Source organism: Pleurodeles waltl, chromosome 11 (genome assembly GCF_031143425.1).
Source record: "Pleurodeles waltl isolate 20211129_DDA chromosome 11, aPleWal1.hap1.20221129, whole genome shotgun sequence".
NCBI lineage: Eukaryota > Metazoa > Chordata > Amphibia > Caudata > Salamandridae > Pleurodeles > Pleurodeles waltl.
In genome coordinates this window covers 534,721,053-534,865,231 of record NC_090450.1, presented here as the reverse complement: position 1 = coordinate 534,865,231, position 144,179 = coordinate 534,721,053, and the positions used below count along the sequence as shown (strand labels likewise).

Here is a 144,179-nt window from a genome sequence, read left to right as displayed (position 1 = left end):
AGAGCTCAGATCAGTTCCATCTGATGCTTGAAGCAACAGGAGTATTTGTCAAGCAAGGACAGCTGGGCATTGTACCCTTTGGCCGCTCACCTGTGGGACAAACAGTTCTAGATCAAAATGTATATCCACATGCCTAGCCTGAAGGGTGCTATTAGGTGGAAATCCAAGATCTAGCTGCTAATGACCTGTCATGGTTCAATTCCTGGAGGGAAAGATTTATTTTGTCCAGTGGTGGATGTAGTCCAAGCAAGGGGTGACATTTTAAGTTCTAGTTGGTTTATTATCTAGACCTCAATGAATATGAGTATCATTTCCATACAAAGAAAGTTTACTTGATGCTGCTGGAGAAAATTTCCTAAGGGGCCCACATAAATGTTGAACAAAAGGCAGAAAATATATGAATGCCTGTGTCCGACACATGGCACTGGTCATGTGAATGATTCAGCTATTCACTTGCATTCAGTCATTTGGTCACACCAGATCTTATCTTGACCAGTAACAGAATTTTGTTAACTCAACTCCAGTGGTGAACAGCACTATTATACACCATAGTATAAAAAATTGATTTCAGAACGGTTATTTAAAAACGCAGTAGTCCTACTAAAAGTGCTTAAATATCTGAAATAATGTCAAACACACAAAAGGTGACAGGAGGAATACTAGGAATTTGTCTAACCACTGTCAATCACTCGGGGTAGCATTCCAACCCATCATTCATTTAGACCCAGCCATATGCAAATCAGTCTTGACCCTACTCCAATAGGAACAGTTCAGCCCAAACTGCCTCTCCAGGGCATCCCTAAACTGGAACATAAGTAACCCAAGGCCAGTTTTACCCTGATTGGGGCTCTACAGTCAGGTGCAGCTTGGTTCCAGTGAGCATTTAAATCTTGGTGGAGAGAGAACTCCATCCCCATTGCAATGGAGTTTCCTCCCTGCCAACATTATGATCTGCCTGTCCAATTTAAATTCCGGTAGACCTTAGTTTGATGACGGCAGAGACTACTTTGTCTCTGCAGTGCGCAAACATCTCTGACAGCCTGACGGAATAATGGCCATCGGAGGTATGACTATATGTCCTCCTGTCTAATTTAGATGGGCAGACAAACAGGATCTTTTCAATGCCCATCACCGTCACAAAAAAACCTGGCTCTATGGGGCATCATTTTTTATATTTTCGTAAAGAAAAACCTACCATAGTATTTTCTTTTTTGACAATAACAAAAAAGTTGTGAGATTGACATACAGTTCTGTCATATTGACGCAGTCATCCATCAAACTTACAATGTATTGGCAGGAACCACCATGTTGGCTGATCCTTTCAATGCTATAAATATCCGCTAGGCCACTGGACATTTTTGGGTCGAGCGCGCAAGTGCTCTGGCCTGTTGTAATCTATCGGTGGGTTTTTATCCACGCCCACTGCACGCCCATCACTATCAATCGTTCATGGGCTTTCCTTTCAAAAATCCTTTGTTATCATTGGCAAATGCATTACGTTTATCCCTCGTTGGGGCAGTTTCATTACCGCCTTGGCCATCGACCCTGTTACATGGATAATTGCATGTTTGCCGATACGTTTGAGTGCAAGTGAACTTTTTTCCTTTTGTGTCTCTTTGAAGTGACTTGCTTCTGTCAATTGTTTTACTTTTCATTTCCAATTTATATGGCAAGAAAAGTCCATTTAGGAATTTACAACACTAATAGCTCTAACTTGAGCAAACGCGAGACCCATTGCATTGCAAATGCTTATTAAAGCTTGTGGCCGGCACCTCCGTCAGAGTGACTGAGTAATTTACTCTGTTGGTTGGCGGAGGACCACCCGCCAAGATTTAAATGAGGCACTGAATTGCATATGGTTGGGTACAAACTGAGGTGCCATGATGGGCGAAAGGACTATCATTTGGAATGCTACTCCAAGTGATTGCCAGTGATTAGAGTTATAGCAGGCCTTCTTCCCTTCACCTTTTGAGTGTTAGATGTGCACCTAAGTGGCCAAGGGTATGCCCCGATGTGTTCCTGTGCTCACTGTCACAGGAACCAAGCTGTTCCAACAGAAAAGCTCTGTTCAGGGCAAAACCCTTGGGTTGCTAGTGTTCTGGTTAAGGAACGACCTGGCCTGGCAGTTTGGGCTGGACTCTTCCTATTCAAGCATTGTTGCGACTTATTTACATATGGCTAGGGCCAAACTGATGTAGCATGATGGGAAAAAGAACAATGGATTGGAATGCTACCCCGAGCGATTGCCAGTGGGTAAGACTTCTTGCAAGCATTCCTCCCATCATTTATGTGTTTGATAGTTTCCCTTTGTAGCATATTTCAAATGGTGTTTGTCTAGTAACTAAGTTTTGGATAGATGAAACAAGTTTAAATAGATGTTCACAACTCTGAAAACGTGTCTTTTTCATTGTCTCAAATTCTGGAGGTTTTCAAATCTGAGATGGAAATCTGACACAGGAATTGTGATGCATCATAATTCAGTCAAGATGTTTTACATTTTACAGAAGTTGTTCTCTCATTCTTAATAATAAAAAGAAATATTGTGCGCTATATTTTACTCAAATGAATTCACCTGTTTTGTTGTAAGATCATGGCTTTTGCTTAAACTGCTTCAAAGATATTTTTGGAAAGAGCCTCTTTTTTAGTGGTGCCTTGTAAGGGAATATTGTGACATAGGTAGCATCTCTCAAATATTCCTTCCTTCACCCTGCGGGCATGGGAATGTGCATCACATCCTGTCACACATATCTAATTAAATGTAGTCTCATCTCTCTTATGTTTGAATAAATGGTGTAACCATTTCTATGATCTTAAGTTGGGGAACAGTGGGACCAGTCGTGAAATGTTCCACCTTTCTACCATTCTGTGGTGATGTGTAAACAAGTCAATGAGCATGCCAGTAATTTGAGGAGACTATTTAACAGTGTATGACACAAAAAAGGGATGCTGATGATCGCCTCCTGATGCCTGCCTTTCTTGGAACTTCCAGAAAACTTCACTTCTGGGAAAAGAGTACTCCATGGGGTAAAGACTTACCCTATTCATTGGAGAAGCCCATTTTTCCTCGGGAATGATCACCACAACTGCAATCACCCTCGGGGTAAATGGGTATAAAGGTCTTTTGAGCCAGGGGCTATTTATCAGTTACTTTGCTTTTGGGAAGGAGAAGTTTGATTCAGAGCTATTTCCCTCTATGCCTGAAGACCTAACTGGTGCTGCACCTCAAGAAGCCTGAAGGGTACCTCGAAAGGAATAGGTGAATATGGCCCATATTTATACTTTGTTAGCGCCGCATTTGCAACACTTTTTGATGCAAAAACCGCGCAAACTTACAAAATACAATTGTATTTTGCAAGCTTGTGCCGTTTCTGCGTCAAGAAATGACGCAAATGTGGCGCTAAAAAAGTATAAATATGGGCTCATGTATTCTGGTAGGTTGCATTCCACAGCATCCCTTCAGCTGTGAAACCCAGGGTCCACCTTTTTGTCCCATCTAGTGTATGACATTAAGTATGCTGTCCTGCAAGGATTTCCTTCATCCAATGTAGATGAACACATATTATAACATCATTACTTTTCAAAACTTGAAAAGTCCTATAGCAGTACTGTTACCAATCATACACATGGGGGAAAGGTCACTTATCCTTAGAACAATCTTCAGCTACCACAGATTGCTCCCCACTCATGGGTAACTGTCAGCAACAGGATTCACTTTCATCCACCTCCATCTCTGGTTTGCCAGCCAGCCCTTTTATTCTTCTCTGGCACCAGCAGCACCTAAGGATGCCATTTGAGGGTCCAAGGGTACCTTATCACCACAAGTAACCAGAGTTAATCCTTCCTATGAAACCATTCTCACTATAGTGGCCTGAAGCCTTAGAAGGCTGCTCAGCTCATAGGACTATACATGTGCTCAGAGTGCAAATTGTGCATTATCAGGAGTAAGTATTGTTCCTTTATGAGAGTCAAAACGTTTGTCAACACTACTATTGCCAACATTTCTTCAGCCAACAAGATATACTTGCCTTGATTCTTCCTAGAATTCTGGTGACCTACTTTCTTAGCTAAAATTCCATTGGACCTGGTTCAGAAAGGTAAACTTAAGCTTTTGTGTAAGTTTACAATTGTTAGCTGTATGAGTTTCCTTTACAATATGAAAAAACATGGTTGTGGAGATTTGGAAATAACACTTTTCAATTATACAAAATGTATTATTTGCAAGAAAAATACCTTATAAGTAAATTAAGTGAAATAGGGTATGTTTCAATTGACCTGCCAAAGCAAATTTGCAGTTTATTTTAGAGTTATGCAATGACCTAAACGTTGCTGCAATGTTTCCATAAACAGCTCATCCTAACCAGAGGGCATCCTTGTCCAGGCTAAAGAAAAATGTGCAGATACCTCTGTTCAATCGAAAAGAGATGCAAAAGGTTGTTTTAAAACTTTCATTTTCAGAAAACACAAGTGTCAGCATACCATAGACCTTATTTCCTGATTTAGATTCTGGTGCGGTTACTCCGCCATAAACGTAGCGGACATATGGCCCAGCCCCATCCCTTTCCCTTTCGTTCTCAAAGTGCATGGCTCTGCCCCTTCCCTCTGTGCTCTGTTTTGCCACCATTGCAGATCCTGCCCTCCTCACCCTGCCCCCTGTTCTCCATTTGCAGGCCCCTGTCCATTCCCCCCCTGGTCTCTTTAAGCTGCCACTGCTCCTGCGCTGCCACTACTCTCCATTGCTGTGCCTACATCCCTGTCCCCCATTCATGTGTGTGTCCTGACCCAGCTGTCCTCTGTTGCTGGTCCTGCCCCGTCACTACCCCCCTTCCACATTTTCCATAAACATCACCCTACCTCCTTGGCCCATTGCACAGCCACTTCCCCTTTATTGCCACTGCCCTCCAATGCTGCACCCAAACCTACCACCTGCTCCCATTCTCTGGTGCTTGCTTCAGCCCCCTCCTTCACTGCCCTGTTGTGCTGCCACTGCTCTCTGCTGATCCACCTGCCCCTGTCTCCATACTTCCTGTGTGTGCCCCTGTCCCTTTCCTCTCAGGTCCATTTTCTGCCACTGCCCATATCCTGCCACTGCCCTCCGTCGCTTCCCTTGCGCCTGCCCTCTGCATGCGTGCCCCTGATCCCTACCTCCTTTGTCGATTGTGCTGCCATTACCCCGTGCTGCCACTGGCCTCTGTTGCTGCCCCTGGCGGTCTGCCTCATTCTCTGTCTGCGTGCCCCTTTCTCTCCAGTGCTGCCACTGCTTTCTGTTGTTGCCCCTGCCCCACCCTCTACCATATGCCCTTGGTTCTCCTTGTGTATGGTCCTGACTCCACGCTCGCTGGTGCGTTGTGCTGCCACTGCCCTCCACTAATGCATCTCTCATCATCCCCCTCAGAGTCCATGTGGGTGCCCTGGCCCTTCTCTCCGTAGTCCAGTGTTCTGCCATTTGCCCTTCGTTGCTGCCCCTTGCCCTATTACTTGTGCATGTACCTATCTTTCTGGTTCATTGTGCTGACATTTCCTTTTTGTTGCCTCAGCCCTCTACCCCCATGTTCTCTGTACATGTGCTCTTGCCCCTCCATCACTGGTCCGTTCTGCTGGCATTCCTTTGCGGCCCTGGCCCCTGTCCCCCACTCCCCTGCCCCCCACATTCTCCATGAGCGTGCACCTGCCTGCTCATCCACTGGTCTATTGTGCTGACACATACGGCTCCTGTGCTGCCGCTACTCTCCGTTGCTGTCCCTGGCCCCCTTGACCACCATTTTCCATATGTGTGCCCCTGCTCCTGTCCCCACCCTCCCTGCTCGGTTATATTGTGTCACTGCCCTTGTTCCCTGTATATTTGTCCAAGCCTCTTCCACCCTTGTTTTTGTGCTGCCACTGCCCCTGTGCTTTCATTGCCCTGGTTGGCTACGCCTGCTCCTCTAAGCTCCCCCTCTCCCCTCATACTTTGTGTGTGGGCTGCTGAGCCTTGGTTCGTTGTGCTGTCACTGCCACCGAGCTGCCCCGGCTCTCCAGTGCTACCTCTATTCCCCACCTTCATTCTCTGTGTGCGCGCCCCTGACACTCTCCCTCCCTGGCCTGTTGTGCTGTCACTGCCCTCCTTTGCTGCCCCTGCACCCTGCTCCCCTGATCTCCATGTGTATGCCCCTACCTCCTCCCTCCCTGGTCTGCTGTGCTGCCACTGCCCTCTATTGATGCCCTGCCCCCTCTATCCTCATTCCCCCGTGCGTGCCTCTGGCCTGTGACCCATGGTCCATTATGCTGCCACTGCCCTCTATTTCTGCCCCTGTCCACCTTACGCTCATTCCACATGTGCATGCCTCTGGTCCCTCCTACCCTGGTCCGTTGTGCTGCCACTGCCCCTGTGCTGCAACTAGCCTTCTCTGATGTCACTGCCCCATCTCTTTATCCCTTTTAACCCTTGTGTATGTCCCTGCTCCCTAATTCCCTTGTCTGTCGCAGTGCCACTGTTCACCTTTGCTGCCCCTGCACACTGCCCCCCCAATTTACATGCCACTGCCTCCTCCCTATATGTATACGTAACATGACATCTAATGTGTGTTCTAACATTATTAATGTAAAGCATTGCACTGAATTAAATACAGAAGTGAATTCAGTGTAGAACCAGGACATCATTTGCACTGTGTGCCTTAACGTTATTAAACAAAATGTTATCATGTGAAAGGAATTAGAAACCTTTCGCTGTTAATGAAATGCATTTACATTAAAAATGAGAACGATTTATGTAGACATGTGCACTAATGTTTTACAGTCCAATGCTAATGTGTAGTTTTCAGTTGCATTTACGTCCATGTATTCAAAAGTACATTTCATTTATTTTAACTATAACATGAAGCTTTATTCGAGATTGTGTAACTGACATTTACATTTACTTGAATTTAAAAGGTGTAAAAATAACAAATTAAATGTGCATTATACTCTAAGTTGACAAGACTAGCCTGAATTTCTTTCAGCATGAGAACTGTTTACCATTTCTGCTTGCATGTCTTTTCTTTACACGTGCGTTCACATAAATTGTTAGATTGGAAACAGATGTACTATTGTGTTAGGAATAAAGTGTGGGAAAGGACCTTTATAAAAGAACATAGAAAAATCGAGTGTGAGCTAACAATCCCTTATTCAAATTTGTTGCAAGCGATGTCCAGGTGACTAAGGACAGCGTCGTTCTCAGGACTGGCTTGAGAAAATTTGTGAATGTTGCAGTCTACAACGTGAGATTGGAGAGGACGAATGATCTTCTAAAGGCAGGATGAGGGGTGTTACCCAACTAACTTGTGTGCTATTAACCAGTGTTCTCAAGGAATGAATTCAGACACAATCCCTTTAGACTTGAGAGGTACAGACCTCTACTTTTTCCCTTGTCTCCACGCTTTGCTAAGTGTGGCTCAGGTGAACTCTGACTCTTGACTGAGATTACGAGATGCTGGCAGCTTCTCTATATATGCATATGCATAGATATATTTTTTTTCCTTTTTGCCATAGCTTCCTGACTTTTGGAGATTTTCCCCATTAGCTTTATAGACAGATTTAGGTAGATGATCATAAATTTTACTTGTTTGGGAGAGGAGGTCGAAGACTTTTCTCTGAACATCAGATTCTATTGCTAATATTCTTTATTGCTATGACTGAACTCTTGGTTTGCCTTATGCTGATTCTCCTTAACTTTTTCAGGAAGTTTGGCTATCCTTCTTTTATCCTGTGACTCTACAGCATGTTTTTTAGTTTTGTCTATATTAACCTGATTGTTAACTTGTAATAAAAACCTTAACTTTAGTTCTGATTTTTGGTCCTTATTGTGTGAGTAAACTGGTTACACTTTAAATTGAAATTGATGTGCAGAATGTCAACCCCCTACATCTTTCCTTATGACGAAAAAAGAGACGTCGCCTATTGATTTAGGGAAGACGGCCCAGCACTCCATCACTGCTGTGCCTTTGTTGCTGCACCTGTTCCCATCTTTCTCCGTGTGCATGTCTCTGCCCCTTTTCTCCCTGGTCCATTGTGCTGCTACTGCCCTTTGTTGCTGCCCAGACCCTCATCTCTGTCCCCATGTTCTATGTGGACACGCACCTTCCCTTTTCCTTGTCCACTGTACTGCCAATGCCCCAGTGCTGCCTCTGCCCTCCATTGCAACCCTTGTCCACCTCCCCCTACTCTGGTGTTCTCTATGTGCATGTCCCTGGCCCCTTCCTCTGTAGTCTGTTATGCTACTAATGCCCCTGTGCTGCCACAACCATCTGTGCTACTCCTGACCCCTGTTCTGTGTGTGTGGCCATGCACCCTCCATCCCTGATACGTTGTGCTGCCACTGCCCACACCCTACTCACCCCTCGTCCTCCTTCTGTGTGCACTGTCCTCTCTCTCCTTGGTCTGTTGTGCTGCCACAGCCCCTTGTTGCTGCCTCTTCCTTCTTTCTCCGTGTGCGTGGCTCTGCCCCCTCCTTTCCTTGCTCTGTTGGACTGCCACTACCCTCCACTGCTGGTCCTACCCATACCCCTTCTCGCCTGCCCTGGTTCTCCGCCTGCATGCTACTGACCCCTCCCTCTCTACTCAACTACCAAGTCAAGAATGCTTTTATTTGGGGGAGTGTCACACCCCAAGCATCCCTCCTCCGAGAATCTATGCTCCTGGATAGTAGATAGAGATTGTCAAAAAATATTTTCATGAATTTACAAACATTTGTTTCTCTATAATTTATTATGTTGTTTGGTGATCACATTGACAGTAATGTAGGCATGCACTCTAGGATATTTCATCTACAGAGTTTCAATAAGAGTGCCAACATGGCCTGCTTGGCGGTTAGGTGTGTTTTTGGTGCTGGAAGTTTCCTGCCAAAGCTAACAACACCTCCAGCTTGTATCTTTTGCCTCCCATTTGTTACTTGGAGATGTTCGCCTCTGACCAAATCACCTGCCCCCTAGGATTGCCACTACATGGAGACCTGGAGGACCCATACTGGTATTTGTTGATGTAACCCCTCTCTGCTACAAAGACACTGACATCTAAAAGTCTTTGAGGTGAAAACTGATGACCTAATTCACAAAGGTAAACTTACACTTTTCTGTAAGTTTACTCTTTTTTGGTATTCACAAATTAGAGTTAATTAGTAGTAAGTTTACGACTTCAGAAACTCTGCAGTTGGATGGAGAACTCTGCCCATAAAAAGAAAGGCATGAAGGCATGGCCTATCTGTTTTTGGGTGGAGTTCTCACCCCTCCCTCCCCCCCCCCCTCCCCCAGCAGTCTCTCCGAAGACGTCAATCTACTATAAACTGGTAGTTTGTGAATACCAAAAAATAGCAAACTTACACAAAAGTGTTAGTTTACCTTTGTGAATCAGGCCCTGTATCTGTGAAGAACTGTGGGCCAAATGTACGAACACATTTTCCCATTGACACAGAATGGGAAAAACCCTTTGGTACATCTGGCCCTGTATTCATTACTCAGCAAATAAAATATAAAGGCCAACGTGCAAGATATTTCCCTATACTAATCCACCACTAATTCCTTTTGGGTTCCGGAGTAGCGTGCTACTCGCCCAAAAGCGATTTGACGCCTCGTCAGGGGTAGTAAGCGCTATATAAATACTATTACAATACAATACAATACAAAATCTGCTCGCCACTCTGGGTTGTATATATGATAGGAGGGTGCATGGAGAGTGTCTCCCATAGAGCTATTAGAAAGGAGTTTTCCCCCCCAGCAATGGTTGCTTTATGCTTTTTCATTTTCAGGTCCATAACGCAGAACATTGCTATGTATTCCTGCATCAGTCCGGGAACTGCCACGGTTAACAATGGGGATATACAGCTGGAGGCAGGAATCGGATAATATCAGCAGCAGTCATCTAGCGGAGGATATCATCTGCCGGAAGCAAGCAGGTGATACCTACTTCTGCCGACACCTTCATATCTGAAGCAGGCAGCAAGCGGTAACAAAAACTGCAGGCACCAAGTGGAGGCATCCAGCAGGTACCATTTTTAGCAGGCAGCAAGTGGGTAACATCTGCTGCTGGGGGCAAGCAGGTAATATCAGCAAGCAGGTATCAAGCAGGTGATGTGCGCTGGAGGCCGTCACTTAGCATACGATCTGGCGGTAAAACTTACCAGCAGTGCACTGTCGAGAAATTCATTTTTCATGCTGTTTTAATCAGGCTGCTCTGAAAAGACTGCGGAAAAACACAGCAGGAATTCTGAAAATGAAGTGCTGCTATTAACTCGCTCTCTATGTGATTAACTCTCCCATGAATGACTCTATTAACCTGCTCATCGCTCCCACACACAACTGCGTCACAGCAGAACCTGTGCGTATTGCTTTGTATGAGCCTCCTACTCTAAACCTTCTTTGAACACAACCTTAAAAACACTTTTAAGGTGTGCCTTGACAGCACAGCTGTCTGAAAGACGAATTGTGACCAATTCTTTAAATTATACACAGATTGGGCTTCGGTTACCCCAAGAGAATTATTTCTACCTCAATTAAGCTAGTCGTTATTTGGTGTATCAATCCTTCTTCTATAGCGTGCCTGCATTGGAATACATGGGGGATCATTTTACATCTGAAAGTACACTGAATCATTGCAATTTAAATTCTTTATTTCATAGACGCATACTACAGAAAACATTTATATTTTTGTTATATTTCCCATTACAGCAGGCTTTTAAAATATTTGAATCAGGACCCAGTATACAAGCCAGACATTTTGGTTTTGCCAGTGCCTGTTACTTTCATTTATTCTAATTGGCAAAGGCGTGAACAACTGCAGAGAAGAGGCTCTTGCCCTGTCTTATGCCCCTGTTGCTCCCAAACAGCATCAGTTACAAAACAGTACGAAAGCACAACCACAGCCAGCAAAAAAACATTCCAGCAAACCTTAAAGCAAGCCAATATGGTTGACTCTAAGCTGCGGACATATAAGCTTTGCCAATGTTTTTTTGAAATTACGTATGTGTACTTGCATGATGATGCATGTGCACTCATGGATGCCAAATTAGAAATAAAGGAAACCCATTTCAAGATGGCTGCTGTGTGCAAAATACTTAAAAATACCAAAACAATTAAAAAGTCAAAACACAACCATACAAATCGCACAACCAATTTCTAAAAATCAAGAAATATTTATTAGGAAAATTACATAAAAATTATTCAAATGCAATTGGGAACTGGAGAAATTAATTCATAAAGTTTTGAGGCAAAAAGCACTGGCTTTTGGAGCATAAAGTAACAGTTCCTAAGAAGATTTGAAAGTTTCTATCTATGACACTGTTGTTAACTCTGAGGAGAGTGGCAACGTATTGGAACACTCCAGAGTCCACTACATACACAATATGGTTTAACAACTTAGGGCCGTATTTATGAGGGGGTTGCACCCTGCTTGCACCACACTACATGGCACACGCATGGTGCAAACTACTAAGTCATATTTTTGAAGCCAAACAATGCCACTTTGTGAGGCTTTGAATGACTTAAAAAATATGGAGTACGTCAATGCAGTGCAAATCGCGCCGTTGGCTTATTCTGCACTAGGGAGGTGCTCCATCGATATTGCATGGGTGTTCCCACGCAACTCCCACGGTTTTTTATGTATTCCCAGATTTACCAACCCTGGTAAACCTGGGAATGCGCAGAAATCCTTCGCCTCCCCAGGTGAGGCATAATGGGGAGAAATAACTTTATTTCTTCTAGTTTTTTTCTTCTATGTGTGCTACATTCTGCAGCACACAGAGAAAGAGGAAAAAGAATCTCAGGATTGTTTTTGTGCAGGAAGATGCCCCTTTCTGCACACAAACAAACCTGCATGCAACGCAGACACCCTTGCACCATGGTTGGCATTAGGCAGCCAAAAGGGCACCAGCACAGGGGGAAAGGACAGTAATGCGCCATAAATAAATAAATATGGAGCATTCTCACCCTTTCCCTGTGATGCAGCACAGCACAGCAAGGTGACTTGCTGCCCTGCTCCACAAAGCCCATAAATCTGGGCCCTAGGCTCAGATTTAGATAGAAGTCACACACCTAAGGGCTGTAAGTAAAGTTGTTGCGCTGCATTGCGTGAATGGGAGAGAGTGGAATAGTCTCATACTTACTAAGTTGTGGAGATGTACTCCTCTCTCCCTGCACTGGTGCACTTTCGGCTGCCATACAGCAACATAGCTACTTTTGTGTCACAGTGCAAGAGTGCTGGCATTGTAGGACGCATAGGTTTTGTGCTCTAATTACAGACACAATAAGGAGTTTCCCACCTAGTGTGTGTGCTGTACAATGCAGAACACATGCAAAGTGAGAAAATGCAAGGTGAAATTAAAACATTTCTCCTTGTTACGTCTGCCTTGAGGAGGTGCAGTAGTTTGGCACAAATCCCGATCTACAATTCTTTGTAAAGATTTGCATCAAGACCTGGGGGGTGGTTTTATGGGAATACCTATGCACCGCTCATGGAAAACCTCCCTTGACACAAAATAACTCAAGGCAGCACCCTGCACAGCTTTGCGTTACTTTGGGTTACAATCCAACCTAAATAGTGATTTGCTCTAGATTGTAAATAGCATCACAACATGTTGTGCAAGGTTTGCATAAAAAATGTAATGCAAACCAGACAGAGGCCCTCATTATGACTTTGGCAGTCTTTTCCTAAGACTGCCGAAGCCAAGGGCGCCAGAAAACCACCATATTGCGTCTACTGAAGGATTTTGGCCAAAATTTGGGTAGAAACCCTCCAGTAGTCGTGCTGGCGGTCGGAGGCTCAGAGGCAGTTTCACCATCAGCCCCGTCCCACCAAAAGGACTCCGCCAGCCATATTACGACCTGTAATTCGGCTCGGCTGTGTCCTGATGGCGGGGCGCTGCAGGTGGTGGGAGTGCCGGGTCCCGTCCCTCAGGGAGGAGCACCTCATTGGACGAGGTACGTGTCCTCTGCAAGGGGAGGGGTGTGGGGTGTGTGAACGGATGTGTGTGTGTGTATGCGTGTAATGAATGAGGGGGTGGGAGTGGGGAATGTTTGTGCGTGCTGTGTGTCTGTGTGTAAATGTGGTGATGGCAATGAGTGTGTGGGTGAATGTGAATGCTGGGTCGGGGTGCGTGTGTGCAAGTATGTAGACAGGGGTGGGGGTTGTGTGTGTATGTATATTGAGGGAAAGAGGGGGTAGGGGGATGGAGTGTGTCTGCGTGTCAATGGGGGTGAATGTAGTGTGTGCATGTGAGAGTGGGGGTGTTGTACATGTACGTGTGTATGGATCTGGGGGTGTTGCGTGTGTGTGAGTGCGCGTGAGTGTAAGGGTGTTGTGAGTATGAGTGAGTGTGTGTCAGGGTGTGCGTGTCTGTGGGTGCGTGTGGGTGCATGCGTGTATGGAGGGTGGGGGTAAGGACAGGGGTTGGGAGTAAGTACGTGTATGCGGGGGGTGGGGAGTTACTGGGGGTTCGGGGAGGTGGGGTGCGGGAATGTTGTAAGGGAAGGGGGGCTCATGGGTAGATGGGGCAGTGGGGGAGTCATCTATCAGCAACAAGAATGCAAAATCCTGTCGCCGGTAGCCTTTCCGCCAGAGATTTCATGGCGGTACTACCACCACAAAATCCCTGGCAGAAAGGGGACTCGTGGTACCGCCGGTTGTATTGGGTGGGCCGCTGAGTCAGAGATGTTTAACTCCAGCCTGCCGGTCCGACCGCCCTGGCGGTAAGCACAGGAAAGTGGCGGTTTGGCACAGGCCAAACCTCCACACTCGTAATTTGGCAGCCCACACTGATGACCCGTTGGCGGTGGGACCGCCATTGTGAGTCTGGCGGTCTGAAGACCGCCAGACTCATAATGAGGGTCAGAGTCTTTGTAAATCTTGGCCCTAGTGTATTGTGATGAATGGATGGACACATATGGTGTGACTGCTCATCCCACTACCCAGTTGAGAGACTTCTGGGAACTGCTGCACTTCTATTTACTGCACAAAGAGTCGGTCTCTGATATATACAGTTTTGCTCATGATTTGTATGTGACATGGATTTGTATAATATGTGCTTTGGAAACGGGCAAGCGAAACATACCATGGCTGCAAATTATTGGATGTTACTTTGTGGGTAATATTTTGATAAATAAGTATATGATATAGGGGGTCATTACAACATTGGCGGTATAAGGTGCTTACCGCCGTGCAGAAGACCGCCAATACACCGCCGCGTCCGCGGTAGACCGCCACAGCTATTATGACACACATCACGGAATCTGCCGAAATCCAGACACCCACACAATACCGCCACACCAAAGGTCAGCGATAAACATGCGGAAACAAATCCTCCACCTCCACGCCAACAGAAACACGCCCATGCTATTAGGACCCACGAATCCACGCGGCGGTCTTTCAACCACGGTATTCCATTGGCGGTACACACCACCGCGCTCAAAATACACACACATCTCCAAAACACCGCCACATTGGACAATTCAAAATACACACACCTGATACACATACAAACAACACTCCCACACACCCAACACAATATAAAACACACACCCACATCACCCACAAACCCCTATGACCAAAAAGAAGGCGACAGAGAGAGCACAGCAATAGACAACCCCACCACACAGAGGCACACAACACCATCACCCACACAACATCCACGCACAAAACACCACATACCACTACACTCACCACACTCATCAACACATACACCACCCCACACATCACACACACCACCCCATGTCACGCCAAAGACACCCCCGCTTCTCCGAGGAGGAGCTCAGGGTCATGGTGGAGGAAATCATCCGGGTAAAGCCACAGCTATTTGGAGCACAGGTACAGCACACATCAATAGCCAGGAAGATGGAGCTATGGCAAAGAATAGTCGACAGGGTCAACGCTGTGGGACAGCACCCAAGAAATAGGGAGGACATCAGGAAGAGGTGGAACGACCTACGGGGGAAGGTGCGTTCAACGGTATCCAGGCACCACATCGCGGTACAGTGGACTGGCGGCGGACCACCACCTCCTCTTCCTCAACTAACAACATGGGAGGAGCAAGTCTTGTCCATCTTGCATCCTGAGGGCCTCGGAGGAGTCATTGGAGGAACGGACACTGGTAAGTCAAATTTTAACTATCATAACCCCCACCCTACCTGCATGATATCACACACCCCCACCATCACACCCTCCCCTATCACCCCAAATCCTCACCTATCTACCCATTACACCAATCACCCATCCCAAACCCAAGCCCTGCATGACATAACTAAGCATCGACACCCATCACCAAAGCATGCCCACTGCACAGACCCAGAACACCCCCCAACCATCAGCACACAAGCCCCCCCACAGGAATGCCTGCACTGGGGTTTACGCACACCCAACCATTGCACACCATGAAACACACAGATGCAATAATCATGTACTTATACCCCCGCAGGAACCCGAAGGAACGTCACCACACCAGAGGGTCCAGACAACACCACTCCACCCCCAGAAGAGGCCCAAGGGGACGATAGCAGCTCTGCCCCACTGGATCTTGCTGACCAGCCCGGACCATCGTGGGCCTCGGGACAGTCGGTTCCCCTTGCCCAGCCACAGCCCAACACCGAGCTGCCACCCTCTGGTAACACCAGCACAGCACCCACCCAGCGGGCCCAAACCTCCCTACCCAGGACAGGTCAATCAGCTGTGTGTCCACCACTACAGGGCACCCAAGGTAACCCACCACCCCAACAACAACAGGGACCTGGGGGCAGTGGTAGTGGGCACACGGTCCAGGGGACGGAGGCACAGGAACATAGGGGAACTGGGAGGGCTGCTGTGCGACACAGGGAGGACAGGCCAAGGGAACCCACTCTCAACGAGGCCCTCTCCTCCATCATGGGAGCCTACCACCACTCCCAGGAGACGATGGCCACGGTCCTGGACAAGTTGCAGGAGACCCTGCGTCTGCAGCAGGAACAATATTTGGGGTTCAGGGAGGAGCTCAGGACCATCGGCCCCGCCCTGGGCACCATCGTAGGGGTGCTGAGGGACATTCAAAAGACCTTGAGGGACACCGTGGCACTCCAAGGGGCCCCTGACACTAGGCAGGACGACAAACTGCCCACCACCTACGCCGGCGCTAGTGGACAGGACGTCCCGCCACAGGACCACCACACCAGCACCCCACCCCCTGCAGGCGGACAACCACCACGCAAGCGGGCACTGAGATCCAGGAACAGGACAGAGCAAGATGGCAAGACCCCTGCCAGGAAATAAGACCACCCTGATAGTCCTCCCACTGTCCCACTTTGTTACCCTGCCCAAATCGGAACTGGGCCAGCTCCACTTCCAATGCCCAGATGTGCAATGTATCTGTGAGACTAATAGACTGTACTCTGCCATGGACATTCCTCCACCATCACCCATCACCATTTTACAACCCCCCTTCATTTTTGTACACTTAAATAAACACCCTTCAAACACCTAAAAAAAAGGAGTCAGTCAATGATTTGTAAATCTGTATAATCAATTACAGTTGCATAATGGGTTACCCATTGGAAGGCTAACATACCTATGTCACACATCACAAGCCCTTCAAGGATGCAAACAGTTGACACGTAGGTTACCACACTTGTGGAACTGAATTGGAAGGGGACAACTCAGTTAACAAATAGTGAGTGAAATTGAGGCACAGGATAGAGGTAGATGTGTGAAAGTGAATGTAAAGGTAAAATAGAAAATGTGCTCACCTGTGTGTCACTGGAAATATTGCTGTATGACTGACTCCCTGTTGTCGTTTTTGTCTTCCTCAGCTTCATCCTCATCACTGTCCACAGGCTCCACAGGCTCCACAGCTGCTACAACACCGTCATCTGGTTCATCCTCCTGCAGAAAAGGCACCTGGCGTCGCAAAGCCAAGTTATGGAGCATGGAGCAGGCGATGATGATGTCGCACACCTTCTTCGGTGAGTAGAATAGGGATCCACCTGTCATATGGAGGCACCTGAACCTGGCCTTAAGAAGGCCGAAGGTGCGCTCGATAACCCTCCTAGTCCGCCCATGGGCATCATTGTACCGTTCCTCTGCCCTGGTCCTGGGATTCCTCACTGGGGTCAATAGCCAGGAAAGGTTGGGGTATCCAGAGTCCCCCAATAGCCATACACGGTGCCTCTGGAGTCCACCCATCATATCAGGGATGCTGCTATTGCGCAGGATGTAAGCGTCATGCACAGAGCCAGGGAACATTGCATTTACCTGGGAGATGTACTGGTCTGCCAAACAGACCATCTGGACATTCATAGAATGATAACTCTTCCTGTTCCTGTACACCTGTTCACTCCTGCGGGGGGGACCAGAGCTACATGGGTCCCATCAATGGCACCTATGACGTTGGGGATATGTCCAAGGGCATAGAAGTCACCTTTCAATGTAGGCAAATCCTCCACCTCAGGGAAAATGATGTATCTCCTTACGTGTTTCAGCAGGGCAGACAAAACTCTGGACAAGACGTTGGAAAACATAGGCTGGGACATCCCTGATGCCATGGCCACTGTTGTCAGGAATGACCCACTTGCAAGGAAATGGAGCACTGACAGCACCTGCACGTCAGGGGGGATTCCAGTCGGATGGCGGATTGGTGAAATCAGCTCTGGCTCCAACTGGGTACACAGTTCCTGGATTGTGTCACGGTCAAACCTGTAGGTCACGATTAAATGTCGCTCCTCCATTGTCAACAGGTCCACCAGCGGTCGGTACACCGGCGGATTCCGCCATCTTCTCATATGTCCCAGCTGACAGTGCCTACGAAGGACAACAGCGAAGAAACAGTCACAATTCTTCCAGGTATGTACCCACAGTCACACACAAGACTACCCCAGACAATAAACCCATCCTGTATGTGTGTTGAGTGTAGGCTTCAGTATGTGTGACGCAGTTGAAAATGAATCCATGTGGGCCCCTGAAATGGCGGCTGCCTGACCTCTAAACTGGGACAATGGGATTGTGGGGTAACAGCGCTGGCGTTGCACACCGTCGCGGTAGGTGGTCGTAGAGCGCGGCGCAATGCTGCATTGGTTTACAATGGACCCTATGGGTCCCAGGAGCCAATGAACAGGTGCGCCGGCAGTGATGATGCGCCCCGCCGCGGACGTCACCGTCGTGGACGTCACCGCCATTTTCTATCTCTTCAATCACTAGATACCTGACCTTCGACAGGAGAGGACCTACACTGCTAGTGCTGCTGTGACCTCGGTCTGGAAGCGACGATGGCTACTGCGTCTGGGGAAAGGGCCCCTGCCTTCACATCGGAGGAGTTGGAGAAACTTGTGGATGGGGTCCTCCCCCAGTACACGCTACTCTACGGTCCTCCAGACCAACAGGTTAGTACACAGGGAGCACGTTGTAGGGGCTAGGCCTGGGTGGAGATGGCTGGGTGGAAGAGGGAAGGGGGCAGAAGTCATACTACAGTAAAGCATGGGAATAAATGGGCCACATGGTCAGAGTATGGAGGGGGCCACACACATTGATGGTGCAATTGGTAATGACTGTTCCTCTTCCCTTGTGCATGTCATGTAGGTCAGCGCCCACCAGAAGAGGGACATTTGCCATGCCATCGCCAAGGAGGTCCGGACCCTGGGGGCCCACCAGAGACGGGGCACCCACTGCCGGAAGAGATGGGAGGACATTCGCTGCTGCAGCAAGAAGACGGCGGAGGCTCAGCTGGGGATGGCCTCCCAACGTGTAAGGGGTGCCCGTCGTAACATGACCCCCCTGATGTTACGGATCCTGGCGGTGGCCTACCCGGAGTTGGATGGGCGCTTAAGGACATCACAGCAGACACAAGGGGGTGAGTACAAACTCATTCTGCGGACTTTGCGTGCAGTGGTGGTGTCTGGGTGGGGGAGGTGGGCTCTGGGTGTCCGTAGGCCAGGGCAAGTTAGTTAGGCAAGGCCCCTCTGTAATGTAGGCCATGTGGCACTCTACCCCACCTCAGAAAACTAGCAAGTTGAGGTATAGTTGCCCCTGTGGCATCCATGTGCGCAGATTTCCAGCATTGCCATGTAGCCCATATCCATGAAATTGCATGTTCAGAGGGCAGGAGCGCGGCGTTGTGCATGGGGCTGCTGCGTCTGTCTTGTCCGCCAACGGTAGCGGTATGCTATGTACTAAAACTCTCTTACTTCTGCCCCCCCCCCTTTTCCTGCTCTGCCTGTCCGTTTGTACATCAGCATCAACAGGCGGAGGTACAGTGGCACCGGAGCACGAGGGAGCTACATCCCACATGGCCATGGAGGGCCACACCACAGATTCTGAATACACCAGTGGGACGGAGGGCGAGGGGAGCTTCACGACGGCCACCGGATCACGAACCAGCGACACAGACTCGTCCGCTGATGTGAGGTCCCCTGTGGTGGCGGCACCATCTGTGCGCCCCACTTCTACAGGTACAGCCACCACCCGCCCTACCAGCACCGCCCTCCCAGCAGCCCCTCAGCGTTCGCCCCGTGCCCGCTCACCCAGGAGGGTGGGCATCACCTTCGCCTCTGGCACCTCAGGCCCTGCCCCAGTCACCCCTGCTGCCCTCAGTGAGGAGGCCATTTACCTCCTCAGGTCACTCACTGTTGGGCAGTCTACCATTGTGAATGCCATCCAGGGTGTAGAAAGGGAGTTGCAACACGGTAATGCATTCCTGGAGGGCATTCATTCTGGTCAGGCTGCCTTCAGCGAACCCTGCAATCTCTGGCCTCAGCACTGATGGCAGCAATTGTCCCTGTGTCCAGCCTCCCCCATCCAACTTCCTCCACCCAGACCCAATCCCCTGTATCCCAGCCCATCCCAAGCACACCTACAGACCAGCATGCAGACAAGTCAACACACCCAAGTAGCTCAAGCAAACATAGGCACCACACACACCACAAGCACTCACACAAGCATCACACCCATACAGACACAGCAACATCCACTGTCTCCACTGTGTCCCCCTCCTCCTCTTCTCCCTCCTCCCTCCCAGTCTCATCTACACACACACCTGCATGCACCACATCTACAGGCACTAGGATTCGCACCAGGACACCCAGCACCACACGCCGCTCACCTGCACTCACTACCTCCACTGCCATTTACACGTCCCCTGTGTCCTCTCCCAGTGTGTCTGTAACGCCCCCTCCCAAAGTACCCAAACGCAGGCAATCACTCACCCAACATCCATCCACTTCACGACAGCCTCCAGTACCTGCACCTGCACCCAAAACAGCTAAAGTGACACCTTCTACAACCACCTCCTCTTCCTCCACTCCCAGACCCCCTCCAGCTACCCATCCCAGTGTTCGTCAGAAACTGTCCCTCTGTCAAATTGACCTTTTTGCCCCCACCCCCCCCTCCAATTCATCAGTCCCGTCGTAGCGCCTCAGCCAAAAAGCCTCCAGGACCAGTGGTGCCTGTTCAAGGTTTTTGGAGTGCACCGTCCACCAGGGCAGGCAGTAGTACCCGGAGCCAAGGCACAGGCAGCCCACCCCCTGTAAAGGCTCCGAAATTGGAGAGTGGACGACGGGACCGTGGCAAGACTCCTGGTGGGACAACAAGTGAAATGGGATCGAAGGCGATTGGTGAGTCAGCTGTAACTCCAAAAAAGGTGGGGAAGGTCCAGAGGAAGTCTGCCCAGCCTGTTATGAGTGTCACGGCGGAGAAGTGCACCATCATTTCCGGCGATCCAGACACAACTGCCAGCACCGTCGTCACTGGTCCAGAGACCACCGCCAGAGTCACAGCCCAGGAGGGCTCAAGTATCGTCACTGGTCCAGAGACCACCACCAGAGTCACAGCCCAGGAAGGCTCAAGTATCGTCACTGGTCCAGAGACCACCGCCAGAGTCACAGCCTAGGAGGGCTCAAGTATCGTCACTGGTCCAGAGACCACCGCCGGAGTCACAGCCCAGGCAGGGCCAGGATGCCTCAGCTCCGCTGGGCAATGATGGAACGTCATGCCACACACCAATGTCCTGTGTGGAAATCGTCATGCCACACACCAATGTCCAGTGTGGAAATCGTCATGCCACACACCAATGTCCAGTGTGGAAATCGTCATGCCACACACCAATGTCCGTATCAGAACCGCCATGTCAAAGCACCGCTGAAGAGGGCAAAGACCGCCATGTCAAAGCACCGCTGAACAGTCCTGAAACGCCATGTCATAGCACCGCTGAAGAGGGCAAAGACCGCCAAGTCAAAGCACCGCTGAAGAGGGCAAAGACCGCCATGTCAAAGCACCGCTGAACAGTCCTGAAACGCCATGTCATAGCACCGCTGAAGAGGGCAAAGACCGCCATGTCAAAGCACCGCTGAAGAGGGCAAAGACCGCCATGTCATAGCACCGCTGAGCAGTCCTGAAACGCCATGTCATAGCACCGCTGAAGAGGGCAAAGACCGCCATGTCAAAGCACCGCTGAAGAGGGCAAAGACCGCCATGTCAAAGTACCGCTGAACAGTCCTGAAACGCCATGTCATAGCACCGCTGAAGAGGGCAAAGACCGCCATGTCAAAGCACCGCTGAAGAGAGCAAAGAGCGCCATGTCAAAGTACCGCTGAACAGTCCTGAAACGCCATGTCATAGCACCGCTGAAGAGGCCAAAGACTGCCATGTCAAAGCACCGCTGAAGAGGGCAATGCACCGGGTAGGAATGAATGGCCCGCCACATCAGGCATCCTTATCCCATGAGCAGCTGGGACAGTGACAGGACACTACCATTCACGGGGAGACTCATCCAGTCTGGGCACCAGTCACCCCCCAGTACCAGTATGGACCTGCATCAACTTGAGAGACTGTGGCTTTGCACTCCCCAGGATGTGACAGTGGGCAACCCACCCACTGTATAGACTTGAGAGACTGTGGCTTTGCACTCCCCAGGATGTAACAGTGGGCAACCCACCCACTGTATAGACTTGAGAGACTGTGGCTTTGCACTCCCCAGGATACATCAATGGGAATGGAGCCCCGTCGTGGATCTGGCTTTGCGTTTATGTGGCTGAGGTGCCCCCCCCTTCCCTTCCCCCTGAGGTGCCTGTAGTGTTTCTATCTGATGCCCCGGCAGTGTTCTCTCCAATTTTGGTCAGGTATCTATTGTGGGCCTCGCCCATGCATTTTTGGACTGTTTGTGCACGGACATTGTTGTGTACACATCTGCACTACTTCTCAGATTGTATATATGTAAATATGAGTGATTTTAGTATACATATATTTGTTTATTTTTGTATGACATGTATATTGCCACATTACAAAGTTTATCCGAAATTCGTATTGTCTTTGCATTCTTCCGGGGGAATTGTGGGTTGTTACTGTGATGTTTGTGACTGCATTGGTGTGTATGTTGTAATATGCGAGGGTGGGGGTGTTTGGTGGGTGTCCCCCTAACTTTTGCCTCCCCCCTCCCCCGTGTCGTATGTGCTGTACTCACCGGTATCTTCTGCGCCTACATCGCTGTTGGTCGTGAAGGAGCAGAAAGACAAGGGCAGGTAGTATATGGAGTTCCGGGTCCATGGAGTCGTCGTTCCTCGTGGGATATGTTAAGGTGAGCGTTTTCCCATAGCAAAAGCTGTTTCCGCCGTGTTTTTATCCACAGTGAATCCGCCACGGAAAAGGTGGGGGATTGGCCTGTTGTGATACTGTGGGCGGTACATTGTCTCCCGCCTGTCTGTTGGCGGTGACCATCGCGATGCTTGTCTGTACCGCCGTGGCGGGCGAAGTGTTAAAGTGGCTGTCTTTGTTGGCGGTTTCCGCCAGGGTCATAATTCCCTTTTTTTGTCCGTCTGACTGTTTGCGGTATTACCGCATCTTTAACACCGTCCGCCAGGGTTGTAATGACCCCCATAGTGTCAATAGTGTTTCCATGCAAGTGCCGTGATTGTAACTGGTTAGGTACTGAAAAATCAAAGTAAACCATTAATAAAAAAACAAAAATCACAGTTGATTGGGACCGAGGATTTCAGGCAGACTGCAATAGAGCAGAGTTCAGAAACACCAAGCAGATCGCTCCAGTCAAAGTTTTTGCCTTCTGCAGGAGGACCTCTTTTTAGATTTTGGCAGATGGGTTACTCTTTCACGAATGTAATGGATATCCTGTAAGCCTCATTACAATTGCCATAGGTTGTAATGCACTTGTAATAAGGCAGACTGTATATCTGTTGTGTTTGTGATGAAGTAACATGTCTGCCAAACTCTATATCAAACTCTTTTTTATGGAAGTTGAAATCGTCAAGGATAAAAGTTCCATCCAGAGAAGTCCTAGTGAGGTCAGCTAGATGTTGTACAAGGTCCTACTGAAGCTGTTGGTTTTGAAAGGTAAAGTACTGAGTGGGAAATTTCAAATTTCACACCTTCTTTAGTCCTGTTGTTGCACCTTTGACCAGTTCTATTTCTACCTGGGGACTTAGGAGCATATTTATTATGGTTTTGCATCACCCTGGTGGCACGCAAGAGGGTGCAAGGATGACACTAAACCTAAGTCAGAATTCTCAAGCCACGCAAGGCCAACTTGCATGGCCTTACGTGGCTTGATAAATCTAGATTAAAGTAAGGCTTGCATTACTCTGCTCCAAGGAGATGTTCCATGGGTGGAGCTTGGGTGTTCCCACACATCCACCCATTCAGTTTGGAGCAGTCCCAGATTTACCAACACTGGTAAACATGTAAATGTCTCAAAATTCCATGCCTTTTCAGGGAAGGCGCAACCAGGTGAAATCTTTATTTCTCCTCATTCTTTCCCCTTTCTGAGAGCAAAAAGCCTCTGAAGATGTCCCTTCCTGCACAAACACAATCCTGCCTGCAACGCAGTCACCCTTGCCCGATGGTGCTAGGGAGCCTGCATTAGTGCTAGGCTGCACTGAGTGCACCAGCACAAGGAGAGGACAGGAATGCACTGTATCACGTTAAAAGCAGCACATTCCTGCATTTTTCTTTTCATGCAGCACAGCAAGGTGGTTTTCTGCACTGCGTGAAATTTTGATAAATGTGACCCTTAGTCTCTGTTTTTTTGGAGCTCAAACACCCCCAGTGTGGCAAAAACAGGATGTTGTATACAACTAAGTCCTCCTGAAAACATATCTTTGCTACAAGGTGCTGCAAAGTCCTGCTTAAGCTCCGGAGTTTTGGAGATGTTTTTTCAACTTTCTGGAGCAGCTCCTCTTTTGCCTGCAAAGGCTCCCAGGACCCCAGGAACAACACTTACGGACCAGGACTCATTCCAGCAGAGGCCACCTGCAGGTCCTGTCCAGTTCCAATTGCAACTGGTCACTTCAGGAAAAAAGGTCTCATGCCGCTTTTGATGTCCTTGTAGCCACACAGGAGGTTAGCCAAATTATGCTGAATCCATTTGTAAGTCCTGGGTACAAATGGGAGCAGGTTCAGCTGTTGAGGTCTCCACTCTGGTCACAGACAGCAGGTCCAGTACTCTTCTGATCTTCCAGAGGTCCAGATATGCACAGAGGACCTGGGAGTGAGAAGCCACTTTTGTACAATTCTCTAGAAGTGACCCTGGATACTCTGTGACCAATGGGCAAATCATTGCCAAGGGCAATCCTTACCCTTTTTTGCAGCACACCCGTTTTGCTTTACTACAAACTACCCCACAATGCACCATTCTCAGGGAAAATCATGATGGCAGAACATTTCTGCCCCTAGACCTATGACCCACCTGGGTTTCTCCTCAACCACGCCAAATTGATTTTGGAACCAGCTCTCCTCACACTAGAATTTATCCAGGCTGGCTACAGCTGGCCACAGATCAAAAGATCACAAGTTTCCAGGTCTCACTTTACACTTTACAAAGATTGGGCAGACTCCCTCTACCCTTTCATGTTAATTAAGTTCCCAATCCCTTCCCAACTGCTTTTCATGAGAGAGGATGAGTCACTTACCTCATATCAAGGTATTTCTGGCAAAAGGCCACAACCACTGTTCCTAGTCATAGATCAGGTTTCATAACTCATCTAGAGAATAGCACTGATATGGAGGGAAGCAGCAGGCAGTCTAATGCTAATTAGCCAGTTGGAGCTTCAGGAAGTCAAAGTCTAACTTTCTACAATTTACATTTTCTTAAAAAATCCAACTTCATCATTAAATTGCATTTTAATAAATGTTGAAAACAGTGGTTGAATTGTCTCTGATGCTTATTCCAAATCAAACTTACAAAATGAGCACTTTAACTGTGCTTTAGCATTTTTGTTATTGAAGAACCACAACCCTTGACATTTGAAAATAGATATTGGGGGGATGGCTGTCACTGTAAGAACATGACAACTTTAATTTCCTACATGTTCCACTTTTAGACACTAGACACCCTCACTTTATGGTTACTAGACCTATTTAAGGATGACATACTTAACATTCAAAAGTGGGGTTCCTTCCAGAAAAATAGGCTCTTTCCACAGATTCCCCTGCAGGTTTAAAAGCCGTAACAGTCGGACTACACATATAGGCCTGAAGGAAATGTTTTCTTAGTCAATTTAGTGGGTGACACAATATGTACTTCAGCCCTCAGGTAATGTTTAACATCCACACCATTGGTATTTTTTCTGTACAATATTCTATGGCCTTTGTGGAAAGTTATATATGCCAACTGAGCATTAGCCAATTTTACCATGTTTTTGGGATCAGAATATGTACACTTGGGAATGGACAGCAGTACTCTAGTCAATAGAGGGGACGGGCCAGGTAGTTACCAGGTAGTATCTCCCAGACACTGTTAGTCTTTCCACTTATGTATATAATGAATAAATGGTGAGCGACTTACCACTGCAGTGGGAACATGGAACAGTAGCAGCAGTTAAAAAGAGTCAAGGGAGAGACATATAGAACCCTCTATCACCAGTGCAAACGCTGCTAACACTGTTGTCAAACCTCCTTTGGGGTGCCACATGGCAGACAGAACTGTAACTGTGGTGGTTGGGGTTGTCTGCTTTTGGTGTTCTAATTTTAGATAAGTCTGAAATCATGCTTTTTCGACTAGTTGAACCCCTCCCCCTTATCGCTGGCAGGGCCAAAGGATATCGGCCTTCCCCAACCCCAGCGTACCAAGCAGGAAACTTTAGTGTGATCTCAGACAGTGAACTCTCAATCGCCTCACAAATAAACATAGTTTGCAATCCAACTTTTTTCTATCTACGACAGCTGAAAGGGATTATGCCATTCCTTCTTTTCTCATAGAAAATCTCAATGGTACTGGCAGTTGTTCGGTCTCACTTGGATTATTTGTAATGGTGTTTATACATGTCTTCACAACACATTCTTTACTGCTCAACTGATTTTAACATTGAAGTGCTATGAATATATCGCCTTCCTCCTCAGATCAGCGTACTGGTTCTCAGTGAAAGAAAGGACCACCTTCAAAATCTTCTACACTGATCATAACGTTCCACGTGACCAATCTTCAAAACGCATTTCTCCGCTATGATATAGGCTTGTCTTATGGATTGCAGTCTTGTTGCACCAGAAGGTGCTCCCAAAAAGCTACCCTTATACTGGTGAATTGCACAGTACATGGAGGATGTAGTGCTGTGAATGTTAAAAGTACAACAGGGATCATGCGTGTGCACCATGACATAGGTCTGTTTCATGGATTGCAGTCTTGTTGGACCAGGAGGGACATCCAAAGCGCTACCGTCATAGTGGTGGAAAGATACTACCTTCACCAGGAGTTAAGCAGCACAAGCGTGGTGGTGGCAGCATACCGCATAGTGATTAGTAGTAGCAAACGTCCTTTTTCAGCTGTGCCATTGGAGTTCTGCTGCTGTGTGCTTAACAAACCTTTGACCTACATTGGTGTGTGGAGAAGTGTGCAGTGCAGGAGTGGTGTATCTGCCACTGGGTGAATGTGTGCCTGGGTAGTCTACAATACAGGGATAATGCAGTACTAAGCAGTGCATGTATGGAGAGTGCATGCACTGGGTGTATGTGTGGCAATAAGTGGCACAATGCATGGAGGATGTAGTGCTGTGCAGTGCAGTGCAGTGCAGTGCATGCTTGTTAAATGCATGTCCTGGGTGTATTTCTGCCTATGAGTGGGACAGTATATGAAGGTTACAGTGCTGTGCAGTGTGTGTAGGTTGTGTAATGCACTGGGTTTATGTGTGCTTCTGAATGACACAATACATGGAGGGCCTGGGACTCCATTTTGGGAGGCTCAGGCCTGCATGGTAAAACATGGAGAGGAGGTAAAGAGATCCCAATAGACAGGTTTGCATATTTCTGCATTCCTGTAAGCTGGGTCAGATAGAAACTGGAGAAAGGAGATCCAAGCTTCCCCTGTACACTTCAAAGGCTGCTCTTTGATACAGTACGAATTCACATTGAAGGGGCTGGGGCACATGTCAGGAAGGAGATGAGGCTGATAAGGCCATCATAAAAAGAAGCGTTGGGGGCCCTGGACTAATTTTTTGATGCACATATCAATGTGGCTGGCAATAGACCTGCAACAGGATCATCACAACCACCCCACGAGAGACGAGCTGGAGACTTACCCCGCAGGAGGAGCTGCAGAGAACCTACAATCGCTTTAGGTGTGTGACTGCGACCGAGGGACTCTGCACCCACTGAGTGGCAGACTCACCTGAACTCAGCTGCAGCTTTTTCGAGAGCCCACGACGGGCCACACTCAGGGATGCCAGACGTTCCACACCTGTCAGTGTGGGTAAGACTAATTTGAGCCCTGTTGGCCACGAGGGGAACTTCCTGCTAGTTAGCGCAGTAGCGCTGGGGCACTATTGACTTTAAAATAGAGTGAAAGTGGGCTCTTGAGGCTCATGTTGCTAGTGGGGCATACCCTAGATGTTACCTTAATTGAAAGGGGAATAACCACTTTCACTAACATGAAGAGCGAGTGGGGTAGGGAATCATTACAGAAACACCAGAGCCCTGACCTCAAGGGGGTCCGGGGCTGTGTAATTGTTTGTGAATGTTGGATTTTCCCTTTGTGTGGTATGCGGTAGAAATATATTCTTTTTTTTTCATAAAAGTGGGTATTTGGCTGTATAATGATTTATTGCTGCTGCTGTGCGTTTTTTTTATTTGTGAGCCTATGCGCACTATTCTGTATCCACCTCTTTCTTGAAGGAGCCTTGGACTAGTCAGACCACGCTATCCTGAGAGTGAAGTGAAGTGCAGAAGAGGTAATTTGCCCAGGTGATCAGAAACCATAGTAAGTCTGGCCCGAACATCAGGAGTAATAAGCCCAGTAAGCCGTGCTTTCCTCTGTAGCCCTCTGAAAACGGTTTTGACGACATCCTTGTGTGCCGTGGGGTCATTAGACATCGGCATTCATTGGTCTACTTAATCAAATACATCTTCTTCTCAGAGTCCGTCATCCTTCTGAGCTCGCTGAAGGTAGTAAATGGGGTAGTGAGTACAGTTTATGAAAAACTGCAAATAAAATAAAATCACATGCAGCAATGATGAGACTTTCATGCTATTCGTTGAGGACATGAATGATAATACACCACGGGAAACATCCTTTTTTACGACTTTTTTTCCCGAAAGTCGTGGTTAACGAAAGCGCAACAACGCTTTTTTTAACCACGACTCCGGTTTTTTGTGCCTTAACTACGTATGTTCTGAACAACGAACATGCGTGGTTAAGGTACAAAGAAGGGAGTTGGCGAAGGTAAGTGGTGGGTTTAGGTTTTGGGGAGGGGGTGGGGGGGTCAGGGGGTTTTAGATTTTGGGGTGGGGTTGGGGGGTGGGGCGTTTTTGGTTTTGGGGAGTGGGTGGGGGGTCAGGGGGTTTTAGGTTTTAGGGTGGGGTTGGGGCGTTTTTGGTTTTGGGGAGTGGGTGGGGGCTCAGGGGGTTTTAGGTTTTGGGGTGGGGTGGAGGGGTGGGGCGTTTTTGGTTTTGGGGAGTGGGTGGGGGGTTAGGGGGTTTTAGGTTTTGGGGTGGGGCGTTTTTGGTTTTGGGGAGTGGGTGGGGGGTCAGGGGGTTTTAGGTTTTGGGGTTGGGTTGGGGGGGTGGGGCGTTTTTGGTTTTGGGGAGTGGGTGGGGGGTCAGGGGGTTTTAGGTTTTGGGGTGGGGTTGGGTGGTGGGGCGTTATTGGTTTTGGGGAGGGGTGGGGAGTCAGGGGGTTTTAGGTTTTGGGGTGGGGTTGGGGGGTGGGGCGTTTTTGGTTTTGGGGAGTGGGTGGGGGGTCAGGGGGTTTTAGGTTTTGGGGTGGGGTTGGGGGGGTGGGGTGAGGGATGTAGGGTGAATGGTGCCTATTGCTAATGCTTTTATCAGGAATGCCTTTACAACGAAATTTCGTTGTTAAGGCATTTGTGGTAAAATCATTAGTAGTAGCAACGAGGTTGGTGTTCCGACCTCGTTGTTAAGGCACTAGTTGTTTTTGAAGTCGTTGTTTCGTCGTACAATCATACACCACAGCTAACAAATGCATGCATGGATGACAGGAATATCAGCCAAACAACATCAACAGCTCCAACAGCCAAAGGTGCAACACCAAAGTTGAGGATGTCATGATGCACCCTAGCACTGAACACCAATCAGATCCTTGAGTACAATACTCATACTGAAACAGTCATTGATGATGGGCGATCAGGCATTCATGGGGATCTCCAAGCAATGGATACAAACCTCAGCATTCAACTCCTATGAATGAGTTGTCAAAACAAATGAAGCTTTTTGACAGGAACTAATGACACCTTGTCGGGTGTAAAGAGGTCCCTTGTGGACAATTGACCTCTGAATGTGATTTAAAAGACCCTTGGTGATATCTCTCCAGGAAAAGACAGTTTATGAAGGATGCCGCAGTAGATTTATCCAGAGGGATAAAAATATCATTTGGGGTGCAGAGTTGGAAGATGTGCTGTCTGACAAGCCAAGGCAATGACAAAATGGCAGAATCTCAATAGAACATTGCCTCTGATTATGTACTTTCTTGGTGTGAGAAATCAGAAGATAGTAAAAATGAGTGGCAATTGGATGGATATTACCTTGCGCACTTCTTCAGGGCTGTTACTGTGATGTCTTATTCTATCAAAATGAGACACTCTACAAGTACATCAGGTTGGGAATCATCTTTATTGGACCTCATCCATCAATCACAGGTAACTGACACACTTAGAATTCTCCCACGTTCTTTTATGCATAGTGTAGAATGCTCACTATCCATGGTTCTACATGAGAACATATCTACATCATCCTACAGTTACTACCTGTTACATTCTAAAGTTTACATACAACCTCTTATGAGGGTCGTCTCAAGATCTGAGGTTTTACTTCACTGTTCTATTGACATCCAAATCTTGCATACAATTCAAAGGGAGCGAGACGATTCTTCGAAGCTTCTTGCCCGTTCTCAGGTTATGGAGTTGTTGATGTTGGAGAATAGGGTGAAATTGAACAGCTCTAAAACAGAAATAATAATTTTTCCATACTCTTGAAAAAGTGATCAATACCACCTTCTCATCCCAGTGTCTAAGGCCAAGGGTACTGGCATTTATCTTGATAATTACTTTGAAATAGAGTTGTGAGCCTCAACTGTAACTAAACCCATCACCTGCTTGCTTGTTTGAGACTTACATATCTTATTGAAATCAAATGGAGGCTTACACTTATTTTGTTTGTGTTATCTGCCATTTGGACTATTGCAATACACTATATGTAGACATTTTTAGAGGATTGAGTATAATCTTCTAACAAGCAATACATTCAGCAGTCTAACTGGACAAGGGTCTTAGGAACAAGATCACATTACCTTATCTAGAAGTAAACTCTATTGTTACCCGTGGAGTCCGGGGTTCAGTATAAGTGTTTTCACATTATATGTGTCCTCATGGGTCTATGCCAGATTACTACCAACATATATTTATTAGCTATACCCTCACCAATAGCCTAGATTCTTATTCAAAGCACTTGGCCACTCCCCTACCACACCAGCTGGTTACTAGGGAGGAATTCATCTGGGGACTTGCAAAGCTGGCCTGTGGAATGCTCTACTAAGTCTTCTTCACACCAAAGGAAATGTTCTAAAGTTCAAGAAAGACCTAAAACAATCCTGTTCTAGACCTCTCAGGTCTTCCATTCTCAGACCCAGGTCCTGAGACATCCATGGCTGCATAGTGTGCTGTATAAATATTTTACCTAAACCACATACTCTGCTTACCGACTGCAACTAGCATACTTATCAACCTGCTACTGCCATATGAAGCTAGATCCCTCTTCAAGTCTATCCTAAGACAAAAAACCTCTAGGCAGCCTAAGTCACTTCTCAATGCCGTAAAACTCTGAAATTTTGCTTCTCCTTACCAACACTATCCTGTAGAATTTGTTCCTTACTATTAGAGTCCAGCTTGAAATGTCCATTAGCCTGCTGAAAACTACTTAGCAGTGAGTTGCTATGATATATACCCGGCTAGCAGCATCTTGCTCCTTAAAACTAAGCAATAATTGCATGAGACATTGGTGGGTTTCTCTCCATACCCCTGTTTCACACTGTTCTGTCTTAGCTCCACTGCCATCCCAAACTGATCCCTTTCTTCCGGGAGCCATCCACGTCAATGCTGTAACAGTTAAGGACATTTATGTTGTTTACCAGAGGCATTTATTCTCTTGCATTGACTGGTTTTGTACAGCACAAGCATAACTATACATAGAGGAGTCTGTCACAGAACACACCATCCCTAAATTACCAAAATAGATATAAATATAATAACCTTATAAAACTACGCACAGAAACATATAAAATTCAATTTAAAACAGTACTTTTGCTGCTTTTATAGCGTGATCGAGGAGATCAGTGATTGTAAGGCAACAGAAATTCTGATACTCGCTGTGTCGTTCCCAAAAAAAGGTTGAGTATATGTCATTTCCAGATTAAAAATATATTCCTAGAAACCAAAGATCTTCTGGAGATTGTCGTTATGCAAGCTACACTATGCGGAAAGATAGGCTTAAAATGGGGCCTAATTTCCAAAGATTCCTCCCAGGGCCAGGGTAATGTGATCAATTGTCTTGGCTGTGGGAATTAAATTATTTAAAACCACATGACTGTGTACTTGAGACAGTCATGTATGGCATTCTATCTGCTTCCTGTAACCACTCCTTCTGCGGTACTTTATCGAGGATTGATACTCAGTGTGTACAGGTAGTCCTCAGAACACCCCAGGAATCTTTTGTGGCGTTGTTTCTTCCACTTTATTTGTGTTCATTTATTTCCTTGAAACATTCTAATGCACGAGTGAGAAAAGGTAATTAACAATCATTTGTAGGTCTGGCTTAAGAACACAGCTGTTGCCAGACCTTATTAGACCAACAGAAAAAGAAATGTCAGAAGTATTATTGAGAGAGGGGCGTAGACTCGGTCCACATGTTAGTTTATTTAAGCAGGGCATTTGTTTGGGCAGAAGTTCTGTGAAAGCTTATTCTCATATACAGTGGACACGATTGGTTATGATGGCAAGCCAATGATCATATCTATCTGACTTCTCTGCTTATTATGAAAATGTACGATAAAAGCAGTAAGCTTTAAGTATTTATTCTGAAAGAATATGTTAAAGTCTATTGGCATTTAAGGGAGGACTCATGTTACTCTGTCTTAAAACCTGCAGAGAGATATTTTTACATTTTACATAGTAGGTAAAGGTTTTGGTGTTGGTTACCTCCTGTGACAAACCACAGGGATAGATTTGTATTGTGATGATTCTTGTTGGGCCGCTTAGTAAAGATAGTATTTTGCTTTTCCAGCTATAAGTTTGTATACATTTGTAATTTTATTACAAGACCGGAGACTCCTATTATGCTTAATTTTCCTGCTTTAATTAAATAGCAGCTGCAGTCAAGAACAATAACCAATCCCATATGGCTAGCAAAACAAGCTACCAATGGGAAACAAAAAAAAAACAAATAACCAATTAGAACACAGTACACCTTAAAGATATACCAGGCTTGACAGTAAGCAGCCCTCTTTTCTTGCTGCTCGCAGTCAAGATAAGTATATCTTTTTGTGTTCAACTACATTTTATTGTGTTTATTATTACAGTGTCTATTTTGCTGGTTATATTTATGTCTTTCCGCGTTTATAATACACGCAACCCATTTCTTTGAAGTTTTCTCCCCTACCTGCGTCTGTTTTTCTCCTTGCGCACGCTGAGTTTTGGCTGTTCCGACCGTTTATCTCACGCCTATCGCGCTGTTGCCGCTCAAGCCGTCTACAGCTAAATCCCTTCATCAGCCTCGCGTTTACCACATGCAAGCGTCCTTTGACTTAGATGCGTTCATAAGGCTATTTTCAGCCTTTTTTCCTCAACCTGCCCTCTCGCTCGCTTACCTGCCTTTTATTGGCAGCTCTCCGTCTTCCTCTGGGAACTCCCAAGAGGCGCAGCCTTAAGTAGCAGCAAGTCCTGACTGACTCAAGTGTTTGTTTTGTGTCACGCCCCTCTTCCTGAGACCTCCCTCTCAAGAATTAACCCTTTTTTCCCCAGTGTGCTTGTATTGCACAGTTAAAATGGATTTTTCCTCCATTTTTGAGGAAAATAATGATTCTGAAGAGTTTTTTTCTGATAATTTAAATAGGTTTATACAATCTTCAGTGGCAAAGGCAGTAACTGCCTCAATGTCTAAATTGTCTAAACAAATTGAGGATACAGTATCATCCTGTCTTTCACAATCCCAGTCGGCCCTGTCTGCGGGGGAAAGCAGAAAGCGCAAAGCCACTGAGGCTTCTACTGTCAATCAGTCCAATGTCCCTTCTGCGCTGCTGAGAAGTGAGTCTAACTTACACAGGATGGAGGATGGCGCTCCCCACAGGCCTCCTTTGTTGGAGGGAAAAGCTCTATGGGTTCTAAGAGTAAGGCTAAGACCAAACATTTACTCACAACCCACAAGATTGTGATTGACAATATAAAGGACACTGATAATAAGATGGATTGTATAGAGTCTGATAAAGACTTGGATGATATCAGTAACTCTGATTTCTGGATTGGTCCACTTTGCAAAAAAGCTAAACCAGTGTCAAATGAACAACTTTCTACTCCCCTCCTAGACGCTGAAGGGAATCCTATGTTTGATCCCAAACTAATTCACCACCCTATTTCCGAGTGGCTGCCTTCGGATCAAGTCGCAGAATATATTACAGTCAAATTACGCCTCCCTCTTGACGAACAAGTGCGCACCAAACTTCGCTCCGAATGTCCTAGACCTTCTCTTCCTCTCCACATTACTTCCACTCCCTCTATTGATTCTTCTATGAAAACTTTTTTCTCCTAGTTTGGGAAGGACCTGCGTAAAGGAGTGGACAGAGCTTGGTCAGTCTGTCAAGACAAAGTCCTAGATATAGTAGGTCCCTTGGCCTGTATTTTTGAGATGGCGGAATCCTCCATACTGAATAATGATGCAATCGATCCGAAGGAACTCTCTCTATGGATTCAGCAAGCCTTCTGTCTTCTTGGAAATGCAAACTCTGCCATGACCCATGAACGACGAAAAGGTCTTCTCCTTAAATTGGACCCTAAACTGGCTAACCTCGCCGATATGGACCCAGGCCCCAAAGCGGATGGTTTGCTGTTTGGAGATTCCTTTATCAAGGAACTAAGAAGATATGTCACAACCTTCGCTTCTCTGGATAAATCGCAACAATCACTCAAAAAAGTTTTTAATGCGCAGGTTTTTGCCAGGGCCGGTAGAGGAAGGGGTCGCTCTTCCGTCCGTTATGCCAGATATCAAGGCTGCAGAAGCTCCTTCAATTCGCAACAACAAGACTTCCATCCTCAGTTTTATGCCCAATGATCCAGAGGCTTCAGAGGCAGGAACCAGCGTAACTCCAAATCCTATACTCCCTCAGGTAAGCCAACCTTCTGGCCATCTTTCCATAGGGGATCATCTAAAATTCTTTCTCCACAGTTGGAAAGAGATTACTTCAGATCCCTGGGTTCTCGATACAGTCATTGGTTATTCATTGGAATTCTACGACACCCCCTTCCAATCGTCTTGCCCTCCTCCTCTAAAATTCTCAACAGACATGGCAGCCCTGGTTTCTTCGGAAATCCAGGCACTCCTTTTCAAACGAGCCATCCAACCTGTTCAACCTCATCATTCAAGTTTCCTAAGTTCCATTTTTCTAGTGGTCAGGAAAAACAAGAAGATCAGACCAGTTATAAACCTCAAACAATTCAATCAATTTGTTGTCTATCGCCTTTTCGAAATAGAAACAATTTTGCATCTCAGAGATTCTCTTCTCTTGAACAACTGGTTGGTTCGTCTAGATCTTCAAGACGCCTATTTAACAGTACCCATTCATTATTCTCACAGACCACCCCTTCAGTCCCAATGGCTTCATCAAACCTATCAATTTACTTGTCTACCTTTCGGTCTTTCTTCAGACCCTTAGTGCTTCACCAAGCTATTGAAACCGGTAGTCGCTCATCTCAGAGCTCAAGGGTTCAGACTAATAAGTATCCTTCTTATGCATCAAAACATGTCCACTCTCCGCTCTCAACTGTCTAACACCATATCCCTCCTGTCGGAGTTAGGGTACATAATCAACAACGACAGATCTGTACTAAACCCATCCCAATCCACAGAATTCCTAGGATTTCTAGTGAATGCCGCTCAAGGCACTCTTCAACTCCCAGATACAAAAGAAAAATCCATCAAGTCAGAGATAATCCACTCTTTACAGCAGACTCCTCTCTCCCTAAGGTCTGTTGCAAAAATTGTAGGTCTTCTTTCCTCCTCGATTCAAGTGATTTTCCCGGGACCCCTTCATTATCGAGCGCTCCAAAGATTAAAGATTCAGCATTTGCACATTAGAATCCAATGCAAGCCTAACAGGTTGGGTAGCAAGGTGTGGTCAAATATCGACTGGAGGCACATGGTCACCTCAGGAGTCTTCATTGCACCCCAATTGTTTAGAGATGCTTGCAGGCTCCTTTTGCAATCAAAGGTGGACAAAGTACAATGTTCAGACCTTCTTCGTATGGACAACCTCTCGGCTGTCAAGTACATAAATCATCTCGGCTGTACCAGATCAAACCACTGGCCGAATTAGCCAAAAGCCTCTGGGAATTTTGCCTTCACAGAAAAATTTCAGTTCAGGCAGAATATATGCCAGGTTCTCTCAACTCAGTGGCAGATTGGTACTCACGTCATCTCTCTGATTTCAGCAATTGGAGGCTTAATTCTTCCATCTTCAATTTGATCCATCGCAAATGGGGTCACTTTCAGATAGATCTCTTTGCCTCTCGACTCAACACACAACTCCCTCAATTCTTCAATTGGAGGCCATATCCTCAAGCCCTAGCTACGGACGCCTTTCTTCAAGACTGGTCACATTCAACAAATTATGCATTTCCTCCTTTCATTATGATCAACAGGGCTCTTGCCCAAGTACGGCATCAGATGGCCACCGTAGTTCTTGTAGTCCCGTTTTGGCAGTCCCAAGTTTGGTTCCCCCCTCTTCTTGAATTATCCATTGACTTCCCTCTCCTTCTCCCCTCCTTCCCATCCCTTCTTCTTAACCCTCAGGGTCTTCCCCACGATCTGATCCTCAACAAATCCCTTCTTCTCTCAGCCTGGAAAGTGTCAGGTCTTCTTCCTCCTATCCAGAAATTTCACTTGAAGCTTCATCCTATATTAACAACTCCTGGGCCCCAGGTACATCCAAAGCCTACAAGTCTGCTTGGTCAATCTGATCTAGCTGGTGTCTGGGAAAATCTAGCAATCCCTTTTTAGCAGCTTTAAGCCTAATAGTTAATTTTCTTGCTTCCCAAGCTAGCTCTGGTAAATCCTATAGGACTATCAATCTGTATAGGTCAGCTATTTCCCTTCATCATCCCTTCATCAATGGTAAACCGGTGGGCGAACATCCTGTTATTTGCCGGCTTTTAAAGGGAGTAAAATTCTCCAATCCTCCTTTTCCTAAATATACAGTTTTGTGGGATGTTATCCTTGTTCTACAAATGTTTCTATATTGGCAAGATAACAACTTGTTGTCTCTAAAAATGCTTTCTGCTAAAATAACTATGTTGCTGTGCCTAGTCTCTATTAAACGTCTTTCAGATGTCAGGGCTCTTGATGTTTCCGCTCGTCATTTTACTCCTACAGGTGTTCTTTTCAATGCTTCTAGACGTACAAAAAACAATATTTCCTCTGTGTTTTACCCCTTTTTCCCCAAATATCCAAAGCTATGTGTGGGTAATTGTAAAAGTTTATGAAAAAAAGACAATTGATCTCAGAACGTCTTCAGCTACCCAACTTTTAATTTCCTTCAGGAAACTCTATAAACCAGTTTCTTCCCCCACCTTGGCTCGTTGGGTCAAATGGATTATGTCACTTGCAGATAATGACACCTCTAGATTTGGAGCCCATTCTGCTCGGGGTGCTATGGGGTCCAAAGCTTTCTGAGCTGGTTCCCGTTTGGAAGACATTTTGAGATCAGCAGATTGGTAAAATGATGTTACATGTTGTACTTTTTATTGATATGTTTTAGTTGATATGCTTTAAAAAAGCATACTAGGAGCCTCCGGTCTTGTAAAAAAATGTAGATTTTTCAAATAATTATGATGAAAAGTCTTAATTTTATTAAAGACACAGAGGCGAGTATTATCCCACCACATATATGCTAACTTTGTTTTTATATCCTTCCCTTCAGTCTCTACCAACGCTCAAGCGATTACCTCTGGATAAATCCCTGCGTTCTTCTAACCTCAAGATTCACACGTTCTCTCATCCTGTGTTTCCTTCGGATTGTCTCCAGTTGCATTCCAGCAAGACAGTGTCTGCTTTTTCTCTGGATTGGTTTCAAGACTTGTTTGCTCTAATTTTAGCTGCCTGTATAATTGCTTGCATAGTTCCAATGTTTAAATCCTTTTAATGACTTCTCGCACAAGAAAAGAGGGCTGCTTGCTGTCAAGCCTGGTATTTCTTTTAGGTGTATTGTGTTCTTATTGGTCATTTGTTTTTTTCTTTGTTTCCCAGCTTGTTTTGCTAGCCATATGGGATTGGTTATAGTTCTTGTCTGTAGCTGCTATTGTAATTAAAGCAGGAAAAGTAAGCATAATACTCGCCTCCATGTCTTTAATAAAATTAAGACTTTCCATCATGATTATTTGGAAAATCTACATTTTAAGACTATGGTGGTCATTCCAACCCTGGCGGTCAATGACCGCCGGGTTGGAGGACCGCGGGAGCACCGCCGACAGGCCGGCGGTGCTCCCAAGGGCATTCCGACCGCGGCAGTAAAGCCGCGGTCGGACCGGCAACACTGGCGGTCTCCCGCCAGTGTACCACCGCCCTTTTGAATCCTTCAAGGAGGCGCAGCTAGCTGCGCCGCCGAGGGGATTCCGACCCCCCCCTACCGCCATCCAGTTCCCGGCGGTCCACCCGCCGGGAACCGGATGGCGGTAGGGGGGGTCGCGGGGCCCCTGGGGGCCCCTGCAGTGCCCATGCCACTGGCATGGGCACTGCAAGGGCCCCCGTAAGAGGGCCCCTACAAGTATTTCACTGTCTGCTTGGCAGACAGTGAAATACGCGACGGGTGCAACAGCACCCGTCGCACCTTCCCACTCCGCCGGCTCGATTACGAGCCGGCATCCTCGTGGGAAGGGAGTTTTTCCCTGGGCTGGCGGGCGGTCTTTTGGCGACCGCCCGCCAGCCCAGGGGAAAAGTCAAAATACCCGCCGCGGTCTTGCGACCGCGGTACGGTATTTTGACGGCGGGACTTTGGCGGGCGGCCGCCGCCGCCCGCCAAGGTCCGAATGAAGGCCCATATCACTTGTGGTTACTTTGTAGGAAAACTTATGCTCAATTCAAAAGACCTGAGTTGGTTATGTTGACAAGCCAATGATAATGGCTAAAGCCTTGATTGGTTCACTGGGAAGAGTCCATTGCCATAGATGTGTTTATGTTTATTATAAATGTTATAAATGTCATGACAGAGACAGTAGGCTTGGCTTCTTTATTGTGAAGATCATCTGTTAAAGCCCAAAGGCCTTTACCAATGGACTAGTATCACACTGTGTTACAGGCTATAAACAGCTATTGTGTTACATGAAAATCTCACATATTAACATACTAGGCAAAGGTTTTCTGACAGAGCCCCGGGGTTAGAAGAATTTCGCTGTGATAATCCTTCTTAGGCCCTTTTGAGTGAAGTTGTATATTAAAATAACTCTAATTAAATGTATTACAAAGCCAATGAGTCTGACATGCTTGTTGTGAAAAACACACATGCTAAAGGCAAAAGGCTTTTAAAGATGCAATGTTATTATGCCGTGCTAAATAAATCCTGTAGGCAGGTATTTTCTTATATGGAACCTGTCAAATTCCAATAGTAAGCAATGATTTTATTGTTGGTGACCATTCAACATAACCATGGGGATAGAAGATTAGAACCATGATAATCCTTATCAGGACCTCTAAAGCAAGATATTATTCTTTTGACCATTGAAATTGTGAACTTTTGGTTGCCTGGTGGAAAACCTTATAGTTAACACAGTATGCAGTTGGTTTTGTGACAAGCGCATGATAAAGGCTACGGACCTGATTGGTTAATTTGGAAACACTATCTCAAATCTGTTTATTGTGAAATGTTATATTAAAAGCAGAGGCCTGGTTTAGTAATTATGAAAATACATAATCCCAACCCAGTAGGCCTTTAGGGGTGGCTTGTTACTCCATTGCATTAGAGCCTGCAACGTATCTTGTTAATAGAAATATCATAGGTTACCTTTGTAGGCATTTTGCTGCTGATTACCCCCTTTGATAAACCCTATGGGTGGAACATTTGCACTGTTACAATCATTTCTAGAATCTCATTATCACCTTTTAGAAACTGTAGGGGGTAGGATTGGCACTGTAATAACTCTTACTAGAATATATGTTCAGGAGTACTGACACACTTTTTGTCTGCCAGGGATTTGTAATTAAAACAAATCAGTAAAATACTTTCATGCATATACATACAGAAATACACAATTATTTATATACATAAATAAGCTTTGAGTCAGCCACCTTCTGCCATTGGTCTGTATGAGTTTCATTTAAACTCTGCTTCAATCCCTGACAGCATACAGCATGGGGTAATGGGTCAGCCCACTTCAGCCATTGGTTCTCTTACACTGTGAGTGATAGCATTTGTCTGACCACATGTGCACATCCACACGAAAAGAGCATGCTTCAGTGCCATAGCTAGTGGTTCAATCCTTTCATTTTCCATTTCTCCCTTTAATTCCTTTTATTGTCCTCTTTTAATTTTCATTTTTAGGTTATACTAATGTTCCACAGACAGTGCTAATGGGGAACTTGCTTGACATGCATTTTTGAGGCAGTGTACTGCATCCCACGTAGACATAGTGTCTAAATCAGGCAACCAACATGGAATGATATTGGCTGTAGTGTATCACTGTATCATTGTTTCACCATAACAGGATCACCAATATGTTTGATCTAAATATGGTGGATATGCTGAAAGTTTTAAACAACCATGCACTATGAAAAATATCATTGCAAGAAGACCACCAACTGCTATGTGTATTTTTATTTGCAAGCATCTGCATGCCATGTTTAGGAGGCAATATGTTCTCACTTTTCTATTTTTATTCTTTTAGTTTATCTTGCATATGAGTTTGTGTATGTGTGTTACTGTAGTTGTATAAGTAGGTGAATGTAAGACTGCATCAGTGGTGGATGAATGGATACACGAGTGCAAGGATGAGTGAGAGAGTGCATGTAGGAAACTTTATTGAGCACCTAATCTCATCAGTGACTGAGGAGACACTTTCATTTATAAGCCAGACCTATTGGCATTGCCAATTCTTCTTTTCATTTTTTGCTCCTTTCATTTACCAAATGTATCTTTGGCACATTTTCTAATACGGGTCGCCAGATGGCTATAGGGCAACGTTGTGAATGAATGGCCCTCCAAGAATGATAGTACAGACATGTATGCATGTGTTAACTATCAGTTTTAGGCCTGGCATTAGCCAAGACCCTTTTTTTACTAAACGTATATGTATACCATACCTCTTTGTAGGGGCTTTTAGCCACCCATTTTCATACATTGTTCTGCTTTTGTGTCCTGCACATTTTATTTCTGGCCACTGCAGGTTACAGCATGGGGCAATGGGCAAGCCCACTATCTTCATTGTGACTGATGAAATTCTGCCCTTTTCACCACGAGTACATCAACACTCAAAGTAGTTCCGTAAAGTGAAAGGGACTACTATGGCTATGTGCTCCTTCTAAGACAAAAAATATCTTTGCTTTAGTCAATGTTTTTTTTTTTAGCTGGACCAGGGCTACAGCTTCCCCAACAATAAAGTTTTGCAAAAACTATGACAAAATAAAACAATAATTGGCAAGGATAAAAGACTGTCAGCCAACGTCAGACCTAATGCTTGTTTACATTTGATAATGCAATCTTAACTGTCTGTTAATCTTCATATAAGGCACCACCATGCCATTATAAGGGAGGCCCATATGCCAATACAGGAGCATCACTTTAATGCCTGCCTTGGGCAGGTTTTAAAAATGATAGAAAAAGATGGCCAATGAAATCTTGTAAACTTCACTGCACCATTTTTTCAGGCCTCCCTGCGGGGGAATGCCCCCCGCTCACATTATACCTGGCGCAGGCATAATGTGTCACAAGGGGTTACAATGTGGTGCAATGCATGCATTGCACCACTTTGTAAATGTGGCGCGGGGAATCATCTCCTTAATGCTGCCTTAGCGTAAAAACAAAGGAGCATATTTATACTCCGTTTGCGCCGAATTTGCGTTGTTCTTTTCGACGCAAATTCGACGCAAAACTAACTCCATATTTATACTTTGGCGTTAGACGCGTCTAGCGCCAAAGTTCATGGAGTTAGCGTCATTTTTTTGCGTGAACACCTTCCTTGCGTTAATGATATGCAAGGTAGGCGTTCCCGTCTTAAAAAATGACTGCGATGCATATGTGTCGTATTTATACTCCCGGGCAAAAATGACGCCCAGGAGTGGGCGGGTCTAAAAAACCCGCATTTGCGCCGGATTTTAGCGCCTGGGTCAGGGCAGGCGTTAAGGGACCTGTGAGCTCAGAATGAGCCCAGAGGTGCCCTCCCCTGCCCCCAGGGACACCCCCTGCCACCCTTGCCCACCCCAGGAGGACACCCAAGGATGGAGGGACCCACCCCAGGGACATTAAGGTAAGTCCAGGTAAGTATTTTTTTTAATTTTTTTTTTGTGGCATAGGGGGGCCTAATTTGTGCCCCCCTACATGCCACTATGCCCAATGACCATGCCCAGGGGACAGAAGTCCCCTGGGCATGGCCATTGGGCAAGGGGGCATGACTCCTGTCTTTGCTAAGACAGGAGTCATTTCAATGGGGGATGGGCGTCGTAAACAAATGGCGCAAATCGGGTTGTGGCGATTTTTTTGCCTCAGCCTGACTTGCACCATTTCTGGACGCCCATACGCCATTTTCCCCCTACGCCGGCGCTGCCTGGTGTACGTCGTTTTTTTTAACGCACACCAGACAGCGCCGGCGGCTAACGCCGGCTAACGTCATTGAATGAATACGGCGCCCGCATGGTGCTTCAGAATGGCGTTAGCCGGCGCTAATTTTTTTGACGCAACACTGCGTTGGCGCAGTTTTGCGTCAAAAAGTATAAATATGGGCCAAAGTCACTAGGGTGATGCAAAGGGGCGGTAGGGGCTTGTAAATAAGCACCATAGTTTGTAAAAGCCAAGCTGTAAATCATAGAATATACTTAAGTGTTCATTGTAATATGTTGAGAAAACGATTACTGCAAATACAAAAAACAGTGCTCGCTAAAAAGATGTGCCTTCCAAAGGCAAGGACACTCAGAGCTGATTCTGAGTTCAGTTTGCCTGCTTGGGACATGGTGTCCTACATTCTCACTTGTGGGTCCTTCACGCCCGACGAATGAAGGTCCCCCAGAACATGGATTCCCGTTGGACCCCACACTCTTCCTTGTCGTCTGAAACATGCTGGGCCTCGCTGTCCTGATCAGTTATGGATGGGTAAAAGGTGGCAATCTCGTTTTCTTCATAGGCCACAGGGCGCGAATGCTGGGCACTAACCGGCCTGTAGTGCCCATGGTTTTGGAAACAAATTGCATAAAAGAAGGCTGCAAGGTGCAGCAGACAGACTAGGCCGAAGATCACCACCACCACAATGATATGGTACTCCCAGGGTGAGGGCTCTATTCCAGGCATCAGTGGGGTCCATGTTAAGTTTTCCTTGGTCAAATGCCCGCCAGCCATGGTTCCAGGTGTCAGATTCATAACAGTGTTGAAAGAATCAGGGCAATGTCTTCTTCACTCTCTCCTTAGGCAATCTTTCGTTCTCACCTTGAGAGTTGTAAAAGGAGGAAAAAGGGTACTTGGTGGGATGCTGCATCCTGCTCCTCTGAAAAAGAAGCCAGACAGGTGAATTGTGAGTTATACACAATCAATAACTGAATGGGCGTTTCACAAACCATTTGTGAGGGACGTAGTGCTAAAGGGGTATCCTTTTAAGTACTCTTACAGATCTTAATAGTCCTGAATCTTTCAATTCTATTTTAGTAAGAGTGAAATAGAAGACAGTCCATTCTGAATGTTGCTTGAACAATCACATTTCATTTCAATTACAGACGTTCTGAGCCCAACAGCATATTTGAGTACATAACAAAGTACTAGAAGAATACTACTTTCCATACTCCAAAATACCTTATTGAATAGGCCATCACACTTATATTTATACTGTTATTCCTTTATTTCCATAGCGAAAAGGTTCCATTGAAAATGGTGGATGTTGCATTATACCCAAACCCTGCAATGTAACATACAGATTACAGGTAACATCTGGTGAACATGGCCTGGCAATAGCTCTAGTGTTTCCCCAGGGTGTAGAACCCTACCACTTCACGCACATGCTATTTTACACAGGAACTAAAATATATTCAAGCGCCCAGACATACACAGGAGAGGGCCCCATAAGCCTCCATCTTTAACCACAGAAACAATGCCAACACATACAAACCATAAGGACACCACATAGCTGCCACTTTGCAGAGAACTGACACAGTACACAAGTATCAGGCTACTTGTGCCACACACATATCTTAATCTAAAAGCACCACAGAACGCTCTCTTACTTTGGAAACAAATGTAACACACATAACAACATTGAACACCACATGCCAGTCACCTAAGACTACCCGTCCCACACTAAAGAGGATGATTAGTCACACACTATGAGTAAACTAAGGCTCATATTTACAAGGGACTTGCACTGCCGTTGTGTCGCTTTTTGTGATGCAACGGTGGTGCAAACCACTAAATCATATTTATAAAGCCACACAAAGCCACTTTGCGTGGCTTTGAATGGCCTCATAAATATGGAGTAAAGCAAGGCAGTGCAAATCACTAAGTTGCTTTGCTCTGTGCTAGGGAGGTGTTCCATGAGTGTTGCAGTGGGTGTGCCCATGGATTTTCACGCTTCCCCAGATTGACAAGACCTTGTAAAACCTTGGTATGTGCCAAAAATCTTGCACATCTCCAGGGGAGGCGCAATAAGATGAAATATCTTTATTTCTCTGCGTTTTTTCCTCTTTCTATGCATGGACGTCAATTCACTGAAATGCCAGGGGTAACGGAAGTGACATCACACGCACTTTGACCTCCACTTTTACTGACACACACACATACTTACACATACACACACATTCACATTTACACACACTTTCTCACATAAGCACATTCTCTCCCACAAACATGCACACCACACACATTTAAATGCATTTTTTAATTACCCTAGCTGCTGTGGAAGGGCATATTCCAGCAAATTGTACTCCATTTGTATTACACTAATAGTGAAATAAATATTTATTATTATTATTTACTATTAGGTGGATAAAAAATTGATAGAAAACAAAGATTGGAACCCCAACTGAAGGACCAGATGCCACTGTGTTTCTGCCACTGAATTTGCCACCTTTGAGGCCAGGGGTCGTAAAAGCAGTGCCAGAGGTGGCAAAGAGCAAGCCAGGGGTCGCAGCTCCGATCTCTAAATGACGTCCATGTTTCTATGTGTGCTGCAGAATGCAATGGTGCCTGCATTGGCTCTAGGCTGCCATAACGGTGCCAGTGCAGGGGGAAAGGAGAGGAATGCGCTGTATTGCTTACATACAGTGAATTCTTGCCCTTTCCCTTTGACTTGCTGTGCTGCCCTGTGCCAAAATCTTGTAAATGTGGGCCTAAGTGTATGATACATTTTTTTTAAAAACTGTAGTCTTATGTAGTTACCGAATATTGGGCTATCAACAGTTAGCAGGTCTGGCCTTCCCACTGCCTAAACTCTTGTGTAGTTTTCTCTTGTGCCTATTAGTTATCAGTAGTAACTGGTGGGCATTTTGCACGTGAGTTCATACTTTGACTAGTATTTCTTCAAGCATGGAAACATATTGCACTCATGGATGAAATGCTTGCAAACGGCTGAAGTTGCTTGGAACATTACAACTTTTGGGTACTTTGGCCCTCAATATGAATAGACCGGTGTTTGGTGTGATATTTATTGTACTTAATACAATTCAAGGCAGAGGGAGTTGAAATCTAGTGGGTATGATAAACAGTACCTAATACAAGTTCTTAGGGAACAGAGTGGCTTTCAGGGCTTACCATGCCAAAATCCAAAAGTTCTGGTAATTACCAGGCATTTGTCCACTGGTCGATTCCACCAGGTATGACCAGCTGAAATTTGCCAGAATATCAGAAACAAAAATATTGTGTGGCTAGAATATCATTAAAAAAAAATTGAGGACCAAAATGGTAAGTGCAAATAGTAGGTAAGTATAGATTTACTATTCTTAACTTTGCATCTAGGTACCTTGAAGATATATATATATATATATATATATATATATATATATATATATATATATATGGAAAATATCACTTACCCAGTGTACATCTGTTTGTGGCATGTAGTACTGCAGACTCACATGCTATGCATTGCTTCCGCCATCTAGTGTTGGGCTCGGAGTGTTACAAGTTGTTTTTCTTCGAAGAAGTGTTTTCAAAGTCACAGGATCGAGTCACTCCTCCCCTCGGTCATACTGCGCATGAGCATCGACTTCATTGTTAGATTGTTTTCCCGCAAAAGGGTGTAGGAAGGAGTGATAGAGTGTAAGAATATAAATGTTCTATAAAAAATAGTAAGTAAAAATAGATGTACATGCAAATGTAAATGTATATACATATGTACAAATAAGAAAACTGCAACGACTACAGGCTTCTGGGGAGGAGGGAGGGTGCATGTGAATCTGCAGCACTACATACCATGAACATATGTACACTGGGTAGGTGACATTTTCCGTTCGATGGCATGTGAAGATACACATGCTATGCATAGACTACAAAGCAGTTGTTCTCCCCATAAATTGCGGTGGCTACCCTGAAGGAGTTGTTTGAAATAATGTTTTTAAGACAGCTTGACCAACATTGACCTGTTGCTTTGAAAATACATCTACACAGTAATGCGTAGTAAATGTATGTGGTGTAGATCATGTGGCAGCTTTGCATATATCTGCCATTGGTATGTCTCCTAAAAATGCCATAGAGGCACCTTTTTTCCTAGTGGAATGTGCTTTAGGTGTGACTAAAAGTTGTCTTTTTGCCTTAATGTAACATGTTTAAATACATTTAACAATCCATCTAGCTAACTCTTGTTTAGAGATAGGATTACCTTTATGTGGTTATTGAAAGGCAACGAAAAGTTGTTTAGTTGTCCTAAATTCTTTTGTTCTATCCACATAATACATTAGGGCTCTTTTAAGGTCAAGAGTGGAAGGGCTCTTTCTGCGGTTGAATCTGGCTGTGGGAAGAAGACTGGCAATTCCACGGTTTGGTTTATGTGAAAAGGGGAAACAACCTTTGGCAGAAATTTTGGATTAGTTCTAAGTGCGATTTTATGTTTGTGTACTTGAAAAAAAGGTTCCTCAAGAGTGAATGCTTGTATTTCACTAACTTTTTATTGAAGTAATCGCTAATAGCAAAGCAACTTTCCAGGTTAAAAATTGAATCTCACAGGAATGCATGGGTTCAAAAGGTGGGCTCATTAGCCTTTTGAGAACAATATTCAGATTCCAAGCAGGAACTGGTGGTGTTCTAGGTGGAATAATACGTTTTAGTCCTTCCATGAAGGCTTTTATAACTGGGACTCTAAAGAGTGAGGTATGTTGTGTAGTCTGCAAATATGCTGATATGGCAGTAAGAGGAATATTAATAGATGAGAAAGCTAAATTTGACTTCTCTAAATTAAGTAGGTAGCATACAATATAATGTATTGATGCTGTAAGCGGCCCAGTATTTTTAAATTGACAGTAATAAGCAATTTGTTTCCATTTGTTAGCATAGCATTGCCTAGTTGTAAGCTTGCGTGCTTGTTTGAGAACTTCCATGCATTCTAATGGAAGTTGTAAGTATCCAAATTCTATAACTTCAGGAGCCAAATCGCTAAATTGAGAGCACTGGGATTTGGATGTCTGATTTGTCCTTTGTTTTGAGTTAACAAATCCGGTCTGTTTGGAAGTTTGTAGTGAGGTACTACTGACAGGTCTAGGAGTGTTGCGTACCAAAGTTGTTGTGCTCATGTTGGGATTATGAGTATCATGGTGAGAGAGGTCTGACGCAGTTTGTTGACCAGAAATGGAAGTAGTGGAAAAGGGGGAAAAGCGTAAGCAAATATCCCTGACCAGTTGATCCATAGAGCATTGCCCTTGGACAGAGGGTGTGGGTGTCTGGATGCGAAGTTTTGGCATTTTGCGTTTTTCACTTGTTGCGAATAGGTCTATTTCTGGTGTCCCCCACTTTTGAAAGTGCAGATGAAGTACTTGAGATTTAATTTCCCATTCGTGTATCTGTTGGTGTGTTCTGCTTGGGATATCTGCTAGCTGATTGTGTATTCCTGGGATGTATTCCACTAGTAGATGAATGTGATTGTGAATTGCCAATTTCCATATTGTTTGGGCTAGAAGGGACAGTTGAGATGAATGTGTCCCGCCTTGTTTCTTTAGGTAATACATGGTCATCATATTGTCTATTTTTATCAAGACCGTCTTGTGTTTGAGAAGTAGTTGAAACGCTTTTAGGGCAAGGAACACAGCTAATAATTCTAAATGGTTTATGTGACAATTTAGCTGTTTTGAATCCCTTTCCCCTTGAATGGTAAGGTTGTTGAGATGAGCTCCCCAACCTATCATTGATGCATCTGTTGTTATTGTGGTCTGAGGCACAGGGTCTTGAAATGCCGTTCCTTCATTAAATTGCTGAGATTCTACCATTGAAGGAATCTGTGCGGTTGGTGGTCTAACAACACTAGATCTTGCAATTGACCCTCTGCTTGAGACCATTGATGTGAGAGGTACTCTTGTAGTGTTCTCATGTTTAGTCTTGCATGCAGTACTATTGCTATGAAGGATGCCATCATTCCCAATAGTTTCATGATAAATCTTACAGTGTATTGTGGATTTGGCTGCATTTGTGGTATGAGATTTTGGAAAGCTTGTATTCTTTGTGTATTTGGATAGGCTAAGGCTTTTTGCGTTTTGAGAATAGCACCTAGGTAAGGTTGCACCTGTGATGGCTGAAGATAGGATTTTTGATAGCTGAGAGTGAACCCTAGTGTATGTAGGGTCTCGATTGTGTATTGAGCGTGTTGTTGACATTGTATAAAATTGCTTGATTTTATTAGCCAATCGTCTAGATAAGGAAAGACATGTATGTGTTGTCTTCGTAGGTAAACTGCTACTACCGCTAGACATTTTGTGAATATTCTTGGAGCTGTTGTTATGCCGAATGGTAGAACTTTGAATTGGTAATGTTTTCCTGCTATCACAAACCTTAGGTATTTTCTGTGAGTTGGATGGATGCATATATGGAAATATGCATCTTTGAGGTCTAATGCAGTCATGTTATCTTGTTTTTGTAGTAGTGGAATGACGTCCTGCAGAGTTACCATGTGAAAGTGTTTGGACAGGATAAATAGATTTAGTGGTCTGAGATCTAGAAAGGTCTGAGAGTGCCATCCTTTTTGGGAATAAGGAAGTATAGTGAGTATACCCCTGTTCCTTGTTGAGATTTTGGGACCAATTCTATTGCCTCTTTTAGTAGTAGCAATTGTACTTCTTCTTGTAATAGAACATTGTGTTCTGGGGACAACCTGTGATAACATGGAGGAATGTTTGGAGGAGTAGAAATCAATTCTAGGCAATTTACCATTGCGGATAATTGAAAGTACACATTTGTCTGTGGTGATATTTTGCCTTTGGGAGTGGAATTGCTGCAGTCTGCCCCCCACAGGAGATGTGTGGGGTTGTGGCATGCTTAATATGTCACTGTTTTGATGGGGGTAGTGACTTGTTTTGAGGCCTGGAATTTGTCTCTAGCTCTAAAGCGTTGGCCTCTATAACAGCCTCTGAATCCCCCTCTCTGGTACTGCTGTTGTTGCCCTTGTTTAGACTGGGAGGTAGATACCTCTGTGGATTGTGGCTTGAATCTTCCTCTAAATTGCTGTCTATGAAAGAAGCCTCTGTAAGGTGTTGTATATAAGGCTCCCATTGCTTTAACAGTGTCTGAGTCCTTCCTGAGGTTTTCTATTGTGGTATCAACCTCAGGCCCAAACAGGTGTTTTTTTATCGAAAGGCATATTCAATACTGCCTGCTGTATTTTTGGCTTAAATCCAGAGGAACGTAGCCATGCTTATCTGCGTATGCTGACAGCAATATTCACGCTTCTAGCTGCTGTATCTGCAGCATCAAGGGCAGATGGTTTGGTGCTCTATTGGCAGGTGTTGTAACAGCTCCTGCATCTCATCCCAGTGGGCTCTATCATACCTTGCTAACAAGGCTTGTGAGTTCACAATTCGCCATTGGTTAGCTGCTTGTGTAGGTACCCTCTTTCCAGCAGCATTAAATTTCCTACTCTCTTTGTCAGGGGGAGGGGCCCTTTTTCTAGCGGCACAACCACTGAGTCTGGAGGTACTTGGTGGGTAACGTATGCAGGGTCTGTAGGTGCAGGCTTATATTTTTTATCAATGCGGGGTGTTAAAACCCTAGCTTTAACCGTCTCACTGAATATCTCATCCGCATGTTTTATCATGTCAGGTATCATTGGGAGGCACTGGTATTGTGAGTGCGTGGAGGATAAGGTATTAAAAAGGAAATCCTCTTCCAAAGGCTCACTGTGCATAAGTACCCCGTGGTACGCTGCTGCCCGAGAAATAACCTGCGTGTATGCAGTAGTGTCTTCTGGTGGGGAAGATTTGGAAGGATATGAGTCCGGGTCATTAGCAGGTATAGGATCTGGATCAGACAGATCCCATGGATCAACTGTATCACCATGAGAATATGTTTGTGAATGAGTTGGTGAAGGCAAAGGTGGTGGGCTAGTGGGTGGTGGAGAAAAAGAAGGTTGTGGTGAATGATGGGGAGAACTATGCATAGGTAATGGCTTCTCCTTCCTTTTGAAAATCTTCGCTGGTGGTGGAGCAGTTTCTAAATGTTCCTGAAATGCCAACTTTCTCTTAGTCTGTAGAGGAGGTGCAGTAATTATTCTGCCAGTCTCTTTATGGATATGGATCCTTGATTGTCTCTCATCCATGATTTCCATAACTGGTTCTCTCATAGATGGTTCCATATCTCTGTGTCCTCAGAAATATATTCAGATGGTTTCAATGATTTAGAGGACTGTTCTTCATATGATTTGGAGCTCTGCTTAAGATGGCTCAAAAGTCCTTGTTCTTCTGAATAAGAAGACATTTTCGGCTCTGAAGATGACAGTTTTTTGGGGCCTGAAAACGCAGCCGGTTGTTTCGGCTCCAACGCAGGACGTCGAGGCTTCGACTCCGAAGAGTGTAAACGTCGGCTCGGGTCGGAAGTTGAGCTTTTGGTCGACTCGCTCGACTCCAGTATCGAAGGAGGTGTGGCACCCAAGGCCTTTGAGGACTTTATAGGAGTGGGCGTAGGGGCAGTCATACTCACGTGCTGACTGGCAGTGATGAGTGTATTTTCCTCCTAGTCTTCTTCGGAGTCAGTGTCTCAGATGGAAACTGCCAACTGCACCTGTTCTTCCTCCATGGTGTCGATAAACTCGGTACTCTTCAACGGCATTTCCAGTCTCCTGGCTCTCCGGTCACGCAGGGTCTTCTTGGATCAAAATGATCGACAGGCCTCACAATCCTCTTCTCGGTGATCGGGAGAGAGACACAGATTACATACAAGGTGTTGGTCTGTGTATGGAAATTTTGCGTGGCATCGGGGAGAAAATCGAAATGGAGTCCGATCCATCAGGCTTCAACGTGGTAGGCTCGAACAGCTCCTAGTTGGGCGCTCACGCCCCGAAGTGCGAAATTTGGTTTTCAACTGTACTATTGGTTCGACTACGGGTGGAAACTTGATCTAAACAATACCGCCAGTTAAAGAAAGTTATCTGAATCGAAATCTCTGAGCGAGAAGAAACACGTCCGAACCCGACAGTGGAAAAAAAACAATCTAACAATGGAGTCGATGCCCATGCGCAGTATGACCGAGAGGAGGAGTCACTCGATCCCTTGACTCCGAAAACACTTCTTTGAATAAAAACAACTTGTAACACTCTGAGCCCAACAATACATGGCGGAAGCAATGCATAGCATGTGTATCTGCAGCTGCACATGCCATCGAATATATATATTGCAGGGTGCTCCTTACTAGAGCTGCTCTCCACCTAAACTTGGGAACTACCCAGAGTTCTCTATTCTTTTTTGCATAATTTATGCATCACTCTAACCCTGAAAGGGATTTGTTTTGACTTATACTGGGTGCTCCCTTGTGTCTGGACAAAGCTAAACCTCTCTGATGAGCTCTAATGAGAGTGAAACACATGTCAGGTGTTGCTTTTACTCATTCCAGGTTGGCTTGGACGGTATTTTACCAGTCCAAAGCTGTAATACTGTGCCTGGAGTGGTAAACGGCTTTTGTCATTTTACAGCTCGGCAAGGTTGACACTGTGTCAAACCTATGCTTAAAGACTTTGCTGTACAAATGGCAAAAGACTTTGTCACTATCTAGCTCGGCGTGGATAGCACTATCCTGATCCAATGTTTAAAAACTTTGCTAGATAAACCGGCATTTGAGGTGAGCAAATCTAGAGTGTCGATGGTGTTGCAGGGTGCTCCTTACTAGAGCTGCTCTCCACGTAAACTTGGGAACTACCCAGAGTTCTCTATTCTTTTTTGCATATATATGTATATATATATATATATATAGGCAAGGTACATATATGTGGAATTATATGTAGTAAAACTTTGCTTACCTGTAATAACTTACCTTACCTATATTTTTGTACTCGATATGTTTTTGCTGCATAGATCAGAAATTGATAGGCCAATCAAAATAGGGGCTTCTGTAGATTTTGCGAGAAACACCCGAGGTTTGTGAGAAAAAAGTTGCCACCTTATCACCACATATGCATCCCTTCCGTTCTTCTTCCTACAGCAACTAGTCACATGCTTTGCTCAATTTGCTCAATCCTCCCTCACTTCAGTATCTGTTAAACTCCTATGACAAGTGAACACCTTATGTGTCTCTATTTTTCTGATCCTTTCATTCTTCGAGTCTCCCAGAACCTCAGCACTGCAACAGCTCTCTTACCTGCCACTTAATCCTAAGCATGACATGGTACAGCCAGCGCACAGTCTACCCAGCCACCTGGAACTACACAAAGGAAAGGCTACAAAAGAATTGTAGACCTTCTCTAGAGCACGCTCAATGTACACTCAACTAGGAAACATTCATTAACCGGTTCTGTGCCGGGGACGTAACCCTTACATCCCGGCACCAGAGCTCGGAGGGAGCGTGGGCTTCCCCCCCCCTCCTGGCAGGGCTGGAAAGGGAATCGCTTCCCGTTCCACCCAGACCTCCCCTAGTGACGTCTGATGACGTCAGCGTGCGCTGACCTCAGCAGAGAACGCCTCCCATCGAGCTGGATCGGAAGAGAAATGGTTAGCATTTCTCTTCCAGTCATGTGATGGGGGCCTGAGAGGCTTCAAAGGGAAGGAAAGGAATTCCCTTCCCTTTGAAGTCTCTCAGAGCATTTCAGCAGCCGGATCGTGAAGCAATCTGGCTGCTGAAAAGCCCACTAGACACCAGGGATCATTTCCAAAAAGGAAATTGGCATAAGGGGAGCGATCCCTTGGGAAAGGGTTGCTCCCCAGGGGGGCAATTATTTTCAAGGCCTTTTCTGCCTCCCCTTGGGGGCAGATCGGCCTATTGTTCTTAGGTTGATCTGCCCCCAGGGATCATTTTTTGTTTTTGTTTTTTAGAGTTGGGGAGCGACCCCTTATGCAAGGGTCGCTCCCCTAGGGGGAAAATTATATTTAGGCCATTTCTGCCCCCCTTTTATTAGGCTAATCTGGCCCTAAGGTCAATTTCATGCAAGGGGAATGACCCCTTAGGCAAGGGTCGCTCCCCGGGGGGGGGGCACATTTATTTTAGGCCATTTCTGCCCCCCTTAGGGACAGATCAGCCTATTTTAATCAGGCCGATCTGCCCCCAAGGGGGGCAGAAACCCCTGGGCTCCTGGGATTTTTTTGTTTTTTTTTTTTACAGATGGGGAGCGACCCCTTAGGCAAGGGTCACTCCCCTGGGGGGGAAATTGTATTTAGGCCATTTCTGCCCCACTTGGGGGCAGATCTGCCTAATTTTATTAGTCCAATCTGCCCCTGGGCAGAAACCACTAGACACTAGGGAATTTTTTGTTTTTTATACTTGCGCATAAGGGGAGCGGCCCCTTGGGCAAGAGCCACTTCCCAAGTGGACAAAATATTTTTAGCCCTTTTTTGCCCCCCGGGGGCAGATCGCCCCATTATAATTAAGTTGATCTGTCCCGGGGGGGGGGGCAGATACCCCTAGACACCAGGAATATATTTTTGTTTCTGTTTTACTTTTCTTTATTATTTATGGGGAGTGACCCCTTAGGCAAGGGTCGCTCCCCTGGGGGGGGGGAGGGGAATTGTTTTTAGACCATGTCTGCCCCCCTTGGGGGAAAATCAGACTATTTTTGTTAGGCAAATCTGCCCCCAAGCGGGGCAGAAATCACTAGACACTGGTGATTTTTTTTTTTGCGCCAATTTCACGCAAGGGGAGCGACTCCTTAGGCAAGGGTCGCTCCCCTGGGGGGGGGCAAATTTATTTAAGGCCATTTCTGCTCCTGTTGGGTGCAGATCCGCTTATTTATATCAGGCCGATCTGCCCCCGGGGGGGGGCAGAAACCACTTAGGCACCAGGGATTGGTGTGTGTATTTTGTTTGGGGAGGCAGTCCCTTGGGGGCAGAAAGCTCACTAGAGACCAGGGAAGATTATTTTTCAAAATAAGAGGGTGCGGGTATGGCCATACCCCCACCCAAAATAAATTGGGCCAAAGTTGTTCTGCCCACCAGTGGGCAGATGGGGCAATTACCTCCGATCCACACCCCAGGCGGGCAGAAAGTCTACTAGATGCCAGGGAATTAAAAAAAAATTGTGGGGTGGTGGCTACCAACCAGTATGGGCCTGGTTATGACCCCACCCCAACTGAAGAGGGTAACAGTCTTTCAGCTCTGCCTCGCACACTAAACATCTTATCCCATGGCAAGCAAGAGGACATATGATTATTTTGGGTTTCGGTTTTACATTTGGGCCATGAGAGCTTGGCTGACTCTCAAAATCGTCCCACTTGGAATGGTGAGGGCTGCACTTTATGGACTTTGGGACGCTGCCATGTAGAAAAATCCACAAGACCTAGACACATCTGAAAACTAAACATCTGGGTGATTCCAGGGTGGTGTGCTTCACATGCACCCTGCACCATTGTGTTACCCACAATGCCTCCAACTTTGCAGGAAATCACCCATTTTCCCCACATTTTTGTGATGGAACTTTCCGGAATCTGCAGGAATCCACAAAATTCCTACCACCCAGCATAGTCTAATCCATACCGATAAACATTCTGCTGCACTTGTCAGCCTACATTTTTTTTTTTTCAAACTGCCCTTTTGGACCCGCTTTGGTTCCCCCTCAATTTCAACATGTTTTTAGCTCTTCCCTGTCACAGGCACTTGGCCCACCTCCCATTTTTACTGGGAGACTGAGGGGTATGTTGGGTGGTAGGAAATTTGTCCCGGTGCAGTGATCCCACACAGAAATATGGGAAAAATTAGATTTTTTTAGCTAAATTTGAGGTTTGCTGAGGATTCTGGGTAAGAAAACATTGGGGGATCCATGCAAGTCATACCTCCCGGGACTTCCTCGGGTGTCTAGTTTTCAGAAATGTCTGGGTTTGGTAGGTTTCTCTAGATGGCTGCTGAGCCTAGGACCAAAAACGCAGGTGCCACTGCAAAAACAGGTAGTTATGTATTTGATAATTTTGATGTGTCCAGATAGTGTTTTGGGGCATTTCGTTTCGCGGGCAGTAGGCATACCCACACAAGTGAGGTGCCATTTTTATCTGTAGACTTCCGGGAACGCTGGGTGGAAGGAAATTTGTGGCTCCTCTCAGATTCCAGAACTTTCCTGTCACCGAAATGTGAGTAAAAAGTGTTTTTTTAGGCCAAATTTTGAAGTTTGCAAAGGATTCTAGGTAATAGAACCTGGTGAGAGCCCCACAAGTCACCCCATCTTGGATTCCCATAGGTGTTTAGTTTTCAAAAATGCGCAGGTTTGGTAGGTTCCCCTAGGTGCCAGCCGAGCTAGTGGCCAAAATCCACAGCTAGGCACTTTGCAAAAAACAGGTTTGTTTTCTTTGGGAAAATGTGATGTGTCCACGTTGTGTTTTGGGGCATTTCCTGTCGCGGGTGCTACGCCTACCCACACAAGTGAGGTACCATTTTTATCGGGAGACTTGGGGGAACGCTAGGTGGAAGGAAATGTGTGGCTCCTCTCAGATTCCAGAACTTTCTGTCACTGAAATGTGAGGAAAAAGTGTTTTTTTGCCCAAATTGTGAGGTTTGCAAAGGATTCTGGGTAACAGAACCTAGTGAGAGACCCAAAAGTCACCCCATCTTGGATTCTCCTAGGTGTCTATTTTTAAAAAATGCGCAGATTTGGTAGGTTTCCCTAGATGCCGGATGAGCTAGAGGCCAAAATCTACTGCTAGGCACTTTGCAAAAAAACACGTCAGATTTCAATGTAAAAATGTGATGTGTCCATGTTGTGTTTCCTGTCGCGAGCATTAAGCCTACCCACGCAAGTGATGTACCATTTTTATCGGGAGACTTGGGGGGGACACAGAATAGCAAAACAAGCGTTATTGACCTTTGTTTTTCTCTACATTTTTTCCTTCCAAATGTAAGCCAGTGTGTAAAAAAGACGTCTATTTGAGAAATGCCCTGTAATTCACATGCTTGTATGGGCACCCCAGAATTCAGAGATGTGCAAATAACCACTGCTTCTCAATACCTTATCTTGTGCCCATTTTGGAAATACAAAGGTCTTCTTGATACCTATTTTTCTCATTGACCGAGCACCATAAATTTTGCTCCTTTTACAGTCTGGCTGTAAAACCATATTTTCTTTACTGTTTGTTTGCGAAGCCTCCACGTTGTCGTTCACAATAATAGCCTTGTGTCTCACTTTTTCGTTGATGACATGGCCGAAATATTATATGCATCCCTCCACAAATTCACACTTGCTTTTTCTTATGATGAGTAATGTAGAAAAACAGAGAAATTTAGGAAGAAGGGTTACGACTGGTGAAAAGGGCATGCCCAGAATACCAGGAGGCCGATCGTACCCTTTCTTCTTGTTGCCCTAACAATCAGAACGAGTATGATACATTTTTCTAAAAAACTGCAGTCTCATGTAGTTACCTATTATTGGCCAGATTTTAGAAACCGTGAATGTTAATTAAACCATCCTCCCAGAGCAGTTCTTTTTCAAACGTTCAAAGACCACTATCAACCATGTTGGTCAGTCTCGTTTTCCCTCGAGCTTCTACGCTATTGCATGCTCTTAGAGGTTTTATTTCAGTGAAAACAAAGATTAGGTAAGTCCCATCCTGCAACATGAGCAGCGAATGTTTAATTAAAAGTCCCGAGTAAGGCACCAGTCCGCTGAGAATGAGCTGTTCTAGTGGGAACAAACACATTGTATATGCAGGGTTACCTGGACAACAGTTGACTTTAGGAGGCCCAAAGTATGTTTCTAAGTATGATCTTGGTATGATTTCTTTGAACTACACAGCGCTCTGGAGTAGGAATGTGCGCGCACTCCATTATATGACAGTACTAAACTCAGGCAGATTACCTCTGGGGAGACAGGATGTGGCAGGGTAGGGAATCCAGGACTTCAGGAGAAAGAATTCTTTGTATTCTAATTAAAGCAGAGCCGGTTGTCCAGGATTCTGGAGAAAGAGAGAAAGAGAGACGTATTGCGGTTGTGCTACTTGTTACCGTAGGTGGATAATTACTAATGTTGCAGCTATCAAATCTTGTTTCCAAGAGCTGTGCTAATTCTCTGCAGTTCAACTTTGATAAACTAGTGAGTTGGTGCCACGATTAGAGATACTCTAATGAGATATAAACAAAATAAAAATCAAGATATTTCTAATATTAGAGACATTTGATTAGAAGAAACCACTTGCATAGCTTAAATATTAGAAATAATCTGTGGCTGTTCCATAGCAAGAAAAAAGCATGATATTTTGCATTATAACACACAGGTGGGACATTAGAATTAGTGGAGTGCCATCAGTGTGAGAAATTATTCCCTACCGTCCAAGTTGGATAATGATTTTGATACTTCCAATACTAGAGCTATTCCACTGTAGTTACAAACAGAGAAAAGATGTGGTTTACGTGTTATTGTGCACCACAATGATCATTAATGCAACCCGTAAAGGGAATTGACACCACAACATTGGACCATATATACTATTTACTACGTACTAATACGTTGGTTCTTTATATTTTTAATCTTTGTGGGTCAGAATCCAATCTACATCATGTATATTAATGAAGTAGGTTGCAAATTATGACTTTCTATGGTTGGAGGCCATCAGAGGGTTTGTGGCCTGCTGGTGCCAGAAGACCACCATGTTTGTGATTGCTTTTTAATAAAGCTAACATTGTTTTTAATAGCAGCCTGTTAAGGAAAGAGACTGTATTTAAAAAGAAAAGTTTCTTTTTCTAAACTTTGTTTATGAGGAGGCAGTGGTCTTTTGGACCACTGCCTACTCTTAAAAAACATTCTTTTTACATTCACAAAGGGTAGGGGTCCAGAGGGAACGCCTTCCCTTTTGCAAATAGGTTACCATCTCCTTTGAGGTGTGAGTAAAAAAAATATTTTTTGTTTGTGAGCAGATTCGAGTACCAAAACACTGATACATTAGTTACCAATTTGGGGCCAGATGTATCACACTTTCTCGCATTGCAGCAAGACAATTTGCTGCGCTGGGCTACGAGAAAGGGAGAAGACAGGAATGCACCATATATAACATTTTATGGAGAATTTTGCGCCAAGGCAATCACCCTTACGCCACGCTGCAAGGGTTGCTGAGTTGCAGGCAGGATAGATTTTATGCAGGAAGGGGCACCTTCCTGCACAAAAACAATCCTTAGAGGCATTTTCCTCTTTCTATGGAAAGAGAAAACAGCAAGGTGAAATAGAGATATTTTTTCTCAGTGCACCTCCCCTGGGAAAGTGTAACATTTTGATGCATTCCCAGGTTTACCTGTCTCGGTTAATCTGGGAATGCACCAAAATCCATGGATGGATGAGAGAAAACACCTGCTCCACCCATGAAACAACTTTACAGAGTAATGCGAGGCAGTGACTTGTGCTGCCTTGCATTACTCCAAATTTACCAAGTCACACAAGATAGCCTTGCATGGCTTAGTAAATCTCCTTCTCGGCTATGCGTCACCCTGTGTGGCCCTGAGTGGCACAGGGAGACACAAAACTGATAAGTTTGACACTTGGGCCCATATTTATACTTTTTGATGCAAATCAGCAGTAGCGCAGATTTGCGTCAAAAAGTTTATCGCCGGCTAACGCCATTCCATCGCACCAGCCGGATGCCTTATTTATGGAATGACGTTAGCCGGCGCTGCTGCCTGGTTAGCGTCAAAATAAATGACGGTAACCGGGCAGCGGAGGCGAAGGGAAGACTGGGGGTTGTGCGCCAAAGAATGGTGCAAGTCAGGTTAGAGTCAGAAATATTGGCTCTAACCTGACTAGCGTCATTTTTTGACTTTACAACCCCCATGGAAATGAAGACAGGAGTCATGCCCCCCTGCCCAATGGTCATGCCCAGGGGACTTATGTCCCTTGGGCATGGCCATTAGGAACAGTGGCATGTAGGGGGGGCCAAGTTAGGCCCCCCTATGCCACTTAATAAAAATGTTTAAATAATACTTACCTGCACTCACCATGGATGGGTCCATCCATGGGTGTCATCCATGGGTGGGCGAGGGTGGCAGGGGGTGTCCCTGGGTGCAGAGGAGGGCACCTGTGGACTGTTTCAATGGTCTCCCACCATGGAAATGAGCCCACATGTCCCTTAACGCCTGCCCTGACCCAGGTGTTAAAAAACGGTGCAAATCCGGCTGGGCACCATGTTTTAAGGCCCGCCTCCTCCTGTGCGTCATTTTGACACCGGAGGATAAATAAAGCACACATGCCTTAGAGTAATTTTTTGCACGGGAACACCTACCCTGCATGTCATTAGCGCAAGGTAGGTTTTCACGTACAAAAAATGACTCAAACTCCATAACTTTGGCGCTAGACGGATCTAGCGCCAAAGTATAAATATGGAGTTAAGTTTGCGCCGAATTTTGCACCAAAATAAATGACGCAAATCCAGCGCAAATAGAGTATAAATATGGGCCTTGGCATTTGGAACGGACACCTACAACTCGCCCCTTCCAGTTACAAAATCAATACATGTTCGGAATCCCGTCTGAGGAGTCGGGAAAACGTTTCTGACTGCTAAAATGGGATTAGAAATTAAGAAAAAGTATTTTAACTGTCTCAAACACTGGATCAGAGCATCTGATAAAGTTAAAATGCCTAGTACATTTTGCCCATAATGTGAAAACAGCAGTTCAGTATGACTTTAAAAGGTAATTAAAAAAAGTTTCCTTTACTGCTATGTTGCAACAAACGCTTTGGGATCAAAATATATGCCTGCGAGAAATTGGCTATTAATTATCTTGTATAGTGTGTTTCAAACAAGGTAGACTTTGATAATGAAAAATGGATCCTGACAACTGTGAGAACATCAGGTAGTACCAATTTGCTTGTTAATAATAGAAGAAAGTACAGAGTGTTCACAGCCACTCTGTGAAACAAATGTTATCTTATTTGAGTAACAAAGCATGTTCTTCCTGCTCCTAGCTTTGATCACTGTAGCCAGGATTTGTGCCTCTAGGAGAGATCACACACACACTGACTGTTACAGGGGAAGTATCCTTAGTGCTCACATCACAGGTTCAAGTGACTTTCAGCAGACCAGCCTGTGGCCAGCAAGGAAACTTCAACATGACAATGTCTATGGACAAGGCCGCGCCAATACTAACATATGAACAGAGAAGATGTGCTAAGCGACCATCACCACCCTGTGTGCTCAACGGAAGCAGACTGCAGCCCAGCCACAACCACCAGATCGGCTGAAGAACTACTCCCTGACTGAAACCAAAATCCCTGGTAACATTTTGGGAAGTCTACAATTAACAATGAAGCTGAGAGCTCCAAACATTAAGCAATGTATTTTTACAACGAGACAGATGAACTATGATAAATATGCATATGAACCTAATGGAGCCCCAAAAAGTAGGGCTATGCAGTTTTTAGTGAATGGTGCAGCTCTCTTAAGCTATACTATGTGAACATATAAACTGAACTTGCAAGGCAGGAAAATATTCACATTATATTTTGAGCAGACCTAGTTAGATGGAGCACTTTACCAGGAAAAGTAAGATTTTAAACACTGATGAAAAATTATAGGTTGCCGGCATTCAAAGGTGAGTGGGACACAGCCTGCTTTCAATACACAGAACCTGCTCTGTCAGCCCGAGAATCCAATGTCCTAGATGCGACGGTCTGTGTGTAAACTACTTTGTGGAGGTTGCTTAGGCAGAAGACTGGAGAACTCACCACTGCCCATTCACCTGCTCATGGACAGGGCTCTGACAGGTACCCAAGCCTCCACTGTTTCACCAAGAACAAAAAAGCAACCCTCCACAAAGACATTAGTGGGCAGATTTAGGAAAAGTGGCACTGAACTTTCCTTGTACCCCTTAGTGCCCCCCTACAGCCACCATGTGTGCGCCGTATTTAAAATGTGAGGCACCATGGCACAGGGTAGGGGCAGTAGCATAAAAAATGTTGACTCTCTTGATGTAGTGTTCAGGGTGAGTGCTAAAATTTTGGCGCTCACCTTGAAAAGTACATAGGGGCCCATTGTAACCAATGGTGTGCCCCCTTTTAACGTCCGCTCTAAGCAGGATTTAAAAATGCCACGAAGAAATCCTTTAGATTTCTTTGTGCCATTTATCAGCCCCCCTAGTGGGGGGAACACCTCCTTTGCATACATTATGCCTAGCGCAGGCATAATGTGGCTCAAGGGGTTACACAGTGGCGCAATGCATCCATTGCACCACTTTGTAAATCTGGCGCGGCGATTTTGGGATCGTTGGGTCACATTAGCATGAAAAAAAAATTATGCTGATGTGGCGCAAGGAGGCAACAGGCCCTCTTAAATCTGAGCCTAAGATTTTGCAAACTGTCCACACACAGCTTTCTATTTTTCCCTGCCCAATAGGAAGAACAACGTTGTCCACATTACTTGTGGTGACGGAACGTATGGTATTGCTAAATAAAGTCATCATTGTATTATATTTTTATTTCAAATTTTTATATTGCACAGCTCTACTTGACAGGAATAAGTGCATTTTAGCATGAAGTGCAACAGGTATGCATCTGTATCTCTATGATTGCTGTGGTCGGAATCTCTTTACAATAACAGGGGAGACACAGAACAGTATATTACAACTTACATTAAATTCAGCAACAGAGATAGAGCAGTAACATGTAGGTCAGGTGGGTGTTATACTGGGGAGAAGAGAGAGGAGAGAACACAGTTAGGGGGGAGCGAGGAAAGGAAGAAAGGAAAGAATCAATGTTGTAGGACAAGTTAAATAGAGGAGGAGAATAGTGGAGTTCTGGGAAAAAAATGAAAATAGGGTAAAGGGGATAAACGTTAAGGTAGTGATTAAACAGGCAGGTTTCTAATTTTTTGTTCAACTGAAGGAGGCCCTTCAAGACGTCAGAGTCTTTGGGTAGGGAGTTCAAGAAGGGGAGAGCTACACCAGAGAAGTGCTAGGTGGCAATTGAGTGGGATTTCAGTTTCTTAGTTCCAAGACTGAAGACCTCATTGCTAATGAGGCTTTTAGATCTCCCACGGTTTTTAGGGCAGCCGGCCAGTGTGCAGGTTTTTGTATGTGAAAGGATTCGAACAAGGTGCCGGCAAGTTTTAATGTTTGAATTTAATACTGGCTTTGACAGGAAACCTGTTTGAGTCATAATACACGGGTGTTATATGGTCAGATTTTTTGGCTTGGAAATTACTCTTGCAGTAAAGTTCATCAAAGCTTTCCGGGGAGCCAAGAGTGACTTGTGGATGCCTTTAGAAATTATTTGTCATAATCCAGGCACGCGTTTTTCAAGACTTTCGATGAATGTGCGAAAGTTTTTAGGCTGGAGCAGGGGTTTTAATTTTTTCAGGAATAGAAGAGTTGTTTTCACTGGTTTTATTCTGTGGTTCGTGTGTGATGACATGAAGAGGGCAAAAGCATGAGGAAAAATCAGCAAAATGCACATCAACAGCCAGTTGTGTTTAATATGGATTCTTAGTGGTGGAGAAACAGAATAACAGAATGTATCCCGTCTTGTCAGGGTTGTGTATTAGAAGACTGACAACCAGTTGTGAAGTTTGAAAAGTCATGTTTTGAGAATACAAATATCTAAAATGGAGGAGATTTTCAGATATATCTAAGTATCATTGCCATATTGATGGATTATAACACTTACATTTTCTACATAGTCTCTCAGAGGTTCCATATATGAAGTAAAGAAATTTGAAACCAGGTCTGAACCTCGGGTAACATCACAAGAGACAGATAGTGAGGGGCATATTTATGATCCCCTTGCACTGCCATTGAGTCACTTTTTGTGACACAAAGGCGGCGCATTCCTTGCAACCCTATCTATGAGGCTACGCAAGGCAAGGCAGCGCAAATTGCTACGTTACCTTACTCTGCGCAAGGGAGGTGCTCCATGGGCATTGTGATGGGTGTTCCTACGCAACACCCATGGATGTTGACTCATCCCCAGATTTACTAACGCTGGTAAACCTGAGGATGCGCCAAAACCTTACGCCTCTCCAGGGGAGGTGCAACATTTCTTTTCTCTTTCTATGTGTGCTGCATCTTTATTTCTCCTCATTATTTTCTCTTTCTATGTGTGCTGCATTCTGCATTCTGCAGCACACATAGAATGAGGAAAAAGCCTCCCCGGGTTGTTGTTGTGAGGAAGGTGCCCCTTCCTGCACAGAAACATTCCTGCATACAATGCAGATATCCTTGCACCATGGTGCAAGAGTGCCTGCATTGGCGCTAGGCAGGCCATTGTGCGCCACATTAGGGGAAAGGACAGGAATTTGTGATATTCTTTTAAATACTGTGCATTCCTCCCCTTTCCAAGTCACGCATGGCAGCACTGCAAGGTGACTAAGGCCTACCACATTATTGGGGAGAAATAGCTTGGACAGGGCCACTCTGGGTCTACTATTTCCCCAAGCAAGGTCTGCTAGTGACATATTAACATCGTGAAAGAAATGCTCCAACAGGGATAGCAGAAAAGTATTATAGCAGGTTGAAGGAAAATGGACCTTGTTGCAGTTACTCCCCCACCTTTTGCCTGATATTGATGCTGACTTGACTGAGAGTGTGCTGGGATCCTGCTAACCAGGCCCCAGCACCAGTGTTCTTTCCCTAAAAATGTACCATTGTTTTCACAATTGGCACACATCTTGGACACAGATAAGTCCCCTGTAAAAGGTACCAGTGGTACCAAGGGCCCTGTGACCAGGGAGGGTCCCGGAGGGCTGAAACTAGAGTTTGCCACCCTCAGGGACCACTCATCAAACACATGCACACTGCTATTGATGATTGTGTGTGTTGGTGGGGAGAAAAAGTCAAAGTCAACATGGCATCACTCTCAGGGTGCCATGCCCACAAAGCAGTGCCTGGGCATAGGTAAGTCACCCCTCTAGCAGGCCTTACTGCCCTAAGGCAGGGTGCAGGGTGCACTATACCACAAGTGAGGGCATACCTGCATGAGCAATATGCCCCTACAGTGTCTAAGTCCATTCTTAGACATTGTAAGTGTAGTGTGGCCAAATTAAGTATATGGTCTGGGAGTCTGTCATTATGAACTCCACAACTCCATAATGGCTTCACTGAATAATGGGAAGTTTGGAATCAAACTTCTCAGCACAATAAACCCACACTGTAGGAAAGTACCCTCTTTTTGGCATGTTACCCCCAATTTCTCCCTAATGTCAGTGCTAACCAGGACCCCAGTGATTATGCTCTCTCTCCTCTAAATGTTGTCACTGCATACTGGAAACCCAGTATTTCACCCAAAATTGGCATACTGGTCCCCTCTTATAAGTCCCTTGTATATGGTACCCAGGGCATTGGGGATCCAGGGGATCCCTATAGGCTGCAGCATTTCTTTTGCCACCCATAGGGAGCCCATGCAAAGGCTTCTACAGGACTGCCATTGCAGCCTGTGTGAAATGGTGCATGCACCCTTTCACTGCCATTTACACTACTTCAGGTCACTTATAAGTCACTCAAATTGCAGGCCTTCCAGCCCTGAAGGCTGGGTGCAGACTACCTGTGTGTGAGGGCACCCCTGCACAAGCAGAGGTGCCCCCACGACCTCCAAGACCAATTTCCCAGACGTCATGAGTGCTGGGGCACTATTTTATGCGTGCACTAGACACTACCTATGTCCAACTTCACAATGGTAACTCCGAATATGGCAATGTTGGGTATCAAACATATTGGAATCATACCCCAAGGCTTTTGCAAGCATTGGTTGTATGATTCCATGCACTCTGGGGGCTCCTTAAAGGACCCCTAGTCCTGCCATTACATCCTTATGAGGTTTTTCAGGCAGCTGCTGCCACCTTACAGACAGGTTTCTTCCCTCCTGTTGCTCAAGCAGCTCGAGCCCAGGAAAGCAGAACAAATAACTTCCTTTGGGAGAGGGGTATTACACCCTCTCCCGTTGGAAATAGGTGTTAGATCCATGTGAGGGGTAGCCTCCCAGAGCCTCTGGAAATGCTTTGAAGGGCACAGATGGTGCCCTCCTTGCATAATCCAGTCTACACCAGTTCAGGGACCCCCAGTCCCTGCTCTGGCATGGAACTGGACAAAGGAAAGGGGAGTAACCACTCCCCTGTCCATCACCACCTCAGGGGTGGTGATCAGAGCTCCTCCAGAGGGTCCCTGGTTTTGCCATCTTGGATTCCAAGTTTACAGGGCACTCTGGGAGCATCTGAGTGGCCAGTGCCAGCAAGTGATGTCAGAACCCTCCCCTGATAGGTGCTTACCTGTGTAGCTGACCAATCCCCTTTTCAGGGCTATTTAGGGTCTCTCTCTTGGGTGGTTCTTCAGATTCGGATTGCAAAACTCCAACAGGAATTGTATCTTCAGCTCCTCCCAGCAACTGCAGCTGTTTCACGGCAGTACATCCTTAGAGGACAGCCTGTCTTCAGCCTGCACCAGAAGAGTAACGGAATTTCCCTTGAAGTGAAGGAGTCACTTCCCTGCTTCAGCAGGCACCCTTCTGTAGTGATGACCGGTGGCTTGTGTCCCCTCTCCTGATGAAGTGTGTGGATCCAGCATCACGGGTGGTGGACTGAAGTGGTCCCGACGGTCCTGACATCCAACTGTCCAACTGGTGGAGGTAAGAACTTGCCTCCTCATGCAAGGCAGTAAGTACCCCGTGCACTGCGTATTTTGCAGCTGCCAAGGCTTGTTGGCATCCTTCCATAAGGTTCTTCATGCACTGTGCAGCTCCGGCCCCCAGCACTCCTTACTGCGACGCATAGCCTCCTGAGTCGTTCTCCGGCGGCGTGGGATCCCTTTGTGTAGTGCTGCATGGCCTCCTTTTGCACCTTCTTTGTCCCTTTGCTGTGGGACTCCTGTGTGCGCTGCCTGGTTTTCTGAGGGCTCTCTGAGTTGCTGAGACCCCACTCTGACTCCCCCTCATGGGTAGATTCCACCAGGTCCTTCCTGGTCCAAGGCAGCGACATTTTCTGCTAACCGCGAGCTTTGTGTGTGCCAATGCTTGTTTGCGGAATCCAGCGACGCAAACCAGACTGCAATCATCCATCCGTCGTGGGACATCTTTTGCACCAACCAGGATCCCGCATCTGTCTTCTTGAGTGCGGTACTGACTTCTGTTCTTCACCAGTGCGTCTTCTTTTGCACCGCCATCCGGGTTACCAGGGGCTCCTGGTCTCCCTGGACTTTCCAGTGCTTCTTCGACTTGGTCCCCTTCTTCCAAAGATCTTCAAGTCCAGGAATCCATCGTTGGTGTCTTGCAGTCTGTTCTGGTTCTTGCAATATCTTCTTTCTCGTGTTTGTGTGTGTTCTAAGAAAGTTACTGTGATTTACTCCTGCTTTCTTGGGCTCTGGGGTGGGTTCTATTACTTACCTTTGGTGTTTCCTAATACTCCCAGCACCCCTCTACACACTACAACTGCCTAGATGGGAAACCGACTTTCGCATTCCACTTTCTTAATATATGGTTTGAGTTCCCCCTAGGCCCATTTCTAGCTCTTGTGATTTTCACTATTTGCACTTTCTTCTAACTGTTTTTACAGCTATCTCTGCATACTAGTGTAAATAATTTGTGTATTAATTACCTCCTAAGGGAGTATAGTCTCTCTGGGATTTTTGGCATTTGTGTCACCAAAATTAAGTATCTTTATTTTTGTAACACTGAGTATTTTCTTTCATGTGTGTGAGTACTGTATGACTACAAGGGTATTGCATGAGCTTTGCATGTCTCCTAGTTAGGCCTTGGCTGCTCATTAACACTACTGCTACCCCCAGAGAGCCTGGCTTCTAGATACTGACTACATTTCACTAATAAGGGATAACTGGACCTGGCATAAGGTGTAAGTATCTTAGGTACCCACCAGGCCAGCCTCCTACACACATTGATGCCAGTGTTGGATTTATTCTAAAAAGCACACAGCGGCATCTTAGAGATACCCCCTGTATTTTACCCAATCCTCCAGTGTTGGGCTGACTAGTCTGTGCTAGCCCGCCAGTAGCAGCAGAGTTTCTGACCACATGGGGTGAGGGCCTTTGTGCTCTCTGAGGCCAGAAACAAAGCCTGCTCTGGGTGGAGGTGTTTCACACCTCCCCCCTGCAGGATCTGTAACACTTGGCGGTGAGCCTCAAAGGCTCAGGCCTCATGTTACAGTGCCCTAGGACACTCCAGCTAATAAAGATGCCCACCCCCCCAGACAAAGCCCCACTTTTGGTGGCAAGTTCGGGAGGAAACTTAGGAAAAACAAGGAGGAGTGACCACTTCAGGTGGGACGACCACTAAGGTGTCTAGAGCTCAAGTGACCCCCCTCTCTGCAGAATCCTCCATCTTAGTTTTGGGGACAGGGACCAATAGTGTTAGGTCTGTGTTCCCCTCCCCAAAGGGAGTGGACACAAGGAGGGTGTAGCCACCCTCATGGACAGTAGCCACTGGATGCTGCCCTCTGACCCCTATAACGACCCTAAATCCAGGATTTAAGGGCTCCCCTGAACCCAAATCTGCAGATTCCTAGTGACCTGACAAGAACAAGAAGGACTGCATAGCTGAAATCCCCAGCAGAGAAGAAGGAAGACGACAACTGATTTGGTCCCAGCCCTACCGGCCTGTCCTCTGCTTCAAAGAACCTGCAAAAGAACAGCAGCACGACCAGCAACCTCTGTCAAGCTCCAGAGGACTGCCCTGCACTTGAAAGGACCAAGAACTCCTGTGGACAGCGGCCCTGTCCAAGAAGAAACAACAACTAAGGACTCCAACCTCATTCCGAATGCATGAGTCATAACCACTCTGCACCTGACGCCCATGGCCAGTGTCCAGGTGGCCCAACAGCTAGAGAGGATCCCCAGGTGACTACGAGCAAGTGCTCACCCTGGGTTGACCTCTCCACCCCTCCACGATGATGCCTGCAGAGGGAATCCTGAGGACCCTCCTGATCGCAAAGCTCCGGATAAAGATTTCCGACTCCTAAAAACACACTGCACCCGCAGCCCCCCCGGCCTTGGAGAACCCGATCTCTGGTTCAGCAACGTTCAGCAGGCAGCCCTCATCCTTGTCCAACCTGTGGTTTGCCCTAGATGACCCCTTGGACCAGGCCTGCAGCCTCTGTGTGACCCCCAGGGTCCCCTCATGGAGAATCATTGGACATCCGACATCTTGTTTGCACCCTGCACCCGGCGGCCAACACCGCTGAGGCTGTATGTATTTGGTGCCTACTTGTGCCCTCCCCAGTGCTCCTCTAAACCCCCCAGGTCTGCTCTCTGAAGACGCGGGTATTTACCTGCCTGTAGATCTGAAACCGAGTACCCCCTGTCTCCTTAGGAGCCCATGTTAATTTTGCCAACACTTTGACCTCTGCACCCGGCTGACCCCGTGTTGCTGGTGGTGGGTGTTTGGGGTTAACTTGAACTCCCTCATAAGCAGAAGACTGGACTACGGCAATGCCCTCTATGCAGGGACCTCAGACAAGCTTCAAAGAAAACTCCAGCGAATCCAGAACGCAGCCACACGTCTCATCCTCAACCTCCCTCGCCACAAACACATATCCACCAACCTCAGATCCCTACACTGGCTGCCCATCAACAAAAGGATCATCTTCAAAATCCTTGTCCACGCTCACAAAGCCCTCCAAGACACTAGACCGGCCTACCTCAACGAACGAGTCAACTTCCACATACCAACAAGGCAGCTCCGCTCCGCCGCCCTCGTCCTCGCTACAGTCCCCCGCATCCAACGCACCACCTCCGGCAGCAGATCCTTCTCCCACCTCGCCGCCAAGACCTGGAACTCCCTCCCCACCAACCTACGTAAGACCCATGACCTCCTAACCTTCAGAAAGCATCTAAAAACATAGCTTTTCGAGCAGTAACCACCCCCTCCCCCTCCTAGCACCTTGAGACCCTACCGGGTGAGTAGTGCGCTTAAGAAATTATTTGATTGATTTAGCCCCAACCTGTGGACTTCCTAACTGCCAGAGACTGGAACTGTAAGTGTTGTAGTTATCTGTAAAACGATCTAAAAAATGTTCCCCCAGGAACTGTTTCTGAAAATTGCACTGTCAACTTTTAAAACAGATTATTGCCAATATTTCAAAATCTGTATAATTTATTGATTTTATTCAAAGTACTATTGATACATGTGTGAAATATGAATCCATTGAAGTACTTACCTGCAACTTGAGTCTTGTGGTTCTAAAAATAAATTAAGAAAATATATATTTTTGCTACATATAAACCATTGGTCTGGAGTTAAGTCATTGAATGTGTGCTTCTTCTATTGTCTGTGTGTGTACAACAACTGCTTCGCACTACCCTCTGATAAGCCTAACTGTTCGACCACACTACCACAAAAGAGAGTATTAGTATTGTCTACTTTAGCCTCTGTTAAGCCTCTGGGGAACCCCTGGACTCTGTGCACGCTATATCTCACTTTGATATAGTATATACAGAGCCAGCTTCCTGCACAGGTATAACCGGAAAAGTATTATAACACACAGGGTAAAAGGATCATTTTAGCAATGGCTATCATGAACAAGTGTGACGGAGGGATCCTTTTCAGGGGTGATCTTGCAGCTGTTATGGCTCTAAGTTATCCGAAATGGTGTTGGGTGCCGCCTATAAATTTGATCCCTAAATATTTTCCTGTGCGTACAGCAAGCTTAAGCCCACCTCTAACTGTTGCTGTGAGTTCTTGTGTCCCTAACGGGCATATTTATGCTCTGTTTGCGCCGGATTTGCATCATTTTTTTATGCAAATCCGACGCAAACTTAACTCCATATTTATATTTTGACGCTAGACCCGTCTAACCTCAAAATATTGGAATTAACGTCATTTTTGTATCGTAGAAATCTACCTTGCGCTAATGAGATGCAAGGTAGGCATTCCCAGGCAAAAAACGACTCTAAGGCCTTAGCGCCTAATTTATCCTCCTGTGCAAAAATCACACACGGGAGGAGGAGGGCCTTAAATAATGGCGCTAAGCTTGCTTAGCGCCATTATTTAACGCCTGGGTCAGGGCAGGTGTTAGGGGACCTTTGGGCTCATTTCCATGGTCTGAGACCATGGAAGCAGCCCACAGGTGCCATTTCCTGCCCCCAGGAACAGCCGCACCCACCCATGGAGGACACCTAGGAATGGGGGGGGGACCCATCACAGGTAAGGTTTTCTCTTTTTTTAAAGTGCCATAGGGGCCTCACTTGGCCCCCCTACATGGCACTGTGCCCAATGGCCATGCCCAGGGGACACAAGTCTCCTGGGCATGGCCATTGGGCAGGGGGGCATGACGACAGGAGTCATGTCCATGGGGGTGTGCGTCAGAAAAGACGCTAGTCAGGTTAGAGTCATTTTTCTGACTCTAACCTGACTCACCCCATTCTTCGACGCACAACCTCCTGTTTCCCCTACGCCTCCTCCACCCTATTAGTGTCATTTATTTTTACACTAATCGGGCCTTACCACCGGCTAGCATCATTTCTTAAATCAACACCAGGCTGGCATCCAGGTATGGTGCTAGCTGGCGGTAAACTTTTTGACGCTAACACAGGTTTGCATCAAAAGTATAAATCAGAGCCAAAGTCTCTTAAGAAAGATGTAGAATTTGTCACTAGTCACTCTTAATCCCAACACCCTGCCAAAATCCTCCAATGCATGCGTGGCCAATGGAAGGCAGGAGTGGACATCCTAAAGATACAACAATACATCATCGGCATATAATAAGATGATGTGAACATGATCCTGTATTGCCAAACCGATCTGGTCCCCCAGTTGTCGCATGTGATTTGCATAATGCTCCACTGCCAAGGAGAACAACTGTTGTGGGTTCTCCACAGTGCCTGGGATGGACACTATTATTTTAGCATGAGGCCCGTAACCTGTGCCTTTCACACATAGGCATGTTTTTATTAATTTCATATGTTTTTAGCACAGCCACCTTTTAGCTTGTTTTTTTATATTTTAGTCAGTGTCTTCTTTCTGAGAAGACTTAGGGCCAGATGTATCATTTATTTAAATAGCAATTATCTAATTGCGATTATCTGTCTGCTATTTGAATGTATGAAACTCCAGGAGTTTCATTTAGTGATTCCCAATGACTCGCAAATCAACTTACCTCTTTAATATTCATGAGGTAGGTCACAATTTGCGACCCATTGTGAATGGATATAATCACAGGGATTTTTTAAATAAAGCAATCTTTTTTTTAAATGCAGCCCGTTTTCCTTGAAGAAAAACGGGATGCGTTGGAAAAAAAAAAAAAAAGTTTTCTTTTCATTTTTTAAGAGTAGGCAGTGGCCCATGGGACTCTTATAAAATGTGTTCACATACATTCCATGGGGACCCCTTCCCGTTTGTGAATGGGTTACCAACTACTTGAAGTAGGTGGTAAAAAGCTAATGTTTTGCAACTGCATTTCGGTCTCAAAACATTCCTACATAGCTCTTTTCGGTATTGGGAAGGGACACCCTTGACACACCCCTTCCTAATACTGAATTAGTATGTAGTCGCAATTCCAATTTGCGAATCGGTAACAAGTTACCAAATTGTAAATTGGAATTCATACATACCAAAATGCATGATACATCTGTGCCATAGATGCCCGCGCTGCACATTTTATCATCCCTTTTCACGCATTTCACTTTGTGCCCTGATTAAGGCTATCATGTTCGGTACATGATATTCTAACTCATATTGCCGCTCCAGGAGCTCAACTCCTAAGACATATTAGCACGTCAGGCCTGTACTTAGAAAACTGCAGGATTTATTACATAACATCACATAGGCTCAGGTGGGGGGTGGTAGAGGTCATTCCATTCATGACTGTCTTGTGATGCACATTATTCTACTGACATCTTCGCTGATCCTGGTGCTGACTCTTCAGCCACCCGAGAGGATTGACATCCAGACAATAGCCAGACCCTTACCAACATTTCAGGTACGGGGCCGGTGTCTTTCCCTTAGACCGGGATAGACAGAAGGGTTATCACTGCTATGCTCTTAGACTTTAGACATAGGGTGAATCTCTAGACTGTTAGGATCATACAAAGATGGTGGGGTTGTTTATCTTCTTCACACTGATTCAAATAATGATCACTGTACTATGTTTCATTTGCCTAATTATCGCAGCCCATGTGTTTTATGATAGGATGCAATTGCTTCAATAAATGCATTGAAATCCATTTTGCATCTTTTATTCTGCTTTGGCATGTGTGAGTCTTTTGAGTAACTGAGTGAAAGCGGTATGATATGTTTACCATTACTTCCCTAAGGAGTCAAAGTGCCATGTTTACGTTTCCACAAATCACCTTTTTTTTCTAGGGGTAGGTCAGTCACTAGGGGTATACCAGGAATCAGGCCAACAGCTTCCAGATGGGGTAGGACCAACTCAGTCACCCACACACGGTGGTGCTGCCATCCTACAACATGCTTTATTATTAATAAAAATAGGAACTGCATGACACAACAGGTGCAGCTTTGCTTAGTCCCTTGTCCTATTTGTATCGTCGCAAAGACAATTCTCCTTGTATTAACTCATGCTGTAGGATTGGTGTAGAGGAGCTTGATCCAGGGTAGGATCCCTTCACCAAATCCTATTGTCTTCAAAGCTGCAAACAAATAGGTGCAGTTGAGGGTGTCAAATGCTTTTGTCAAATGCTTTCTCCATGTCTCTGGAGATAACCATTGTGAAGGCTTTAAGTTCAGGAGTCTGCTTTATGACATGAAAGAGTCTGTGAAAATTAGTTGCTGTATTTCTTTTTTGAACAAAACCATTTGATCCACATGGAAAGGTTGTGGGACAACCACATATAACCTATAAGTAAATTCCATACCTAAAATGTTCGTATCTAGATTTAATATGTATAGAAATCTATTCCATGTACGGTCCGGGTAATCCCTATTCTGTTTTATTAGCAATGTGATAATCACTTTATTAGTGGTGGGAGCACTTACATGGGCGAACAAGAACATCACTTGAAGCCGTTGCAACTACACTGTCTGAAAGCTTTTATAAAATTCTAATGGCAACCGATAGCTGCCAGAAGGTTTCTGAGAAGCCAGATGGCTTACTGCTGTGTTGATTTCTGTTCAAGAAAGTGTGCTATTCAGGTCAGTAACTTGGTCTGGTTCCAAGCTAGAGAGATTGGCAGTGTGAATGCAATGATCCTATAAGGCTCAAGGTAAATCCATGACAGAAGTGCATAAGGACACACATTCAAGGGGTACATTCTTTGTTAATTTTTAATTGTATTGTCATAAAGTGACATAGTGGGTGTCTGAGCGTGGTAATGGATGAGTGAGAATTCAGAATTTGAGTTAGCTTAGTGAGAAAAAGTGCTTCTTTTTGCAAGCCCTGCCCGTTTTTTATGGACTGACGCTGCTGTCATTTTGACTCTGTGCACTGGGACACAGTTTGCCAGACTCTTGGGCCTGTCCTCTGACCCGTAAAACAAGTCAAAATTGGCTAATACCCTATGTGGCATATTTAACCTTCCCATAAGGTCATAGTATATGATGGCTAAAGGACACACATGGCATGGAAAGTTAAATGTCACTTATGGACTACATCACTACTGTTCTATTAACTGGTGTGACAGGAAAAACAATAATCCAGGGCTACCACTTTAGCCTGGCTGCTGTAGTTTTAAAGCTGCAACCTGAGATGAAAAAAGAACCCCTTTTCAAAATAGAAAACCTCCCTCATCCCAATGTAGGCCTTATAGCCCACAAGGCAGGGTGCATGGTATTTAAAAGTAGGACATGTACAAATTTAAAGTTAACATCGCCTTACAGTGATTAGCCCCTTAAAGATATTTTCACTGTAGAAAGGCAGATAGGCTTATAAAGAAACACTGAGAAGCAACACTGGATATCATTCCTGCTAGCTCACGATAGGGAGCAGCCAGAAAAATATTTCAATGCTTCCCCTACTCAGTGGTGAAGCCAGATTTCTACTAAACATTAAAGAAATGGGAATTTTAGAATATTACCTTTTTCTGCCTGAAGCTCCTGTAGGTTAATTTGCATTATCCTCCAACTGTCAACCAGCTGGTGAATGGCCATGATAAGGTGTGAAAACTGCTGTCAGAGCAGAAACAATTGCTTAGTGTGGGGAGGTGTTTTGTTCCTCTGACATAAAGACCAATTGAGCTGTGCCCTGGAACTTAATTTACTTCAAAGGGACCTCTCCTGTCATAAGCAGATGCCATATTACACCTTTACAGGCCCTTTCTTTTGTCCTGTCACTCTTACCAGTTAGGCAGACAGGCACCAAAACCAGTGGTGGGAGAAGCAAAGCCGCCACAGAAATAGGATGGGAGCGACCAAAGAGGAGGGAACAGCTCATTACCATGACCACACCTGTGAGTAGACATACGGGCTCTACACAATGGAAGAAGAGTTTCTCCCATCTTGAATTTTGTGAATGAGGGGCACTGTGGCATTATTTGCAAAATGACACACAAGAACAGCTGCAAAGTGAGTAGCAAACACAACTACACCTGTGGAAAAACAGAAAAATGACTGCACATGCTGTTTCAGGTCTGTGGGTTAACCTGAAGTGCTTGACCTGCTCACGCTTGTACCCTAGACAAAGAAGTGGACCCAAGGAGTAGTTGGAAGACCTCTTGTATAGCTACAGGGACACAAAAAGTTGCAAGAGACCTTTTCCTGAGGTGCCCAGCTGACCAGTAACAAATTCACCTGACATGACCCTGCTGGAGTAAGCCTTGACCCTCAAGTGCTGTTTCTGGGGCTTGGTGACACTTGGCTGTGTCTAACTGGACTTCCTCTATCACCTCTGAAAACCTGGGACTTCACATTTTTTGGACTTTATGACCACCAGGACAAACCTGGAAAGACATTCTGCCCAAGGCATAACCTTGCTGGACTTAAGAAACAGGTTTTCACACTCAGAGCTTTTCAACAGCAGTAAATCCATTTCAGCAGGACCTCAGCGATAAGGTATCCAGCCTCATAGGGCCCTCATCAGACACAGCCCTCAGTCTTGCCCCACTGGAGACTTTTAAGCTCTGAGAAATGGACTAACTCCAAAGGTAAAAATCGTGACTGAGCAAAAGAGCCATAATTATCAGATCAGTGAAATATCCTGCTCTGAGTTTTCCTGCCAAAATCCAACTGTTTCCCCAGGACCTCTTTGAATGCCTATCCAACCTCATGAAGCCCACCTTGAATACAGCCGGGCTTACTTGCCCCTCTGCAGGATTTTGACTTCTATTTTTGAGACAAAGGGGAGCCCACCCTATTTAGAGTGGGCAAACAAATGGCAAGTATTTTCTTTCTCTTACTCCCATCCAAAATATGACAGTAAGTGATAGACAAACATTTCAATGACTCCTATGCCCTGGGAAAAAATCTCCCATAGCTAAGGGGTCATGGTTATTTTATTTTCAAAAAGAAAATCCCGCTTTGCTAATTTATTTTAGAAAATAAAAAAAGAAATTGAAAGTGTGCCATACAGCAGTGTCATGTTCCGGAGCCATATGCTTACTTTCAATGCACTGACAGGAACCGCCCTGACTGTGTTTCCTGCCAATGTAAAAGGTCCGCTGGGGCAGCAGACATCTCTAAATCTGGAGTGTGGGTATTCCATTAGGGCGTCGGAGTAAAATGCTTAATCATCCTAACAGAGTAACCACACTGTAAATCAAGCCCTATGTTCCATAATAGAACCCATAACTGGGTCGATGTTGGTTGGTGTATCTGGCCCACGCTCCATTGCATTTGGCCTGAGATTGCATCTACGTCCTGGTCTATCGTGACCTGTTGACCCCCATTGGTGCTTAGTGCTTTTTGGTGCTATTTTCACTTAAATCGCCTAAAATTCAAATCTCCAGTTCCCCTTTATCAGGTTTTGTAGTTTTGGTGTCATTTTGTTCATTACATTATTCTTTATTTTTAAAAACTCGAGGGGGAATTTTTATTATGTTGTGTTTTTGACTTTTTCACTATTTTGGTACTTCTAAAATGTTTACACATTTTCTCTACGTTTAGCTTGTCTGCTCTGTGCCATAGCAACAAGGGTGTACACATGACTGTAAAACGTAAATTTCTGAGACAGCAAGAATTTATCTGAACAGCTCCAAGCTTTACTATTTATGAGAGCAAAGTCATTTGGCAGGTGAGTAGGATGTTCAAACCAGACAAGTCGCTAAACATCTCCACTGGACCCATCAATTGCAAAAATAGTAATCATCTATACGAGGCCAATAAAAAAGGTGAAAAAGAGGGGGAATTGTGCTTGATCAAGTGAATCCTGGCAATGATGTGGGAGAGATAGCAGCCTGCAGATTTTGTTGTTGTGCCCCTTGAGGGCGACGGTGTACAGTATGAAGAGGTGAAGAAAGTGAAGGGGCAACCACTACTGTGTCACAGAGCAAGGGAGTAGTCTGGAGATAAGCACTGCAGTGTCGAGGCCCAGTATATTCTGGGTGCAGTGGCATATTTTAACGCCCCACTGGGGAAAGCACTGAGGAGAACTGCAACAGTGATCTCAATAACCTCTGAGGGGCAAGGGTTGTGGCAACGATGGGTGGATGCCCCACAAATAGAGCCCCACACAGGGCACCATGTTATGTGCAAGGCTAGGCTGCACGCCTTGCAGGCCACACCTGGAGTATGCTGCACAGCTCTGGGCGGTCAGGCAACACAGGATCTTTGCCAGCCATGGAAGTGTACACCCGAGAGGGTGAGCCCCAGACCAGTGGGCGAGAATCTACATTAAGGGGCCTGCCCCATTCCAGGAGGCACCAATGATGATCTCTGCTCCTCCCCCCCCCCCATGGGAAGACCAGTCCAGTGATACATGATGTGTGGGATGCCGCCTTGAGAGACAAGCCGCCCAATCTCCACGGTTCTGGGAGTATACTTAGGGCAAGAGAACATCCAGGTCCTCAACCTCAGGATCGTTGGGTGAGATGTTGTTAGTCTCCAATAGAGCAGGATGTGGGACTCAAACGGATGACTAAAGACCTCAGGGCCCTACTGCAGAGAGCACTGAAGCTGTATTTGCGATGGTAATGGCTTTGCCATGCCAAGCCAGATAGTCAGTAATTTTTGAAGAGATAAGGGGGCAACATCCTGAAGGTTCTTGGGCACTTACTGCAGATAGGAAGCAAATGATAATGTGTTAATTGTTAACAGCCTGTCTTTTTTAAAGTTTTATGGAGAGGGTAGTCTGCAGCAATAGCAAAGGAGTACCCTCCCCGACAAATTGAAGGTCCACCCGCCTCATATATAGTTGGATGGACCTTCTGTATGCCTGCGAGGTTTGGCAATTTGACCGCCTGCCCGATTTAAGCCCAGATTTAAGAGGGTCTAGCGCCTCCTTGCGCCACATTAGCATCATTGTTTCTGCTGCCTTTCTTACGCTTATGTGGCCCAACGAGGCCAAAATCACCCCACCAGATTTACAAAGTGGTGTAATGCATGCATTGCGCCACTTTGTAACCCCTTGCACCACAATATGCCTGCACCAGGCATAATGTATGCAAGAAGGGCATTCTTTCTTAGGGGCTGCAAAAATGACGCAAAGAAATCTAATAGATTTCTTTGCTCCATTTTTGTGACATTTTTAATGCCTGCACAGAGCAGGCTTTAAAAGGAGGCACACCATTATTTATGATGGGCCTCAATGTGCTTTGCAAGATTAGCGCCAACAATTTTGAAACTAGTCCTGCAAAGGGTCAAACTAGCATAAAAAATGTTGACGCTGTTTCCCTAACTACCGCCATTGTGTGCTGTATCTCAAATATGGCTGATACATGGTGGCGTTAGGGGGCGCTAAGGGGCGCAAGAAAAGTTTTAACTTTTCCTAACTCTGCCCCTTAGAGTGCGAGGGGTCGAATGACCAGTTTTAACTTTCTCTTCAATCATGCAAAAGTGAAGAGGAAGGGGCAGATATGGGGCAGTCACATCACCCCTTCTATATAAGCATAAAGACAACCCAATATGACTGCTCCGACAGAGAAACCTTAATTCTGGTTCTCTCAACATCAGATCCAACCTTTGCGGATGAGTTATACTCCTTTTAGCTAGCCACCTTGGGGCGGGGAGGAGGTGGTCATTCTTTTTTATGGGAGAGAAAGCCTCACACACTTAATAGTGTCATGCTTCATCCTTGGCTTCCTCTCCCCACCCTAGTAGGTCAATGCCACCAGGGAGAACTCAACCACCTGATAACTCAGTGCAGGAGGGAGTTTTTGATTATTAATAACTGGATAAAAACCGGGATCCAGACTACTAAGCTAAAAATACCTTGTTTTACCCTGGTGTTTCACCTTTATTAGTGGGAAACACAGGTATTGTTAAAAACAGAGGAGAAGATATCTCAACAATTATGTTTCGAGTCACCTATAAAACGGCCAACATGTTTCTGCCCATTTTTATAAGCCCAAATGGGTCTTGGGCGTTCACCAGGGCCATGGATCTCAACTTCACCTTGTTACTTAATTTACTGTTTCTTTAAACTAATAAGTAAGGAAAACCACATGCATGGTGAGGGTGTCATTTCTTTTTTTATTCTAAAAACAAAATCTTGCTTCGAGATTTTTTTTTTAATAAAAAAAACTATTGAAATTGTGCCCCACGGAACCATCATGTTGATGGAGCCACACAACACACTTTCAATACATTGACAGGACAGGACTCACCATGACAGCAGTTTCTGCCAATCATCAGAGATGTCCACTGAGCCAGCGGACATCTCTAAATTCAGAGTGCAGTTACTCTGACCTCTAAATGAGTCCCTAAATTGACCACACTGAAACAATCAGAGGGTCATAATTGATGGCTTTGCTTAATGCAATAAGGATCTATAAGTAGGAATACCAGTCCATCATCGTTATTGCATCAGTTTGTTAATCCATTCCTCTTTTACAGCAAGATGGTCTAGACACAATTTCTGCCCCACTGAAAAGGAACTTTTAAGCAACTCAGAAAATGTACAGCTCCCAGTCGTGACTTTACCACTATAATTTTTTATCATCCCTTTCTAAAACTACCTTTCCTTCAATTGGTAATTGGAACCAGATAAGAACACAGGCACATGTTTAAGGATTGTCCAATCACTGAATATTTGTAGAAAGAGTAATTAAATGACCAATCTGAGCGTTGCATCAAACCATTTTTCTTGGTGAGTTAATTCCACATGTCAATATTGGCCATGCAGAATAGAGACTGTTCAATACTGTTCTCTTCTGTGAGAAATACCATTGTGATATCTTGGAAATCAACTATCAAAAAAGGGAAGGCTCTTTGGGAAAAGATCCAGTCTCTGTTTCCTTTCCTACAATAGAAAGGAGTTAGATCTGATCTCTTTGCCAGCTTCAAAGAGCTGAGAAACTTTGGAAGTTACATGCCACTTTTATCAATTTGTCATAAGATGTTGATTTTTTATTTTTGAAATTGATAATGGTATTTGTGACTAATATCTCTCTTTTCCTCATGTTCTTATACCCCTGATGCACATTTTGAGTTGCTGTAATTAATAAACAATTAATTGCCTTTTGAAGGGCTCCACATAGCTGGACTAGACATTCGCTACTGCACTTCCTTGTGTCCTTACATGATAACATCAGGCTCCAAGTGAAAATAATTGACAGAACTTTCTCCCTAAAAATTAGAACTTTCAATGGCCTTAAACAGGTGTGCATCTTGGCTATCTTACTTTTTTCTCTTTATATTTCAAATTTGTCTCTTTCTCTGAACAATGCCAAGGGTTTGCCAGCAAAGTTGAGTTCTAAGCTAATCATGTATTTAGTATATGCAGACAATATTATCATCTTTTGTGAACACGTGCAGACCTGCAATCTAGCTATCAAAGCTACAGGATTACAACAGAAAAAAACAATTTCAAAATTAAATTGGAGGAAAGTAAAATTATGTCCTTTGGCAGGTCTGAAAAATAACTGAAATAGGAAATCGATGGGAATTCTATTGAATAAGTGACTGCATATGATTATTTAGATCATGGATAAAAAACTATTCTGCAAAAAAGTCAAACATCATTGTAAATCATTACAGCGGTTTTCCAAAACCTATAGTAGATGTGCCATCCAAAATTCATTAACAATCTTTAAATAAAGCTAATTCCCACCTGTTGGACCTTGCCCTCTCTGAGGGTGAATCCAAACTTTTTAATTGCACGCTCTTCCTTTGCCGAATCCATTTTTGTTGGCTTTTAGGACTCTTGTTCTTTGCCACTTCTAACCAGTACTTAAGTGCTAGTGCTCTCTCCTTCAAACATGGTAAAATTGTCCTGCACATAATTGGCACCTTTAATTTACTTTAAGTATCTAGGTAATGGTACTCTATGTACTCCGGGCCTGTGAATTAAATGCTGCTAATGGCCAGCACCACTCATTTCGCCACTGCTAAAGTAGCACTTTGAAACATGTCTCAGACATGCCATGCATCCTGAAGAGCAGTTTTAAAACTACCATTTTGACCTAGCAGAAAAACCCTTTCCAAGGCCTAAACCTTCCTTTGTAATACTCATAATTCATCCATAAGGTAGGCCATAGATGATCACAGCGTAGAGTGTATAGTATTTAAAATGTATGGCACATAAGTTTAAGTTTTACATGTCCTGGTATTGAAAAAGTCCTAAAGTCGTTTTTCACTACTGTAAGTCCTATCCCTCCCAATGGTTAACACTGGGTTACCTTATTACTTTTAATAAATGCTAACTTTAGATTGGGAATTGATAGAGATATGCTGTTTAGACTCAAATGAATTGTCATTTAAAATCCTCTTTAATGGTTAAGTCAGATTTTAAGTCACAATTTTGAAAATGCCACTTTTAGAAAGTTGGCATGTTCTTGTCTGAACATTTGTGCCTTCTGCCAGTGTCCTGGGTTATATGACTGTGCATGACTCTGGTGTTGGGGGATGTGTATTCCTCGCAGACACTGACACAAATTGGGAGCAGGCTGGACCATTCTGTCTGGGTGGCTGGGGTGCAACCTTTTGTCACTCTATACAGTTTGGAGCCTTGGCAGGAGAAGGGAAGAAATTTCCAGAACCGGATGTAGGGCTGAGACAGGGTGCTCCCCCACACACAAGGGTTAGCACCAGGTATAAATATCGGAGCTACACAGCCTCTCTTCATAGCACTCCTGGAACTGTGAACATTACAGAAGATGGACTGCCTTATTGTCTGAAAAAGAAGACTGTCCTTGCTTAGCTTCATCACAGGCTAACCTGAGTGATTTCAAGGGTCAGTTTGGGACACACCAAGCTCTAGAGGCCTCCCTGCAACTTCCCAGTTGTCCTGCTATAACTGGACCTGCAACTAGACCTGTCTGAGCCCTGCAGGCCTCTGCTGGAGTGATTCCCTAATCCCCAAAAGTTGCCACACCAGGGCCTTTAGCTGGCATCAGAGTGCACTCCTCATTAAAAAAACAGTGAAATCCTGAAGAAGGGTTCATTGCAATCGCGAACAGGCCTGTTTACAGTGAGATTCTGCCATCTGTGATGATCACTAATGCAAAGCTCCGGTGAGACCTGCTGAATGCTCTGCAGCAATCACCAGTGATGACCGGCAACGCAAGATTGCAGTTAGTGCTAAAGCAACGACAGCCCATGGTGGCCACCAACCTGAAGCTCAAACTACAAAAGTTCACGATGACCGACCAGTTCTTTCTGCTACAGAAATTACTGTTAGTGACACTAGACCTTCTCTTTGTGCTACTGTGACAACCCTCTGCAACATTTTTCCAGCTCCTCATAGTCTTTCCCACGTGAATGGAAGTGTTGGCGCCAAACTTTGAGAAGGTAACTTTTCAGTGAAAATAACATGGTTCCTTTATTCGATCCATGCTGCATCCCAGTTGGTCTGAACTTGTGCCTTTCCTCTGATCTAGCATGACAAGAAGAACGCAAGTGGAGTTTTGTGCTTCTAGGTGGTAGTTTGGCCCAATACTTTAAAACTGAATATCTGCAGTTCTACTGATAAGATTTGCTTTGTTTATTTACATTTTCTCAGTTTCTAAATTGGTTTTGGATTTTCCTTGTGTTGTGCTATCACTTTATTACTGTGTGGGTGCTGCATAAATATCTTACACATTGTCCCTAAATTAAGGAAGCACAAGAATGGAGGTTTGGGGGGCAGCCAACGAGGGGGGGGGGTGCCCCTTTGGATTATTGGGGTAGTTGAGCAGTCCAGGTGACTGCCAGCATTTTCTGGATCAATTGTGTATTGTTCACAGCCCAAGGACTATATAACCAGCCATTTCCTTAACCAGCCACCATTATGTCAGTAGGTGGCACAGTGGCTGGTCATTGTTGCAGGTGTTTTGTTTTGCAGGCAAACGTTGTGTCAGGAGTGATGGCAGATGAAAAGGTTGCCCATGCATTGCGGTTGCTGGAGGAGGCAGGGCGCTTGGACATGTTGGCGGAGGGCATGGCTACGAGAGAAGGCTGTCCGGTGTGTAGGGCATCTGAAATGGTTGTGGCCAAGGTGCTGGCGTGTTCGCCCCTGCGACAAAAGCATATAAGGTGAGGGAGCAAGGCCGCTCGAGAGTTAGGCGGGCAGCCCCAAGATCAGGCCCAGCGGGCTGTCAGGCAGAACAGAAGGTGGTGCAGCTCACTTACAAAGAGTGTGTGGCATGAGCAGCTCCTCCACAATGGCAGAGGAGCATCGCCCCCCTGGCTAGGAGCTAGTAGATGAAAAATAAAGAATAGCATACCATCATTTTATTTTTCATCTGCTGGCACAGCCAGCAGTGGAGGGAGGGGCAGGGCTGGGCCACAGGAGGGGGCAGAGGGGAGTGGGAGGAGATAAAGTAGAGAGTGCTACTAAGGGGGTGATTCTAACCCTGGCGGGCGGCGGAGGCCGCCCGCCAGAGTTCCCCCCTCCAGAATACTGCACCGCGGTCAGAAGACCGCTGCGGTTATTCTGGGTTTCCCACTGGGCTGGCGGGCGACCGCCAAAAGGCCGCCCGCCAGCCCAGTGGGAAACACCCTTCCCATGAGGAAGTCGGCTCCGAATGGAGCCGGCGGAGTGGGAAGGTGCGACGGGTGCAGTTGCACCCGTCGCGAATTTCAGTGTCTGCAAAGCAGACACTGAAATTCTTTGTGGGGCCCTCTTACAGGGGCCCCTGCAGTGCCCAGGGGCCCCACGACACCCCATACCGCCATCCTGTTCCTGGCGGGCGAACCGCCAGGAACAGGATGGCGGTATGGGGTGTCTGAATCCCCATGGCGGCGCAGCAAGCTGCGCCGCCATGGAGGATTAATCTGGGCAGCGGAAAACCGGCGGGAGACCGCCGGTTTTCCTCTTCTGACCGCGGCCAAACCGCCGCGGTCAGAATGCACTGCGGGGCACCGCCAGCCGGTCAGAATCACCCCCTAAATGTGCATATTTGTTTGGCTCACCGTCTCAGGCTGGCAAAAAACACATGCACACTTAGGTTTCTCCAACCCGGCTGTATTGAGCAGCCAGGATGAAGAAACTGCACAGACCCCAGGGCAGTGTCTGAGTGGCAGTCCAAGCTGCTCAGACCAATCGTGATGCTGCTTTCCTGCTAGGTCTAGCAGGAAAGCAGCGCCAGGATTGCTGGGGAGCCTTTGCAGGTGTCCCAGTGAATGCAGGGACATCAGAGGAAGAGTGGTGCGGCAGGAGGCACCAGCGGTGGGAACAGTAAGTGTGTTTTTTTTGTTGTTTTCACCATTCCCGCTGACGTCCCCTTGACATTTGCGGCTGCAGCTGGTGCATAGGGGCAATGAGGAAGCAGGGGGCCGCTTCAGAGAGGCCCCTACAGTAATTAGCGCACGTGCCGCCTTGGAGCGCAGGAGTGTGTGTGGGGGGCATGTCAAACGTGGTGTGTCAAAAAAGCTTGGCAAGTGAGGATGTGTGGGGGAGAGAAAGGCCGGGCAGCACATCAGGAGAGCACTGGGCTGTAAGCCAGAGAGAGGCCTTGGCATAGGAACAAGTGGAGGATGGCTGAGGTGTAATTGCACCCATAGAGTAGAGCAGGGAGGGGCAATTCACATGTGTACCACAGTCCAGGCAAGGACAGGGTAGGAAAGGGGCGGAGGGCCGCTGGTCACCACTTTCCCTGGAGCTAGAGGGGTGGTTACAGAGTGCCCCTCAAGGGGTGAAAGCACTGTGTTTGAAAGGGGGCACTTGGGATGGGTGGCCCTGGGGCAGTGTGGAGCAGGGGGAAGAGGGGACTGTGAGGCGGTAGTGGCCAAAGCCCCCAAGCAGGTAGCTCCCAAGGGCCCAGCATCAGCAGTGGTTGCAGCTGTTTTGGAGTGGAACGATGGTGAGGGAGAAGGGGTAGAAGAGGAGTCAGAGGAGGCACAGTAAGATGGGGGGGTGCAGCAAGGCATCAGGAGCAGAAGAAAGATGTCCTGCAAGGGTGTACTCCAGGACAGGGTGGGCAAAGGTGAGAAAGCAGCTAAGAGGGGTAGGCATATGAGTGTTGGGTTGGTTCGCACAGGCCCGCATGTGGTGAAGCCAGGTGGTGTAGTGGGGAAGCAGGGACATAAGTAGGGGTCATAGGTGGTGCAGGGAAAAGGGGTGCGGTAGATGGTAATGGTTGCACGAAATGGGGGGTTACACGTAATGGGGGCAACCCAGGCTACATAAACTTTAGGAACCAGTACTCCGAACCTATTTTCTTTTTTGCAGGGTGAACAGTACAACAGGAGAGGGGACTCGAGAGATCACAGTGCAGCTCCAGCATCCTAAGGAAAATGAAGGCAGGGCACAGCCAGATGGACGATATTGTTGGACATAATGAGCACTGACCAAGGAAGGTCCAGAGTGGCCTCCTCAGTGTTACCAGCAAGAGGGTTCGGTGCAACCCCTGGTGAAGCAAGGCGTGGGACACAACACGCATCGGCAGAGGAGCTGGGAGGGCATGTAATGACCCCTCAGCACACCATGGAACAACATGCAGTTGTAAGGTGCAATGTACAAACACAGTGGTGGTTGGCAAGGGATGCCAAAGAGGCATTGGGCGCAGAAGCAATAGATGAGACATTGCTAGACTATGATGAGGAGAGTTTAGAAGAGGGTAAGTTTGTAGATGCTGACTGGCTGCAGCAAGAAGAGAATAGGTAGTGGCAATGTTCTGGTCAGGCCGGAGGGGAAGAACCTAATCAGTCTGTGCCTAACGTCTTGCAGAGTTAAGACGCTCTTTGGAAGAGGCATGGAGAACACAGTGTGCCAGAGTGTTGGGGGCAAATGGCAAGGTGTCAGTCTGCGGAGCAGGCACCAACATTGTACCAGGTAAGGACATGAGAAATGAGTTAAAGGAAACCAAGATAGCTTCAATTGGTGTGGATGCATGGGGGATGCTGGAGTGTGGGGGTACTAGGCTGAGGAAGGGCCTGTATGTGAAAGATACTAGGGTAGGCACAATGGAGCATAGCGCTGGGGCTTAAGGAGAGCCCTCAGCCAGACACCAAACAGGGTAACAGCATGCCTGCTGAGGATGCAAAAGGCACTGATGGAGGGTGGCAGGGGTCATCAAGTGCTAGCATTGGGGTAGGTGTAGGAGGAGCAGGGATGGAGGGGAAGACTGATGGGCCTGAGGGTAAGGTATTGAAGATCAAAAAGCTGCCGTATATGAGGATGACCAAGCCTTTGGGCGCACACCTAATGCTTTCCACAAAAGAAAAGATCTGGAAGGGAGAATATGTGGAGATGTTCAAACTCTTGCACAGGGAGCTGAGGGCCAAAGAAGGGTCAAAGGAGGAAGAGTGCGAATTGTCTAAATGACCGAAAGTGCTGATGACCATAGAAAACTGGACGGCGTTTTTTTAATACACACCAGCATATATTGTGAAAAGTACCCAGAGAGGAACGTGGCCCTTTTTAAATACATGGATGTGATCCAGAAGCCACAGGTCATTTATGGGCAGAGGATGACAACAAGTTTTGCACTCACATGGCACTGGATTCTGAGGCAAAATGGGGGGAGCACGACTAGAATTTATGGCAACATACAATGGGGCCAACTAAGTTCAGGAATACAATCTTTGCTGCCAGTGGGCTACCAATGGTGCACTGGCCCTTTCAGGGGTGCTCCACTTGGGGAGGGGTAGGGGCGACAGACAAGGGACAAAATAGTCAGATGGGAGCCTGTTGGGACTTTAATTAAGGCTTGTGCACAAGAGAGTACTGCAAATTCCAGCACAAATGTTCTAAATGCTCAGGAAAACATGCCCTTATCCACTGTTACGGGGCGGGGTTACACAGTTGCATACTTAGGGGAGTGGCAACAGCAACAGGGCCCTGCAGGTGTGCAGCAGCACAGACACACAACAGGTTTTAGGGGAAAATGGTGGACACAGGAACCCGGGAGAATGACCTCACACACCAATTAAATTGGAGAGGCTAGAATTTTCACTGCAACAATATGATCTGAAAGTGGATGGCAATTTACTGAAGGAGGGGGTTTTGTTGGGGGTTCAGATTGTGGTGCGAAGGCCCGAGGATGCGCAAGTTGGCAAACAATTTTAAATTCGTGAGTGCACTTAAACAAGTGGTGTGATACAGGTTGCACAAAGAGATACAGGAGGGCAAGATGACTGGCCCATTTGGTGACTGACACATGATTGACTTCATTGTGTCCCCAATCGGGTTGTTCCCAAAAAAGAAAAGGGTCAGTTAAGGTTGATACAGCATTTATCATGGGCTGAAGAAACCTCCGTTTATGATTTTATTCCAGAGGAACAAGTCTTGGTGTCATACTCCTTAGTTGATGTGGCACTATCATTAGTGGAAAAGGTGGGAAAAAGGTCAGAGATGGCTAAGAGTGACTTCAAGTAGGGTTTCCCTTTGCTGCAAGTACACCCAGACAACTTTCTACTGTTGGGCATTCAGTTTCTTAGCAAATGGTATGTGGACAAGGGTCTGCCGATGGGGTATTCTATTTCTTGCGCCCTATTTGAGTGCTTCAGTACCTTCTTATAGTGGCTCTTCTAGTGGTGCACAGGACAGTAATACGTCACACACTATCTGTATGATTTCTTTTATGGGAGTCACCCCAGTTACACAGACTGTCACCAGATGTGGATACATTTTCAGGAGCTCAATGGGGATCTGGAGATGCTGTTGGCACCACAGAAGACAGTGGGACTCCGTATGGTACTGTCCTTCTTAGGAACTGACATCAATTCAAAGGCAATGAATGCCTGCTAACCAGCAGATAAGAACATCATGATGCACTTGTTGCTGGAATCCATGTTGGCTAAAGCCAAGGTGACAGTAAAAGAGGTTCAGGTATTGCTAGGGCATTTGCATGTAGAGTAGTGAGAGCAGGGAGGTCTTTTTGCAAGCATCTGGGGATGTCCCTATCTGGTTTGCCTTTGCCACAACATCATGTGCGATGGTCAGTAGGGGTGCAGGAGGACTTACGCATGTGGCCTTTTTTCCTGGAACCGTTCAATGGCGTTTCACTGCTGGCACCTAAAGAGGTCAAGTGGGATGTGCGGATACACTACGATGCCTCTGGAGGGGTTGGCTTCAGGTTGTATTGGTAAGGGCTGTGGTGCGCAGAGGACTGGCCACCGGCATGGAAACATGGGGGCTGGAGTATTGCCTTTTTGGATTTTTTTCAGTTGACTGTGGCGGTAACACTATGGGGTGGTGCTGGTCCACAAGAAGGTCATGTTTTGGATTGATAACATGGCGGTGGTGCAGGTGAAGAATTGGCAGTCGGCAAGAGATGTGCAAGTGTTGAAGTTGCTACAGATCTTTGTGTTGAGGTGCCTGAAGCATGAAATTGTGTTTAAGGTGAAACTTTCTCATGGGGAGGAAGGGTACAATGACATTAGGTGTGCCTTATCTCATTCACAGTGGGAGAGATTCCATGGGCTGGCAACGAAGGCAGACAGGGACAGGACTCGGAAGCCGAAGGACCTTTGGACAGTAGGAGACAGATAATGTTCCATATGGTGGTAGGGTTGTTGGCAGTATCCAACAAGAAAGCATATGCTCAGGCTTAATTTTTGGATGGTGGGGAATGAAAAAGGCCTGTGGGGTGGGCCAGGACAGAGGATGTAGTATAAACCATTTTAGTTATGATTGAGAAAAGGTCCGTCATGGGTCACGATCTCAGAGAAGCTTGCTGGCATTGCATTTATGGGGAAACTTTTTTGAGGTTACGCTTCATCAGCAGAAGAAGTGGGGAGAAGTATGCTAGAAGGTTGGGCCAGGGAAGCAGGCCACTAAGGTCCGAAGAGGAGGACACAGACATGGCACATGTTTTGTAACATAATTCTTAGTTTGCTTGCGATATGTCAGGGGGATGACCAAATGGTGCTGTTTACTACTTTAATGACATGGATGTTCTTTGGTGCATTTCGGGGTTCAGAACTGTTGGGCAAGGGGGAATCGAGGACTACTCAGGGAGGAAGTGAGTCGTGTGGGACAGGACTCAAGGTGTTTTTATATAGGCCAAAGACAGATCAGAAGGTGGAGGAGGAGTTTTCGAGCATTTGGATGCGACTCCGGTAACAACATTTCAGCTGTTAGCCGTATTGCGAAAGGCATTCTCCTATTCAGGGGCTGATGCAAGAGATTAAGGGACACATTCAGTCCGAATCAGAATGGCGACAGAGGTGGGTAGAAAGTGCTAGAGTAGGGAGAACATCATTGGGGCTGGGTAGGTGGTCTTCTGTCTCTTTCAAGGACTATGTGTGGGGAGGAGAAGAGGATTGTTGAGCCATTACAACATTCTCACTTGCTGTTACGGTGTTATAAGTTCAGTTCCAGGCCCTGAGGCTGCCGGATTATCCATACTGATTGTGGGTCATTCATTTGTGAAAAGGGAAGAAAGCCAAGCGGCTCAGAGAAGGTACAGTGCAAATTTGGGTTTTAATTCCAGCCTGTTTAACCTCTTGTGCACGTTGGACGGCTGGGTGCCATCTGACGCTAGGGTGTGTGTGTGTGGAGGACAGCTCCCAGCCGTCTTAGCACCCACCCATAGGGGAAGCGATGGGGCTTCCCGTGGGCTGCCCTTCTGCACCCCTCACCAGAGACAGCAGCGGATAGTGCTTCTGCTGCCACCCCTAACCCCCACACCATGCACTGATGTCATGAGAAGTTGCGGGGGATGTGCTGGAAGCAAATTGCTTCCAGCGCATCAGAGGGGAAACAGGCGACTTTCTCCTCTGGTGGGGGCCAGGAGGAAACATATAGGCACTGAGGGAAAGGAAAGGGTTTTCCTTTACTTCGCTGTCTCTTTGGAGCATTCCTGCTTTACGATCGCGCATGGGGCTGCAATCGTGCAGCAGGAATTCCCAATTAGACACCAGGGTTTTTTTTCTTTTAAATAATTCTCGCACATATTTACAATACCAAGGGGCCGCTCCCCTTTGGGGACCAAATATTTTGTCTGTATCAGCCTTTTATTCAGTCCCATCCACCCCCATGATAGGCATAAACCACTAGGCCAATAGGGATTATTTTTGGCGAAGTTGGGGAGCAGCCCCTGGCAAAGGTCGCTCTTGGGGAGCAAGTATTTTTGCCATTTCTGACCCCCTTTGGCAGATCAACTTTTTGTTTTTTAGGGCTATTGAGGAGCGGCGCCTTGGGTTTATGCCTGGCTTGCATGCTGAACACTCGCCGGTGAGTGTCAGGGGTGGGAGGGCAGAAAAAGTAAAGCAGGGCCTTTTTCTGGGGGACTGTTAGCCAAGAAGTTTGCATGGGTTTAGCTAAACGGAACAGGTGGACAAGCTTGCGTCTGGACAGGGCAGGAGGTGAAAGATTTCAGTAGAAATTTAACTTAGTTCGATATCTGGAGTAAAAGCTGTATGGGAAATTAAAGATCACAATTGCAGAAGACCAGCTCTGGAGTAGGTAAAGACTTGCAGGATTACATTTTGTGGGGGGCAAAACATTTAGGCACTATGTAGTTGACATAGGAGGCCATCTCTATATAGTCAGGTATTAGTTTTGTAAGACAGAATGCACAGGGTTTCTGTGTGATGCGCACCTGATTCAATAAATGCAACCTTTTCACACAAAGCTGTGTCAGTGCTGTACACCTCTTCTCCAGTTGGTGGTTTGGGATGAAATTGAACAGGGGAAGGAATGCCATCTGGGAATATTGGGAGAATGGAGCAGACCAGACGACTTCCAGGATCTTGGACTCTGTTGTGAATCGTTTATGGCTCAAGCGCTACATAGCTGACCAAATCCTTGACCAGCCACGATTTTGTCAACAGGTAACACAGTGGCTGGTCGTTGTTGTTGCAGGTTGTTGCCATCCGCCCTCACCTTTCCTTATGGGTTTGTTAGTTTCGAAGGTTGCGGTTTGCGCAAATTAGGGCAAGCTTTATGTTGAAATAGGTGTGCAAAGGGGAAAAGTATGCATTGGTTGTTGCTTTGAAGTAGTTGCAGAGGTGGTTGGCCGAGAAGTCTTCATGCGGTTAGCTAATGTTATTGTTGCTGATAGCGGCATTCCAGGTTGAAAGGGTATGTGTGGACAAGCTCACCCGTGGACGAGGCAGGAAGTTAAAGGTTTCATTAGGAAGTTGCTAGAGATTTCATTAAAAATAAACTCCAATTAATTAATAACCCGTATGAGTGAAATATCGGACTAACCAATTTCTGCATTTTAAAAATGCATTTTCCTTTTTAACCCTGCATGACCTGTATTTGCTTGATTTTTTTTATTTGCTACTGTTAACAAATCTTAAACAGCTTCAGCTCAGCAGAAATATTCTGTCATGACTTTTTCATGGCATTTATATGAAGCAAACTTCTTATACTAACAAAGAAAGCTATATTCTTCTGTTCTTTTTAACTGCTTGTCCTGCATTGGAATCTTGAAACTTGCTAAACTAATCTTAAAGCTGCTTCTTTAAGAATAGGCTTCCAGTGTGAAGATGCATGAGAAAGGAAGTAATATAATGCAAATACATTTAAAACTTACACAAGTGTTCTTCCTTTCAGAGACCAAGATAAATGAGAAAATTCTGTAGTGTTTGTACAAAACTTAGAACTCTCTTTGTTATAAATTACCATTGAGATGGAAAAATGTTCCTGTCTCACAGTGTACTCATCTGCTCATTGGGTGACTGAACGACGTATTTGAAACTTTTGTTTTTTTCATTGTATTCTGTTATAAGAAAGAACAGATAGCGCAAGACTGCAAGACTTTGAGACTGTGCAACACTATGATTCAGACTCAGAAACGTTCTCAACTTTCAGATAGACTTTGCTCTCTGCCTACACTATTTGCTAATAGAGTCTGATATTGTATTCTTTATGAGTACTGATAACTCTACAGGCAAGACTGATTCTCAGAAGCCTGTTCCTTTTTACTCTTTTCTGACTAAAATGATTTATTTCTACTGATTTAAAATAATAGAATAGACAGTAGATTATGGAGCATGCCTTATGCAATGTTTGGAAACTATACTGACTAATAAATAAAAGATTTAAAACTAATGATAAATAAAACCTTTAAAATTTTAACTACAACTCTCATTATTGACTCCTGAGAATACTAAGTTTATGAAAATCATGAATTTATATTAGAATTGTAACTTAATTTCTTCAGCTTATTTCAAAGGTTCCCTACTGGGTATTTAGGAGTTGTGGAGTGTTTTATAATTGAAGGATTTTCTGTTCTCCCAAAAAGTTGGTAGAAGAGGTAAGGTTAATTGACAAGGAAAAAGAAGCTGCAATAATTAAAAAGTTCCCAAATTTAGATAAAGCCAAATTGTTGATAACCTGATTCCAAAGACTGATGAGGTGCAGTTTCTGAAGCAGTTGGGAATTGCAGTTGAAAACTGGTGAAATCAATGAGTGTGAGTATAAATAGAGTGATGCGTCGAAATTGTGCAATTTGTGATATGTGTTGAAAATGTTCTAATGATATTTTGAAACCCAATTGCTATTTGTCTATATGTTTTATGTTATTTGCCAAAGAGAATAAGAGGTTATCACACTTAGAATTAGTTTAAGATCCCAGGCTATAGATAGAGATATATGGAGATATAAGAGGTTCCCTTGTCTGCTAAGAGAAGTGTAAGTCGTGAGACATCGTCGACCACACAGGGACATAATTGTTGTGATTGTACTAATTTTGATAAGTGTTGTAAAGCCTGATGCACAAAGGTGACAAAACACTAATTAGTTGATTTCCTGCAGATCGAGTACTCATCATTGTGAATGAAAAGTTATTTTTGATTGAAAATCAGAAGGTGTAAAACCTAGTTCCGATTGTTGATTGCACAATTGGTTTTCTTTAGAAGAAGCAGACAGCGATTGATATTGTTTAATGGTGTTTTGTTGTTAGTTTTGTCATTTTGCTACATACGGAGAAAAACTGTGAAGAAGGGTGAGCTGCTGCGAGGAGTGAGTTGTTGCATAATTCTGTGCTGCGCTAGCATTGGCCAGTTGGTGTAATGCCGCGCTGTGATTGTTTAAATTTCAGTAAAAGTTGCAAAGTCATTGGTTGGTTGAATTACTGAACTGCATTGTGATTTGATAGAAGAAGAAACTTTATTCCGTATGAAAAAAAAATCATCCATTACAACAAATAATCATCAATACATTATAAAAATACCAATAAAAACCATAAATGGTGAAAACACCCATCATAAAAACATATACATATATATAAAAATAAAAAAAGAAGAAGATAAAAACCTCATTCATAAAAACAGAAAAAGAATAAGAGAAATCACTCTAAAAATTCTACATTTTTGCGCCAAGTAGTAGCTCCCTTCAGGAATGATCCCAGGCCCTTCCATACCAATACATCTGAGGCCATTTGCAGCCACATAAAAGCAGGACGGTATTGCACGAAACCCTTGGGCCTTAGGAGCGGTAATAGAAATTGAGTTCTAAATGGTGCATAAAAGACACAAAACAGTGTAAAATGGATCAAGGTCTGATGGGACACCCCATCACAGGGGCAGGGTCTAATACATTTTTCCCCATACTGACCTAAGGGGAAGCACAAATTACTTCTAATGATCCCCAAGCGAAATCGAGTTATGAGAGACCTTTCCCTCACATCCTTAATTTCTAAGAGATATCGCTCAGGACCCACCCACATCTTTAGCATAATAAAATCCCTGATCGATTTTTTCCCTAGAACCTCCCCCTCCCTCTTGGTCTCCTGGATTCTCAGAAAGTTATCCTTAACCCATTTCTTATCGTAGCTAGTCAGGTCCTCGGGATAATCAAACAATTCAGGCCACCCCAGGTCATGTGCCATCTTCCTTATGTGCGACAGCCAGGGAATGTGCTTTACATTGTCGCAGGCCAGACAATCCCTTAGGATATCCCTATTAAGAGTGGCATGTTCGTTACTCCAAACTGAGATCCATAACAGAAGGGGAGCCAGCTGGGTAGTGTCCTGTACATACTCAAGCTCGAGTTCCAGGTGAAGGCAAAAACCAGGAATATTTTGTCCAACACCCAGAAGCCTTCTATAAAAACGATTTTCTTCCACCATAAGGGCTCGGGTATCCCTAAACCCCCAAAGTGCCGAACCATACAGGTGGACAGGTAGGCATTTCCGCCTATAGATTTCAAGCAGGGGGTTGATAGGTTTGCTACCTACCCTAGCCGCAAAGTCAAAGGTTGCACCAACTGTTGCATGAAAAAGCACAATCCTTCTAGCAATACAGGGTTTCCAAGATCCTTTCCCATCAAAAATGACCCCTAAGTATGGGAACTCATGGACTCTGCTAATAATTTGATCCTCCACCCTTAGCTCCCCCACCCTACTCATAGGTTTACCGCAAACCATAAAATGCGATTTCTTAAAATTCACCTCCAGTCCCAAAGCTGACATAAAGATAACATAAGCTCTAACTAATTCTCGAAGACCATTCATCGTGCGGGCCATGAGGACCGCGTCATCCGCATACGTCAGCACAGGGATATGAATACCCTTCACCTTCGGGACATCCCTACAGTGTTCCATCAGAAAATCGGACAGTCCATTTGTATATAGAAGGAACAAGGTAGGGGCCAAAACACAACCCTGGCGCACACCCCTTGAGAGCTTAAAAGCCTCCGAGCATTCCCCATTAGGGCCCACCCTCACATTTGCAACTGTCCCTGAATGGAGATATTGGAGAGGCTCTACAATATTAGGATCCAACCCTGACTGAATTAGCCTCTTCCATAATAAAGACCGGTTCACTTTATCAAAAGCACAGCTAAGGTCCATAAATGCAAGATAAAGGGTACCTTTCCTGGCCTGCGTGTATTTACCGATTATCATCAGTAAATTGAGACATTGTTCTTGCGTGCCAAGGCCTTCCCTGAAGCCATACTGTTCCCGACTTAAGATATCATTTCCTATCATCCAGGCCTCCAGACGGGCTAGGATAATCCGTCCCAGAATCTTCGCAGAGGAGTCCAGGAGTGATATAGGGCGATAAGACTTAGGATCATTACGATCACCCTTTTTAAACACTGGGACTATACATGCCAGTCTCCAAGAGGCAGGAATGCCCACAGTTACGGCTGCATTGAGGACATTTAGGAGAATGGGTGCCCATAACTGAGGGTTAGCTTTATACAGGTCCATAGGGATCGAGTCCGGGCCCGGAGCTTTATTACGCGCGCTACTCTGTATCGCATCAATAACCTCCTGTAGTGAAAACCTGATTGCTAGGTTAGGAGCCACATAATACACGCTCTCCCGAATATTTCCTAGGGGGGTACCCTCAAATATTCTACAGAAATGAGTTACCCAGGCCTCCGGGGCGATATTAAAGCCAAGGCCCTCAGAGGTTTCTGTTTCAAAGGAACCTCTATTTACCACCTTCCAAAACAGGCCAGGGTCCTTCAAAGCTGTAGCACGCTCTAATTCTTCCCAGGCTTTATCTTTATATTTTAGCTTACTATCCCTCAGGGCCCTTTTATACCTTATTCTAACTTCTTTTACGAGAACCCAATCTCTAGGGAGAATCTTTGTAGCCATCTTTAAATTTGCCCTTGCATCATAGCAGGCTTTGTCGTACCAGCCACATTTGCGTTTACTAGGGTGGCTGCCTACTTAAAAGAGGCAGTCTCTGACTGCTGCATTTACTACTGTTATCGCATCTATAACAGTCGTGGGATTTGGCGCTTCTGTCAGGAGTATTTCCATAAATAGATGTAAGTTATCCCCCACAACCCTTCCTACAAATTTTTGAGAGTCTACTTGCTTCCACCCAAGCCTCCTACCCTGGTCCTTTGTCACCACTGCTACAGGCCTACCTCGTCCTAGTAAACGTAAGGCCCCAGGGAGTTTAAAGGACAGTATAAGGGGATTAGGATCGCTAAAGCACTCGCCTAACACTTTGCCCCCAATCACCAAGTCTCTCATAGGAGGAGACACAAAAATGTAATCAATGGTGGATCCAGACCCTCTTCCCACATAGGTTGGAAGTTGGTGGGTGCCTACTGCTTCAATATCATAAAAATTTAAGAGGCCCATCTTCCTGAGTTCCTTTAATAGATCCCTGCCTCTAGAGTCCTGCAGACCATGCGCTGAGTAGTCCTCGCAGTCACGAATGAAGGGATTAACCACAGTGCTAAACCTGCCCAATTTGGCATTAAAGTCACCAGAGATTATGGCACGAAATTCCAATCCCACCTTCTCCATTCTATATTTCATAACCTGGAGAACGGAGAACAAGGCCCCAATTTGGCACCCCACATCCCACACAGCATTATAAAAGTTGACCAATAATATATTAAAATGATTAGAGAAGAGTACCCATACCAGCAATATACCTTGATGGTTACAGTTAATTTGAAAGGCACCCACTATCTTTGAGAGGCGAATTAGGGTAACCAGGCCACCTTTTGAGCGACCACCAAGAGACTGCACAGCTGGAATTGCATATCTGTCATACCCATCCCACACAGACAGCCCCTCCGACCAGGTTTCCTGAAGCATGATGACATCATAGTTAGCCACACACCCAACCCATGCTTGATCAGATAACTTAGCATCATAGCCCGCAATGTTCCATGAGATAAGATTACACTGTGTGGACACCTCTTCTTGTACAGCCAGCGCCTCGGCGCATTGTCAATCCACCCCTTCCAAGGATAGGTTGCTGTTGGTTCTTCTGCTATTTACCTGCAGGCTAATCTGACCCAGGGGGAGATTCCTCCCAGAACCAAGAGATACCCCAGTACTCAGACGCATGTGATCGTAGAAATAGCCCAAAGGAACCATACCCATTTTACCTGCTCTAAGGACAGGAGAGCGAAGGCTAGAGAGAAGCCTTTTAGTCAGGGCAGGATATCTGACATTTATAATAATACAGTCTTCATTTCCCACCTTATTTTTAGGACCGACCCAGCCAATTCTTCTGGCAAACAGAATATCCTTGAAGTCCTTACATGAAAAATCACAGTTAATGCTCAGCCAATGGCCAACCTTATTTATGAGTTGGTTTGTAGACTCAGTTGCCCCAGAAACAAGAGCAGGCACATTCGTCAGGACTACCACATAAGGGGCACACGCTGGGGGGAGATCCAAGCAAGCCGAGAAGGGACTGGATGTTGGCGGGTACAAAATATCGTTTCCAGACAGCAGTTGGCCACCCCCCTCGGCTGCCACAGAAACCGTATCAGGCTGCCTCCTGCAGCTAAACATATTGACAGTCCCCTCTGGCCTCAATGAAGACGTTGGTGCAGTCGGAGCAGTCTCAACACAGGCACCCTGACCCCCAGAGTTTACAGGATTCACCAATAGGTAAGATGATTTACCCATGGGCCCCAAGGGTCCTGCAACTACCTCTGGAAGGGACAACTCCTCACCGGCGCAGGGATGCTTAGTCGAAGCCATACCGTGCCCTCCTTGGCTACCTTGCGCACAAATCAGGGATACTGTTTTTTCTATGGCTGATAGTTTCGCCACCACGGGAGACAAAATCTCCTGGATAATTTCTCGAAATTTGGTCAGTATACTAGTTGCATCATACCCCAAATGCTGGCAAGGGGCAAGGTTACTGCTCGCATCCTTAGGGTGCTCCAGGAGAGGTGTTTTCGTCTTAGGTATCAATTTTTTTAGGGCTTTTATTTTTCTCGGAGGAGGACTGCATTTATCCATGGGACCGGCCAGGGGAGAAGACAATAAAAGTCTTTTACTTCTTCTAGAGGTACCAAGACCCCCAGAATCCACTATTGACTCTGTTGGCTCAGCCTGGGCAGGCTCAGCATCAGCCATACCAGCACCTTGCCCCCCCCCCCAGACAATCCACCTCCACAACCACGGCCTCACGAGGACCATTATCTATTGAGGCCTGGTGCCAATTCCATTGATAACCTCCTCTCTGCCAAATCAATTTCCTTTGTAACAACCCCGACAGCTCTTGCAAGAAAAGAGTCTAAAGTGGTGGTGCCACAACCCTGTCTGCTACTGCCTCCACCACCCCCCAGAGGACCAGATAAAAGTCCTTTTTTCCTGCCCATTTTTACAATAGTCAAAACAACACAGCAGTGTAGCAACGAGCAACAGGTAAGACAGACTAATTAAGACTGATTAAGCTTTTTAGAAGACCACTAAAAACAAAAAGAAAGACTCCAAGTTACACACCGGGAGTTAGATAGATTTAAGCAGTCATTCCTCACTGAGAACGAAAGAGGGGTGGCCCAGCCCAGCCTCTTACGGGCGATGACGGGCGCAGGAAGGGCCTGCCCTTGGCCCGGGCATCGCCCGGGCGCCGCCCGTAAGCCTCCCGCAACAGCGGGAGCGCGAAGTTCTTTAAAGGGCTCCTGCCCCCCTGGCAACCGGTGACGCCGTCAGTACAGCCAATGCGCTTCCCGCGACAGCGGGAGCGCGAAGTTCTTTAAAGGGCTCCTGCCCCCCTGGCAACCGGTGATGCCTTCAGTACAGCCAATGCGCTGTGATTTGATAAAAGGGGTCTGTGTTCTGATGCATATGGAACAATTGCAAAACAATAGAAATTCTGTAATTGTGATTAATAAATTTGTTAAAATAAAACTGAAATCATTATTTTTTTCAAAGCCTTAAGCAGTTTAATGATAGGTGATGTAATGGTTCCAGTTAGGGAGTGTGAGGAAGCACCCCTTAGGGTATGCCAGCATATCATATGATAGTTGAAGAAGGGTTAAATGCATGTGTTTAGCTTCATCAGTGGTGCAAGATAACTGAAAAAGAAAGGGTGCTGGGTTTTCCAAGATGAGGGACATTTAATTTAGAGATTTTAGGTAGATTACGAGAAACATTGCATGAAATAAAGCCACCTTCTAGACCTACACTATATGAATCACTTAGTACATGGGAGAAGACAGCTTGAATTAAAGTCAGAGAGAGATTTAAAAAACGAAGTAAGAGAGCAATGCGAAATTATGCAGATGCAGTTTGGGATAATCAAGCTCAGAGCTGGAGGAAGAGTATAGTGGAATGTGCTAGATTATATCCCACAGTTACAAGAGAGGACAGCACAAAGACTAGAGAATCTAAAAAACTTAAAAAGGAAACAATTAAAAGAGACAAAGAAGTGAAAGATTAGACAAAATCTGATACGAATACTGATTCGGTTGATGACACTTTACATTAACTTTATGTCAGATTTGCCTCAGCACTTAGACGTTATCAATGGCCACCCTCCTAAAATTGCTTATTGTCATTTGAAATATTTACAGTATGCTGATGACACATTATTACTTAGCCAAACATGTATAGGATTACAACGTCTAGTAACTGCATTTGATAAATATATCACAGCAAACTGTTTGGAACTGAACACCAATAAAACTAAAGTAATGACAATAGGTCCTTCCTTTACCTACCACCAAACTTTGATCATGGCAAGCAAGGGGACGGACATTTGAGATTGTAAAGTCTTCTAAATAGTTGGGTATTTGTTTTGATAACAAATTCTTATTTAAAAAACATATTAGTGTTTTAAGGGCAAAAACGGCATCTTTGATATTTGCTTTTAGACCATTACGTGATTCACTAAAATCCCAATCGTATGATCATCTTCTTAAAGTCATTAGAGCCAAGTCACTTCCGACTATTTCCTATGGCTCCCCTATCCTTAAGGGGAAAGATGCCAACCTATTGGATTTATGGTTGATAAAGGTTTGTAAGTCTGTTATTAAACTCCCAAAAGATATTGGTCTAGCTGAAAAATGTTTGGAATTTGGCCTTCAAAGTCAATTTTTAGTGAGGCAGGGATCTTTCTGAAAACTATGCATTCATTGTTGCTATCAGAAGCTGGCTCCTTAGCTAACAATTGCTGTCACAAAATAAACCATTCATAATGGAGATCCTACTTTTTAGAGTGCTTTCAAATTTTTGATTTTCAGTCTGGGTTTCCGGATATGAGTAAACTCTGTTTTAAACAGCTTTTAAACAGGAAAATAAAAGTTAGTTCGCTCATTGCTGATAATGAGGATTTAGCTGCAAAATAAGCATGCTTCGACTGTGATAAATTCCTACCAGCGCCTGGAAATTCAGTCTTATTTGACATCTTATTTTCCATTACGAATGAGAGATACATTTCTAAAATTGCAATTTGGTAGATATCCCTTTAAGGATGGTATCCCAAAATGGATCCAGCAATGGTCATCTAGTGCATGTAGACTATGTGGGTACCCGCAAGAAACCTTATTGCAAATCATATGCATGTGCCCAAATTTGCTTGCTGCCCGCCGCATATTCTTAAAAAGCCTTCATTTCTTGATGCTGGGGTGAGATCAGTCCATCTGACCCTTACTCTGTGTTTATCAGGTGCCTCAATACCACTGATTTGCCAGTTGATAAAGTTTCTGATCGTGATAGAAAGAACGCTTTATCCTTACCATTATAAAATGTAAATGTTTAAGAATGCTTCTCCAACCTGAATGATCTCATACAGCTAAAGTTTACATGCACATGGCACTTTGAAGTAAAAGATAAATGTAGTATGTACAGTACTTTGATGGCAATTTTAATTCTAAAGGTTTTTTATGTATACAGTGGTCAGAAGCACTTGGCACTTTTGTGGCAATTTGTGGGGATGCCTGAAGAATGTTTTTCAAATTCGGATGAATCTCATACAGCTAAAGTTTACACGCACGTGACTCTTTGAAGTATTTGGTATGGTACTGGGTGGGATAAGATAATTATAGTCCGTACTGTACTTTATAGAAATGTTAATTTTAAGGCTTTTTATGTATATAGTGGTTGGAAACCCTTAAAACGTTTTGGGCAACTCGTGGGGATGTCTGCGGATATGGTTAAATGCAGCATTGTGTTTGTTTTTAATTTAGTTTGCCTTAAGTCTCTAGCTGAACCAGATATTCGGATATAGTTTTTAACTTTGATTCATTTTATGAATATAACGTCTACATGCACTTGGCACTTTGAAGTAAACTGCATGGCTTGCATGGGATGAAATAAATACAGGCTTTATGGTATTCTGATGGACATTTTAAATCCTGAAGCCTTTATGTATACAATTTTCTTTAACATTTGGTACTTCCAAAACAACCTGTCTGGTTATCTGGGGGCCAGGAGAAATGTTGCTTTGTTATTAACCATGATGAGTTTTATATCTATGGTTTTATTCAAAATTATTAAAGATGCACAGGTTTTATAGAAAATGTAAAATTTTAAATGATTAAAAATGTATTGCAATGTATTTTTTGTGATAATTTTTATTAATCAGACAATTATGTTTCTTTTATTACTACATGAACTTTTGGCTTCATGTTCATCCGCCACCATATGTGGGTCCTATGTCAAACAATGGAGCTCAAATGATAAATAATTGACTATAGCTACAGCACCTTTAGATCCATGTGTTCCACAAGTTACTAGTCAGATTTAAGCAGTACAGCCTGCAAATACACAACCCGTACTGAAACAATCAATTGTTGCACAGCCTGTAACTCAGAAAGAAGTTGCAAGTGCTCCAGCACCAATGAGTACAGCTCAAACGGTGACACAAACAGATGGTCCAGTTTCTGTGGTTACGATTCCTGCATAGATTACTGAATTGATTACAACAAACACAGTGCCTGCACACGTTGTTAGGTTGTTCATATGACAGCTACAGTAGTTTAGGAAACGACTGGAGGAATACCAGCAAATGGTTTTAGTACAGCATTGCAAAATTCACAGAGTGTAGTGTGGACATCTCCACAGACCATTCAAGCATTAGGAGAAGGAACACAATTTGTCTTCACAACACAAAGTTTGCCAAGTGAATGTAATTTTGAAAGTGGTTTATTTCTTCCTTGGTTCGAAGAGGCTGCTAGAAATTCTGTAAAAGTTGAGGCTGCAAAAAGACCGAGTACTAGTTCAAGTTCAAATACCAGTCCAGCTCCTGAAAAGGAGAGACCATTAAATGTGCCAAAAATGAATATTGCATTTGAAGAAATTATTAGGAGATGTTTGAATCTTGATTGTATTAACCAATGTCAAAAAAATTAGTCTACTTGAGCAAAGAAATTACGAAGAAAGTTGCAGCTCTTCAGACAAATTAACTGAATTGGCAAGCAAATATGAGGGTGATATTTCTAAAAGCATACCAATAAAGAGAAGTTTCAGGGTGCAGTTAGATGATGAATCTAAGGAAAACATGCGTTCTTCAGGAATGCAAATTCGTCTCACTGACTTACTATAATGTGTATGCAAATGGAGTAAATTTGACAAATCTGAAAGTAAATGGTCACAAAAACACAAAAAGAAAGAAGCAGAAGAGGCTGAAGAGGAAAAAATACAAGCTGCACGTTCAGGAAAGTAAGAGGCAACTACTGCCTCTCATCTAAGGGAGATGCCAGGTGGAGGGTATGTACATGTCTTTTGGAGTCGGGTAGACCATGCACATTTATGAACAATTTTCCAAAGTTTACAGAAAGTCTAATGCAATGGTAAATTCAAGTCAACAGATTTCTTAAGATTTCAAAAGTGCTGTGGGTTGATGTAAATACATGTTTTGATATTGTGGTTCAGATTGATTTGTGAGCAGAATGTAGGATTTCTCTTCAATGGCCAGATGAGGTCCTGCCACAAAGGCGCCTTCACCTGTGGTAATGACTAGGTATAATGCAGCGATAACATTTTTGGAGGACAGAGTTCCACTTAAGGATTCGGATTATTTGACACTCAAGTGAATGCAGCAGGAAGTTAAGAAAACTATGCATTAATGATAAGAGAGGTTGATAAAAGCATTTCAACAGCATACAGAACAGAAGCATATTGACCCCGCAGATATTGGATATTTCATTACGCAGTTTATGCTTGGTTTGAGACCTGAGATTTGTCAGCTGTAGGAAGCTGACTCTCTATATAGTGCACTAAAATGAAGTACACTGTGCAGAGTCCAGTGGATCTCCAATTGAAACAGCAGAGGCAAAAGTAAATAGGACTAATGCTTAGTTTTGTGGTAGTGTGTGAGAGCAGTTAGGTTTATCAGAGGGTAGTGCTAAGCATTTGTTGTATTCACAGAGGCAATACATGAGACACACACTCAAAGAGTAAATCTGAGACAAATTTAGAAAAATAAAATGTCTGTTTATATATGTTTCAAACCCAAGAACTTCATAATCAGGTAAGTAGATTTCCAAGCATAAATACTTTGCAGTTTAAAAAATCAACACTATGGGAGGAAAACAAGTTCAGTCTTCAGGGTTTTAGGTCACCATCAGGCAAGGTTGAAATCAGTACTAAGAGTCCACTCGCATAACCATAGGGGCATCTGGGTGCAGAGGTCAAATTCGGAGTTGGATGCCCAATGGTAATCAATGGGACTGGGTTGAAAGAAGATAAGCTGCTCACAAGTGAGTAAAGTGGTGTCAGGGGTTGATCTCCCGGGGATGAGGTAAGTACAAGGGGGGCCACAAGGCAGCACCAAACCTACACCCTTAGAGGCACGGGGGTGCCAGGTGCAGAGTGCCAACACAGCGTCGGGCACCCATTCTTAACCAATGGGGGAGATCACTTGTGGAAAAAGGCTGCAGGCTCGAGCTGAATGAAGAAAACCCACAGCTGCCCAGGTAAGTTCTGTTGCTAGAAGAAGTAGGGATACTGCCAGTCCAGCTCCCCAAGCCCCAGGGGCTCTGGGTGCAAGGGTGTCTTCTGGTGTCAGGAACAGCTTACCATGCAGGTTGCGGTTAGGGGGAGTCTTTGGGTTGAGGGTGCAGGCTATGAGGCAGAGTCTAGCTGGAGTGAGCCCACGGTGGACTTGGACTCAGAATCGCTGGGGAACCTTCACAGGACTCGGGCTATGGGCATTGGGTGCAGAGGTGGGGCTAGAAGCAGTTTCACGGTTCCTCATTGGAAGAGTTATTTTCTTTTAAAGTTGATGTCTTCTTGAACAGGTCTGCTGTACTTGGGAGATTGTAATCCTTGTCAAAGGTAAGAAGTACTCCCAAAGCTTTGGAGGTTGCTGGGCTGCCGGACAGGTCATGTTTTGGTGCAGGATCATTAAGGGCTGCAGGCAGGCAAGTAGGGCTTGGGCCAAGTCAGTTGGTGTCTGTAGCCTTCTCTGCTGGTGTGACTCTGTAGTGTCTGGTTCTTCTTCGGTTGTCAGGAATCTGAGTTCTAGGGTTCAGGGGTGCACCTAAATACTGAATTGTGGGGCATTACAGGGAGTGCCAGGTGGTAGCCAATGGGCTACTCACTTTTAGGGTGGCTACACCCTTTTTATGACCACTTCCATTGGGAAGTGGGTCTGACCCTAACCCTAGTGGCCTAATTCCTTCCAAACAAGATGGAGGAATTTAAAAAGTAGTGTCCACTTCAGCTCGTCCACCTTAGAGATGGGACTGGCATGAAGTGGGCATTCCTCCTAATTTAACTAATTTTCCCGCCTGTGCTGCCACCAAAAGTGGGTAAGGAAAGGGGGCTGATCATCTCCACCATCTGGAGAGACCTGGGTCACATTATGAAGACGACAAAGCCTTTGAAGCTCACCACTCTGGAATGCCCATTGTGCCTGGGAGAGGAGGTCGCACCTCTGCCCAGAGCAGGCCTTTGTTCTGAGCCCTCTAGAGCATTGGTTCTCACCTTAGGGGAGCAGAATTCTGTCTAAGGTGGCTGCACTGGTTTTGACCAGTCAGTGTCCATGCTAAGAGTTGGTAGGTTTTCAGGGGCACCTCTAAGGTGACCTCTGAGTGCAAGAATTAATAAATTCATCACTGGATTCAGTGAGGGGTTTATTAATATGAGATGTTTGATACCAAACATCCCTATCTTCAGTGAAACCATCATGTAGCTGGTGAACTTTTAATGACCAGTGTCCAGCACATGTACTTAAAATGGCTTCCCTGTTCACTTACTATGTCCGAGAACCGACGAAGACATTGTAGTGGCATATCTTCTCAAGCAGGTATGCCCTCACATGTAATATAATGCACCCCGCCTTTAGGGCTGGAACGCCGGCTAGAGGGGTGACTTACATATATTGCATGCAGTGTAAAGGGGACAGGGCACACAGGCTGTGTACCATGTCGTAGTTTCATTTTAGTTCTGCACCAAGACACACAGCCTTGCGAAAGCAGCACTGTGTGCACTTATTGAAAGGGTCCCTGGGTCTGACAATTCATGCTGCAGCCCTCAGGGGCCTCCCTTTAGTACCCTATGCCCTAGGTACCAAGGGTACCATTTATTAGGGAATTAGGCCCAGATATAAGAGGGCCTAGAGCCTCCTTGCGCCACATTAGCGTCATTGTTTCTGCTGCCTGTCTGAGGTTAGCCCACGTTGCTTCTGTAACTCTGTTTTTCTTTCACTGATAGCTTTGTTATTCCAGGCCAAAGCGGCTTGGACTGCCTGAGAATCCCTGGGATGTTTACTTCTGGCCCCTTTCTTTCCCTATTGTGCCCTTTAAGCCTCGCAGTCAGGAGCTTGTTAGCTGAGCTACAAATATGAATATGAGCATCCCAAGACTGCACATGATTTACAGTGGGATAAGACTCTCATAAAATGGGTCAGGTTCCCTTCAACTAGTTCCTTTAAAAACGTGCAGGGCTTACCCTGGCCCATTATACTCTTCCCCAATTCATACCAGCAGGTGTAATGTTATTGATCCTATGTGGATCCTGACTGAGTAGCTGGTTGAGTTTTAATGTTAAGGACACACAGTTGTGATTGCTTGTAAAGACTGATCCTACATGGCAATCTGATACAATAATCCACCCTCTGTCTGTAGTAAGGATATGATCAATATTGGTATTACTACCTCTTCCAGTGTAGTTGAAGGATTTGGGCCAGAGCTACGATACGCTGCAATATTGAAATTATATTTCATTATTAGATCTTTAAGGGCCAGTCCATATGTGCTATGACTAAAACGTGCCAAGGACCACCCCCTCATGTCTCTATATCCACATAGCTATTTTGATATAGTAGGGCGCAGGTTAATGTTAAAATCACCCAGCCAAAGGTAGAAAGGGTCCTAGTTAAATAATTTGGTAGAGAAGGGACATAAAGGACCTTCAAACTGCAATATTGTCAAAAAGATGTCCAATATTCGGGACAAATCATTGAAAAAGGAATAGGAAAAGTGTCAAGAGAGAGAGTTGAAGGTATTCTGAGAGTGAGTTGTCCTAAAACTCAGAGAGTATAATGTTTAGGTTTTAGTGGATGGAAGGCCAGTATTGCCAGACAGTCTGCTATCTCCAATGACAAGACATTTCCTTGGGCTGACTTATCTGGGAAGAGACACAATGATCAGAACCTTCAAACAGTATTAGTTTAATATTACATTTAGATCCCAAGCAGAATTGTGTCATTAATATGTAACATGTCAACAGTTGAACGTAGGCAAACAAACATGTTACATTGCATCACATAGGAAGATCAGGAGGCCCTTTCAACAGGATGCAAATTGTCTTAATCAAAATGTCAATTTTCAATGGGTTGAGATATGTCTTGTGATTGTCTGAATCTTCTCCAGATGGGTGGATGCTTATTCAACCAGGTGAAATTATAGTCTCACTGTAGCAAAATTACTGTTGAGGAAGTTAGTACCTAGATACGGTATGCTGGTTTCTCTAGAATCAGATCGAGGTACTCATTTAACAGTATGATTATTACAATGTTATATGCAGCATTACAAATTGGACAGAAGCTGTGTTGCAGTTATTGTCCGTAAGCTTCTGGCAAAGTGGAGCTGCTTATCGGAACGATGAAATCAAGACTGGTGAAAGTTTATGCCCCCACTTCACTGAAATGGCCTGATGCTGTGCCTCTAGTGTTGATGAGTCTACAAACTCGACAGAAAAACTGGTTTATTGCTGCACAAACTCTTAATGGGCAGAACAATGAGATTATCTGCAGTTCCAACAAATGCACTTGTGAATATTACAGATGACATGGTACTCAGTTGCTGTAAGGGATTGGCTGATGTGATACATTCTGTCTCTTGGCAAGTTGAAGCCATTACTGCAAATCCACACTAGGAGCAGTGTCACAACCTTAGTCCTGGTCACTGGATCCTAGTAAAGAAGCATGTGAACAAGTGCTGTCTAGAGCCACATTGGAGAGGCCCCTATCAAGTAATTCTGATTACGAATATAGCAGTTAAATGTGCTGGGATCCCAAACTGGCTACATGCTTCATATACCCAGAGAACAAGGGATCCTTAGAAAGAACTAGTGTTTTATGAGCCAGAACCAAGAACACTGGTGTATGTACTACCACAAGTTGTATGAGATCAGACTCGAGAGAAAAGTCTCATCAGAGAGCAAGAAGAAGTAAGGGGTGAAGGAAATCTGACAGGTGAAGAGGTCCAACTGCGGGGCATCTCACAGAGTGGCATAAGAAACTTTGGGTAGAGGAGAAGAACCGAAGAGTAGAGAATAACATTTTAGAAGAACACTGAGTGGGGTTAAGGATTGTCTATATGAAGATATTATCATTAATAAAGAGTAAAAGGAAATAGAAAAATCTATGAAAAAGTAAAAGACTAACTTAAGAAGAAACTAACCTGAAGAAGAATATACTGATGTTGCTCAACCTAAAAAGATATCATTTGCTGCTGCAAACGGTTATTGGTAGTATATCTAATTGTAGAGAAACATGTGTACTACTAATACTAGGTGCAAAATAATTTGTGATATTACATGCACTTATAGATTTTGTAGGAGTAGCAATAGTTTTAGTTATACACTTCACACCTGACACAGAAAAAGCAGTAGTAGAATTTGTGAATGCAACATCCAAACCAGATATAGATGAAGATGAGCTGAACACATAATTGAATGAACACTATTCAATGAATGTTTACTCTAAGCTAATCCAAGAACACAGTAAAGCTACTGTAGGAAGCTGGCTCTGTATATACTATATCAAAATGTGATAGTGTGCACAGAGTCCAGGGGTTACCCAAGAGGCTTGACAGAGGCAATAATAGATAATACTAATGCTCTATTTGTGGTAGTGTGGTCGAGCAGTCAGGCTTATCAGAGGGTAGCGTTAAGCATTTGTTGTACACACACAAGCAATCAGTGAAAACACACACTCAATAACTTAACTCTAGGCCAATAGGTTTTTATATAGAAAAATATTATTTTGGTAATTTATTTTTAGAACCACAGGATTCATTTAGCAGGTAAGTATATTAAATTAAAGATACTATGCATATTAATAGTTAGGACTTTGAATCAAAGCAATATTGTACACAGTTTTCATTAAAATGGCAAAAAACTATTTTAAAAGTGGACACAGTGCGATTTTCAACAGCTCCTGGGGGAGGTAAGTACCACACTTACAGGTTCAGTCTCTGGGGCCTAGGTAACCCACTGTTGGGGGTTCAAGGCAACCCCAAGTACCCAGCAAGGGGGAGGTGTGAGGCACCTCCACCCAGGACAGGCTTTGTTTCTGACCACAGAGTGCACAAAGGTACTCACCCCATGTGGTCAGAAACATGTCTTGGAGTGGCAGGCTAGCACAGACCAGTCAGCCTTACACTAGCAGTTGGGCTAACATACGTCTCTGAGATGCCCTCTGTGTGCATTTTTCGATAGATCCCACACTGGCATCAGAGTGGGTTTATTGCGCTGAGAAGTTTGATACCAAACTTACCAGTATTCAGTGTAGCCATTATGGTGCGGTAGAGTTCGTAATGACAAACTCTCAGATCATATACTCAGTTTGGCTACCCTGCAGTTACAATGTCTAAGAATTGCCTTAGACACTGTAGGGGCATAGTGCTCATGCAGCTATGCACTCACCTGTGGTATAGTGCACCCTGCCTTAGGGCTGTAATGCTTGCTAGAGGGGTGACTTACCTATGCCACATGCAGTGGTTTGTGAGCATGGCACTCTGAGGGGAGTCATGTTGACTTTGTCTTTTCTACCCACCAGCACACACAAGCTGCAAAGCAGTGTGCATGCACTGAGTGAGGGGTCCCTGAGGGTGGCATAATACATGCTGCAGTCCTTAGGGACCTTCCCTGGCCACAGGTCCCTTGGTACCAGTGGTACCTTTTACAAGGGACTTAACTGTGTGCAGGGCTATGCCAATTGTGGAAACAAAGGTACAGTTTTAGGGAAAGAACACTGGTGCTGGGGCCTGGTTAGCAGGGTCCCAGCACACTTCCAATCAAAGCTGGCATCAACAATTAGGCAAAAAGTAGGGAGTGACCATACCAACAGTAGCATTTTCCTACAGCTACTGATGTTAAGAATTGTTACATTTATGCACACATGCCATCCTCAACAGATAAACAGTTTTCATATCGCCATATTCCACTTTCCTATGCTATGTCATGTTGTAAATTTCTAGGTTTAGTTTATAGACATCAACTTTTTGAATGCTATTACTCAAGCAGAAATGGAGACCTCATGCCATTACTTTAGACCATTTCATCCTGTAAACACTCACAGCACATGCAAGAAACCTAACATGCTTAATAAACTCACAAGAAAAAGCTTTTGTTCTAATGTTAGAAGACAGAAATGAGCAAAAAGTGCTAATAGGAAACAGGATGTTCAAAAGAACTTACAGAGCAAATAAGAAGTTGAGTTTAGAAGAAAGATGCCTATACCTAAGCTTAAATTAGATAAAAGGCACAAAGGGAAAATATGTGTGTCTAAAAGAAGAATCAGTGGAAGAAAGATGCCAGTGGAAAATAGTAATTGTGAGCATGTGTTTGAATTAATTTGAAGATCATGGCAAATTTTCCAAGAAGATGATCCTACAATAGCTGGGGTGTAATTTATATGCGGAGAGAATGCACATTTTAGGGTGCCTGCTTAACATGGGGGTATTTGCTATTTATGCTTACTTTTTCCAAAGATGTATCGCATAAAGAGCTTAGATGCATTACCTATGATACCTGCACACAAAAACTACACATGCAGTGTAAATAGGGGAACACAATTAGTGGGTGTCATATTTGGAGCACTTAAACCTGCTGTAAGAGTAGTCTTGAATGATGAGAAAATCAGAAAGCTTTCAACAGTAGTTGATAGGTTACCAACAAGCACACCTGAGCTTTATTGGTAGAAAACACTGAGCGTGTAGCACTTAGATCTATGGTCTTGCAGTATCGCTCGGCCTTAGATATCCAACGAGCTGAGAAAGGTGGTGTTTGAAAATTGAGAATTGTTGCACCTATATACTTGACAAGAGTAGAAAGATAGTGGATTATGCAAAGAATATTACTGACCTAAACCTTGATCTTGAACCATTAGAAACCACAATTCAGTTAAAAGCCTTACAAAAGGGGTTTCCTTGGTAGCTAGTTGGTTTAATAGTAGGACGAATTCCTAAACCAATATTAAGTCCTGTCTTAATAGAAATTTCTTTCTTTCTTTTGACTTAGCAATAAATAAGGCAGTAAAAATATATATTAATAAACAAGAGAGTGAGAGACAAGAATGAAAGAATGAAGAGAGATTTAGAACCTAGTGCCAGAGTGAATGGAGAATATAAGAGATTGAAAGAAAGATACATTTTAAAACAGAAAAGACGAGATACTGAAATAGAAGATGAAAGTGAACTCTAACTATACATTTGTGAATGTAATATTTGTGATGGTACCAAACCTTCACATGGGAGAAGTTGCTAAACATTTGAATAAAAATAAATTCTAATTAATTAATAACCTATATGAGTGAAATATAGGCTTAACCAAATGCTGCATTTTAAACGTGCATTTTCCTTACTAAACTCTGCATGAGCTGTATTTGCTTGACCTTTTCGACTTGCTAACATAAACAAATTCCAAACACCTTCAGCTCAGCAGAAGTGGTTCTATTGTGACTTTTGCATGGCCTTTGCATGACACAAACTTCCTATGCTAGCAAAGAAAGCTATATCCTTCTATTTTTTTAACTGCTTGACCTACATTGGAATCTCAAAACTTGCTAAACTAATCTTAAACTTGCTTCTTTATTAATAGGCTACAAGTGTGAAGATGCGTGAGAGAAGAGGTGATATAATGCAAATACATTTAAAATGTACATGAGTGTTCTTTCTTTCAGAGACCAAGATGAATGAGAACATTTTGTAGCGTTTCACTTTGCACGAAACTTTTATGAATTTTATCTTACTCTCTTTGTTAGAAGATACCATCTCAATGGAAAACTGTCCTGTGTCATGCTGTTTTTGTCTGCTTGTTGGCTGACTGAACAATTTATCTGAAACATATGTTATAGTTTTATTTTTATTGTATTCTGTTATAAAAGTGTCCCAGGGAAAGAACAGACTGTGAAACTTCGAGACTGCACAACATTCAGATTCAGATTCAGACTCAATAACTTTATTGACTCTCATACAGACTTTGCTCCATGCCTATACTATTCTCTATCAGAGTCTGATATTGTATTACTTATGAGTACTGATACCTTTACTGCCTAGACTGATTATCAAACACTTGTTCTTTTTTCCTATTTTTGAACCAAAATTATTTATTTCTACTGATTTAGAATAATAATAGGATAGGGACTAGATTAGAGGACACGCCTTATGAAATGTTCTGTAAACTATAGTGACTAATAAATAAAAGATTTACAACATGATAAATAAAGCCTTTAATGTTTTGGCCTACAACTCTCAATATTGATATTGACTCCAGAGAATTTACTAAGTGTATGAAAATCATGTATTTGTGTTAGAATTGCAGTTTTATTTCACCTGCATATTTGAGAGGTCCCCTACTGGGTATCTAAGAGTTGCGGAGTGTATTATAAATTTAGGATTCTTTGTGCTCCAAGAGGTAAGTTAGTTAGAGGTTACTAGATGCAGTAAAATCTGTATGGAAAGTTAAAGGTCACAATAGCAGAAGACCAGCACAAGAGGAGGTAGAGACTTGCAGGATTAAGTTTTGTGCTGGGGGCATTTAAGGTTTTGGGTGGTTAACATAGGTAACCATATTTGTATAGTGAGATTTTAGGGGCATATTTACAAACCATGTGGCGCAGGGCAACACAGTAAGAGACCGTGCTGCTCTGCCTTGCACCGCAGAGAAAGGGTAGAAATGCACCATATTTACATGATATGGTGCATGTCTGTCCTTTCCCACTGTGCTGGCACACAAATTGCTGCCTACAGCCAGTGCAGGCACCCTTGTACCATAATGCAAGGGTGTCTGCGTTGTCAGCAGAATGCAGCACACATAGAAAAAGGAAACAACTTGTTACGCCTGCCCTGGGGAGGTGTACAGTTTTGACGCATTCATGGGTTTACAGATTCTTGTAAATCTGGGAATTCATCAAAACCTTTGGGTGCTACGTGGAAACACCCGCCCCAACACCCATGGTACGCCTCCCTGATGTAGTGCAAGGCAACGCAGCAACTTGAAAAGCCACGCAATGTGTGCCACCAGTGCGCCACAAAAAGTGACGCACCAGCTGCGCATGGGGCTTGTAAACAAACCCCTTAGTTGTGTAAAGCAGAATGCTCAGGGATGCTATGTGATGTGCACCTGCTTCAATAAAAGTGCCCTTTTTCACACAAAGCCAGTATCAGTAGTCTGTGCTGCGCCCCCTTTCACCAAGAATATTCCTTTAACTGAGGCACGACCAGTGGTGTAATAGAAGAGGATGGGGCCTCCCTGCAGAATGTAACAGGGGCCCCTGTGCCTCACAGATCTCACAGATTTTCATAGACCTTGGGTTAAATGGGTTCCCCTTGGAGGGCTGGTTGCCACTTGTGGGGTGGGGGCCCTGCACCGCAGGGGCTAGAGGGGCCAGTGTTACACCCAAGGTCTTGACATGATGCAGCACTGTACACTAAGTGGCTTTTTTACAAGCCCCTTGAGCTGCCAGTGCATCACATTTTGTGATTCACGGGCAGCACATAGTGCAGACCCATATCTACAAGGCCACACAAAGACACTTTGCATTGCTTTTCATGGCCTTGTAGATATGGTGTAAGGCAATGCAGCACAAGTCGCTGCGTTGCCTTGCACTGCATCAGGGAGGCGTACCATGGCAGTTAGAGTGGGGGTTCTCATGCAACACCCCTGGGTTTTGACGCTTTCCCAGATTTGCAAGAAATTGTAAACCTTGGAAAGCGTCAAAAATGTACGCCTCCCCAGGGCAGGTGCAATGAGGAAAAATATCTTTATTTCTCCTTGTTGTTTCCTCTTTCCATGTGTGCTTCATTCTACAGCACACATAGAAAGAGGAAAATGCCTCTCTGGATTGTTTTTGTGCCGGTATGTGCCCTTTCCTCCACAAAAACAATCATTTTGATAACCCAGACACCCTTACACCATGGTGCAAGGGTGCCTCCGTTGATGGTAGGCAGCAATTTGTGCACCAGCGAAGGGGGAAAGGACAGTGCACTTCTGCCCTGCACCACAGGACTTGTAAATATGCCCCTAAGATCAATCAGTCGGTCTGCTTAACAATTCCAGCTGCTGTCACTCAAACCACCGTCAACATTCCACAAGTGAAACCGTGACGTTCTAACACTGGGAAGCCAGCACGGAATCGACAGACACAACATGTTTTCATAAAAGCCCCATATTGCAGAGACCAATTAGGTGCAAATTAGTTTCTGGTGCAAGGATTTTCAGAGTCCCAGGAAATTAATTTTCTTCCACTGGGCGCTCACTTGTTTCTTGCAATAAAACAATTTTAAGGTCATTTGTTGCAATCGGGCGCCCTCTTGTGACCAAGTGTGAGGATATCATTAGGCACAAGTTTACAAACACATTAGCTGCAAACTCATAGGTTTTGTATTCAGCTCTGAGAAGAAACTGTAGGAATATTGCAATACTTCAGGTTCATTCCAAGGGATTATTCTGTGCAGCAACAAATTATATTAGTACCTTTCAGAAAAGTGTGTTCCACTGCTTAATGGCGGTTGTAAAGATTAGGTGACTGTGAATCCCCAACCCACAATGCCTTAAAGCAGCCTCTTTGGGAAAGCCTACTGAGAGTTTACTGCATCTTGCGTAGCCACTCTAGTCCATCTGCTCCTTCAAAGCAGTGATCAGTCTTGAACTGAAACAAAATGATGTATGTAATGTGATGAATTGAAGTGGGCAATAGTGTGCCTTCATGTTATAAATACACAGTACAGATTTAACCATAAAATAATAATTATACACTGCTGATCTATTGTTGTTTCTTTAGTATATCTATAAACATGAATATTTGAATAGAGGTCTACAAGCCCATTGCCCCGTCGCCTGTCCCCAATGGAAATGCACCCACTACTCCAAGTGGGCACCTATAGATGATGGCTAACTGCTAATGTCAGGTATCCCAGGACGGGGCATAAGTGCCACTGGGGAGCAGGATCGGGCTGGGACAAAAAAAAACAGGACAAGGCACCAATATAAAAGTGGCCCCCAATAGCGATCCATATAGCTAAAAAGAAAAAGTGGCCCATGTTTGCAAATCAGGCCTGTTTTGAACTTGCAAAGACACGCCGTATGAACCGTAGACTGCACGCATGTTTTTTTTTTTTAATGCAATGCTTGTTGTAAGATCAGGGAAAACAACTGTAAAAACCGTCCCAACTGCTCATAAAACAGGTCCACAAGCTACCTAAAAGTCGGCCCACGCACAGACCTGCCAGAGTAGCCCACGGGGCACTGCCTGACTACCATAGGCCAATCCGAACCTGTGAGGAGAAACAGCGCCGTCACTTGTACGCATTACAGGGCAGGTGAGACTAGAGTGTGCTCAGGCACATCAGAACCCCTCCTGCTCCCGTATCTTAATATGGGCATACGCCCACAAAACCAGCAACTACATATGTGGGCATTATCATGACGATGCCGAGTTCTGGTACCATCACTAGGGCTTAGACTAAAGGCCGAGTGGTGTGTACATTTTCACCACAACCTTAAAAGCATTACGGACATCTGATAACGAAACGTCTTCCACAGATTTTTTTATATTACATTTTAATTTTCTTATTTCCCTGTTTCCAACTAGTTTAAAGTTTCTTAATGCACGTGAATAACATCGCTGCAGTAAATTATACGTGTTGGAATCAAATCTATTATGTGCCTCCCACATGCGGATGCGATATTCTACTCACCTCGTACACAATGTAAAATAGCCTGCATATCTTCAAAAGGGTATAAAAAAAATGTTACGTCCGTGTTTACTGTTTCGCAGAATAGCACGGACGCGGTTGTACGCACACGTATCACAATATGACATTTCCGGCAGTATGCATTTTGTGGAAGGGAGCACTGGGCGCCATGGGAACGCATACCTCTTCATCCAGTCGGCTGCCATAGCCTGGGCTGCAGCTCTGGTGCGCCGGACTTTAGGTATATTGCAGGGTACCGCCGCCAGTCTGTCTCGTTTTTTTCTTGTATTCTCGTTTGCTCCCCTCTTTTCTTCTTTTGTCACTCACCTCATGCCTTTATCCTCGGCCTATTCTTTTCTTCTGGCCTGCTCCCTATCATTCTCTTTCTCCGCTCTGTGCGCGAATTGTTCTTCCCACCCCCCTCCGCTTCTTTCTCATTAGCGCTTTGCTGGAGCGGCTCCTTGCAAACTACATGGATATAAAGAATATGACGGGAGCCTGCTGGAGTCTCGTTGCTCTGGAAACCTAAATGTACATACAGCTCGCGCTGGTGCTCGGTGGAGCCACAGCGGGGAACAGGGACTTGTGCATTAGCGTCAATAAAATCTTCACTGATCTCTTTCGAAAAACTTCGGGGAATTTATTGCATTTGCCAAAAGCTTTTAAAGACATTTGTAAAAAGCTTTATAAGGCTGGAAAGGAAGTGGGGGAGGGGGAGCGCGGAGGGCGTGGGGCGTCGCACGCACAGCTTGACAGACGACTGATTGTGACCTAGAAGGCCATTGCAGCTTGTATCACTCAGTGCCCCTACTGCTGACAGTACAAACACATACAAACCATCACTCTCCTACAAGTGTGACAGTTCACAACTTCACACTCTTCCAGCACCCTAAAGCTATAAAATGGCGTGGGTGGCATGTATGAGTCATTTTTAGTGTATATTGCATTAATAAACACCTGCTGTTGTGCTCCTCTCTTAATAAGACAAACAGCACCAGCATGTAGCAGATAAGGACCAGTGTTTGCAATTAAGTGCCGATGCCGAGCCCCGGAAGCCACAAGTTCAAGTTAAGCACTGTGTCTGGGCAATAAAACTGGAAACTGAACTTCGACTGGGGAATTTTGTATGGCTGCCTAAAAGGGCAATGGCAAGGCTTCTATTTGTGTCACCCTGCAGTTAAGCCGCTGCTATGAGGCAAATTCAGGTTATTTTAAAACCAATCAAAAGCCCTGTGGCCTTCACCACATCAAAAGATACATAAGCAGTGAACGCAGTGCAACCTAGGGGAGGGGATATATATGTGCACAAAGTCGATGGAGGTACTGGAGGGCCCTAAATTGTGATGTGACAATGAATCCCCATGTGCACAAACTAACAATTAACAACTAATAAATTGAAATGCGCATTGCACACAGTACAAAGCTAGTTTGCAATGTGTAGTATCAGTGAAAATCATCTTTTGCAATGTAATGGAGCCATAGTATTCCTTTGTAAAGCAAATACGTTGGTGGCTCACAAAGTGGCTTTGCAATTCGCAAAGTCAATTACCTCCTATTCTTCTACCCCGTCCCATTACTTACTCCATGATGTGAATGTGCCCATTCACCCTCTGTTCGTCACCCCTTCCAAGCTGCTTTTTATTTCTATTCAGTATAGATTACCCATAAAAGACCCATCCTCCCCTTCTGCCTCCTGACTGGGGTGCTGAAGGATTGCAATGGCATGTTCTTGCTGGGACGCTTGAGCCCCTTCGTTTTCTTGTAATAAGCATATGTTTTTACACAGTTTCTGAGAAGGTTTTAACACTGAAGGTCTTTTTCCTTGTGGCCATTACCATGGCAAGGCGTTTCGGTGAGCTAGGCTCCTTAGTTTGTAGACATCTTTATTTACAAGTTCTTGAGGCTCATAATATTCTCACTTTGGATCCCAGATTCCTTCCGAAGGTTAACTCTAGCTATCATAGGAATCAGGAGATCATTTTCCCTATGTTGCCTCGGTAGGAGGATGATCGAATCTCTTTGCTGTATTTGTTTGATGTGGTGAGGGCAGTCAGCATCTATTTAAAGAGATCGGCTGAGTAGAGGATTTTAGAGACCCTACTGACCCTGTCAAGAGAGGTGGGAAACTCCCTTCATCCACTGTGGCGAGATCAATCAAGTCAGTTATATCCTTAGCACATCAAGGGGAGGGAAGAGAGATCCCTGAAGTATTAAGTCTCACTCTGCTAGGGATATGGCTGCTTCCTGGGCAGAGTGGTCAGGTGTCTCCATAGTGGATATTTGTAGGGCGGCCTCTTGGTCTTCTCCCTCCACATTTATCCTTTATTACAGACTAAAGGCCTCGTTATGAGGCTGGCGGTCCTTGTGGTGACGGTCAGACTGCCGCAACTGTGGCAATCCGACAGCCACAATACAACCCTGGCGGGCGGACCTGCCAGGAGGCCGTCGTCCCCGCCAGGAACATGGTACACGCAGAACCCAGCGCAACTTGGCTGATTAGAAATCAGCTTTCTGCCAGCCTTTCCATGGCAGTGACCTACATGGAAAGGCTGGCAGAAAGCTAGTGCAAGGGGCTTTCCATTTGAAAATCTTTCAGAGTTGGCGGAGGGTGTAGCAGCAGGAGGAGGTGAGGAGGTGACCATGTTTACCTGTGAGTGAGACTGATGATTCACTATGGCAGGAAACAGATACCATTGAATTAAAACTAATATTTCGATGGGCCCATGATGAAACCCTGTGCCCATGTAACACCCCTTGGTTTGAAATAATAACACAGCCACCTATTATATTATAGGCGTTCCTTGATGCAGTTCTCTCAAACATTCGCAATTCAGGACTTTAAAACATGAACGGGTCAGCATATCCCCGAGCACCACAAACGGTTATTTACATTCATGATAATGTTGTAACATGTATTGCGTCAGGCATCAGTCCACTTAGACCCCCATAAAGCCAACCGCCCCAGATATAACCGTGGAAGAAGTGTTACACAGACTAGTGATAAGTATGGCTGATGTTCACCGATTTGGTCTCACAGCAATATATGTGAAGTCCGGTAACACTCCATGAAATTAACACATGCTTACCACTGCCATTGGTTAGCAATATTGATAAAGGCAAATACATATACGTAAAGGAGACGAGGTCCAAGAGGGTCATAAAATAATGGACAATTAAACAGGAGCTACACGTAAGAAACACATCCTTTGGAAACCATGGAGACTCCCCTGGAACATGATAAACACCTTCCTTTCAGACAAGAAGATGAAACACAAATATTGTAAACTATGATACAAAGGTACCAAGGACCATGCTCAGCCATGGCCAAAGGAAGGGACATTTGACAGACATAGCTGAACATACATTGACTTACATTCGCTCCAAGTATAAGAGAAAGAAAAGACGGAAAAGGGAAGTCACTCTGTCATTATGGCCGGTATTTTGTGAAACAAATACACATGTGAGGCGAACAGCACCTGAAGAGGCAGTGACACAGCCCCCAGAGAGGCCTTCAGGGGAAACCTCACCTTACAGTCTTTATCCCATTCTGCCAGCTTTAGGGTACCAGAATCCCTTTAGAGTTGCACCTAAAGATGCGAGACAAGAATCACGGGGAGCCAAGGCAACTTCAGACCCCCCTACAACTCCTCAGGCCAGTCCAGAACCAGACTAAAGAGACAGACTAATAAATTAATTGCAGCAGACAGTGAGACAGGCAGAATGATCTAGAAGTCCAGCCCTCTTCGAGGGTAATGGACTACAGGACATGTTGTTCTTAGGCTGGGAGACAATTCTGAGGAAACTCTGAGAGAGGCAGCTGAGGAATGGAATGGATAAAAAGACGGATGGGACAGGGACGTAGAGATGCCACAGTATAATGACCCTTCAACTGAGTTAGAAAAGGTAGCAGGGGCAGAGGACGACGGGGAGTGGGAATTAAGGCCTAACAGGGGTGTAGATGAACAGGAAACTAAACAGAGACTATATAATTTCCATCTGCGACCCACGCGGGCGTTACTAATGACAGCAAAAGACACCTCAGACATAAGGAAGAGAAAATCCTAGAAACGAGCATGCCAGATTTAACACCCATAGACATAATAGAACAAAAGGAGACTAGTTGCTATTTCCATCCCTTCTCAGATGAATTGGGAATGGACTAAAAAGGAAGGAAGAAAGCTACCTGAGAAGGGTCTTTTCAACCCTATGACTTAGCAACTGCAGAAGATTGACTACAGAGGAACCGAGTGACCCAGACTGGAACTACCCCTTTATGCAAGAGTGTCTTGCGGTCGGATAGCTGTATGCTATAGAAGAACCAGCTGAAGTAATACAAAGTATAGACCAGATCTGAGGTTAGGCCAGAGGCCAGTAAACCCTCAACCAATAACCCAGTTACCCCTAATTTTCAAGGGTGAGCAAGTACCCACATATTCACCATGGCCACAGATGGATAAAGAGAATTTAAAGAGAGCACTACCCCCACTGCCTGAGTTAGCAGGAAAATGGATTAGATGCTTTGAAAAAACACACTGCTGGAGTGAATCTCGCCTTGGGCGATGTTAAAAGCTTGCTAAGTTCTTTAGTGGGAGACAAAGTAAATACCATTTTTGCCAGACCAGGGTTCCCTCAAACAAAACATTGATAAATATACAGTTTGATGGGTCTTCCTTTAAAAATGTCCATCAATGTGTTTGGGATGCGCTCCGAAAGGGACATACCCAGACAGACCAGACATTGTAGCCCTTATGGCGGAGAGCATAAAACTGACTGAGGATATTGCAGAATTCATTACCAGAATGAAGGAACAATGGGTACAGTAAGTAAGATGTAACTGGGAAAACACATTTTATAATGTATTGAAACAGGGCCTACCCACAGATATACAAGCAAACCTAGATGGAGTAGTGGGAATAGAGGCTAAACCATGGTGAGAAATACAAGCCCATATAATACATTATTTCAAGCAAAAACAAGAGAAGGATAAGGAGAGGACAGAACAAGCAGATAGGGCCACAACCAAGTTGGTGCAACAGAAACTAAATACAGAAGGGCACTTTTGACAGCACCACCAACAGCTGTTGCACCGTCAGTGCAAGTGCAAACACCACCAGGGCAGCCAAGTAACATGGGAAAGAGACAAGGATGTTTTTCGGGAGGCCAAGGGCCAGCACAGGGAAGAGGACAAGGAAGATACAGAGTAGGACAGCAGTGCTATTATTGTGGTAAGATGGGTCATTTTGCAAGGGAATGTAGAACAAAAAAGAACAATAATGGATCACCACGCAGAGGCAGATGAGGCCACAACCAACGCAATGGGTGCCCCAACAACAAGCAATACAGGGACCCCGAAGGTCCCTCAACTTCAGTGGACTGCTCAACAGGGCCCAGTACCACAGAGTGTACCCCAGGGCGTCAGAAACACTACAGGAGGGCCAACACAAGTCCAGGTGGGAGGAGTAACGGTGCAAGAAGGCAATCCATTTTACGTAGAACCCCAAATGCCTGGAGGAACACCGACCAACAATTATACTCCATGACAGAGCCCACAGACAACCACTATGTGTCCAATACTATCAGTAACCCACAGGTCAAATGAGGAGCCCACTGGGACGGTAGCCATAGAAGGTCGCTCCTATAGTTTTCTAATCAACACTGAGACCACCAAATCACATATAAAAGGAGTAACACTATCACTTTTTCACAAGTCAATGGACACACAAGGGTTTTCTAGGGCTGTCAGGAGAGTTCCTTTTACTGAATCAGTGAGCATGATTGTAGGAGACTCACAAATTGAAGGACCATTCTTATATTCCCCAGAGGCACCGATCAATCTTCTTGGAAGAGACCCAGGCCCATATTTATACTTTTTTAGCACCGCATTTGCTTCATTTCTTGATGCAAAAGCGATGCAAACTTACAAAATATAATTGTATTTGGTAAGTTTGTGCCGCTTTTCTGTAAAAAAATGATGTAAATGTGGCGCTAAAAAAGTATAAATATGGGCCCTAATGAGTAAGTTGAACATGACCATCGCTTTTCTGAAAGATGGGTCGATGGCATGTTACACATGCGGTGTCACACCAGGTAGAATGCTGTCACCCATAGCTCATGAGGATTTGGGACAACAGGTCAAAGCAATTTCTATTGACACAGAGGCCTTTCTGCATGGCATATATGTTTGATAGCGCACACACTAGTGCTGCTAGGGAAAACAGTACAAATACCAAAAGAGCTATTGTTAAGACCTAACAGACCTGTGGATCCTACAGCAGACAAAAATCCGATGCACTGTTCCACAGTGAAGGTGATTCATCTCTACCCAGTTGGGGAGGAATCAACAGGTCCCTGTGAGTGTTCAAGATTGGGAACAAGAGCCCTCCCTCACTATTTGGTGACATGCTTCATCATTGGGCTTTGCTCCTCGTCAGGCCAGCACTACAATGCCTGACAGGCCCCTCAAGGGCTCTTTGCCGGAGATCTTTTAGAAATCGTTGCCGGTAGTGAATGCAGTAATGTGGGATTGGGGGAATTAAACTGTTAAAATTGACTAGAGAAACCATATGATGAATCTTTATTGAGAATGTGAACCTTTGTCAAGGTTAAAAACAAAGCAGGTGAGGGGAAAGTAAGAGTAATGCCTATGTTTCCCTACTCAAATATGGTGTCATTTGTCAAGTACCCTATATTCTAGGGGTTGCTTTGTAGAGAGTAGAGTTGGAAGTTCCTACACTGCCTGTCATGAAAAGGTGAACATGTTTCTTGCTATGCTAGTTGTAAAGATCTAAGTGCGATTCATCAGGACCTAGAATAAAGCATACCTAATCCTCACTGCCATGGTAAATTATGTGATATATATATAGAACAGGAACCCTCCTCAAATTAAAAGATGGGCTCCAAAGGGATAACGACGGGCATTCGTGATCCAACAAATGTATTAATTTGCTTGTGGATCCGAGAGCTTATCAGCACCTACCCATGCTCTGTGCTTCCTCAGCAGAACCTGATATGATATTTGAAATACCAGCCCTTGAACTAAGGCCAACATATGCATTGTTGATAGCATTTGACAGGAGGTAGACAATGTGGGCATCAATACTATTTCCAGATCCAGGGTTCAAATTGAAAGCCATATTAGATTAAGAAATGTTTGATGGCAGTCCACCAATTGAGACAGTGATATTTGAAATGGACAAAACCATTATAGTGCAGTTGCAATACAGGACAGTGTCAAACATGCACTAGACAGTACAACAAGAGAAAGAGATTGGGCAATAGTACCAGAAGGTCTGTGGACAAAGGAGCCACACGACAAGGGACTAATTAAAAGAGCTGAGCCTGTGAAAATTACACTGAAACCTGTGCGATACCGCCCTGGGTATGTCAGTATCCCTTGTTCAAAGAAGCAGAAGAAGGTATATTTCCTACAATTCAGGTGTTACTTGAACAGGGAGTAATATATGAGGGATGGAAACTATGTAACACCCTGATTTTTCCAATAAAGAAGGCTAAGGGGGGGACTTGGAGGATGATTCAAGATTTCCGCTCCCTGAACGATTTAATAATATGACTTTCCAATGGTACCAGACGAGTCAGTCATACTGACAAACATCTCTACAGACTCCACCCACTTTTCAGTGAAAAATAAATTTTTCAGCATTCCATTGTACCCAGATAGTCCATACTTAATGGGGTTCACGTACAAAGAAACTCAATATTGCCATAAAAGGCTTCCACAAGGCTATTGTGAATCCCTGAGTATCTTTAACAGGACAGTGAAAAGAGATTTAGCAAGTGTAAAGTTCAAAAGTACCCTTCTATTACGTGGATGACATTATGGTATGTAGCTCTACTGAAGACATATGTAGAGACAACACTATTGGTTTCCTTTGCATGCTTGCAGAAAAACGATACAAAGTGGACAAAGGAAAATTGCATTATGTGCAGACAGAAGTCCACTATATGGGGCAGATAATATCCCAAGTTGGGAGGAAGGTGACACCTGACAGAGTCGAGAGCATCAGAAGCAAGCCTAAACTCACCACCACAAAACAACTGCAGTAGTTTCTAGGACTCTGCGATTACATGAGGCAGTGGAGATTTGGTTATGCTACACTGACTGCATCATTTCTGACCACTCTAAAAGAGTCCTATACCAATGAGAACAAAATAAACTAGATTGATGAAAGAGAGACAGCATTTCTGGAGCTAACGAAAGCGACCACAAATGCTCCAGTGTTAGGTACACCTGAGCACAGCAAAATAATCTTCCTCTTCTTTCATTATAATGGAATGACAATGACAGAAGTACTGACTCAAAAGACATCTATGGGACACAAACCAATTGCCTACTACAGTGAGCTGCTAGATTCCGCCATGAAAGGTCACTAACCACGAGAGCAAGCGCTGGGTACAGCAGCATTTGCAGTCCAGAAAAGCACCACCATAGCGATGGGATCACTTTTAACACTGTATGTAGAGCATGCAGTATTTGCTATCTTACAAAGAGGCAAGAGCACTCTCACAACTCAGTGAGGATCTAGATACGAAGTAATACTTTCAGTACCATCATTGCAAGTGGTTCTCTGTCACACAGTTAATCCAGCAATACTTTTTGCACACAGTTACTGATGATGAGCAAGTACAGGACTGTGCTAATTATATACCAGATGAAGGAAGTAAGGTGGGAGAAGACACCATCCCAGGGAGCATGTTGCTCTTTGTTAATGGGTCCTTGTTGGACTTTTGGCCTTACGCAGGGTCATCCCCAGTCTTTTTGCCTCCTTCCTCCTGGTATTTCTGACCTCTCGCTGTTGGCTCTAGGACTCTGAGCACTTTATCACTGCTGACCAGTGCTAAAGTGCAGGTGCTCTCCCATCTAAAGTTGGTATGATTGGCTTATACCTAATTGGCATATTTAATTTACCTATAAGTCCCTTGTACAGTGGTATCTCTATACCCAGGACCTGTAAATTAAATACTACTAGTGGGCCTGCAGTGCTGCTTGCGCCACCCACTGAAGTAGACTTTCAAACCTGTTTCAGGCCTGCTAGCGCAGGGCCTGTGTGCGCAGTTTTTGGCCAGAGGGACCTGGCATCTAAACTTACTTCCCAGGCCCAGATCTCCCCTTTTACTACATGTAAGTCACCCCTAAGGTACGCCCTAGCTAGCCCTATGGGCAGGGTGCCATGTATGTAGAAAGGCAGGACATGTGCCATATTGCATGGCCTGTCCTGGTAGTGACAAACAGCCTAACTTGGTGTCTCACTGCTGTGAGTGCTGCCTTCTCATAGGATTGCATTAGAAATGCCCTGCCTTATGTGTAAGGGGTATTGTCTGTTTTATGAGGGGTAGCGTAGGCGTGTTTGGTATGGTTGTGACGGTGATAATAAATGCTGCTTACTGGTGTGGGTGTATTTTTTATTACTATCACAGAAATGCCACTTCTAGAAAGTGCGCATTTATCTGTGCTTATGACTCTGGTGTTTTGCAGCTTGACTCCAATCCACGTCTGGGCAGAGTGACAGTTGGGGCTTTGTGCATACTTTTCAGACAGCCTGAACACAGGGAGGGTGGAGGTGTCACAGAGGTGCATCTGCATACTGAATAGTCTTCCTGGGCTGAGAGAAGGGAGAGGCGGGGCACACCTACATTTGTAAAGGCTGTGCCCTGGCCTCACACAATAGGGTAGTTGACCCCCCACTGATGTTTGGAGCCTGTGCTGAAAGGAGAGAGGGGCCACTCCCAGAACCAGTTGTAACTGGCTGGAACCTCCTCTCCCTACCATTGTAAAACACTGTAAGAACTGACTATAAGTACAGGGGAATTTTCCCCACAATTTGGAGACTCTTGGAATCATCTTGGAACTGGACACCAAAGGCTGAAAGGACTCACCAGGAACCGCCAAGGACTGCTGCTGCTGTGCTGACCTGTGACCTGCCTGGTCACTGTGAAGGACTTGCCACTTGCTGCCTTTCCCTTGTGCTGGCCTGTAGCTGGGCCCTCCACCTGAGGACCTTGTCTTAAGATTCTGCTCCCAAGGGGCAGGGTGCTGTGGCCCCTGACCCCTGCATCCATTTCTTCACGAGGGGTGCTTCTCCGTGGTTTGTAGTGCGCATATGGAGCCTTGGGAGCTCGTAAGCTCCTGGCTGCATTGTGCCCCTTTAAATAAGATCACCGCAGCAGCCCGGGAAGCTGGAAGAACACTCGCGCACCGCATCAGGTGCAGGCGAGTGTCTGTTCGGGCCCCAGGATGGGTCCGATCTTCTTGTGGCTTCACGGCAGGACCAGGGGAAGGCACGGGGAGTGCCCCCTTCCCCCTGGCCTCTGCGTTAGGAGCAGGACGCTCCTTTTCTGCTGTTAGGTAAAATGGGCATTATTGTGCCCCCCCCCCTTGGTGGAAGGGCCAGTGGAGGCCAGAGATCGCAAGCTCCTGGGAGGGGCATGTCATTAAACCGGAGGGGGTGCGTGGTGCCCCCCTCCTGCCCTAAGTTGTTTTTGCTGGCTTGGGCTCCCCCTCGTGAGGGCCGGTTGAGGCCCTGGTGGGCCCCCAGCGATCACAGTTCCCGGAGGGGCCTGTCTATAAAAGAGAGGAGGTGCATGTCGCCCTCCTCTGACCCCAGAGTATAAGGGAGGCCCCCATTTTGCGCATAGGAGCGCCGAGAGCCCCATTGTTCACCTTCTAGGCACTGGAGGTGCCTTCATCCAACCAGGTACTGTTTAAAGGACCAATATAGTTGCAATCCAAAGTTCTTTCTACAGACTTTTGTTTGATTCATATACTACCTACCTGCGTTTGATGTTTTTACATATGTGTATGCAAATGTTCCTTTTATGGACATGCTTGCTAATATGTTTTTCTAACTTGCCATATGTTTTCTAATGTTCCTACTATGGGCATTTTATGATATTCTTATGACAAGTGCTGTGATGTAATACGTGTTTTCCTGACTACTGCTTATGTTGCAGAATACTGAGTAACCTGTGTGTTATGTGTGACTACTGCTAGTTTGCAGAGTAACTAATGTGTAACGTTCTGACAACTGCTAAGGTAACAGGATAGTACTGATATGTGATGTTTGGTCTGATAATTGCCTTGTGTACAATACAGTATATTTTCATATAATCTGGTGTTGTGTTTCCTTTGTGGTGGGGATATTGCGTCACATGTGTTGTGTGTGTTGTGCAAACGCTTCACACATTGCCTCTGGGTTAAGCCTGACTGCTCGTGCCAAGCTACCAAGGGGGTGAGCAGGGGTTATCTTGGACGTGTAACTCCCTTGCCCTGACTAGAGTGGTTGGTTCTGCCTGGCTAAGGTGCATACCCTAGCCAACCAGAAACCCCATTTCTAACAGTCCTCTTTCATAGATCAGGAAACTGGGATTAGACATTCTGGAGCAGCAGTTGTAAGAGCTGAACAGCAGGGATCATCTGATACATTACAGCTAATTAGTCAGATACCACTACCTTCTCATTTTTCAGCACATGAATACTGCAAAATTAGTGCCCATTATTGAAACATTACAGTGACTAGAGGTCACCATTTACTCCGATTCAGCATACGTCACTACCACTGTACATTCTAGCATTCACAGGTGGGAAAGGAGGGGATTTTGTAAATCTGATGGGTCCCCCATAATTCACAAAAATGTATTGGCACAATTGATAAAAGCTTTAACTCTTCTATCCAAAGTAGCAGTGATAAAGTGTGCGGTGTACACTGATCAGTAAGACCTTATCTCCAGAAGTAATGCTCAGGTGGATTGGGCAGCAAAAGAAGCAGCTAAAGCATACCCAAATTATAGTGAATATGATGAACACACTTTAGGATTGATGACAAGCAGGCAACAGGATGCAACTGAATAACCACCCCATATACAGAGGCAGCACAATTACATTTACTCAAATTGGAAGAACAAGCACTACCTCATGAAATGGAGCTGTGGAAACTGCAAGGCGGCCTGCAGTCACCAACAGTCTTCATTTACAGGTAAGAGAGTACAGGCAAACCAGTAGGGCCACAAGCCCTGTTGTACACATTTCTAGAGCAACTACATCTCTCAGCACACACTGCAAAGGAATATCTTCTTGCTACACTACAGGCAGATTGGTTTATTCCACAGCTATCTCAAATGATCACTATGTATATTGCAGAATGTACAGTATGCCAACAGTACAGCCCTAAGCCTACATTGAAAGTGATCACCTCAACAATATCACTTCCAACAGGTCCATTTAAAAATGTACATTTAGACTTTGTTGACATGATGGAGAAATGTAATAATTACAGGTACCTTATAGCAGTTGTCTGTCCATTTTCAAGATGGATAGAGGCAGGACCGTGTGTATATAACGATGCTAAAGCATCAGCCAATTTTTTAATAGGAGAAGTAATATGCAGGTCGGGAATTGCAAAAGCGATTTGCTAAGATAATGGCACATACTTCATTAATGCTATGTTCCAGCACATCTGCACCTCCCTAGGAATAAAACATTAGTTGTCATCTGTTTATCAGCCCCAAAGTAATGATTTAGTGGAGTGCCTCAATGTCCTCATAAAAAATAAAATAAGAAAACTGTGCAGCGTTACAAAAGAACTGGTTTTACTACCGACTCCTGGTTTATACGCCCTCAGAAATCAACCTGGAATTGATTACCATTTGATCCTGCACCAGATAGTCACAGGGCATCTCATGCCTACCCTCTTAATGATAGCTTGACAAAAGACAGATATCCATAAGACAATTGAGGTTATGGGGGATGAAATGAGTTGTTAAACAGTTGTTGAAGTCTGCCAAATTCATCTCTAAACAGGTGTTGTGACAGGAGAAGTGCACCACAGCAGCCTAGCAGACCAGTCTAATACCAGTTGGCCCACAAGTGTACATCTGCACTTTTGTGAGGATCAGGAGGGACAGAAAATTCAAAGGTCCCTTCTCGGTAACCAGGAGCACACCCACTGCAGTGAAATTGGAGGGCAGGAAACCAGGGATACACTTGTTGGACGTTCGACTGGCGTCTGCTTTGTGTCACGCATCACCATCCTCAGAGGGAGACTTAGAGGTGAAAAAATAGAAACAAAAGGAACAACATCTCCATTCAAAGAGCAAGTGGAGTATTTTATCGACTCTGCTAGCGGACAGTTATGTATTTCTGTTTTATTTTTCTGTTCATGTCGTCTTATGTTAGCAGCTGCATTGCAATGGTAGACTAGCCTATGTATGGCATTATGGCGGTCATTCTGACCGCGGCGGGCGGCGGGCGGCGGTCGCCGCCCGCCATGCGGTTACTGCCGAATGACCGCTCCGCGGTCAGGAGACCGCAGCGGCCATTCTGGCTTTCCCACTGGGCCGGCGGGCGACCGCCAAATGCCGGCCCGCCGGCCCAGCGGGAAAGCCCCTGCAACAAGGATGCCGGCTCCGAATGGAGCCGGCAGAGTTGCAGGGGTGCGACGGGTGCAGTGGCACCTGTCGCGATTTTCACTGTCTGCTAAGCAGACAGTGAAAATCTTTGTGGGGCCCTGTTAGGGGGCCCCTGCACTGCCCATGCCAGTGGCATGGGCAGTGCAGGGGCCCCCAGGGGCCCCACGACACCCGTTCCCGCCATCCTGTTCCTGGCAGTAAGAACCGCCAGAAACAGGGTGGCGGGAAGGGGGTCGGAATCCCCATGGCGGCGCTGCAAGCAGCGCCGCCATGGCGGATTCCCTGGGCCAGGGGAAAACCGGCGGGAAACCGCCGGTTCCCCTTTTCTTACCGCGGCTTTACCGCCGCGGTCAGAATAGCCCAGGAAGCACCGCCAGCCTGTTGGCGGTGCTTCCGCGGTCCCCGGCCCTGGCGGTCATGGACCGCCAGGGTCGGAATGACCCCCTATGTCAGTATATCATGTGCTTGCAAAGAGAAGTATGTGAGCACAAAAATGTATCTGATAATATTCATGCTAGCTTATTAGATAATATGTGGTACCAGCACATGACAGAGATAGGCATGCAGACTTCTAATGAATCATGTTTTGTTTATTCCTTGATTCCACACGCTAGTGATTCAGACAGGCTACACTTGTCCAAAGAGGTACCTCCGAATATTACCCAGTATCTATTTCACCTTTTCCTTTGTAAAATGCGAGCACAGTTGCAGCCTCTGCAGGTAAAACAGGGAACATTCCTAGTAAACGCCACACAATATGAGGAAGAGTTAGCAGACATAGTGAACCTCCTGGCAGACTGCAAAGAACTAGTGGTGAAGCTAGACACAATGACCAAGACAGGAGTTATGAGGTACAAGGGTGAAGGGTGGAGAGCTAAATTATTGCAGCAGTGATTTTTAGGAGTATCCCAACCTACACTTTTCTGTAGGAACTACTCTGTCACACCTAGGCCCCACGATTGTCAAGAGAGACTGTATTTCAGAGTAAATGGATCAGTATACGTTCATGGTCACTGGCACCATGGCGCCACATTTGGATGCAAAGCCTGTTCCTTATGGAAGGGATACCAGAGTGATAATATCACACAACAAAAGTGTCAAGCATTGTGGGATGAGAGCATATCTAGACTAGCCTGGGTAGAAACACTTTCAACCCTTCGAGTAGGTAGAAAAACCATTATTTTGTATTTATGTTTCAGGGGAAAAGGAACGGTCCTGCTGGAGAACAACATCAATTGCATCACCAGAAGGCATAATGCTGACATGCAATGGGGCACCTCCAGTCTGATGGACTACTATTGGCAGTGCGGAGAGTGGCTGTATACACGACTTCCTTCAGGACCGAGAGGTCTCTGTTCTTTGGTCACCGTGCACCCCCACCCTCCTTGGTGTTTCCAGGAGTGGACATTTCAAAGTTACATGACACGTCCATGAGCCGTCCAACTACCTTGCTGCACCATCATCGGAGGAAGAGAGCTGCAGATTATTTTGGCACTACAACCTGGAAAAAGTTACAGCAGCAGCACAAGTTGTTCATCAATGCTCAGTTGTTCTTTGGAAGCATCTTTCTGCTTGTCCAAGCAAAGGTGACTGCATGGGGGTTGCAAATAACTCTCGGGGAACTCATGAAGGCCATCAACGCCACTGAAGATGGCTTTAGTGCAGTCAAAGAAGAGCTGCAAGCTATGAGAGTAATGCTCATGCAGTACAGGAATGTGCTTGACTTGATGATGGCTATGGGGGGGGGCTGGTGCCAAAATTGGAACTGCCTGGTTTACGTATGTCCTGGCCATTGATTCGGACAATGGAACAGTAACAGAGACCATCCAAACTCTGCATACCCTGCAAAAGAAGATGGTGGACGAAGGAGGTGCCCCTAATGAGAGGTCCTCAGGGTGGTTCACTTGGATCATCACACACTCAAGGGGTGAGAGGAAAAAAATCCTGGTCCAACCTCCCAATCTACAAACCAATAACACACAAAGGACAAGAAATCAACATAGAGATCCCAAAGATGATCTCCCCAGTTAAAAATACAGCATACTAGTTTAGAAACACTGCCCTCTCCCAATAGTGGCATGCTTCATCATAGGGCTATGCTGACACATTCCCATGCTAGCCAACATAAGGAATGGAGCAATAGGGAGGGGGAACAAATAACATGACTGACAAACGGGGACCACATACATATAGAGCACCTTACTCAGTAATTAAAACTATCTCAAGTGCAATCCATATTCAGTCTTTATTCCAGGATTCACCGGATAGAATTAAAAAGGTTTAAAGAGAGAGTGGTGATATGGGTATATAATCACCCCTTCACCCCAAAAATTCTGTACACGGTCAGCATCAGGAGCTTGGCAGAGACAGGAAGTGCTGTGGAAGGTTGGGGTTTTTATTGGTAATCTACACTGAATAGAAACAAAAAACAGCTTAGATGGGGCACAAGGAAATAGCAGGTGAATAGGCACATTCACCTCATGGCCTAAGTACTGGGACAAGTATGAAGAATCAGAGTACTGAAAATTACTTGTAAGTTATCTGAACATTTGGCTTTAAGAGCATACAGAATGGTGTTTGTGAACCGCAGATGCCATGCAGAATCAGGAAATCCTGGCAATCCTAGAAAAAAGTACAAAACCTTGAAAATGACTGCAGACTTTGGATTAACTGCTTGCCGGTGAAATTACATGCACCAGAATGAAGTTGGTCGCCCAGGAATCATTGAGAAATGGAATGATCCTGAGATCACACATTTTATTGTAAGTGAGGCAGACTCAGACGTCCAAACCAACGTCGATAAACTGAGTATCATAAATTGGATGTTAGTGCCATTTGTTATTTACAGTGCTTAAAAGTGTGGTATGAAGTACCATATAAAAAAAGAAATTATTATTATTATTTTTGGACTTGGCCCTTTCTGCAGGGTCATCCTCAAACGTTTGCCTTCACCCTCCTGTTTTCTGAATCAGTTTTTGTTGTCTTTTGGGACTCTGCCCACTTTTAAACTGCTAACCACTGCTAAAGTGCTTGTGCTCTCTCCTTAAACATGATAGAATTGGCTTACACCCAATTAGCACATTTTGGGCCTGATTCTTACCTTGGCGGTCGGCGGAGAGGCGGCGGTTGGACCGCGAACAGACCGGCGGTCCAAAAAATGGCATTCTGACCGCGGCGGTCACCGCCGCGATCGACCGCCACTTCCCCACTCCGACCGCCACGGCGGTCATGACCGACGGGCTGGAGTTCGCACACTCCGGCCCGGCGGTCGACCCAAGACCGCCAACCGTATCATGACCCTGCTTACCGCCGCGGTTTTTGGCGGTCGGGAACCGCCATGCGAACCATGGCGGTAGGCACTATCGGGGCCAGGGAATTCCTTCCCTGGCACTGATAGGGGTCTCCCCCACCCCCCACTGCCCCCCACGAGTCCTCCCCCCACACCCTCCACCCCCCTGCCACCCCCCAGAGGTGGTACGAACCCCCTGCCCCCCCATCCCGACATGCACATACACGCACCCCGACATGCACGCACCCCCAACATGCACATATGCACACCCCCTACACACACACATACACAACGGGGGCACATACCCACACACATACATGCCGACATGCGCACCCGCCGAACTACACACATTGCCCAAAGGCACAGCAGCACCCCCCGCCCGCATGCACGCACTCACACACCCCCTCTACACACCCCCATGCACGCACACATCACACAACACCCCCCCACCCCCTCCCCTCACGGACGATCAACTTACCTTGTGCGTTGGTCCTCCGGGAGGCGACGGGAGCCATAGGGACGTGACCGCTAACAGAAGACCGCCAACAGAAGACCGCCACACAGAAATGTGGGTCGTAATTCTGGGGGCGGTGTTCTGCTGGCGTGGCGGTGGAGGTTGACCAGTCTCCACTTTCCCGCCGACCGCCAGTGTGGCTGCTGGCGGTATTCCGCCGGAACGCTCCCAGCGGTCGGAATACGCGCAGCGGCATACCGCCGCGGTCGGCGGTCTTTGCCGCGGCGGTAACTCGGCGGTCTTGCGAAAAGACCGCCAAGGTCAGAATCAGGCCCTTTATGTACTTGTACTTCCTTAATAAGGTGGCACTACCAGTGTCCTGGGCCTGTAAATTATATAATACTAGTGGGCCTGCAGCACTGGTTGTGCGACCCACGCAAGTAGGACTTTTAACATGTCTCAGGCCTGCCATTGCAGTCTGCGTGCACAGCTTTAGACTCCCATTTCGACCTGGCAAAATAAACCTTTTGCCAGGCCAAAGCCTTTCTTTTTTAATATATATAAGTTACTCTTAGGGTAGGCCCTGGACAGCCCAGAGGGCAGGATGCAATGTATTTAAAAAATAAGAAACAGATTTTTAAGTTTTATATGTCATGGTAGTGAAAAACCTTTATATTCATTTTTTACTACTGCAAGGTCTACCTATCCCACAGTATAGCATTGGAGCTACCTTATTATATTTCATATGTGTAATTTCTAAATGGGAACAGGTAACCAGTTAATGTTTTGTCTCTTTGGATTTGTAGTGAAAGATTCTAACATGGTAAAGTCAGATTTTAAATGACAGTTTTGAAAATGCCACTGTTAGAAAGCTGGCATATTCCTGTCTTACCATTTGGTGCCTGCAGTCAGTCTCTAGGTCACATGACTGGGTGTAGTTGGCAGTTGAGCTTTGTGTATTCCTCTTAGACAGCCACACACAATGAGAAGCTCAGATGTGCCTGGTTGGGCCATAGCTGGGAGGATGGGAGGGAGGGGCTGGGCCCAGCGCCACTTACACTTCAATAGGCTGCGTCCTGCCTCCACACAAAGGGCTGCAGAACCTCCGTAGTTAGTTTGGAGCCAGGGACAGGAATGCAGAGCACCTGCTCACTTAAAAGGCCTGCCTCTAGAAGCTTCTCTGCACTTCAAGGGCACAACTGGGTATAAATACTGGATCTCAGGCACCAACTCTTCAGTACATCTCTGGACCTATGGATACTCAGCCAGAAAGAAGGACTACACTCTACTGGACTGCTGCTCTGAAGGACTGCTGCCCTATTCTGCTGGCCTTTACCCCTGGGGAGAAGGGCTGGACCTGCATCTTTTGAACAGAGAACCCAAGACTTTCTTTAAGGGCTACTGGGCTAAGCTCCTGATATGAAGCCCCAGGGATACAACAGGATTCCAAAAACATTGCACCTGCACCTGGTCTCTGTAATCTGGGAGTCTACCCTGCCAAGTGATGCCATCCTAGCCCTAGACCCTTGGAAGTCAGCCTAAGTTGCTCTACCACTTTATGTGTAGAGCCATGGGAGCCAACGCATCTCCTTTGCTGCGTGGCACAAACCCAAACAAAACCAACGTATCGCTGCTGCTGCATGGGTTGGACCCATCACAAAAACAAGCATTGCATCATAACACATCGGAACCACCGCTGTGCGACACATCCTCGGCACAGGCCCGTCACATGCCTTGCCGACAGCGGACTTGACAGTGATGCTGGACTCTGCATCACAGCATCACAGCTCCTTGGAATCAACGCTTTGCCTCAACTGTGTGACGCATGCTACACTCCAGACTTCGCATTGCAAGCCATCATGAACTGGATCCTCAATGAAGACACAGGATTTCGCAGCACAGCCTCACCACATCCCAAGACCAATGCATTTTTTCTGATGCACTATGCATCTTTGACGGGGATCTTCACAACTCTCCACAAACAAGAAGTTTGGGTACTTTGTAAGCAGGCCTAAATAGGTCCCTCTAGTTGGCCCATGCTCTATCATGGCCATCCTTAACGTTTGACTTAGTCCCGGTCCAGCGCAGCAGATATCCACAGTTGGCGCTCTGCGCTATTTTCACTGAAGTCTTTAAACTTGAATATCCCTGATTCTACTGGTTGGATTGTTGTTATTTTGATCTTGTATTTATTAAAGAAAGTTCTATTTTTTAACTTTGTGTGGTATCCTTTATGTATTGTGTTTTCACTTTATTACGGTTTGAAGTGTTGCACAAATACTATATACATTGCCTCTAAATTAAGCCTCATTGTTCTGAGTCAAGCTACCAGATATTTGAGCGCAGGTTAATTTAGGGTTGACCTGTGCCTCACCATGATAAGGATTGTGGTTTCTGCTTGACCAGGGCTCACACCCCAGTCAACCAACAACCCAATTTCTTACAATGATGTACCACACTCTCCAAAATGGCAACATTGTATGTTACAGTGAGGCACCAGAGAACGGGAACAGATAGATCAGGAGAAGAATGAGGCTGGAAAGAACATTAAGGAACAGAGTCAGACTCTTAAAAACAAGCTGATGAGGAACTATTCAGGACATATGTGTTCTTCAGAGGCATTCTGCATGACCTCATCAGAGAGCTGAACCCCTGTAATTGAGCATGACATAGAGTGCAGCCAGTCAGTACCCACCTATTTGTGCTCATTATGCCAACTGGCCTTGAACATCTACCTGTTCACAGCTGCAAACGCTGGTGATTTGTCTAAATGTGCAGTGCCACACACAGGCTGCACCGAACTCTAGATCCCATACTCACAGATGTACAGTATGTACCTAGAGGATGATGGGTTAGTTCAAATGTTATGCAGAAGCCAGTTTTCTCAGTGTCGTTTGTCCTACAGGTGGGACCCACATCCTCTTCTACAACCATTCGGCAACTCTAAACTTATTCAGGAACAGGAATGGATGGCACGCAAAGCACGGATGGTATAATAAAACAGTAAATTGAGGTTGCACAGTATGCATTCATACATGTTCAGGCACAGTAATATATAAGGGATATTGTGTCCCCTGGTGTATATTATAAGCATAATGCAGGTCACTGAGGATTTCCATAACCATATGTAGGAACAAGGTTGAAGACCAAGTTCCTTTTTGAGGTTATGGAACTCTGAGGTGACTTCCCATATCGTTATCATGCATCCCAGGGGGTACTTTATCCCAAATTATACATGGTCACACCATCACCTTTTCCACAAACCATTGACAACCTTGGAGCACAGCTCTTTCATATCAAAGATTGATTATGGTTGTAAACATGAAGAATAAAAATAAAACCTCTAGTGAAAAATTAAACACATAAAACTTGTTCATTATTTGTTACAAACAGATATTAGAAACCGTTCAAAACAAATCCGTTTAAAAAAAAAAAAGCTGCACTAGCTCGAATGCAAAAAATAAACATATTCTTTCTGCTTGTCAATGTAAGCAAAAAAATAGAGTCGAAGAAAAAAAAGAAACAATCGTTTTCATTGCTTTAAACAGCTGTTTCAATTATGCCCGATGACCTGACCTGCCTTTCACCTTGGCTACTGGCTCTAGCTGCAAGCACTGTGACATCAGAACTCAACTGTCATAACTTACAATAGTTGAGCTCTGACATCTTTCCTTTATAATCGTTACTATACCCATCACAAGTTGCCCATTATAAAGTAATTAGAAACTGGTGTTTATACAGGGATTACAGAATCCCTTGTATTATAAATAGATGGCTCCCCATTGATGGCATCAGTGCTGGCTGACTCCTCGGTAAGTGCAAATAGGTAAACAAAAACATGGACATAACCATATGAAGGGCCATGCAGCTGTTGGTGTATTTTTTGGTTTAAATAATAGTTGCTTTGTAACATGAAATTTTGCAATTGAAGCAATGCTGAAATATACAGAATTGTTTTCTTGGCAAAGGCGAAACCCGGCCTCAAAAAGGGCTTAACTCCATCTTGGACTTAAAGGTACTTCACTTCTCACTGAAACTGCATGCAGCAAAATATGTATTGAACCTTTGTGATGACATGCTGTTCTCAAATAACTCCTAGGAAAGCCTTTTGTCACCTTCAAGGCTATTCCTGCTTGCTAACTGTAGGCCTGTTCATAACGCTGCAATTGTTTATGTAAACAGAGTTGTACTGTAGCTTCTGATGACATTAGGTCAGAGTGGAGTTTATTATTTTTCACTTAGGTGGAAAGTGCTAGGATTGTAGCATTATGTGACGTTTTGTGAATTCTGTATTCTGATTCAACAATGTGTGATGCATTTGTTCACCTTATGCTGACTGTGCAATTTCCAATGCTTTATGTAGTGAATTTATTTATACAAAAAGATGTGTTTTGGGGTGAGCCAGAAGATCTTTGGTCTTCTCTCCGAGCCTCTAGGGATGCTGCAAGATTTTTTTATGGATTGTCACATATTTTGGACTTAGACTATTTGACAGGTTTTGTTCAAGCTAATAATCCACTATGACTGAAGTTATTCTGCAAATTTGTGGTTACTTGATTTTTCCTTCTGCATTGCACTTAATAATTTTTAAACAAACCTTCATGGTTTCTAAATTATTTTTGAATAAGCCTTCACTCTAACACCTCAGCCTTGACTCATTAATCGACTGCTCTTTGAAATGTTGGTTTGATTCTATTCTTGTTTTTTGGGACACATTCCCTCTCATGTTCTTGATGACAGCATCATCTCTGATCTTGCATAGCCACTTTAACTCCATCTCATCCGTTCACCTGAGATAGCGTCATCACAATATACCTTCCTCTCAACCATAGACAGGTGACAATTAACATGATATGGACGTGTGAACACTTGCACCTCTTCTACCCCATACTACTGCACAACAACAGCAGTATTATAACACAGCACTTCATAGAACAAGGTGTATAGTGGAGTTCATAACCAACATCATGAAATTCTGATACTGGTGTCTTGACAGATGGGTGCCCTGTGAAACACTGTAACATGATGACATCAAGTACAAAAAACTGAAACTTCCATTTGACAGCAATCAAAACAGGACTGGGACTCACCAATACCCTTCAGCTGCGGGTTTCAAATGAAGCCCTCCCTGTGCATTCTGGTCAACCTTTTCAAAGTTGCATTTCCTCCATGCGCCTGGGGCTAAGAAAATGAACGATTGGAGGAAATGAATAGGTTTCAAGCAAAGAAAATGATGCATTGCACAAAATGAACAGTTACTAAATTGTGCGTCACTGGAAGAACTGCAACTGTGCAAAGATGGACCACATTGACTAGAGTCCCCTGAGAGGGCGACGGAGTCATGCTTCAATTAAAGTCAATAGTTAAAGTCTGTTGGTGAGTACTGCCAAATTAGCTTTTTTTTTGCAACATTTGCAATGTTGCATAACACTGCTGTCAGTAGAAAACAAGTAGTGAGCCAATACTTAGATGAGGGTGGAACATTATCCGCAGTGATGGCCATGATGGAGATGCCACTAGTGAAAGATAGTGTAGTGATGGAAGGTAGTGCTATGCAAACACATTCAAACAAAGAGTGATGCACCAACACATTCAATGAGGCGCTTATCTCTAGTCATGAGCCTTCACACATTGTATCTCATCAAACCATTACAGATGTGGTCCAAATAGGCCCGTACTTCATGGTGATTTACCTGAGACCATGCCAACGATTAACTGATCAAGGAACTAACACTACAAAACAAAAGCAAACATTAACACGTAATTGTCATCCAAGGAGTATCAATGTCTTTTGAAACTTTCCCATACCTGCTCTTGGGCAATAATCGGGTGGTTGCAATGTGCACCAAAAATCATCTGGACTTTTCCTTGGCAGGTGCAGGTGTGGACTATTACAAATCGAACAACAATTATGGAAATCACCTCTCTTTCAATAGTAATCTGTACCTGCCAACTGGACAGGTCAGTATTTAACCTGATCCCAATGTCATGCTACGTCACAGTCTACTGGTTTAAGTGACTGATTGCAATGGTCAAAAACCAGGTGGAGCACAGTAAGACTCGTTCTTCTCTTGTTGCTACTGCTTCAATTATTATTTTCTAGTTTGAGCATTAGCAATCCTAAGCAAACAATGAGACATGATTTCTGTAGCCTCCCATATACGTTGCCATGGCTGGTGATGCTGGTAACAGCTATTGAGATATTGTATTTTTGAGCCATCTCTATCGATCGCATACTTGTTAGGGGCACATGAAATATTGCATTAGTGTCCAACACACGCGCTGACAGGGTGGTCAGAGGTAGAGGCAAAGGGGCATTATTGCTCCAGCCTCCTGCTTTTCAGGGTTCTAGTCTCTTGCCCCAATATTTATTTATTCATAAGTTGAGGAATGTGGGCATGGCTAACATATACAGATGGTGGACTCGTCCTGAGAGAGCTCCCTCATACCTCCAACAAATCATGCAACATCCTTGGACATACCTGCTGCCCAGTGCTTCAAATGGGAAAAAATAAGTGCAGGTACTCATAAAAAAGAGTTAGCGGTGTGGTGAGTGGGCGGGGACAAGGGCAGAGCTAAAGGCAAGACATGATACTTAAGGATTTCTATAATAGTTGCAGCACATATATTGAAACACAAGCAAATTTTGTGTATATGAACTGAACAGGTTAACTCGTTACACAACATGAAAGCTAAACGCGATGATATGTTAACACTTCCTTCTTTTGTAATATTTGTACCTTCTTAATGCCTGCCATACTATTAATTACTGTTGTGTGGCACAATACTATATATTTTCGAACAAGGAGTAGTCAGAAAATGAAAATACACCCAACTTTGAACTAAAGCTTTTATGGTACCAAGTAAATGAAGCAAATCATCACAACCCTCTCCAGAAGAGACCTCTTGTCTCTTCCATCGATCTATCTGTCCATCCTTTCATCCATGTGCTGATATCCACCATTCAACTTTTACATTCTTTTGCCTATTCAGTCCATCATTCAGTCTTTCACCATTCTGTCTGTCCACCCTCCCATATCCAAACCTATCCATCCCTCTCCAAACCTATCCCTCCATCCTTTTACTCATCCATCCCTTTATCAACCCTTTCACTCATCCATCTCTTTATCAACCCTTTCACTCATCCATCCATCCATTTGTTCATTCATCCATCAACCCTTTCACTCATTCGTTCAATCAACCTGTTCTCTACATCCATCCATCCTTTTATTTATCCACCCATACTCCCTCCCTCTCTTTCATTCATCCATCCATCCATTCTTTCACTTATCCATAGTTACATCCATCCTTTCATCCAGCTGTCTTTTTTATCTATCCACCCACCCTCTCTTTCGCTCACCCATCCATTCTTTTACTCATCCATCATTACATCCATCCTTTCATTCATCCATCCATCTATATATCTACCCTTTCACTCACCCATCCATCCAACCTTTCACTCACACACCCATTCAACCATATTTTTACTAACTCAACTACCCACCTCCCTTTCATGTTATTTATGACCTTTGTCACTGAGTTGCAGACAGAAAAGGCCCATCAAGAAATCCACCCCCGGCTGTAGCTTCTAAAGAGTGGGTTCACAATGCCCCTGTCCCCAAGCGTGCCCACACAGAGAAAGAAACAAGCAGATATGCAGACATTCACATGCAAAGCTTTTCGCACAATTGCTTTAAAATACCTCCTGTGAGTTTCTCGATTCTCTTTCTCTTGCTTTTCTCTCACAAACAACACACACAAGCAGGCAAAAACACAGATATAAGCAAACACGCAAAAGACTCAGGTGGGATTTAGGCCATTTTAAACTCTTTACCTCCCATGGCTTTCTTAATTGACGCTCACAGCCGACTACCCTGCTTTTTTGCTTGCACAAAAGTACACAATAGTGTGAATGTGATTGACAACGCAGGGCCTGAAGGACCCTGCTCTGTACCACAGTGTCAGCGTGAGCACCCAAACATTATGCAAATGAGCCCTGCTGCATAGCTCAGCAGGGGCTCAGCTCAGGGCTATGTAACTTCGGCGCACTTGTAACGGTAATAAACACGCAGAGACCTTGCTTGGCTGCTAACACACGTGGGACTGCGTCACCGCAGTCCGTCCTTTATTTATAGCCGTGCTCTGCGTCCCTCCCGGACACTCAGAGCACGTTATCCAAACAGGGAGAGCCCGAATGGCTCCCCGCATACTCTTTACATCCCCCCCATGTTTTACTCCACATGGACAGGGATTAACAAATAAATTCAAACAAATGATTCAACGTTACCCACGGACCCCACACAGGGACTGAGTGAAGGAAGATAATAGAAATAACAAATAAACCAAACGGCTGAAATTCCGGAACAAACTACGTCCCCATCTCCACAGATACTGTCCCCTTTTAGACATCTGGACACCTTATTGAGATATCAGTATCGGTCGTGAACAGTGTCCCATTGCTGGAAGATGATAACAAAACACAGTTCACGAACAGCCTGCTTGACAGACAAAGGGGGTTATTCTAACTTTGGAGGAGTGTTAATCCGTCCCAAAAGTGACGGTAAAGTGACGGATATACCACCAGCCGTATTACGAGTTCCATAGGATATAATGGACTCGTAATACGGCTGGTGGTAAATCCGTCACTTTTCCGTCACTTTTGGGACGGATTAACACCTCCTCCAAAGTTAGAATAACCCCCAAAATCTTTCAGCTGACTACTTGGTACAGTCATACCTCGCACTTCTAGTGCGCACACCTCTGTGCTGAGGAGCAAAACCAGGCCTAGTTTGCTCAGTTAGCACTGGTCCGGAAACACTCTCAGTCTCTCCAGACATCCTTGATGGACTACATATTATGTCATCCATTTCTTCTTCTTCATCAACCGAGGCTCTCATGCCAGCTCTCCGAAAATGTGACACATTTCGTGTCACTCTCTGTCTTCCTCTAGCCGCAGTTATCATCGACCCTTTTACACCAATCACCTCCCACACCTCAGGTTCGAACGGTGTCTTGAACTTTCCTCCACCTCGTCGACATCTCACCACCACACGATCACCTTCTCGAAAACCACGATACTTGGCTCTTCGTTTGACACTGGCCTTCTGATTCGTGATTTCCCGTCGTCTTTGAGTGGCCTTAACATCCAACACAGGAGGTTTCCACCTCGGACCTGATGGAATACAGTCACGTGGAGACACCTTAAACATTAGAGTGGAGGGGGCACACCCAGTGGTGCTATGGGGTGTTTGACGATAAGCGCTCAAAAACTGATACAAACACTGTTCACTGTCTTCTCTTTGCTCAACTCCAATCCGGAGGGCCCTATTTAAAGTCCGCATAAACCTTTCGACGTCCCCATTTGCCTGAGGCCAGTAGGGCATTATCTTACGATGATGAATCGCCAACCCATCCAGGTACGATTGAAACTCTTGCCCCTGAAATGGAGGACCATTGTCCGTTCTAATTTCATCAGGCAGGCCAAACAACGCAAACACCTTCTGCAGAACTGGCCGTACATTTTCAAATGCCGTGGACGCTATAACCTCAACCACGGGGAATTTTGTGTAGGAATCGATCAAAACAGCGGTTAACCTTCCATCTGGAAAACTCCCAAAGTCCATGCTCACCTTGGCCCATGGTTTCAAAGTAGCAGGCTCAGTCACCACTGGACAACTTGGAGGTTCCACCGACGTGATGATACAGGAGTGACACTTTCCTACCATTTCATCCACTTGACGATCCATTCCAGGAAACCATACTTTGGCACGTAACCTCGCTTTGGTTTTAGCAGCACCTTGATGCCCTTGATGAGCCAACTCAATCACTCGAGACCAGAGACACTGAGGAAGTACAATTCTCCTCCCCCTCAGAATCAGCCCAGCATCATCAGTAGATAGTTTATCACGCACCTTCCAAATACTTTGCATTGCCAGCTTCTGATCTTGGCAGGACACGTTTGTCTTTTCCAAAAAATATTTCCATTTCTTGAGGTTCAATGCCTCTTTAACATGATTCAGCATCACATCATCCTGGGTAGCACTTACAATGTCAGTTACGAGAAGAGCCTTAGGACATGCTGACTGCACGACCATGCTGACAAAAACCTCGGTGCTCTCCTCATCCTGCTCTTGACGAGCATCAAGTGCCTTCGGAGAAGGATGGCGAGATAAATAGTCTGCAGGATTGTTCGCCCCAGGCCGATATATGACTGTAAACCTATAAGGTTGAAGTAGAACAGTCCATCGTTCAATTCTCGGAGGTGCAAGGCGTGTACTACCCGCAAACAGTGAAACTAAAGGCTTATGATCCGTTACTATTTGAAACTCATGCCCATACAGATACAAATGAAAGTGGCTGCATGCCCATCGAATAGCTAGAGCCTCGCGCTCAATTTGTGCATATCTTGTTTCCACCGCCGACAAAGCCCGGCTGGCATATGCAACAGGGATCCATTCTTGATGTCTCTGTTCTTGAAGAAGAACGGCCCCAAGCCCAACAGGACTCGCATCTACCACCACTTCTGTACGCCTGCTCGGGTTAAAATACACCATAGTAGACCTATCCAGTAACGCGGCCTTAATGTCCACGAACGCCTTTTGTGCGTCTGGAGTCCAGTCCCAACGGTGTTGCCCTTTCGTGAGCTGTCGAATGGGTTCAGACATGGTGGCAAGCTGTGGTATGAACCTTCCACAATACGTGGCCATCCCCAGGAAACTGCGTACTTCCGTTGGATTTTGCGGAATAGGGGCTTGGCGGATTGCTTCAGCTTTACGTGGATCAACCTGCAGACCGTCTTTCGAAAAAATATATCCGAAAAAATCTACAGAAGTTTGATAAAAAGCACACTTCTTCTTGTGCAGTGTCAACCCTGCTTCGGCTAGTCTCTGCAATGTCGCTCTCAAGTGACAGTGATGTTCCTCTCTCGTCCTGGAGTGTATCAAAATGTCATCACTCAAATTGATTACTCCGGGTAATCCAGACAAAGTCTCTCTAATTACATTCTGAAACACCTCGGCGGCCGAGGACACTCCAAAGCTTAGGGGGTGATTCTGACCCCGGTGGTACTAGACCGCCGGGGCCAGGGTCGGCGGGAGCACCGCCAACAGGCTGGCGTTGCCCCGCAGGGCATTCTGACCGCGGCGGTTCAGCCGCGGTCAGAAGAGGAAAACCGGCGGTCTCCCACCGGTTTTCCGCTGCCCTTCTGAATCCTCCATGGCGGCGCAGCTCGCTGCGCCGCCATGGGGATTCAGACACCCCATACCGCCATCCTGTTCCTGGCGGTTCGCCCGCCAGGAACAGGATGGCGGTATGGGGTGTCGTGGGGCCCCCATGGCCCCTGCAGTGCCCATGCCAATGGCATGGGCACTGCAGGGGCCCCCGTAAGCGGGCCCCACTTTGAATTTCACTGTCTGCATTGCAGACAGTGAAATTTGCGACGGGTGCAACTGCACCCGTCGCACCTTCCCACTACGCCGGCTCAATTCTGAGCCGGCGTCCTCGTGGGAAGGGTTTTTGCACTGGGCTGGCGGGCGGCCTTTTGGCGGTCGCCCGGCAGCCCAGTGCAAAAGCCAAAATACCCTCAGCGGTCTTGCGACCGCGGAGCGGTATTTTGGAGGGGGGAAGTCTGGCGGGCGGCCTCCGCCGCCCGCCAGACTTAGAATGACCCCCTAAGTCTCTTGTACCTTCTCAACCCTACATGCGTCGAGAAAGTGGTGATGTTCCTACTTGCAGGATCTAGTTCTAGTTGATGATACCCGGCGTTCAGATCCAGTTTTGAAAACCACTGTGCCCCATTCAGATCGGCAATGATGTCATCCATTGTGGGCGTGATATGTCTCTCCCTTCGGATGGCTTTATTTGGCACCCGCTTGTCGACACATAGCTCCAGGTTGTTTAGGTTTCGGTGCCATCACCAACGGTGACACCCAGGGCGTAGGCCCATCTACCTTCTCAATGACTCCTTGGTCTTCAAGCAATTGCAACTCTCTTTCAACGGCCGGGCGCAAATGAAACGGCACCCGACAATGCCTTAGCGCCACAGGAGCCACACTATTGTCGATATGCAATTTGATGCGCTTCCCTTTTAGGCATCCCAGCCCCTCAAAGAGTTGCGGGAACTCGTCGAGAAGGCGTTCCACCTGAGTGTCATGAACTTGACGTGCAAAGAACACCAATTCTAACTCTTCTGCTGTGTGACATCCTAACAGAGTGCCGCGACTTCCAGCCACCACATAGAACTTTGCTTCTGTGGATCTGTCCGCACTGTTCACGGACA

General features: G+C 45.2%; 1 long non-coding RNA gene across 1 annotated transcript; it reads right to left on the bottom strand.

Annotated features, from left to right (window-relative positions):
• Positions 1-38,867: 38,867 nt before the first annotated feature.
• On the bottom strand, positions 38,868-115,274 carry LOC138265850 (uncharacterized). Its single transcript, XR_011199436.1, has 3 exons — positions 114,921-115,274; positions 57,230-57,326; positions 38,868-43,337 (listed from the first exon to the last, which is right to left on the bottom strand). It is a non-coding gene; the product is annotated as an uncharacterized lncRNA (long non-coding RNA).
• Positions 115,275-144,179: the final 28,905 nt, after the last annotated feature.